This window comes from Ranitomeya imitator, chromosome 2, assembly GCF_032444005.1.
Source record: "Ranitomeya imitator isolate aRanImi1 chromosome 2, aRanImi1.pri, whole genome shotgun sequence".
In the NCBI taxonomy this organism is placed as follows: Eukaryota; Metazoa; Chordata; class Amphibia; order Anura; family Dendrobatidae; genus Ranitomeya; species Ranitomeya imitator.
In genome coordinates, this window is record NC_091283.1 from 278,873,635 (window position 1) to 279,017,813 (window position 144,179).

Below are 144,179 nucleotides of genomic sequence, written 5' to 3' on the forward strand. Positions count from 1 at the left end.
GTACCTAAGTTACACCCAGACACCCCTCGTTGATGACCTCACGTGGGCCGGGTTGTGGGATGTTCTCAGCCCTTCAGGATTTTATAAAATTACCAACATTAATAATATCTTCACTCCTGGAGACCGCAGAAGTTCAAGATCACCGCAATGTTTTTAATCGCGATTTTACCTTTCTATATAGATAGTAAACATGACATGGCTGGAGTCAGCGATCTGATCACTACTGATTTGGGGCTTATAGGCAGGTATTGCTTTATGGATTTTAATGTTTTCTATAACAGTCTTAGGCTATGTGCACACGTTGCGGATTTTGCTGCGGATCCGCAGCGTTTCCGCAGCTGCGGATCAGCAGCAGTTTCCCATGAGTTTACAGTACAATGTAAACCTATGGGAAATGAAATCCACAGTGCACATGCTGCGGAAAAAAACGCACGGAAACGCAGCGGATTATTTTCTGCAGCATGTCAATTGTTTGTGTGGAATCCGCAGCTGTTTTACACCTGCTCCAATAGAAAACTGCAGATGTAAAACTGCAGCGGAATCCGCAGTAAAAACCACAGCGGTTTTCCAATGCGGATTTATCAAATCCGCTGCGGAAAAATCCGCAGAGGATCTTTCTACGTGTGCACATAACCTTACAGTCAAAACTATGGTAAGTTGTAAAGTAATCTCCCATTCTCATTCAATTATAAGTACTCGGCAGTTATAACATGGCAGTTAGACAGTGCAGGAGACAGGTAAGACAAACTAAATCTAATCCATATTCACTTGAAACAGCACAAATACTCACCATATTTATTTGCATAATCTATATCCTGGCTGCTGCATTCACTCACATTCACCGCCCTTGCATTAACTCTTTGCACTCCATCCATATCGGCCCCTCTGTCCTTGCCTCTCCTATGTATAGCACTCATGCTCTGTTCACATTGCTTAACAGCGCAGATCCATTCAGTCCCACCATCCAACACAAGAGACGCTCTCACAAATCACTTAACCATCTGCTCACTCTTTCGATCCTCCTTCTCCTAGTCGCTGGAGACATCTCTCCAAACCCCGGCCCACCATGTTATAGCCAGTCAAACCTCCCAATTGCTACACCCAGAAACCCCTCTAACCTTATTAATATTCCCTGCATGCCTTCTGTCTTTTTGAATTGTGCCCTTTGGAATTCTCGCTCTGTGTGTAATAAACTCTCCTTCATTCATGACTTCTTCCTTTCTAATTCTCTTAATCTCCTGGCTCTTACTGAAACCTGGATCCAGCAGTCAGACACCACCGCTGCTGCTGCTCTTTCATATGGTGGACTACATTTTTCTCATACCCCAAGATCGGACAACAGAGCAGGTGGAGGCGTTGGTCTGCTCCTTTCACCCAAATGTACTTTCCAAGTTATCCCCCAAGTACCCTCACTTGTCTTCCCTTCCTTTGAGGTCCATGTGGTCAGACTCTACGTCCCGTTCTCCATGCGAGTGGCGGTGGTGTATCGTCCTCCCGGTCCCTCTCATCAGTTCCTGGATCACTTTGCCACCTGGCTTCCACACTTTCCCTCCTGTGACACCCCCACCCTTATCATGGGTGATTTCAACATCCCCATTGCCTCTCCCCTCTCCTTCTCACCTTTTATCTCTATCCTCCTCTTTCGGCCTCTCGCAGCATACTAACTCTCCAACGCATGAAGATGGAAACTCCCTCGACTTGGTCTTCTCCCGGCTTTGCTCAGTGGATGATTTCACAAACTCCCCTCTCCCACTCTCTGACCACAACTGTTATGAAAGGTAATTCAGTACCACAATGGACATAGAGGTCAGCGCACATACAGTGACCTAGCAATAACCCAAAAAACAAGAACGAGCTCTGAGACGTGGGAACTCTGTTGACCGCAATCCCTAATCCTCTCCAACCACACTAAAGGCAGCCGTGGATTGCGCCTAACGCTCCCTATGCAACTCGGCACGGCCTGAGAAACTAGCTAGCCTGAAGATAGAAAATAAGCCTACCTTGCCTCAGAGAAATACCCCAACGGAAAAGGCAGCCCCCACATATAATGACTGTGAGTTAAGATGAAAAGACAAACATAGAGATGAAATAGATTTAGCAAAGTGAGGCCCAACTTTCTGAACAGAGCGAGGATAGGAAAGGTAACTTTGCGGTCAACACAAAACCACGCAAAGGGGGCAAAAAGACCCTCCGTACCGAACTAACGGCACGGAGGTACACCCTCTGCGTCCCAGAGCTTCCAGCAAGCAGAAAAAAACAAATAGACAAGCTGGACAGAAAAAAACAGAAAACAAATAGCAAAGAGGAACTTAGCTATGCAGAGCAGCAGGCCACAGGAACGATCCAGGAGGAAACAGGTCCAATACTAGAACATTGACTGGAGGCCAGGATCAAAGCACTAGGTGGAGTTAAATAGAGCAGCACCTAACGACTTCACCACATCGCCTGAGGAAGGAAACTCAGAAGCCGCAGTACCACTTTCATCCACCAACGGAAGCTCACAGAGAGAACCAGCCGAAGTACCACTTGTGACCACAGGAGGGAGCTCTGCCACAGAATTCACAACACACAACCTTGTTTCATTCTCTATCAAGAACTGCCATCCCGCTCAGGTCACCCCCACTTTCCACACTTATAGAAACATACAGGCCATTAACACCCAGAAACTTATGAAGAACTTGCAGTCCTCATTGGCCCCAATCTTCTCCATCTCATGTCCTGATTCTGCTCTGAAGCATTACAATGAAACCCTGCAAAGTGCTCTGGATGAAGCTGCTCCTCCTACACATAAAACAACTCGGCACAGATGGCAACAACCGTGGCACACGCTGCAAACACGTTTCCTGCAGCGGTGCTCCAGGTGCGCAGAACGTCTGTGGAGAAAATCTAATCTACCCAAAGATTTCATCCATTATAAATTCATGCTAAAAACATACAACTCTGCCCTTCACCTCTCCAAACACACCTACTTCAACACCCTCATCACCTCCCTGTCCAATAACCCTAAACGTCTCCTTGACATGTTCCAGTCCCTACTCAACCCAAAAGAGCAGGCCCCAACCACGGATCTCCGTGCTGACGATCTGGCCAATTACGTCAAAGAAAAAATTGACCACATTCGACAGGAAATCATCTCCCAATCTCTTCATACCATGCACTGTCCTCCTTCCCCCACTGCATCTAGTTCACGCTCTGACTTTGAAGCAGTTACAGAAGAAGAAGCAGGCTCCTTGCATCTTCTCGCCCGACCACTTGCACCAGTGACCCCATTCCGTCACATCTCCTCCAGTCCCTTTCCCCGGCTGTCACCTCTCACCTAACAAAAATATTCAACCTTTCCCTCACTTCCGGTATTTTTCCCTCCTCATTTAAGCATGCCATCATACATCCATTACTTAAAAAACCATCCCTCGATAAAAACTGTGCCGCTAATTATAGACCTGTCTCTAATCTTCCCTTCATCTCTAAACTCCTCGAACGCCTGGTCCACTCCCATCTTACCCGCTATCTCTCAGATAACTCTCTTCTCGACCCTCTTCAATCTGGCTTCCGCTCTTTACACTCTACTGAAACTGCCCTCACTAAAGTCTCTAATGACCTACTAACAGCTAAATCTAATGGTCACTACTCCATGCTAATTCTCTTGGATCTCTCTGCAGCATTCGATACTGTGGATCATCAGCTCCTCCTCACTATGCTCCGCTCCATCGGCCTCAAGGACACCGTTCTCTCCTGGTTCTCCTCCTATCTCTCTGACCGATCCTTCACTGTATGTTTTGCTGGTTCCTCCTCCTCTCACCTTCCCCTTACTGTTGGGGTTCCTCAAGGATCAGTCCTAGGCCCCCTCCTCTTCTCGTTGTATACTGCCCCTATTGGACAAACAATCAGTAGATTTGGTTTCCAGTACCATCTCTATGCTGACGACACCCAATTATACACCTCTTCTCCTGTTGTCACGCTGACCTTTTTAGAAAACACCAGGGATTGTCTTACCGCTGTCTCTAACATCATGTCCTCCCTCTATCTGAAACTAAACCTGTCAAAAACTGAACTCCTCGTATTCTCTCGCTCTACTAACCTACCTTTGCCTGACATTGCCATCTCCGTGTGCGGTTCCACCATTACTCCAAAGCAACATGCCCGCTGCCTTGGGGTCATCCTTGATTCTGACCTTTCATTCACCCCCCACATCCGATCACTGGCTCGCTCTTCTTACCTGCATCTCAAAAACATTTCTAGAATTCGCCCTTTTCTTACTTTCGACTCTGCAAAAACTCTTACTGTCTCACTTATTCATTCTCGTCTGGACTATTGTAACTCTCTACTAATCGGCCTCCCTCTTACCAAACTTTCCCCGCTCCAATCTGTCCTGAATGCTGCTGCCAGGATCATATTCCTCACCAACCGTTACACCGATGCCTCTACCTTGTGCCAGTCATTACACTGGCTACCCATCCACTCCAAAATCCAGTACAAGACTACTACCCTCATCCACAAAGCACTCCATGGCTCAGCACCACCCTACATCTCCTCTCTGGTCTCAGTCTACCACCCTACCCGTGCCCTCCGCTCCGCTAATGACCTCAGGTTAGCATCCTCAATAATCAGAACCTCCCACTCCCGTCTCCAAGACTTTACACGTGCTGCGCCGATTCTTTGGAATGCACTACCTAGGTTAATACGATTAATTCCCAATCCCCACAGTTTTAAGCGTACCCTAAAAACTCATTTGTTCAGAGTGGCCTACCGCCTCAATGCATTAACCTAACGATCCCTGTGTGGCCTATTTAAAAAAAAAAAAAAATCAGGTTCTTCGCATTATGTTCTCATTTACTTTATGCAGTTAATAGCCCTCTGTGTCTGTACTGCTACATACTTAGGCAGTTAACTGGTTCATGCAGCTTTACATGAACACCCGAGCCTTACACTATGGCCGGTCCGAATAACTAAAGCAATTGTTACCATCCACCTCTCGTGTCTCCCCTTTTCCTCATAGTTTGTAAGCTTGCGAGCAGGGCCCTCATTCCTTCTGGTATCTGTTTTGAACTGTATTTCTGTTATGCTGTAATGTCTATTGTCTGTACAAGTCCCCTCTATAATTTGTAAAGGGCTGCGGAATATGTTGGTGCTATATAAATAAAATTATTATTATTAATTATACGACTGTCTGTGATATCTTTTTCTACAATTTTTCAATAACATATAATATGATTTTCCATTAATTCATTTTTCACACTCCAGGTATGGTAATGGATTCTCTCTGTGTGGCATTTTCCAGCAGTGTCGGCACTTGCATTCCCGGGGTTCATGTGAGGTTGTTACATTATGTGAAACCTGCCCCCAATCAGCACTGACGTCATCATCCCCACCTTCGGAAAAATCGAAATTCACGAGGAAATCGGAGAGCAGCCGCCGCCCTGGCTGCCAGTTGATATTCAATACATCCAAAGGCGGGGACAGTACAGGCGACACTGATTAAGAGCAGGGCTCGTGTGATGTAGGCACCGGCATGGAAGCTGCGATGAGTGTTTATATTTTACCGAGGCCAAACAGGAATGACAAGGGGTTGTTGACAATTAATTCCAACATTTTGAACATAAGACTGCTGTGATGTTTATTAAAAGCTAATTTTCAAACAAAATAGTTACAACATTAAGAATATAAAAAAGGCTTCTTCCCTATGAGACTTTTCTTGTGACGAAGGCTAGTTTCACATTTGTGTTCGAGAGGGCTGTGGATGGCAGCGTACTTCCTCCCTTCTTCCTCCCTGAAGGCCCGCCTACTTCTGTATACGTCCTGCATTGTCCTGCGTACCGGTCTTTAACATTGGGTATGAGGGACTTACGTTGTATGCGGATGCATCTGCATGCGCCGATTTGAGGTGTGCGGCGACTGCACGAAACCGCAAAATTTACATATCCGCATACAACGCATGTCCCTGCATACCCAATGTTAAAGACAGGTACGCAGTGCAATGCAAGACGCATACAGAAGTCGGGCCTTCAGGGAGGAAGAAGTGAGGAAGTACGCTGTCATTCGCAGCCCTCCCGACCGCAAATGTGAAACCAGCCTAAAAAGAGAGGTTTACTTCACAAAACATTTTCCACATTCTGAACAGAAAATGGCTTCTGCCCTCTGTGGGTTCGCTGATGTTTGATAAGACATGATTTCACTGTAAAATATTTTCCACATTCTGTACATGAAAATGGCTTCTCCCTTGTGTGAGTCCTCTGATGTTTGACAAGACTTAGTTTCTGAGTAAAACATTTCCCACATTCTGAACATGAAAATGGCTTCTCCCCTGTGTGAGTTATCTGATGTGTGATAAGATGTGATCTATATATAAAACTATTCCCACATTCTGAACATGAAAATGGCTTCTCCCCTGTGTGAGCTCTCTGATGTTTGAGAAGACTTGATTTTTGTGTAAACCATTTCCTACATTCTGAACAAGAAAATGGCTTCTCCCCTGTGTGAGTTACCTGATGTTTGAGAAGACTTGATTTTTGTGTAAACCATTTCCCACATTCTGAACAAGAAAATGGCTTCTCCCCTGTGTGAGTTCTTTGGTGCATACCAAGATCTGATTTGTTCTTAAAATATTTCCCACATTCTGAACATGAAAATGGCCTCTCCCCTGTGTGAGTTCTCTGATGTTTGACAAGACTTGATTTCAATGTAAAACATTTCCCACATTCTAAACATGAAAATGGCTTCTCCCCTGTGTGAGTTCTCTGATGTTTGACAAGACTTGATTTATCTTTAAAACATTTTCCACATTCTGAACATGGAAACGGCTTCTCCCCTGTGTGAGTTCTTTGGTGTATACAAAGATCTGATTTCTCATTAAAATGTTTCCCACATTCTGAACATGAAAATGGCATCTTCCCTGTGTGGATTCTCTGATGTCTAACAAGAATTGATTTCTGTGTAAAACATTTCCCACATTCTGAACATAAAAATGGCTTCTCCCCTGTGTGGGTTCTCTGATGTATATCAAGAGCTGATTTAGCTACAAAACATTTCCCACATTCTGAACATACAATTGGCTTCTCCCCTGTGTGAGTTCTCTGGTGAATAACCAGATGTGATTTCTTGTTAAAATATTTCCCACACATGGAACAAGAATAGTTATTCTCTATTGTGTGAATTTTTTGATGTTTAACAAAAGATTTTTCGACAGGAATACTATTTCCATATTCCAAACCTGAAAATGATTTTTTTGCTTTATGAGCAGTTCGTTTTTTAATGCTTATTTTGAGACTTTGATTTTTCTTAGTAGTTGGAAATGAATCATTAGACAGGACCTGTTTGAAAGTATCAGATGCCAGATCATCATTGTGAATTAATGATGGTATATCTGGAGTAATGGCATTCACTTCAATTGTATCCTGTGGAATCTCAAGACCATCTGTTTTAAAAATTGTAGATGCCAGCTGTCCCTCTGATCTCCTGGTACAGTCATCTGCCGAGCATAAAATAAATTATTCATTTTTAATAAAATATCCTTTATTGTTGAACATTTCTACTTAAACTGTAAAAATAGCAAGCTATATAAAAATATTGACATACCAAGAGAATGATAGCTCAGACTAATAGAAACCTCATAAGAAGCACGAGTAGATCGTGGAGCTCAACTGTTTGTTCAATCTGCTTCCCAAATATCTAATAAAATGCCAAACTGTATTGTAGGCAAAAATATTATAAGCATGGAGAGTCTCCCTTAATACTGTCTAAAACATAACCTTTATTGTTTCCATTATAAAATATTGCAACCCCAGACAAACAACCAACAATGTATAAAGTGCTTGTGCTAAACAGTGCTCATTAAAAAAGGTTTGGTCTCACCTCTCCCTTGATGACTCCCCCTTATTGGGGAAGAAATGCATCGGGAAGATAATGAATCTTTGATACATGAGAAGATGAGATAATGAATTTAAAACATACATTTGGTGGGATGTCAGTAGCAGACTATACTTCGGTACTGTCCTTGTAAGGACGGGAGCTATACAGGGGCACGACAGGGAAGGATAGTCATCCTCGATTCTCTTATATACTAGCAAAAGCTTCTGTCATTTTGGACCTGGATACCGACAGATCCTTGGATCTGACTACGGACAGAACACTGTGGATGGGTGAGACCAAACCTTTTTTAATGAGAACGAGCACTTTAGTATTAACCCCTTTTTGATGCAGGCTCCGGCGGCGAGCCCGCATCATAGACGGGGCATGTCAGTTCTTTTGAACAGCTGACATGTGCACGCAATATTTGCGGGCGTTATCGTGATCCCCCCCGCACATATTAACTAGTTAAATGCCACTGTCAAACTGACAGCGTCATTTAACAAGCGCTTCCGGCCATTGTGCCGGAAATGTAAGCACCGCTGACCCCCGTCATGTGATCGGGGGTCAGAGGGTGCGTCGACATGACAACCAGAAGTCTCTTGGAGAACTCTATGGTTGTTGATGCCGAATTGCTATGAGCGCTACCCTGTGGTTGGCGCTCATAGCAATGCTGTAATTCAGCTACATAGAGGTGATCTGAGCATCGCTCCGATGTAGCAGAGCTGATCAGGCTGTGCCAGCTTCTAGCCTCCCATGGAGGCTATTGAAGCATGGCAAAAGTAAAAAAAAAAAAGTTTAAAAATATGAAGAAAAATATAAAAGTTCAATTCACCCCCCTTTCGCCCAATTCAAAATAAAACAATAATAAAAAAAAAAAATCAAACATACACATATTTGGTATCGCCAAGTTCAGAATCGCCCGATCTATCACTTAAAAAAAAGAGGATTAACCTGATCGCTAAACGGTGTAGCGAGAAAAAAATTCAGAACGCCAGAATTATGCTTTTTTGGTCTCCGCAATATTGCATTAAAATGCAATAACGAGCGATCAAAAGAACGTACCTGCACCAAAATGGTATAATTAAAAACGTCGTAATAACCTGGAGAATCAAAATGGCAGGTCAGTTTCAGCATTTAGAGAACCTAGCAAAAAAAAAAAAAAAAACAAGTGTGGGATTGCACTTTTTTTTTGCAATTTCACAGCACTTTTTTTCCCGTTTTCTAGTACACGACATGGTAAAACCAATGGTGTTGTTCAAAAGTGCAACTCATCCTGCAAAAAATAGGCCCTCACTTGGCCATAGTGATAGAAAAATAAAAAAAAAAAAGTTATGGCTCTGGGAAGGAGTGGAGCAAAAAATGAAAACGCAAAACCGAAAAAAGCTCCAGGGGTAAGAGGTTAAAGAAGACTCTCCATGCTTATATTTGATTAGCCCTGTGGGTTCTAATAGTGTTATTCAAATGCTATAGCTGAAAATATAGGCAAAACAAATACCAATAAAAACTAGTCATCTAAAAAAAAGTCCCCACTCAGGTCCATCATCTGTGAGTGGAAAAACAGGTTTCCACATTATTAGCGGCTCAAAGTCTTTTGAAAAGCAACATGGCTTCTGTAAACCAATCCAGCAATATCAGCTCTGCCGGAAGATGCCAGATACAAGCTTGTTCTCCTCTGGTTCAGTCCTCTATGCTCAGCTCCCGGCTTCTGTATTAATCACCTGTTGTGAACCTGGCCCGTTTACTAACTACTCTTGCGTCTTCTAATTTGGTATTTTCTGCCTTCCTCGTTCTGACCCGGCAACCTGAATATTCTTCTTCTTCCCATCTGTATTTCCAAGTTTTTAACACTACGGTTCAGATACGGCTTTAAAGAAGGCTGCTAATTGCGATATAGCGCAATTTTATTTCAAAGTACAAAATTAAAGGAATAGTATGATTGCGTACACTTTTGTATATTTTAGCATACAAAGGTTAAGTAGATATAAAGATTCCATACATATACTCACATCATCACCAAGGAGCTTTTAAACATCATCCGTCTTGAATGTCAGAGAAGCAACACCAAGACAGAGAACCCATGGGAAATTCACAACACTACATGAGCGTCCCCACCTATGCAGGTATCACAACACTGTACACGTGTAAGTACAGGCACACAGCTATCTGCTTCTGTTTTAGTCATGTTTCTCTGGCCTTATATAGTAATTTACACTGTGTAACTCTGGCTTCAGCCTCTGACCTCTAGTGGCCAGCTTTTGGGATAAGATGAAACAGAGATACCAGGCAAACATCAGGCAATGAGCAATAAACCCATAGAATATAAATGTCCACAAGGATTAGATAAGTCCACCACAGTCAGAGGTTAAATAAACCTTCATGTTTTGGAAAAACAAACAGAGAAAAAGAGAACTATTTTAAGGTAAACGCTTTCAGACAACAAGTAATCAGTTCTCGAAATTGTGTCCCCTAGGAGAATTGTTTGTCTGTAAATGTACGACCAGCAATGCTGCTCTGTCATGGTCTGAATGCATTCTGTATATTTCAATATGGACTCAAAAATCCATTTTTATATTCACTCTACACCATCTCACATAACAGAACAGCAGGCAATAAAAGTGGCCCAAGCCTAGGGATCTCCGTGTAAGTCCAAATCTGAGTATATCCTTTAACGGATGATGAGCAAGGGAATCCCTGCGATATAGAAAACGGAGTAAATAGCGCCAAGCCAGTTTGTAGTAGCCATCTTTTGAGCTGCCAGGTGACCATGAACAGTGCCCCCAATATATTTGTGTCTCCAAACTATTCCAGCCAGATTTGTATTCAAATAGCTAAATAGAGCGCCTTCTCGTCTTAACCCCACCATGTGCCCAGACAGTGGAATACAACCATATATAGGGTATTTATGGATTCAAGAGAAGTTGTAAAATAATTGGTAAGGTCCATTTGTTTCCTATTACACTTTTTGATGAATTCCAAAGTTATCACCACATAAAGTGACACATGTCAAATTTGAAATCTGGGACCTGAATAGGAAGATAAAACTGGCTGTGGTTAGTGGTTAAACGAGAGTATTTTGGGAACTAACTACTGTAGTCAAAAATGTGATTATAGACAATAACATCTACTGAAATGATCAAACTCAACAGTCTTCATCAGTAAAACATGAGTAACTAATGGTGGTGAAACTTCTCTGGAGTAACTAGACTATGTGGATTAGTAATCTTCGCATGCTTTGTGGCCGTCTAACAGTCGCAAAACATGCAGCTGTAGGAACTCAAACATGTCATTCGAGAATAGAGACAGAGTTTACATGGGAATAACAATTGTTAAGAAAGAATTAACTTTTATATTGACTTGTCTATAAGGCAACATTTTTAAAGTATTTACTAAAAAACTGATAATTTCGGAGAAAACACTAGCGGCAGGGCAGTACAACACCTCCAAGGCAGAGGGACAGATCATGCCAGGTGTCCAGCTTTGACACCCAATATCTAAAGGTCACAGAGGAATTATGGAGTAAGCTGGTTTTGTCAGCCAGGTATTGCTTGACCATATTTAAAAACTTTTCCATCCTGGTCGAAAACACCCAGTCATCAGGGCATGGAAATTGGGCCAGGTCTCAGAGTGTACCCCTGCATCTGCTGTACCCGGTGTGTGTCTCCTTCCCATTTACACCTTGGTAGGGAAAGCTGACTCCTGCTGCTAACGTTGTCTGATGGGAATTTTGTCAACATCTTTTCCTTCTGGCCTTCTGGTATAGCACCATTTTAGTACAACTCTCCACCTCAGAAGGGAGAGATGTAAAGTTCTCCTTGTAGCGTGGGTCTAGCAGGGTGTACAACCAGTATTCTTTTCTGGCCAAAATGAATATAACAAGGGGGGTTAACATGTTAGGGCATGTTAGGTTAGGCTATGGGTTGAACTAGATGGACTTAAAGTCTTCCTTCAACCATAATAACTGTTACTATGTATGTTACAGGAAGGGCAGCAGTACATGAAGTATGCCATATGTGCCAAGTTCCCTAGAGTAATAGTACTCTAGTAGTATCTCCCTGTCTCATGTCTTCCTCCATCTCCACCTGGTCTGCATGCAAAGCTTCATGTTTGTCAGCAGCGACTGTTTAAATAGACACAGAAGTGGGATCATTGTGTGGATGATGGCGTCCTCAGTGTATGCCATCAGTAAGTGTCAAGTTCAGTTAGAGAAACTGAGGTGAAGTGACTGCAGTGGTGACAGGCAATAGGCTGCTAGGGACAGCGTGAGCATGTTACTCAAGGCAGTGCATTGTCAAAAAACCCTTCCATGCGAATACATCTGTAGGTTTGAGAACCTCGAGATGGACATCAGGGCCTTTAGGAGCTCAAAGCCTACGGAGCTACGAAGAAAGAATGACAAACTCTCAGAGGCATGAGTTGAGTCTGTTTCCACTTTGCTAAGGCAGTGCTACAGAACTTATAGCTACTGGCTGATGTGGACAACGTGCTCTGACACAGCAAATCAAATATGGAAATAAGGTAGATGAGCAGGAGGGGCTGTAGGAAATGGAGTAGGAAGTGGAGGAAACCCTGATAGAAGCAGGGCCAGCAATTCTCAGTGATGGTAGCACATGTGCCATGCCAGGGTAGGACTCGAGCCCAGCCTCCACAATATTCACTCAGTGTGCCGTCAGGGAAACACCAAGGTTGCTTACAGGTAGCCGGTTTTTCCGGAACCCATGACGGCACAACTGAGAGAGGGGATCCACCAAGTCAGTACAGGAAACTGTTGTGAATTCTGTTGTCAAGCTCCCTCCTGTGGTCATGAATGGTACTTCGGCTGGTTCTGTCCATGGGCTTCCTCTGGTGGTTGTGAATGGGGCGGCGGCTTCTGAGTTTCCTTCCACAGGTGACGAGGTTAATTCGTTAGCTGGCTGCTCTATTTAACTCCACTTAGATCATTGCTCCATGCCACCTGTCAATGTTCCAGTATTGGTCTAGTTCACTCCTGGATCGTTCTTGTGACCTGTCTTCCCAGCAGAAGCTAAGTTCCTGCTTGTTTTTCTTTGTTTGCTATTTTTCTGTCCAGCTTGCTATTTTGATTTTTGTCTTGCTTGCTGGAAGCTCTGGGACGCAGAGGGAGCGCCTCCGCACCGTGAGTCGGTGCGGAGGGTCTTTTGCGCCCTCTGCGTGGTCTTTTTGTAGTTTTTTGTGCTGACCGCAAAGTTACCTTTCCTATCCTCAGTCTGTTCAGTAAGTCGGGCCTCACTTTGCTAAATCTATTTCATCTCTGTGTTTGTATTTTCATCTTTACTCACAGTCATTATATGTGGGGGGCTGCCTTTTCCTTTGGGGAATTTCTCTGAGGCAAGGTAGGCTTTAGTTTTCTATCTTTAGGGCTAGCTAGTTCCTCAGGCTGTGTCGAGTTGCATAGGGAGCGTTAGGAGCAATCCACGGCTATTTCTAGTGTGTGTGATAGGATTAGGGATTGCGGTCAGCAGAGTTCCCACGTCTCAGAGCTTGTTCTGTATTATTAGTAACTATCAGGTCATTCCGTGTGTTCTTAACCACCAGGTCCATTATTGTCCTGACCACCAGGTCATAACAGGAAACCCTACTGAAAATAAAAGGGTGGTACCTCTCTGTCGCTTCAGTTGGTTTTCAGAGCATGAGAGGCCCCCCTGGTTAGTATACATGGTAATCCATCACCAAATCATATTAACTAAAAAAGCACCCAAAGCAATAGTGCACACCGAAAAGGTGATAAAGGGGGGGGGGAATATACGGGTGCAGTTATGGGTTCCGGAAAAACCGGCTACCAGTAAGTAACCTTGGTGTTTGCCCTTCCCCCATGACGGCACACCTGAGAGACTTTTGTAGAATGAAGTCTTAGGGAGGGACCACCGCTTGTAGTACCCTTCTACCAAAGGTTAGGTCAGCAGAGGAAGAAAGATCTAGCCGATAGTGCTTGAAAAAAGTTGAGGGTGAGGACCAGGTAGCGACCTTGCAAATTTGATCAATTGATACCTCAGCCTTTTCTGCCCAGGAGGTAGCCACGGCTCTGGTAGAGTGAGCCTTGATGCCTTCAGGAACCGGAGTGCCACCCGCAGAGTAGGATAAACTAATGGCCTCCCTAATCCATCTAGCAATAGTACTTTTTAGCTACACCCTATTTTACTACTCTGAAAGGCTACGAGCTACCACAAGATGAGTTCCAAGTACCCACAGACCACTATATCACAATACTATAAAATCAATAAAGTTTATTGACAACAAATTTAAAAATTATACATAACACCATGTGAGTTTTATCAAAGAGAATTAGTCAAAATTCCATGAGCAGCGGAAAAACCGCATCCAACCATGTCATGTCAAGCATTAAGATACACTGAGATCAATATTACTCTCATTTAAATATAAGATTCCCAGAAACATCCTTTAAGGTAATTTCAACATTTATTGTTCCCGGATGATGAGAATTCAATATATAATATGAGTGGATTCATGCTTACCCATAGTCAGTGCACCGCTGCCCAGGAACGCCCCGACGCGTGTTTCGCCCGTGCTTTTTCAAGGGGAGTGTGTTCCTACCCCCACCTTACCTCATTAAATACCCCTGGAAAAATAAGGCCAGCCAGTAAGATGTTCGCATGCCAAGACGCTGCCGCCAAATAGTTGTGACAAGAAGTTTCTCTCTCGGGGTGCTCTTTGCTCTACAATATGAATGATTGGACATGGCTATTGAAATTTCATTACACGGCCAAAATTAAAAATCCTTTTGGTGCCGGCAAACAGAGATGTGGATGTTTTCCATGCGGAGATTGTTTGGCATGTAAGAGAGGTAATATAGTGAGGGGTATTTCTTTTTCCTCAGTAGATGGGACTCGTTCCTTTGCGGTCACCAGCTATATTTCTTGTAGTACAACGTATGTCATATACCATGCCGTCTGTCCCTGCAATAAAGCTTACGTTGGATTGACGTCACGCGAGTTGCGTATCAGGACCAGAGAACATGTGCGAGACATCATTGCGGCAGCGGAGGTGGATGACCTATCATTGCTGAAAACAATACCGAAACATTTCAAATTACATCATCAGTCTGATCCGAGAGGATTTAGGGTCAAGGGAATTGATAGGGTCCACTGTGGCATCAGGGGAGGAAATATTAAACAGATTTTGGCTCAAACCGAATCCAAGTGGATTGTCGAATTGGGCACCATGTCCCCTGACGGACTGAACGAAAAAATTAGCTTCGTACCATTTTTGTAATCCCTGTTTTTTAACTTTTTCTATGTGTGTTTTTTTAATTCTCTTCTTTGTGTATTCATTTTTAGTAGTAGGATCATCCCTTGCTTGGATGTGAGGTTTTGGTGATTGATCTTATTTAAAGAAGAATTATTCGTGACTTTCCCCCTCCCCCCTCGTTTATTTTCTACACCTTGGAGAGTCTACTAAATATGGGAATGTTTATCTATCAAGTACTTTCTTTCGGACCACCTGATAATTTCTGCACATGAATGATGGGCACAGTCCGGTTGGATATATGAGAAGAAGGATCGTATATAAAGAGCAGAAATATAGAGGAAGAAAAAGTATCTAATAAATGGAATAATGTTTATATGTATAGTGAATATTAATTGTGTTTGTGTATTTACATGTGGGATAATTTAATTGTACATGTTCACTATTGTTTTTGTGTATACTAATATTAACTGTATGTTTCACATGGATGAAATGTGGGATACGTTACATGTGTAGTATTTAATATCGGGTTTAATTATATTAGCAACAACTATATATGTTTTATATGGGCTTTCCCTGTGGATTCTCGGAGGAGGAGGTCCATAGTCATTATGTGGTTCCCTCTCTATGGATCCCCTGGGGATAGGGCCGTTATTCACTTTACCGTTTCAGGTTTTCCTGAAATTTTTAATTATGTTTGTATGTTGTACAATGTGGTATGTTTTTATGCACTATTGTTCATGGCACATATACATTCTTCATGAATGTTCTTTTTGTACTATAGTTCACTTTAGTTCGTCTCTATTGTGCGGATGAAAATATCTAGGGATCCCTTTTAAATCACGTACCATTCCCTTACATAGACTGTGTCCCGGCGTAGAATAGGGGAGGAAAGGGCTTTTCTTTGTGTGCATACTTACAGGGGGCCTTCACATTTTGGGTCGTTCCGCTCGGTGCCGTATAGATAGATGGACAATTTTTTCTTCTTCCGCATTCGAGGGTATTGGGAGATGGCGTTAGGCCATGGACTCCTTAAAAATGGCGCCAGTACGCGCAGGCGCACTCCTTTTGGCATAGGGCACACAAACATGGCATCCTCCTTAAGGGCTTTTTAAATATGGCGCCGGTATACGCATGCGCAGTCGCTCGCCTCTTTCCTCTGTGTCGCCGAAGGTCTCAATTAACTTCCGGTGCGCGTCATATGACGTCAGAGAGGGATTTCCTCTAGCACGCGCCGGAAATGAGTACCGGAGTCGATGCAGCTGGGAATTTGGCATGCGAACATCTTACTGGCTGGCCTTATTTTTCAAGGGGAATTTAATGAGGTAAGGTGGGGGTAGGAACACACTCCCCTTGAAAAAGCACGGGCGAAACGCGCGTCGGGGCGTTCCTGGGCAGCGGTGCACTGACTATGGGTAAGCATGAATCCACTCATATTATATATTGAATTCTCATCATCCGAGAACAATAAATGTTGAAATTACCTTAAAGGATGTTTCTGGGAATCTTATATTTAAACGAGAGTAATATTGATCTCAGTATATCTTAATGCTTGACATGACATAGTTGGATGCGGTATTTCCGCTGCTTATGGAATTTTGACTAATTCTCTTTGATAAAACTCACATGGTGTTATGTATAATTTTTAAATTTGTTGTCAATAAACTTTATTGATTTTATAGTATTGTGATATAGTGGTCTGTGGGTAATTGGTACTCATCTTGTGGTAGCTATATGGACTTGTCCACTAATCTGTATTAGGTTGGTTACTATTGATAGAGAAGCAAGTACAAGAATGCTTCTGGCTAAGATTAGCTATTTCTGCTTTTTGAATCTGTATCTTGAAGGCTACGAATAGGGTTTGGTCTTTCCTCCACTGACTAGTCATAGATATGTATTGTAACATAGATCTTCTCACATCTAGCATGTGGAACTTTTGTTCCCCTGGATTTTAGGATTACTACAGAATGATGGTAAAGTAATCTCTTGACTCCTATGGAACTTTTGAACCACCTTGGGGAGATAAGCCGGGTCCGGTCTTAGAACGATCCTGTCATCAAAAACCTGAGTATAAGAAGGGCATATTGACAGGGCCTGTAAATCACTTACCCTACGTGCCGATGTTAAGGCTACTAGAAGAACTGTTTTAAGGGCAAGTAACTTAGGTGATAACTCTTGCAAGGGCTCAAAAGGGTGTTTAGTTAGTGCTTCTAAGACTAAATTTAGATCCCAAGGAGGGATTTTTGGGATAACAACCGGCCGAGATCTACTACAAGATTTTATGAATCGTGAAACCCATCTATTTGAGGCAAGATTACAGTTATATAGGGCCACCAAGGCTGAAACCTGAACTTTAAAGGTGCTGGTTGCTAACCCAAGATGTAATCCTGCTTGCAGAAAGTCTAGGAGAGGACCCACTGGAGCAACCTCCCCCAATGGTTCACCCAGGAAGTCAAGAAATTTTTTCCATGTCCTACCATAGATCCTAGAGGTTATGGGTTTTCTGCTTTTCAACAGGGTGGAGATTAAACCTGGTGAGAATCCTTGGCGACTTAGTAACGCCCTCTCAAATTCCAGGCTGCCAGATGGAAGCCCTTCACCTGAGAGTGGGTCACTGGGCCCTGGGTTAGCAGGTCCGGAACCTCTGGCAGAATCCATGGGTCTGTTACCGACATCTGCCTTAGAAGGGAGAACCATGGACTTCTTGGCCAAAATGGAGCTATGAAGATAATTTTCGCATAATCCTCTTTGATCTTCCGGATCACAGCTGGAATCATCATTATCGGGGGGAAGGCATAGGCTAGAGAGAACTTCCAGGGTATCAGTAGGGCATCTACTGCGAAGGGATGTTCTCTTGGATTTAAGGAGCAGAACTGTCTGACTTTTTTGTTGTGTGAGTTGGCAAACAAGTCTATTTCTGGTGTGCCCCAGGCTTGGACTATTTGTTGAAATATCTGGGGGTTTAGGGACCATTCCCCCTGTCTTAAGCCTCTGCGACTCAGGAAGTCTGCTTGTGTGTTTTCTATGCCTTTGATGTGTAGTGCCGACAGAGATGACAGGTATTGTTCTGCTAATTGAAAGAGTAGTTTTGATGCTTCCATGAGGCCTTTGGACCTCGTCCCCCCCCCCTGATGATTGACATACGCCACCACTGCTCGATTGTCCGTCAGGATTCGAGTATGGCGACCCCGGAGTAAAGGGAGAAAATGTCTTAGGGCTTTCTCCACTGCCCATAGCTCTTTTTCGTTTGACCCTTAGTTTTTTTCTCGTATGGACCAGGTACCTTGTACAGAGTGAGACCTCAGGTGAGCTCCCCAACCTGTACCGCTTGCGTCGGTCGTGATGATGTCTTTGACCGGATTTTTACACCGGACCCCCATTGTCAGGTGGTCTTCCACCGTCCACCAAACTAGGGAATCCCTTGCGCCCAGGGAGAGACATAGATTTCCTTCTAAATGCCCTCTTAACAGTCTTTGAGCTGAGAGAACTTCCCACTGTAGTTGTCTGAGGTGGAATTGTGCCCATCCTACTGCCGGAATACACAATGTTAACGAGCCTAGTAGGGACATCGTTTTTCTCAGAGTCATTGCTGGTTGACGTATTGCTGTGCTGGCCAGGTTTATTATCTTGCCTACTTTGTTTTCTGGAAGGAGGCAGAGCTGACGCTCGGAGTCCAGTATTAACCCCAGGAAGGACTGAAGTTTTACTGGCAGTAGTCTTGACTTGGGGATGTTTATTATCCAACCCAGCTCCATTAGAGTTGGTGTTACCACTGATACTTGATGAGTGCAGTGGGACTCTGACCTCCCTATTACAAGGAAATCGTCTAGATATGGGACAATTACTACATTCCGGGACCAGAGGTATGACATTACTTCCACCATTACTTTGGTGAAAACCCTGGGGGCTGTAGACAGGCCGAATGGAAGGGCTGTATATTGATAATGCTTTACCTGATTCTAAATATAGAGAGCTACTCAAGTATTTCCGATATTCCTCATGTATTGGTATATGGTAGTATGCATCTTTTAAGTCTATTACTGCCATGAAGCAGTGTTGGAAGAGAAGTTTTATGGTCGTGTTTATAGACTCCATCTTGAAAGAGTAGTTCTCTATAGATTGGTTGAGATTCCTTAGATTTATAATAGTTCTCCAAGAACCATACGGTTTTTGGATTAAGAAGAGGGGGGAGTAAAACCCGTCTCCTTCCTGAATCGGGACTTCCTGAAGAACCTTTTTGTGGATATGTCCCAAGACCTCGGTTTCTAGGGCAGATTGTTCCTGCTGGGACTTTCTTCGGGGAGTTATTATAAAGTTTCGTCTGGGTGGACAGACGAATTTTATTTTTAGGCTGTCTTTGATAATGTTCATGACCCAGGTACTGGGGGAGATATTTACCCAGGCCGGAAAGAAGAGGGAGAGTCTTCCTCCCACTTCTGGCGTAATGTCATTGGGGGGATTTTTTTGCCGATGTAGAGGGCCCTTTAAACATATAGCCCGATCCTCTCTTATCCTTAAAGTCCCAATTTTTCCTCTCCCCTGGGGTGTGACCTGTTATATCTTCTCCTCCGAAAAAAAGTTTTTTTTAGAATCTTTAGGGATATTGGGAAAAACTTTCTTTTTATCTCCTGCATGTTCCAGGATCTCTTCAAGTTTTTTCCCAAAGAGAAGTTGGTCGTCACATGGAATGGAGCACAGCTTGTGTTTAGATGGCAAATCCCCCGGACAACCTTTGAGCCAAAGGGCTCTTCTTGCCGCATTAGACAAGCCCGCTGCTCTGGCCGTTAGTCTTGCGGAATCCGCAGAAGAGTCTGCCAAAAAAGCTGCTGCTCCTTGCACTAAAGATATATTTGCAAGGATGTCAGTTCTGGGTACTCTTAGCTGATCCTCTATCTATTGTAGCCAGACCATTAGAGCACGGGCCGTACATGTTCCAGCAATTGCTGGCTTCAGGCCCCCCGCTGAGGCTTCCCAGATGTGTCTCAGAAAACCATCTGCTTTTTTGTCAAGCGGGTCTTTAAGAACACCAGAGTCTTCTAACGGAAGGGATGATCTTTTTAAACATTTGGCTACTGCCCCGTCAATTTTAGGGATCTTCTCCCAGGATTCAGAGTCTTTATCCTCAAAGGGATATCTCCTTTTGGATGAAGAGGCCAAAGAACCCATTTTTTCAGGTTTTTTCCACTCTTTCTCAATTAATGCTTTTATTTTCGCATTAACCGGAAACGTGCGTTTCCTTTTCTCTTCTAAGCCACCAAACATGACATCTTCTAGTGACCTAGGTGTCTTCTCCTCTTTAAGACCCATTGCAGATCTAACTGCTTTAACTAATTTGTCTACGTCCTCAGTTGGAAAACATGGACGACCTCCTGAATCACTGTCCGAGGAGGAATCTGAAGACAAGACTGGACAGAGGCCGAGGAGGTAGAGGGAGATCGGGATGTCTTATGACTCCCCTGTCTGAGCGGCATCTGACTCTGTAGACGCCTTACGGCTTCTCCTTCTCGGTTCATTAAGGGCCAATTTCAAGGAGTCTTTTATTTCAGCCTGTATTATGGCTTTAAGGCTAGTGGCGAAATTAGGGGTTTCTTCTCGTATAGTTTTACTAATGCAGTTAGCAAAGAGATCCTTCTGCCACTGAACTGCAAGCGGGTCTTTACAAAGGGCACACTCTCGGCTCTTTGTTTTACCGCTAGCTTTCCTGGACCCCTAGTGATCAACAGAAAAAAAATGGACCCTGTTACCATAAAGGTGACATTCACGTAGATCACTCACCACCACCGACAATCAAGGGTACCGATTTTGGAGGCTGGACAGATGCACGTGAAGTGTCCCTCCTGGACGCCGACGAATCTTGCCGGACAGGACGACTGCTGTTCCTACCACTTGAGCGGCTGCTCCTGGTATGCTAGTGGCTCGGCAAGGCATCTGGTGAGAGCTCCTGCTGCTGTGAAGGCGGCTGCTGCTGCTCCTGTTGTCCCACTTCCATGGTGAAGTTTTTGGACATGAGCGCGTCTTCTGTGGTCCAGCACCCTTTTATGGGGGGACCACTGCACTCCCCGCCTCCGGTGCCCAATAGTGGCCCCTCCCCTTCTCTGCCGTGCCGCCGGAGTCCCCTTCCACCGGCCGGCGTTTCTTCATGGGCGCCGCCATCTTGGATCTGGCGCCCGCCCCCGACGTCACCCGGGCACGCCCATTCCCAGCGTGCCTTGCGCGTGACGTCAGACGAGCGACCTGGAAGCGGTCACCGCACCTGGATGCCGGTAGAGAGGGGAGGGAGGCGTGGCAGCCATGGAAGGAACCCGGCCCTCCGACCATGCTGCACAAACGCCCGCTCGGAGGCAGAGACCCGGAGGACCCGCGGACGGCGCATCCAGGACCCGAACTCCGACGCACAGGCGCTGCCTGTTCTTCCACGCCGGGACGGGACCTGGGTAAGTGGATTCACCGCCATGTTCATCACAAGGGTCCCTGTCAGGACAGGAAGCCCAACTGAAGCGACAGAGGTACCGCCCTTTTATTTTCAGTAGGGTTTCCTGTCCTGACTGGGCGGATCCCATCTCTCAGGTGTGCTGTCATGGGGGAAGGGAAAATGTAGCATCCCTGAGCACAAGCGATTGTCCACGTGTTGTTCGTTAAGTGGACAATCACAGTAACCATGTTGGTAAGGGCACGGGTGAGAATAATGGACACGTGCTGATATAATATGGGGACGCCACAGCAGCACAAATAGTGACGGCTGGGGACCAAGAAGCGAAGGACCAAATGTCTACACCTGTAGCAGGCCACTTTTTTTTATTCATTTCTAATTACGGAAATTTCACACAAACCAAATTCTACAGTATATATGACAATAGTCAGTCTTGGAACAACCAAATTTGTAGACCTGTAGCAGGCCAACTTTTCTTTTTATTTCAAATAAACAAAATTTCACTCAAAGCAGGTTATACAGTATGTATGATAAAAAAAAAAGTACATTTTTTAAACAAAACATATTTGGGGAATTGTACCAGTCCAAGTGTTTTTTTTTTTTTTAAATTTTAAAACACCGTAATATTACACAAAGAAGGTTAAACTGTATGGATGACAATTTGAATCCAGAAATTTTTTCAACACTTGTTTGAAGTGTTACATACCAATATAATGTTACAAGAATCGCATTTTACAGTTTATGGATGAAGCATTGAAACCATAAAAAGATTTGGAACTTTTCTTGGAGTCTTATATACCATAGAAATTTAACAGAAAGCACCTAATGCTTTATGGATGACTAGCCGAGATTTTCAGCTCATTATTTTGTGCTGAAAACGCCACCCTCGGCTTATACACAAGTCATTGCCAGAAAGCAGGCGGGGGAAGGGGAGCAGCGGAGCAGCGGCAGGAGCAGACGGCTGTGGCACAGTGACAGCTGCAGCCGCCGGCTAACATAAGACATCATACTCACCCTCCTCGCGCTGTAGCTCATTAAGGTAATGAATATGTACGCATCTCCACTACCATAGGCATGGAGTTCATATTCAATCAATGAAGAGAAAAAAAAGTATTGCTGCACAGCCTGAATGTAACGTACTGGTAAGAACACAGTCACTTGTGGGTGTAGGGCTTCAGTAACTGGAGGTGCTCGCATACGAAAAAACAAACAATCCAGTATAAATATGAAAAAAGAAGAACTGCGGCAGCACTCACCAGATTGCGTAGATCAAACCTTTATTGAAGGTAAAAAATCCATCATGACGTGTTCACGGCTCGGGGGAGTGCGGACATAGTGGAAGTGAGCAGGGGAAGACAACAGCTGTTTCGCGCTCTACCAGGGCTTCTACAGCGGAGCAGCGGCAGGAGCAGACGGCTGTGGCACAGTGACAGCTGCAGCCGCCGGCTAACATAAGACATCATACTCACCCTCCTCGCGCTGTAGCTCATTAAGGTAATGAATATGTACGCATCTCCACTACCATAGGCATGGAGTTCATATTCATTACCTTAATGAGCGGTACCACGTGACAGGTCAGCACAGGAGAGGAGAGCTGCCGGCACCGGGACAACGGAGATGCAGCGAAAGCGCGCGTAGAATGGGGGGGGATGTGAACCATGCGGGACCAGGAGAGCCGAGCCATGCGGGACCGGGGGAGCCGAGCCATGCATTCAACAGGGGACACCACACATACCAGGACTGGACGGGGGAGCCACATGACAGGACAGGGGGAGCCACATACCAGCACAGGACAGGGATGGGAGGGACAATGCATATCCGGCTTATACTTGAGTCAATAAGCGTACTCAGTTTTCTGTGGCAAAAGTGGGTGCGTCTGCTTATACTCGAGTATATACGGTAATTGAATCCAGACAAATTTTTTGAGCATTTTTAGAGTGGTATATATCACCAAAATGTCACAAAAAGCACCAAATACTATATGGATGAGTAATTAAATCCAGAAATAGTTTTCAACACTTTTGGTGGTTTTATATACCACCATAATGTAACAATAACCGAGTTCAACTGTATGGATGACTTATTGAATCCAGAATTTATTTTTAACTAAATATTCTAAAGGTGTAGTTGATGTACATCTACACTTATAAAGGCTTTGCACAAAATTCAAAGCAAGGAAAACATAAGGAAGGTCATCCAAAGACCCATGAAAGGCAACAACTGGCGGGCCTCATTAAAATATTTTTAAAATTGATTTGCTGTACTCCTACACTCAAAGGCTTGGAGAATGTGCAAAGCCGGGACAAAATTCTGAGGATAATGCAGAAACCTTTTTCAGGTGTGCGTTTCTTCTTCTCCTTCCTTGGGAGGCATAAAGGACTACTTACACCAGTTTCCTGGAGCCTGATTCCCAGGTGCCTGGGCTGTAAGTTACCTGGTTACGAGCACTGCTGGAGCTCCCGACATATAGAAATGGGCGACCGAACTTTGTGTCACCTTCACCATCGCCTGCTGGTGCATAGGAGGTGGAGAACCCCAAGGACAGTACTCTCTCTTGGGAGTGGTCTCTAGCAGCATTGAGGAGCTTCTCCCAGGCCCGTTCATTCCTCAAGAAGGGTTAAATTCTGCTGCCTTCCTTCTGGGAAAACACCCACAGCACATCAGTGATGTTGCCCCTCAATTTTGAGGAACGTGACAACTGGTTCCAGCAGTCAGCTGCTGCAGCCTTCAGGGCAAGTGTTCCTCCTCTACTGCCCACTGGTTGAATGAGATGCGATGAAAGGTGCTAAATTCTTCTATGGACTCCCATCTCCGCTGCCAGTTGTACACAGCTGAGATGTGCCAACTGTCGGTACCTTGTGGCTAGTGGGCCCGATAGCATTTCTCCAGCCCTGGTCCTGGCTCACCTTCTTGTCTCTTCTGACCACCCTAGGCCCCCGCAGTCCGCTCACCACCTTTGGGATCCTGACTCTCTCAACCGCAGTCCACAAGAACCCCAGCAGTAAAGGCTGAAGCCTGGGTTAGTCCTTGGTGGTTCCAGGAAAGCTTTCGGCTCCTGCCACCCTTGCTGTTGTGCAAGCTTACTCAGGCCCAGACATCCCTCCGGTCACTCCCTCGGGAGTTTCATGTGATTCCACCATCTTTGTTGCCCAATAAGCACGTTACACTGTATGGATGACAAATTGAATCCGGAAAAAATTTTATGCCACAGAAATGTACCCCAGAGCACGTAATACTGTATGGAGGAGTAAGCAAACACAGTAAAAAAAAGTCAATGCTTTTTCGTAGTGTAATGTATCACAAATGAAACCCAGAGCATGTAACCCATACTTTATGCGTATGTAATTTAATCCAGCAATAAAATGTTAGCCTTTTTTGGAGTGTTATATAACAACAAAATGTACCACAAAACACGTAGTACACTATGGATCACAATGTATTAATTCTTTCTCACACAAAAAAACAACTACCACAGCTATATATTGAGAAATTGACAGCAAGCCCTAATCACTGCCTACAGACTGTATTGAGCCACTCTCACTGCTCCTGCAACTCTCTCTTCCTCCCTAGGCTAAATGCAGATTGTATCTGATACAAACTTTAAAGCACAAGATTAGCCCTACAGGACTCTAACATAGTAACATAGTTAGCAAGGCCTAAAAAAAGACATTTGTCCATCCAGTTCAGCCTATATTCCATCAGAATAAATCCCCCGATCTAAATCCTTCTTCTAAAGCACCTAATAACTGTAAGATACAATATTGTTACGCTCCAGGAAGGCATCCATTCCTCTCTTGAACCTCTCGACTGAGTTCGCCATCACCACCTCCTCAGGCAAGGAATTCCAGATTCTCACTGCTCTAGCAGTATAGAATCCTCTTCTATGTCAGTGGAAAAACCTTTTCTCCTCCAGATGCAGAGAACACCCCCTTGTGACCTTCACCTTCCTTGGTATGCAAGAAGTATCGTTTCTCCTTGCAGAGATTGACATGCTAAGCATGCCGAGATGAGGAGACTTAAAGCCGCAATGCTCCTCTGGGAAATAATCAGAGAGGAAGAGAACTAGAACTCTAGTGCCACCTATTGGAAGTAGTAGTTCTCTTCCTTGGTATAAACAGATCCTTGGAGAGATATTTGTATTGTCCCCTTATATACTTATAAACGGTAATTAGATCGCCCCTCAGTCGTCTTTTTTTCTAGACTAAATAATCCTAATTTTGTTAATCTCTCTGGGTATTGTAGTTCCCCCATCCCCTTTATTAATTTTGTTGCCCTCTTTTGTAAATCGCTCTAGTTCCAATATATCCTTCCTGAGCACTGGTACCCAAAACTGTACACAGTGCTCCATGTGCGGTCTAACCAGGGATTTGTACAGAGGCAGTATAATGCTCTCATCATGTGTATCCAGACCTCTTTTAAATGCACCCCAGGATCCTTTTTGCCTTGGCAGCCGCTGCCTGGTACTAGCTGCTTCAGGCAAGTTTATCATTAACAAGGATCCCCAAGTCCTTCTCCATGTCAGATTTACCCAGTGGTTTCTCGTTCAGTGTGTAATGGTGATATTGATTCCCATGTATATAACATTACATTTATCATTGTTAAACCCCATCTGTCACCTTTCGGCCCAAGTTTCCAACTTATCCAGGTCCATCTGTAGCAGAATATTATCTTCTCTTGTATTGACTGCTTTACATAGTTTTGTATCACCTGCAAATATCAATATTTTACTGTGTAAACCTTCTACCAGATCGTTAATAAATATGTTGAATAGATCCCAACACTGACCCTTCGGCACCCCACTGGTCACAGCAACCCAGTTACATAATATACCATTTATAACCACCCTCTGCTTTCTATCACTAAGCCAGTTACCGTATATACTCGAGTATAAGCCGAGATTTTCAGCCCAAGTTTTTGGGCTGAAAGTGCCCCTCTCGGCTTATACTCGAGTCACGGCCTGTGGCAGGGTCGGCGGGTGAGGGGGGTTTGAAGAGAGGTCTGAGACATACTTACCTAGTCCCGGCGATCCTGACGCTCCCCCTGCCCGTCACACTGTCTTCGGGTGCCGCAGCTCTTCCCCTGTACAGCGGTCACGTGGGACCGCTCATTAAACTTATGAATATGGACTCCACTCCCATAGGGGTGGAGCCGCATATTCATTTCTCTAATCAGCAGTAACAGTGACCGCTGATAGAGGAAGATGCTGCGGCACCCGGAGACCAGCTGTCCAGGAGAAGGAGCCAGGGACCGCGCCGGGAGCAGGTAAGTATGTCATATTTACCTGTCCACGATCCACACGCCGGGCGCTGCTCCATCTTCCCGGCGTCTCTCCGCTCTGACTGTGCAGGTCAGAGGGCGCGATGACGCATATAGTGTGCGCGGCGCCCTCTGCCTGATCGGACGCTGGGGAGCTGCAAGCAAGAGTGGCGAGTATGTGTTTTTTTTTATTGCAGCAGCAGCAGCATTATATATGGCACAGATTTATGTGGAGCATCTATGGGGCCAAACTGAACAGCGCAGAGCATTCTATATGGCACAGATTTATGTGGAGCATCTATGGGGCCAAACTGAACGGTGCAGAGCATTCTATATGGGGAAGCTTTATAAGGAGCATCTATGGGGCCATAATGAACGGTGCAGAGCATATAGGGCACAGCTTTATAATGAGCATCTATGGGGCCAAACTGAACGGTGCAGAGCATATAGGGCACAGCTTTATAATGAGCATCTATGGGGCCAAACTAAATGGTGCAGAGCATATAGGGCACAGATTTATGTGGAGCATCTATGGGGCCATAATGAACGGTGCAGAGCATTATATATGGCACAGCTTTATAAGGAGCATCTATGGGGCCATAATGAACGGTGCAGAGCATTCTATATGGGGCAGCTTTATACGGAGCATCTATGGGGCCATAATGAACGGTGCAGAGCATTCTATATGGGGCAGCTTTATATGGAGCTTCTATGGGGCCATAATGAACGGTGCAGAGCATTCTATATGGGGCAGCTTTATAAGGAGCATCTATGGGGCCATAATGAATTGTGCAGAGCATTCTATATGGGGCAGCTTTATAAGGAGCATCTATGGGGCCATAATGAACGGTGCAGAGCATTATATATAGGGCACAGCTTTATAATGAGCATCTATGGGGCCAAACTGAACAGTGCAGAGCATATAGGGCACAGCTTTATAATGAGCATCTATGGGGCCAAACTGAACAGTGCAGAGCATATAGGGCACAGCTTTATAATGAGCATCTATGGGGCCAAACTGAACAGTGCAGAGCATATAGGGCACAGCTTTATAATGAGCATCTATGGGGCCATAATGAACGGTGCAGAGCATATAGGGCACAGCTTTATAATGAGCATCTATGGGGCCAAACTGAATGGTGCAGAGCATTATATATAGGGCACAGCTTTATAATGAGCATCTATGGGGCCAAACTGAATGGTGCAGAGCATATAGGGCACAGCTTTATAATGAGCATCTATGGGGCCAAACTGAATGGTGCAGAGCATATAGGGCACAGATTTATGTGGAGCATCTATGGGGCCATAATGAACGGTGCAGAGCATTATATATGGCACAGCTTTATAAGGAGCATCTATGGGGCCATAATGAACGGTGCAGAGCATTATATATGGGGCACAGCTTTATAATGAGCTTCTATGGGGCCATAGTGAACGGTGCAGAGCATTATATATGGGGCACAGCTTTATAATGAGCATCTATGGGGCCATAATGAACGGTGCAGAGCATATAGGGCACAGATTTATGTGGAGCATCTATGGGGCCATAATGAACGGTGCAGAGCATTCTATATGGCACAGCTTTATAAGGAGCATCTATGGGGCCATAATGAACGGTGCAGAGCATATATGGCACAGCTTTATAAGGAGCATCTATAGGGCCATAATAAACGGTGCAGAGCATTGTATATGGGGCACAGCTTTATATGGAGCATCTATGGGGCCATAATGAACGGTGCAGAGCATTATATATGGCACAGCTTTATAAGGAGCATCTATGGGGCCATAATGAACGGTGCAGAGCATATATGGCACAGCTTTATAAGGAGCATCTATAGGGCCATAATAAACGGTGCAGAGCATTGTATATGGGGCACAGCTTTATAAGGAGCATCTATGGGGCCATAATGAACGGTGCAGAGCATTATATATGGGGCACAGCTTTATAAGGAGCATCTATAGGGCCATAATGAACGGTGCAGAGCATTATATATGGGGCACAGCTTTATAAGGAGCATCTATGGGGCCATAATGAACGGTGCAGAGCATTCTATATGGCACAGCTACATATGGATAATCTATGGGGCAATAATCAATGGTATGGAGCATTATATATGGCACAGCTTTATATGGAGCATCTATGGGGCAATAATGAATGGTATGGAGCATCTATTTTTATTTTTGAAATTCACCGGTAGCTGCTGCATTTTCCACCTTAGGCTTATACTCGAGTCAATAAGTTTTCCCAGTTTTTTGTGGCAAAATTAGGGGGGGGGTCGGCTTATACTCGAGTATATACGGTTCTCTGATTTGTTGTACTGCGCACACACGCCTGGACAAGCACTCTCTCCCTGTTAAATATTAATTCAATCATTTATATTCTCAATCCTGTACTGAGCACATTGCTTCTTGCTGACATTACAAAAAGCTATTTCTGTGTATGTATGAGTTAACACCATATACAGAGAACACGTGGTCTGTTGGACATATAAATAACGTCTCTTAGGAGGGTGGGATGCTTTTTGTCACGTGGGGGCTGCCACCTCCTGCCTTCACCATCATTCTCCATGAACATGAGACAAGAGACAAGGAAACAGCTGGTAGCCATGCCATGATGACTTCAGCGTTCACACAGACAGACGGTTTTACCATTCAGGACTTTGGGAAAGATGAGTAACAAGACAAGCGCTGATATTTACACATGGACAATCTGTTCGTAACTATTTCATCTACTTTTATGTTTTGCTGCAATGTGGTTTTTCTGTGGACAATTCAATAAACCACTATACTTTTTATGAGAATACCATGACATTTTTCTTTAAGAGTAAGCACCTGGTAAATAGTCCTGATTAAATAAATGTGCGAAATAAGCATTTTTAACACTCCCTCCAATAACAACTGTCACCGAGCTGTGCAATGGTGTCACTGTGCCGAGCCGGACGCCGCCGTCCTTTATAATAACCCCTTGATGAGGTCACACAGCTAGGAATGAGAGTAATGCCACTACTAAGATGGCTACGGCATTACAGTGACCCGCAGGCAATCCCCGCATGTTTTTGGCTGTGTAACAGGTGCCACACACGCGGGGTGGGGATTCGAGTTTGAAATCGATCACTGGCTAATGCTCACCGAGTAACAAGCACATCCGGGAAACCAGATAATCAAGTGATATCTGAATATCACAGCTCACGTTCTCTCACTCCAAATGGGGATTCTAAGTAGCCAACAACATACTTTCTCTCCGCTTTCTCTAAGGCCTCTTTCACACTTCAGTTATTTGGCGTCAGTCACTACCGACATAGTGACGGATCCGTCACAATTGTTGTGAAAACGGTTCTAACGGATCCGTTTTTTTGACGGATCCGTTACTTGGGGGTTGTCTGGGAAAAGTATCTTCTTTTTGGAGCATGCGCAATTGAAAAAACGGATTGGGGCGACGGATCCACCGAAAAAGCGGTTACGGCGGATCCGTCGACCATTCTATGGAATGGCGGACGCGACGGATCCGTCACGATCCGCCATTTCGGCGTTGACAAAAAACGTTTCAACGTCCGTCTATTTTCAGAAAACGTCCGCCAAATTTTGACAGATCCGTCGCATGGCGGATGGAACGGACGACCATCCGTCACAATCCGTCACTAATGCAAGTCTATGGGAAAATAACGGATCCGTCAAAAAAAATTGACGGATCCGTTATTTGAGGAAAATGGCGGTTTTAGACTGACGCCAAATAACTGAAGTGTGAAAGAGGCCTTAGAAGCCCATCATAATTTATTAAAGTGACTTTCTAACTTGTCAGAAAATTCTACGCAAACTGTGTAGTACAGTCGTGTCCACACTGTGCATTGATGAGGTACTGACCCAGGAAAGTTCAAAGTAAAGACTCTTTTAATGAACTGTGTACTCACAAAGTAAATCAGATCCTATGGATCGTAGCAGGGAAAACAAAGACAGTCCGTGACCGCTTGCCATGGGCGACTGCACTGCCGTGTATACTGAAGGCGCCAGGCCTTTTGGCTCCGCTGGGCCCTGTCTTACCTCATACAAGTTGAGCTCTGCAAAGCCTTCTGCACTGCCTGCAAGACCAAAACTGACACACCCAACCCTCTGCTGCAGGGTTTTTTACAAACAAACTTGTTGCCATAGGCCACATGGAAAACCTGGGGCCGGGGAAGGAAATAGACCACCCCAATACCATCTAAAAAATAAAAGACAATGGCGGGTTTTCTTAAATCTGCCTTGGACAAAGAGCTTGCCCAAGACTGACACTTACTTCTATTATGCCTTGCAATCACAGCTATGCCTGTGACTGCAATGCACTCCCCCTGCTTCCAAGTTTCTCTGCACATCCTGGGGGACACATAGCGACCATCACATATAAACACTGGTCACTGTCTCACAACTGTTATTTGGCTTTGTAGTTTACAGATCTGGGCAGGTAATGTCAGAATCTTCTAATCCCTTGAGGTAGGTGGATCCACCAGGTTGTAAGTTATATAGGAAAGGGCTTTCACAAAATCATTTGAATATTTTTGGATGCAGAAGAATGTTCTACTCTAGAGGCAAAATGGTGATCACACGATGTCTTATGGCCAAACTACATGACTGATAAAGCAGTCAGAGCCGCTGACTGAGAAGAATCTGTGACTCCTCTACATTTAGTGGTCACTACTCACCTGGGTAGTCATATCTTGGAATCTCTTTACACCGCTCATCACCCCTCACATATGTCTCTGTAGTATTAATACGGGTCAGATCTTCACTCTGAAACAAATATTGTAAAACTCACAGACAGATGGAGAAGTCACATCTATGATCAGCTCTAATCCTGCCATCTCCACCGTTCTCATTACGCAAGTATAAAACATAGAATACTGGTGGATAAAACAAGACTGAGCACAAGACCTTCACAGCCGTCTACACATCATAGGGGAGATCTCATGACTCCTTCTGTCCATCTACCTGATGATCGTGAGGAACATTGGGATCTTCTTGTTTACAGTCCTGTGGAAGAAGAGGACGGGGACATCTCTCTGGTGTTGTCCTGTTACTGGGTAGATCTGCAGGAAAGACATACAGGCACTGAATTCCCTCTTTACATACAGATAATTATAGGCCAAATACATTTAGTCCTGTCTATTACCTGGTGATATGAGGGGCTGGGGAACCTCCATCATGACATCTTTGTACAGATCTTTGTGTCCTTCTAAATACTCCCACTCCTCCATGGAGAAATAGATAGCAACATCCTGACATCTTATAGGAACCTGACACATACAATGATACCGTCATCCCCTGGTCCCTTCATAGCGTTACTGTATAATGTCCCAGCATTCCCAGCAGTGTCACCTCTCCAGTCAGCAGCTCAATCATCTTGTAGGTGAGTTCTAGGATCTTCTTATCATTGCTGTCCTCATGTATCAGGGGGTGAGGAGGAGGCATCTTGAATGGGCTCAGGGGTCTTCCCCATCCCTCAGATACAGGGTCCTGACAGCACTCACTAGAGGTCTTCTTCACTACTGTGTAATCCTAGTTATGGAAAGACATTAATAAATGTCACTACAGACATTTCCAGATTCCTCACCTCTCCAGTTCTGTCCATCTGTTATTCCCATAGATAAGAGTGATGTAATGTGACATCATCAGAATCTCTCACCTCTCCAGTAAGCCGGAAGAGGATCTCTAGGGTGAGGTGTAATATTCTCTCCGCCATCTGGTCCCTGTCCATATCCATCCTTGATGATTTATTCACATAATTTCTCTTAACATAAAAGATGTCCACTGAGAGGATCTGATATTGTATGGAAATGAATAAGAAGAAAATGAGCAAATGTAAGATCATAAAGAATGACAACAAGGGAAAGCATACCAGGAGATACAACATCTACACGTTCTATTCTCTAGTCCTGTATCCGCTATCTCCCTGGTATTTTGACTCCTGGACCATGAACTGACGATTTTTTTGTATTACCCCTGTGTCTAGGACGTACCCTCCTGACTTCGGATCATTTGATTACCCAGCCTCGCTTCTTGTCCATGAGTAGTGACTAGTGTCACAAATATACAAAATATACAGTGTATGGGGGGGATGGCGGTACTGTGGGAACATTATACTGTGTGTGGGGGGGAACGGCAGTACTGTGAGAACCATAGTGACTTATAATGCTTCGATCTCAGAACAAGGCTCCATAGGTTGTACTATGATGGTGAATAAAGGACTGTCTCATGTCTATATTCATTTAATTCCCTCTTTTTATTTTAGGTTTTTCAGGTTGCCAATTGTGGACTATGTTGGAATCTGTGGACTCCTTTGAATCAGCATGGCTTTTTAATTTTTTTCATAAATTGGTGAACTATGGGGTAGGGGAGTTTTTTTTTTTTTTTTTACAAATAAAATACTTTTCTGAGTGTTTTTATTTCTTTCAGCTTATTGGGTTAGTAATGTGTGTGTCTGACAGATGTTTCTCCAACACTAACCCCTAGGACTGATGCCAGCAAAAATAAATCCCCCAAAATATTACTTCGATTGCCAATGCACCAATACAATAGGGAAGAGCTAGGCAAAGTGGCAGCTGTTATGTTACTGTTCACACCACACAGAGACCCCAAGAGTCTCAGTGCTGAAGGGGTTAAAGTCCTCCACACCCAGTGTGGCGACATTGCATTTAATCTGAATTGCGAGGAGTGATCCAAAAGTAATGATAATCGGTTATTTCTATTGCACACAGAAATTAAAATAAAATGTTTTCTTCTCTCTTAGGTACCCACTAGTCCAGGAAAAAAAATCACTTAAATAGGCCACGATTCCCGGGAGCTACATTCATTTGAATATGAACTGCCAAGGAGTGAACATCAAAATGGAAAAAAACGAGCTCAGAGCTGTCAAATACCTCTGCTTGAAAAAACTGTCTACCAAAGACATACACAGCGACATGGTGGAGATATTGGGGGACTCTTCTCCTCCATATTCCACAGTTGCACGCTGGGCCAAGGAATTTAAGCTGGGAAGAACATCGACGGAAGATGAACATCGCGAAGGACGCCCATCCACGTCCCTCAATGAAGAAAATGTGAAAAAAGTTGAAGAAGTTGTATTGGCAGATCGAAAAGTGACTATCAGGCATGTAGCTGAGGTCACAGGGATCTCATATGGCAGTATTCAAGGAATCCTTGCAAAAGAATTGCATATGAGAAAGGTCTCCGCGCGTTGGGTGCCAAAAATGTTAACCGACGAGCAAAAGAAGAAACGAGTTGACATTTCAATAGCAAATCTCGAAAAGTTCCAAGCAGACAAGGAGATTTTTTTTGTCACGTTTTTTGACCATGGACGAGACCTGAATCCACCACTTTGATCCCGAAACTAAACAACAATCGATGACATGGAAACGAGCCGACGAACTGATGCCGAAGAAATTCAAAGTGTCAAGCTCAGCAGGGAAGGTTATGGCGTCCGTTTTTTGGGACGCTGAAGGAATTATTATGGTGGACTATTTGGAGAAGGGAGCCACTATTACGGGCTCCTACTACGCAGAACAAATAAGAAGATTGCGGGAGGCCATCAAGGAGAAAAGGCGCGGCAAACTGCGGGCTGGAGTGCTGTTTCACCAAGATAACGCGCCGGCTCACAAATCTGCAGTTGCCATGGCTACCATTCAAGAAGCGGGCTTTGAACTGGTGGAACACCCCCCCTATTCGCCAGATCTAGCCCCCAGTGACTTCTTTCTCTTTCCTCGGCTCAAGGAACACCTCCAGGGCAAGAAATTTGACGACAATAGCGACGTGATAACCGCTGTTGGGGAGTTTTTTGAGGGTCAAGATCAAGACTTTTTTTTCCCAAGGGAATTCTAAGTTTAGAAAAGAGATGGACTAAATGTATAGACTTGTTAGGAGACTATGTAGAAAAATCAAAACATTTTTTGACTATATTCATTGTGTTTAGTATTATCATTACTTTTGGATCTCCCATCGTATCCAGATGTATTATTTCAGTAGGCCCAGGGACATGAGTTAAGGTACCTTCACACTCAGCAACTTTACAACGAGAACGACAACGATCCGTGACGTTGCAGCGTCCTGGATAGCGATCTCGTTGTGTTTGACACACAGCAGCGATCTGGATCCTGCTGTGATATCGCTGGTCGGAGCTAGAAGTCCAGAACTTTATTTGGTCGTCAGGTCGGCGTGTATCGTCATGTTTGACAGCAAAAGCAACGATGCCAGCAATGTTTTTACATGGAGCGTGACCGATAAGTGAGTCGCCGTTAAGTCACTGGATCGCTCCTGCATCGTTCTGGAGCTGCAGTGTTTGACGTCTCTACAGCGACGCTGCAGCGATCGGCTCGTTGTCTATATCACTGCAGCGTCGCAGAATGTGACGGTACCTTTACAGTTCATGTGAGAATGAATGTTGGCCCTTATTTTCAATAAATTATTGTTCAATGGCTGCCATTTGTTACCTGGCTGTTGATTAGCTATTGTCTGTGTCCTTGTGTTAAGGTACCGTCACATTAAGCGACGCTGCAGCGATATAGACAACGATGCTGATCGCTGCAGCGTCGCTGTGTGGTCGCTGGAGAGCTGTCACACAGACAGATCTCCAGCGACCAACGATGCCGAAGTCCCCGGGTAACCAGGGTAAATATCGGGTTACTAAGCGCAGGGCCACGCTTAGTAACCCGATGTTTACCCTGGTTACCATTGTAAATGTAAAAAAAAAAAAACACATACTCACATTCAGGTGCCTGTTACGTCCTCGGGGTCCGCTTCCCTGCACTCCTCCTGCATCCTGTGTAAGCGCCGACCGTAAAGCAGAGCCGTGACGTCACCGCTGTGCTCTGCTTTACGGCCGGTCGGCGCTGACACAGGATGCAGGAGTGCAGGGAAGCGGACACTGGGGGACGTGACAGACACCGGAATGTGAGTATGTGTTTTTTTTTTACATTTACAATGGTAACCAGGGTAAACATCGGGTTACTAAGCGCGGCCCTGTGCTTAGTAACCCGATATTTAACCTGGTTACCAGTGAACACATCGCTGGATCGGCGTCACACGCCGATTCAGCGATGTCAGCGGGTGATCCAGCGACGAAATAAAGTTCTGGCCTTCTAGTTCCGACCAGCGATGTCACAGCAGGATCCAGATCGCTGCTGCGTGTCAAACACAACGATATCGCTGTCCAGGACGCTGCAACGTCACGGATCGCTATCGTTGTAATGTTGTTCAGTGTGAAGGTACCTTTAATGAGTTTTGACCTATAAAAGGGAAAATCTGCCAGTGTTCAGGAAGTCTACATTACAGAAGTCATGGCATCATCATTCCAACTGAAGAAATATAGAGCTGCCACATTTGACCATCACTGAACCATGGATAAGTTTGGAGAAAGCCATGATTGGGACCTGCCGGTCTTCTGGTTTCATGGAGATGTTTGGAGAAGCCAGGTCATTTCTAGTGATGAGTGAATTTGATCGGAAAACGATCGCCAAACATAAATTTGGCACATTCGAATTCGTGATCGGAAACATAAGCAAAATTTTATAAAATAGGTAAAATTCGGTCAAAGTGCAGAAAAATATTTGGGTTGCCACAAAAGTATTTTCAGAACTTTAGCATCCATAATGGTGGTGTATCATGAGTGTTTGGCATGTATTTGATGAGGGGAGGGGTTTGCAGAGCTCAGAGGTGCAACGTTCTTGTAAACAGTCATTTTTTCCCCCTAACTTTATGTGTGCACATTGCAGCTAGCCAGTCAGGGCATAGGAAACACCCACAATGTCCTGACACATTGCTTGTGTCATTGGCTGCTGAAATCACGTCCCTCTCCAAATAAATAGTGGACATCTTGTTTTAGCACTATTTTGACACCAACAGTGTAGAGAGACTGCTCCTGATTCTGCCACTGTTAACAGCAAGAATTTAGCTAGTTAGGCTGTTGTATATCAGTCAGATAGCGAAGCTAGCTAGTGTCCAGTGTGGCTGTTAAATTTACCTTCCAGCATTTTCTTTTGGCCGCAGATAAAGCTAGCAGGGCACATGTCCTACAAATGCACTGCTTCTACTGTGCTCCATGCATGAGTATAGCAGTCTAATAGTTTTTCACTAGCTCAATGTGAAACAGCCTGCTATATCCCACATTACCATTCAGTGGCAGTGATATGAACCTGTCTGCAGCCCTAAGTCACATTATAATTTTTTAGTTGCAAAAAGTTAGACAACACACCGTATCACACTTTGTCATTCGGTTGGGTTGAAAATAAGCCTGATTCAGAGGCCACAAAAAAATCTTCTGTTCCTAGTGTTACAGTAGGGGACCTGACTTTAAAATAGTTTGTAGCTTCTAGTGTGTAATAGGGGCCTGTTCCAGAGGCCACAAAAAAATTCTTCTGTTCTTAACGTCATACAGTAAGAGACCTGACTTTAAAATTGTTTGTAGCATAACTTGTCATACAGGTCTCATCCACACTCAATACCTTTTTCTGTGACTAACACGATACAGCACGCCATATTTTAACTTGGAATTTATGGTCAACGAAATTCAGCTGTTTGCAGAGGTGGTGAAGAGCTTAAAATCTAATTTTTTGGTGCTTATACTGTGCTCCTTCCACAGTATCTGAGCAACATGACTGGGAAAAAGTGAGGCTGTGGTGGAAGGGAAATTAGGCTTGGCGTTCAAGGTGTACATGGGGTAGGTGGTAATGTTTGTGAAAGCACTAGTGATGCAATGTCATGTCCTATGCAAAGACAACTGACAACTTATGTTAAAGGATAGGCTACACCACTACTTTTCTTTGGCACATGCACAGCGGTACACCTTGTCAATGATGCCTAGAATCTGCATGTACTTGAGTGGATGGCAAGCGTAGCTTCAAGTGGCCTCTCCTCCTCTTCCTGCACCTCAACATCACACCCAGCACAGTCCACATAGATGGCACCCAAATTCCCCTGGCTTTCCCTCCGCATCCCAACTATCCAACCGTTCAACTAACTTAATGGAACCACAGACGTGTGAGTCTGAAGAGCTGTTCACACATTCTATGCCATGTTCATCAGTAGTGTACTCAAAAGCTTTGCAGTCAAGAGGAGGAAATCTGTACCGATGCCCAACAATTTTTTAGCTTGAATCCAGCTGATCCGTCAGATGTTAATGCCTGGGGGGGTTGATCCTGATAAGACTCATATCTGAGGCTCACACGGACTGTACTGTGCTGTCAGGGCAATAAGAGTGACTCCAAGGGCGAGGAATGTGATAACACAGAGGATGATGATGTGTTATGATCCCAGTCGGCGTGAACACAGACACAGCTGAGTAGGTCATCTGAGGAGGAAGACAAGGAGGTTACGCTGCGCCATATGTCGCAGACACATAGTGATGCAGCCACTATCCTGGCAAGAGTGAGCTGTTCCAGAAAGCACACAAGCTGTGTGCTCATTTCCAATGTTCATACCCCTTTGGCCATCGACTTGCATCGATACAGAGGTCTTTGTCCATGCCAGTTAACAGGTTGATATGCGATGTGCCAACATGGTGGAATTCCACTCTGCACATGTTGCAGCAACTGTGGCAGCAGCAACTAGCCCTGATGCAGTATGTCATGTCCTATATCCTGGGTCAACGCAGTACGGACGTGTCGCAAATCACGTTTGCAGAAAGGGCACAGATTAAGGACCTGTGCATCCTTCTGCACAGTTTGGAAATGGCTATTAAGATGGTCAGCACCGACAATGGCATCATCAGCATCACTATTCTGGTCATCTACAGCTCTGGCAAAAATTTAAGAGACCACTGCAAAATTTTCAGTTTGCCTGATTTTTCTCTTTTTTGGTATATTTTTGAGTAAAATGTAAATTGTTCTTTTATTCTATAAACTACTGACAACACGTCTCCGAAGATCCAAGCAATACATTTTATATTTTCTGAAAAATGAGAAATGGTCGAAATAACTGAACTGCATTGCTTGCAGACCTCCAATAATGCAAGAAAAAACAAGTTCATAATCATTTAGAAACAATACTAATGTTTTAACTCCGGAAGAGTTGAGAAATCAATATTTTGTGGACTAACCATGATGTTTAATCACAACTTTCATGTGTTTTGGCATGCTTTCCACCAGTCTTTCACACTGCTTTTGGGTGACTTTATGCCACTCCTGGTACAAAAATTTAAGCAGTTATTCTTTGTATGATGGCTTGTGACTATCCATCTTCCTCTTGATTACATTCCAGAGGTTTGCAATGGGGGTCAGGTCGGGAGACTGGGCTGGCCATGACAGGGATTTGATGTGGTGGTCCTTCATCCACACCTTGACTGACTGAGCTGTGTGGCATGGTGCATTGTCCTACTGAAAAAAACACAGTCCTCAGAGTTGGGGAACATTACCTGAGCAGAAAGAATCAACTGTTATTCCAGGATAACCTTGTATGCGGCTTGATTCTTACGTCCTTCGCAAAGATTAACCTGCCCAATTCCAGGCTTGCTGAAGCATCCCCAGATCATCACCGATCCTCCACTAAATTCCACAGTGGGTGCAAGACACTGTGGCTTGTATGCCTCTCCAGGTCTCCGTCTAACCATTAGACGACCAGTTGTTGGGTCTAATTTTCAGCTTTGCCATCAGAGAAGATTACCTTACTCCAGTCCTCTATGGTCCAATCTGTTATGGCTGGCAATCAGGCAACACAGCGTGCAGTAATCAGCGCACATACAGAGATCTGGCAATAACCAAAAACAATAGGACGAGCTCTGAGACGTGGAATCTCTGTAGACTGCAGTACCTGATCTATCCTCACACAACTATAAGCAGCAGTGGATTGCGCCTATCACTACCTATGCAACTCGGCACTGCCTGAGGAGCTGACTAGCCTGAAGATAGAAATACAAGCCTGACTTACCTCAGAGAAATACCCCAAAGGAATAGGCAGCCCCCCACATATAATGACTGTTAGCAAGATGAAAAGACAAACGTAGGAATTAAATAGATTCAGCAAAGTGAGGCCCGATATTCTAGACAGAGCGAGGATAGCAAAGAGAACTATGCAGTCTACAAAAAACCCTAAAACGAAAACCACGCAAAGGGGCAAAAAGACCCACCGTGCCGAACTAACAGCACGGCGGTGCACCCCTTTGCTTCTCAGAGCTTCCAGCAAAAGTTAATAGCAAGCTGGACAGAAAAAACAGAAAACAAACTAGAAGCACTTATCTAGCAGAGCAGCAGGCCCAAGGAAAGATGCAGTAGCTCAGATCCAACACTGGAACATTGACAAGGAGCAAGGAAGACAGACTCAGGTGGAGCTAAATAGCAAGGCAGCCAACGAGCTCACCAAAACACCTGAGGGAGGAAGCCCAGAGACTGCAATACCACTTGTGACCACAGAAGTGAACTCAGCCACAGAATTCACAACAGTACCCCCCCTTGAGGAGGGGTCACCGAACCCTCACCAGAACCCCCAGGCCGACCAGGATGAGCCACATGAAAGGCACGAACAAGATCTGGGGCATGGACATCAGAGGCAAAAACCCAAGAATTATCTTCCTGAGCATAACCCTTCCATTTGACCAGATACTGGAGTTTCCGTCTAGAGACACGAGAATCCAAAATCTTCTCCACAATATACTCCAATTCCCCCTCCACCAAAACAGGGGCAGGAGGCTCCACAGATGGAACCATAGGTGCCACGTATCTCCTCAACAACGACCTATGGAATACATTATGTATGGAAAAGGAGTCTGGGAGGGTCAGACGAAAAGACACCGGATTGAGAATCTCAGAAATCCTATACGGACCAATAAAACGAGGTTTAAATTTAGGAGAGGAAACCTTCATAGGAATATGACGAGAAGATAACCAAACCAGATCCCCAACACGAAGTCGGGGTCCCACACGGCGTCTGCGATTAGCGAAAAGCTGAGCCTTCTCCTGGGACAAGGTCAAATTGTCCACTACCTGAGTCCAGATCTGCTGCAACCTGTCCACCACAGAATCCACACCAGGACAGTCCGAAGACTCAACCTGTCCTGAAGAGAAACGAGGATGGAACCCAGAATTGCAGAAAAATGGAGAGACCAAGGTAGCCGAGCTGGCCCGATTATTAAGGGCGAACTCAGCCAACGGCAAAAATGACACCCAATCATCCTGGTCAGCGGAAACAAAACATCTCAGATATGTTTCCAAGGTCTGATTGGTTCGTTCGGTCTGGCCATTAGTCTGAGGATGGAAGGCCGAGGAGAAAGATAGGTCAATGCCCATCCTACCACAAAAGGCTCGCCAGAACCTCGAGACAAACTGGGAACCTCTGTCAGAAACAATATTCTCAGGAATGCCATGTAAACGAACCACATGCTGGAAGAACAAAGGCACCAAATCAGAGGAGGAAGGCAATTTAACCAAGGGCACCAGATGGACCATTTTAGAAAAGCGATCACAGACCACCCAAATGACCGACATTTTTTGAGAAACGGGAAGGTCAGAAATGAAATCCATCGAAATATGTGTCCAAGGCCTCTTCGGGACCGGCAAGGGCAAAAGCAACCCACTGGCACGTGAACAGCAGGGCTTAGCCCTAGCACAAATTCCACAGGACTGCACAAAAGAACGTACATCCCGCGACAGAGATGGCCACCAGAAGGATCTAGCAACCAACTCCCTGGTACTTCACATAGAGAATAATGGAGCCTCCAGCACCGACCTCCACCCGCAGAGCCGTACTCCACATAGAGAATAATGGAGCCTCCAGCACCGACCTTCACCCGCAGAGCCGCACTCCACATAGAGAATAATGGAGCCTCCAGCACTGACCTCCACCCGCAGAGCCGCACTCCACATAGAGAATAATGGAGCCTCCAGCACCGACCTCCACCCGCAGAGCCACACTCCACATACAGAATAATGGAGCCTCCAGCACCGACCTCCACCCGCAGAGCCGCACTCCACATAGAGAATAATGGAGCCTCCAGCACCGACCTCCACCCGCAGAGCTGCACTCCACATAGAGAATAATGGAGCCTCCAGCACCGACCTCCACCCGCAGAGCCGCACTCTACATAGAGAATAATGGGGCCTCCAGCACCGACCTCCACCTGCAGAGCCGCACTCCACATAGAGAATAATGGAGCCTCCAGCACCGACCTCCACCCGCACTCCACATAGAGAATAATGGAGCCTCCAGCACCGACCTCCACCCACAGAGCCGCACTCCACAGAGAGAATAATGGAGCCTCCAGCACCGACCTCCACCCACAGAGCCGCACTCCACAGAGAGAATAATGGAGCCTCCAGCACCGACCTCCACCCGCAGAGCCGCACTCCACATAGAGAATAATTGAGCCTCCAACACCGACCTCCACCCGCAGAGCCGCACTCCACATAGAGAATAATGGGGCCTCCAGCACTGACCTCCACCCGCAGAGCCGCACTCCACATAGAGAATAATTGAGCCTCCAGCACCGACCTCCACCCGCAGAGCAGCACTCCACATAGAGAATAATGGAGCCTCCAGCACCGACCTCCACCGCAGAGCCGCACTCCACATAGAGAATAATGGAGCCTCCAGCACCGACCTCCACCGCAGAGCCGCACTCCACATAGAGAATAATGGAGCCTCCAGCACCGACCTCCACCCGCAGAGCCACACTCCACATAGAGAATAATGGGGCCTCCAGCACCGACCTCCACCCACAGAGCAGCACTCCACATAGAGAATAATGGAGCCTCAAGCACCGACCTCCACCCGCAGAGCCACACTCCACATAGAGAATAATGGGGCCTCCAGCACCGACCTCCACCCGCAGAGCCACACTCCACATAGAGAATAATGGGGCCTCCAGCACCGACCTCCACCCACAGAGCCGCACTCCACATAGAGAATAATGGAGCCTCCAGCACTGACCTCCACCCGCAGAGCCGCACTCCACATAGAGAATAATTGAGCCTCCAACACCGACCTCCACCCGCACTCCACATAGAGAATAATGGGGCCTCCAGCACTGACCTCCACCCGCAGAGCCGCACTCCACATAAAGAATAATTGAGCCTCCAGCACCGACCTCCACCCGCAGAGCCGCACTCCACATAGAGAATGGAGCCTCCAGCACCGACCTCCACCCGCAGAGCCACACTCCACATAGAGAATAATGGAGCCTCCAGCACCGACCTCCACCCGCAGAGCCGCACTCCACATAAAGAATAATTGAGCCTCCAGCACCTACCTCCACCCGCAGAGCCGCACTCCACATAGAGAATAATGGAGCCTCCAGCACCGACCTCCACCCGCAGAGCCGCACTCCACATAGAGAATGGAGCCTCCAGCACCGACCTCCACCCGCAGAGCCGCACTCCACATAGAGAATAATGGAGCCTCCAGCATCTACCTCCACCCGCAGAGCCGCACTCCACATAGAGAATAATGGAGCCTCCAGCACCGACCTCCACCCGCAGAGCCACACTCCACATAGAGAATAATGGAGCCTCCAGCACCGACCTCCACCCGCAGAGCCGCACTCCACATAGAGAATGGAGCCTCCAGCACCGACCTCCACCCGCAGAGCCACACTCCACATAGAGAATAATGGAGCCTCCAGCACCGACCTCCACCCGCAGAGCCGCACTCCACATAGAGAATAATGGAGCCTCCAGCACCGACCTCCACCCGCAGAGCCGCACTCCACATAGAGAATAATGGGGCCTCCAGCACCGACCTCCACTCGCAGAGCCGCACTCCACATAGAGAATAATGGGGCCTGCAGCACCTACCTCCACCCGCAGAGCCGCACTCCACATAGAGAATAATGGGGCCTCCAGCACCGACCTCCACTCGCAGAGCCGCACTCCACATAGAGAATAATGGGGCCTCCAGCACCGACCTCCACCCGCAGAGCCGCACTCCACATAGAGAATAATGGAGCCTCCAGCACCGACATCCACCCGCAGAGCCGCACTCCACATAGAGAATAATGGAGCCTCCAGCACCGACCTCCACCCGCAGAGCCGCACTCCACATAGAGAATAATGGAGCCTCCAGCACCGACCTCCACCCGCAGAGCCGCACTCCACATAGAGAATAATGGAGCCTCCAGCACCGACATCCACCCGCAGAGCCGCACTCCACATAGAGAATAATGGAGCCTCCAGCACCTACCTCCACCCGCAGAGCCGCACTCCACATAGAGAATAATGGAGCCTCCAGCACCGACCTCCACCCGCAGAGCCGCACTCCACATAGAGAATAATGGAGCCTCCAGCACCGACATCCACCCGCAGAGCCGCACTCCACATAGAGAATAATGGAGCCTCCAGCACCGACCTCCACCCGCAGAGCCGCACTCCACATAGAGAATAATGGAGCCTCCAGCACCTACCTCCACCCGCAGAGCCGCACTCCACATAGAGAATAATGGAGCCTCCAGCACCGACCTCCACCCGCAGAGCCGCACTCCACATAGAGAATAATGGAGCCTCCAGCACCGACATCCACCCGCAGAGCCGCACTCCACATAGAGAATAATGGAGCCTCCAACACTCACCTCTATGGTAGGGACTAGAACAGTGTTGATTTCTTGAGGTAATGATGTCACCGGAAGGGGCGGGGCCTCCTTCAGTCACTGTGGATCTGATAGCAGGAAGTTGTGTGTTGCACTGTTGATGCTGAGGCTGCTGGAGGGTAATGAGGGGCTGCACCATGGACCCTTGTACAAAGGAATGAGGACACAGGACTCGGTTTCGGGCTCTGAAAATGTAATTTGGAAAGGGGTTGATGTTTCTTGAGTGGGGCTGTGAAGAGAGGATGAGGGGCTGTGTGGACAAGAGGGCACAATTAGGGGCTTTGTGGAGAAAGGTGGCACTATGAGGGGCTGTGAGAGAAGAGGGGATGATGAATGCCTGTATATGGAATGGGGAGGATCAAGAGGGGCTGTGTGGGGAATGGGGGGACGATCAGGAGATGTGTGATGAATGGGGAATAATGGGGGGCTGTGGAGATAAGGGGGGATGATGGGCTGTGTAAGGAATGTGTGGTTGATGAGGGGCTGTGTAAGGAATGTGTGGTTGATGAGGGGCTGTGTAAGGAATGTGTGGTTGATGAGGGGCTGTGTAAGGAATGTGTGGTTGATGAGGGGCTGTGATGAGTGAGGGGCTATGCAGGGAAGGGGGTCATGAGGAGGAGGGTCTGTGTGGGGACCAGGGAGATCATATATACTGGTTTTCTGCAAGGTGAATAGGGTGATGTAACTCCCTTGTACATAAAATAGAAACAAACACTTACCGGAGCACAGAAGCCCCAAATCCCTGGGACCAAATGTAAATAAAACCTGAAGAAAATCCATCCAGTTTATACGAAATGGGGACGGACTAAACTGCATATTGGGATTATGGGATGATGGGCTGCAATACTAGACTCCACCACTAGATGGCAGAACATTTTACAAATGCAGCCCAGGAAATGACTTCTTGTAATATAGCAAGAAGGGAATTCAATGGAAATACTTAAATGAATAAGAACATCCACAGGGCTGGATTAAAGTTTAATAATAGAACCAGGGAAAAAGATTGTAACTATATGGGATTATGTGTAGAATATCGGGTTACACACGCCTGGTGATATATCTCATCAACATCTCATAAGAATATGGGTATAACTATTGTTCTGTATGGGGATTATGGGTGAAATATCACAAATACACATGCCCAGGAACATATTTCATCTACTTCTGATAGGAATATGGGTATAACTATTGTTCTGTATGGGGATTATGGGTGAAATATCACAAATACACATGCCCAGGAACATACTTCATCTACTTCTGATAGGAATATGGGTATAATTATTGTTCTGTATGAGGATTATGGGTGAAATATCACAAATACACATGCCCAGGAACATATTTCATCTACTTCTGATAGGAATATGGGTATATCTATTGTTCTGTATGGGGATTATGGGTGAAATATCACAAATACACATGCCCAGGAACATATTTCATCTACTTCTGATAGGAATATGGGTATATCTATTGTTCTGTATGGGGATTATGGGTGAAATATCACAAATACACATGCCCAGGAACATACTTCATCTACTTCTGATAGGAATATGGGTATATCTATTGATCTGTATGGGGATTATGGGTGAAATATCACAAATACACATGCTCAGGAACATACTTCATCTACTTCTGATAGGAATATGGGTATATCTATTGATCTGTATGGGGATTATGGGTGAAATATCACAAATACACATGCCCAGGAACATACTTCATCTACTTCTGATAGGAATATGGTTATAATTATTGATCTGTATGGGGATTATGGGTGAAATATCACAAATACACATGTCCAGGAACATACTTCATGTACTTCTGATAGGAATATGGGTATAATTATTGATCTGTATGGGGATTATGGGTGAAATATCACAAATACACATGCCCAGGAACATACTTCATCTACTTCTGATAGGAATATGGGTATAATTATTGATCTGTATGGGGATTATGGGTGAAATATCACAAATACACATGCCCAGGAACATACTTCATCTACTTCTGATAGGAATATGGGTATAACTATTGTTCTGTATGGGGATTATGGGTGAAATATCACAAATACACATGCCCAGGAACATACTTCATCTACTTCTGATAGGAATATGGGTATATCTATTGTTCTGTATGGGGATTATGGGTGAAATATCACAAATACACATGCCCAGGAACATATTTCATCTACTTCTGATAGGAATATGGGTATAATTATTGTTCTGTATGGGAATTGTGGGTGAAATATCACAAATACACATGCCCAGGAACATACTTCATCTACTTCTGATAGGAATATGGGTATATCTATTGATCTGTATGGGGATTATGGGTGAAATATCACAAATACACATGCCCAGGAACATACTTCATCTACTTCTGATAGGAATATGGGTATAATTATTGTTCTGTATGGGAATTATGGGTGAAATATCACAAATACACATGCCCAGGAACATACTTCATCTACTTCTGCTAGGAATATGGGTATAATTATTGTTCTGTATGGGGATTATGGGTGAAATATCACAAATACACATGCTCAGGAACATACTTCATCTACTTCTGATAGGAATATGGGTATATCTATTGATCTGTATGGGGATTATGGGTGAAATATCACAAATACACATGCCCAGGAACATACTTCATCTACTTCTGATAGGAATATGGGTATATCTATTGATCTGTATGGGGATTATGGGTGAAATATCACAAATACACATGCCCAGGAACATACTTCATCTACTTCTGATAGGAATATGGGTATAATTATTGTTCTGTATGGGGATTATGGGTGAAATATCACAAATACACATGCCCAGGAACATACCTCATCTACTTCTGATAGGAATATGGTTATATCTATTGATCTGTATGGGGATTATGGGTGAAATATCACAAATACACATGCCCAGGAACATACTTCATCTACTTCTGATAGGAATATGGGTATATCTATTGATCTGTATGGGGATTATGGGTGAAATATCACAAATACACATGCCCAGGAACATACTTCATCTACTTCTGATAGGAATATGGGTATAATTATTGATCTGTGTGGGGATTATGGGTGAAATATCACAAATACACATGCCCAGGAACATACTTCATCTACTTCTGATAGGAATATGAGTATAATTATTGTTCTGTATGGGGATTATGGGTGAAATATCACAAATACACATGCCCAGGAACATACTTCATCTACTTCTGATAGGAATATGGGTATATCTATTGTTCTGTATGGGGATTATGGGTGAAATATCACAAATACACATGTCCAGGAACATACTTCATCTACTTCTGATTGGAATATGGGTATAATTATTGTTCTGTATGGGGATTATGGGTGAAATATCACAAATACACATGCCCAGGAACATACTTCATCTACTTCTGATAGGAATATGGGTATATCTATTGATCTGTATGGGGATTATGGGTGAAATATCACAAATACACATGCCCAGGAACATATTTCATCTACTTCTGATAGGAATATGGGTATATCTATTGTTCTGTATGGGGATTATGGGTGAAATATCACAAATACACATGCTCAGGAACATACTTCATCTACTTCTGATAGGAATATGGGTATATCTATTGATCTGTATGGGGATTATGGGTGAAATATCACAAATACACATGCCCAGGAACATACTTCATCTACTTCTGATAGGAATATGGTTATAATTATTGATCTGTATGGGGATTATGGGTGAAATATCACAAATACACATGTCCAGGAACATATTTTATCATTATTTTAAGAACATATATATTTATCCCAAATAGTCATGCCCAGTACCACATTTGATGAATTTCCCATAATAATATGAATAGAATTATTCACCTCCATGGTAATTCAATGTGAAATATTATATTTACAGAGGCCAAATAATTTTGCAGCTTTGTTTGAAAAAATATCTTTAAAAACTTGTGGGCACCTAAGCTCCATAATAAATGAATACCTATATGTACATTTATATTACAGCGTCAAATAGGCTAAGTAATTTCCTTTTACAGCTTGGTAATTCTGCATTCAATAGCGCTGTAATAAGTCAGTATAGGCTGTTTATTGTCTCTATATGACAGCTTTTCATTAATATAGTGATAACAGTTTGAACTATTAATTTGAAAATATCTGCATTGATTTCCTGGACATATGCAGTGTTTATACGCTCAAAGATGCTGAAACAGGCCTGGAAAGACGGGTTTAACAAAGTTTTTGCTTTTTTTTTTTTTTTCTTCAAGATTGTGAAAACTGTCTGAAGCATTGACTTGAAAATAGCTTTTGTGACTTTATTGATATATTTTGTGGTTGGACGTCAAGGTTGCTGAAATAAGTAAAGGCTGATTTAACCCCTTAGCGACCGCCGATACGCCTTTTAACGGCGGCCGCTAAGGGTACTTAAACCACAGCGCCGTTAATTAACGGCGCTGTGGAAAAAGTGAATAGCGCCCCCCAGAGTCGGATTTTCTCCGGGGTCTCGGCTGCCGAGGGTAGCCGAGACCCCAGAGAACATGATTCGGGGGGTTTTTAACCCACCCCGCATTTGCGATCGCCGGTAATTAACCGTTTACCGGCGATCGCAAAAAAAAACAAAAAACGCGATCTCTTTAATTTCTCTGTCCTCCGATGTGATCGCACATCGGAGAACAGAGAAAAGGGGTCCCAGGTGGCCCCCCAATACTTGCCTATCTCCCCCGATGCTCCTCGTGTCTCCCGGTGGGCGCCGCCATCTTCAAAATGTCGGGCGCATGCGCAGTGCGCCCGCCGGCCGGCCCCGCGACAATCTTTGGGGTCTCGGCTGCCGGGGGTAGCCGAGACCCCAAAGAGCATGATCGGGGTCGGTTTTACCGACCCCTGTTTTGCGATCGCCGGTAATTAACTGTTTACCGGCGACCGCAAAAAAAAAAAAAAAGTAAAGTGTAATTCTCTGTCCTCTGATGTGATCGCACATCAGAGGACAGAGAAATAGGGGGATTCGGGGACCCTAGCATACTCACCTGTGTCCCTGGATCCTCTTGCTGCTCCTCCTGGCCGCCGGCAGAAGAGAATGGCGGGCGCATGCGCAGTGCGCCCACCATCTGTCTCCATCTGCCGGCCGGCAGGAGAACAGCAGTTGGGGCTAAAATTAGGGGTAGGGTTAGGGGTAGGGTTAGGGCTAGGGTTAGGGCTAGGGGTAGGGTTAGGGGTAGGGGTAGGGTTAGGGCTAGGGTTGGGGCTAAATTTAGGGTTAGGGTTGGGGCTAAATTTAGGGTTAGGGTTGGGGCTAAATTTAGGGTTAGGCTTTTTTCACACTTACATCGGTACGGGGCCGTCGCAATGCGTCGACCCGACATACCGACGCACGTTGTCAAAATTGTGCACAACGTGGGCAGCAGCTGTAGTTTTTCAACGCATCCGCTGCCCAATCTATGTCCTGGGGAGGAGGGGGCGGAGTTACTGCCACGCATGCGCGGTCAGAAATGGCGGATGCGACGTACAAAAAAACATTTCATTGAACTTTTTTTGTGCCGACGGTCCGCCAAAACACAACTGATCCAGTGCACGACGGACGCGACGTGTGGCCATCCGTCACGATCCGTCGGCAATGCAAGTCTATGGGCAAAAAACGCATCCTGCGGGCACATTTGCAGGATCCGTTTCTTGTCCAAAACGACGGATTGCGACGGAATGCCAAACGACGCAAGTGTGAAAGTAGCCTTAGGGCTAGGGTTAGGGTTGTGGCTAAAGTTAGGGCTAGGGTTGGGGCTAAAGTTAGGGTTAGAGTTGGGATTAGGTTAGGGTTTGGATTAGGGTTGGTATTAGGGTTAGGGTTGGCATTAGGGTTATGCTTGGGATTAGGGTTAGGTTTGGGATTAGGGTTAAGGTTAGGGTTGTGATTAGGGGTGTATTGGAATTAGGGTTAGGTTTGAGGTTAGGGTTGAGATTAGGATTAGGGGTGTGTTGGATTTAGGGTTTTGATTAGGGTTATGGTTAGGGTTGACATTAGGGTTGTTTTGGGGTAAGGTGTTATGTTTGCTAATGACAGGTGTTATGAAGGCAATCCAGAAACACAGTGTGCTTAGCGATCAGAGCGCACACAGTGATCTGACAAATACCCAAAAATACAAGAACGAGCTCTGAGACGTGGAAACTCTGTAGACTGCACACCTGATCCTATCCTAAACACAACTAAAAGCGGCTGTGGATTGCGCCTAACAACTACCTAGGCAACTCGGCACAGCCTAAGAAACTAGCTAGCCTGAAGATAGAAAAATAGGCCTGACTTGCCCCAGAGAAATTCCCCAAAGGAAAAGGCAGCCCCCCACATATAATGACTGTGAGTGAGTAAGATGAAAAGACAAAACGTAGGGATGAAATAGATTCAGCAAAGTGGGGCCCGATATTCTAGGACAGAGCGAGGACAGTAAAGCGAACTTTGCAGTCTACAAAAAACCCTAAAGCAAAACCACGCAAAGGGGGCAAAAAAAACCCACCGTGCCGAACTAACGGCACGGCGGTACACCCTTTGCGTCTCAGAGCTTCCAGCAAAACAAAAGACAAGCTGGACAGAAAAAAAGCAACAAAAAAAAACAAAAAGCACTTAGCTATACAGAGCAGCAGGTCACAGGAACAATCAGGAGAAGCTCAGATCCAACACTGAAACATTGACAAGGAGCAAGGATAGCAGCATCAGGCGGAGTTAAGTAATGAAGCAGTTAACGAGCTCACCAGAACACCTGAGGGAGGAAGCTCAGAAGCTGCAGTACCACTTGTGACCACAGGAGTGAATTCAGCCACAGAATTCACAACAGTACCCCCCCCCCCCCCCTTGAGGAGGGGTCACCGAACCCTCACCAGAGCCCCCAGGCCGACCAGGATGAGCCGCATGAAAGGCACGAACAAGATCGGAAGCATGAACATCAGAGGCAAAAACCCAGGAATTATCTTCCTGAGCATAACCCTTCCATTTAACCAGATACTGGAGTTTCCGTCTAGAAACACGAGAATCCAAAATCTTCTCCACAATATACTCCAATTCCCCCTCCACCAAAACCGGGGCAGGAGGCTCAACAGATGGAACCATAGGTGCCACGTATCTCCGCAACAACGACCTTTGGAATACATTATGTATGGAAAAGGAGTCTGGGAGGGTCAAACGAAAAGACACAGGATTGAGAACCTCAGAAATCCTATACGGACCAATAAAACGAGGTTTAAATTTAGGAGAGGAAACCTTCATAGGAATATGACGAGAAGATAACCAAACCAGATCCCCAACACGAAGTCGGGGACCCACACGGCGTCTGCGATTAGCGAAAAGTTGAGCTTTCTCCTGGGACAAGATCAAATTGTCCACTACCTGAGTCCAGATCTGCTGCAACCTATCCACCACAGAATCCACACCAGGACAGTCTGAAGACTCAACCTGTCCTGAAGAGAAACGAGGATGGAACCCAGAATTGCAAAAAAATGGAGAAACCAAGGTAGCCGAGCTGGCCCGATTATTAAGGGCGAACTCAGCCAACGGCAAAAAGGACACCCAATCATCCTGGTCTGCAGAAACAAAACATCTCAGATATGTTTCCAAGGTCTGATTGGTTCGTTCGGTCTGGCCATTAGTCTGAGGATGGAAAGCCGAGGAAAAAGATAGGTCAATGCCCATCCTACCACAAAAGGCTCGCCAAAACCTTGAAACAAACTGGGAACCTCTGTCAGAAACAATATTCTCAGGAATGCCATGCAACCGAACCACATGCTGAAAGAACAAAGGTACCAAATCAGAGGAGGAAGGCAATTTAGCCAAGGGCACCAGATGGACCATTTTAGAAAAGCGATCACAGACCACCCAAATGACTGACATCTTTTGAGAAACGGGAAGGTCAGAAATGAAATCCATCGAAATATGTGTCCAAGGCCTCTTTGGGACCGGCAAGGGCAAAAGCAACCCACTGGCACGAGAACAGCAGGGCTTAGCCCTAGCACAAATCCCACAGGACTGCACAAAAGTACGTACATCCCGTGACAGAGATGGCCACCAGAAGGATCTAGCCACTAACTCTCTGGTACCAAAGATTCCAGGATGACCAGCCAACACCGAACAATGAAGTTCAGAGATAAGTTTATTAGTCCACCTATCAGGGACGAACAGTTTCTCTGCTGGACAACGATCAGGTTTATTCGCCTGAAATTTTTGCAGCACCCGCCGCAAATCAGGGGAGATGGCAGACACAATGACTCCTTCCTTGAGGATACCCGCTGGCTCAGATAAACCCGGAGAGTCGGGCACAAAACTCCTAGACAGAGCATCCGCCTTCACATTTTTAGAGCCCGGAAGGTACGAAATCACAAAGTCGAAGCGGGCAAAAAATAACGACCAACGGGCCTGTCTAGGATTCAAGCGCTTGGCAGACTCGAGATAAGTCAAGTTCTTATGATCAGTCAATACCACCACACGATGCTTAGCTCCTTCAAGCCAATGACGCCACTCCTCGAATGCCCACTTCATGGCCAGCAACTCTCGATTGCCCACATCATAATTACGCTCAGCGGGCGAAAACTTCCTGGAAAAGAAAGCACATGGTTTCATCACTGAGCAATCAGAACCTCTCTGTGACAAAACCGCCCCTGCTCCAATCTCAGAAGCATCAACCTCGACCTGGAACGGAAGAGAAACATCTGGCTGACACAACACAGGGGCAGAACAAAAACGACGCTTCAACTCCTGAAAAGCTTCCACAGCAGCAGAAGACCAATTAACCAAATCAGCACCCTTCTTGGTCAAATCGGTCAATGGTTTGGCAATGCTAGAAAAATTACAGATGAAGCGACGATAAAAATTAGCAAAGCCCAGGAACTTTTGCAGACTTTTCAGAGATGTCGGCTGAATCCAATCCTGGATGGCTTGGACCTTAACAGGGTCCATCTCGATAGTAGAAGGGGAAAAGATGAACCCTAAAAATGAAACCTTCTGCACACCGAAGAGACACTTTGATCCCTTCACAAACAAAGAGTTAGCACGCAGGACCTGAAAAACCATTCTGACCTGCTTCACATGAGACTCCCAATCATCTGAGAAGATCAAAATGTCATCCAAGTAAACAATCAGGAATTTATCCAGATACTCACGGAAGATGTCATGCATAAAAGACTGAAACACAGATGGAGCATTGGCAAGTCTGAACGGCATCACTAGATACTCAAAATGACCCTCGGGCGTATTGAATGCAGTTTTCCATTCATCTCCTTGCCTGATTCTCACCAGATTATACGCACCACGAAGATCTATCTTAGTGAACCAACTAGCCCCCTTAATCCGAGCAAACAAGTCAGATAACAATGGCAAGGGATACTGAAATTTAACAGTGATCTTATTAAGAAGGCGGTAATCAATACACGGTCTCAGCGAACCATCCTTCTTGGCTACAAAGAAGAACCCTGCTCCCAGTGGTGATGACGATGGGCGAATATGTCCCTTCTCCAGGGATTCCTTCACATAACTGCGCATAGCGGCGTGTTCGGGCACGGATAAATTAAATAATCGACCTTTAGGGAATTTACTACCAGGAATCAAATTGATAGCACAATCACAATCCCTATGCGGAGGTAGAGCATCGGACTTGGGCTCTTCAAATACATCCTGATAATCAGACAAGAACTCTGGGACCTCAGAAGGGGTGGATGACGAAATCGACAAAAATGGAACATCACCATGTACCCCCTGACAACCCCAGCTGGATACCGACATGGAATTCCAATCCAATACTGGATTATGGGTTTGTAGCCATGGCAACCCCAACACGACCACATCATGCAGATTATGCAACACCAGAAAGCGAATAACTTCCTGATGTGCAGGAGCCATGCACATGGTCAGCTGGGCACAGTATTGAGGTTTATTCTTGGCCAAAGGTGTAGCATCAATTCCTCTCAATGGAATAGGACACCGCAAAGGCTCCAAGAAAAACCCACAACGTTTAGCATAATCCAAATCCATCAGATTCAGGGCAGCGCCCGAATCCACAAACGCCATGACAGAAAACGACGACAAAGAGCATATCAAGGTAATGGACAGAAGGAATTTGGACTGTACAGTACCAATGACGGCAAACCTAGCGGACCGCTTAGTGCGCTTAGGACAATCAGAAATAGCATGAGTGGAATCACCACAGTAGAAACACAGACCATTCAGACGTCTGTATTCCTGCCGTTCAACTCTAGTCATAGTCCTATCACACTGCATATGCTCAGGTTTAACCTCAGGCAGTACCGCCAAATGGTGCACAGATTTACGCTCGCGCAAGCGTCGACCGATCTGAATGGCCAAAGACAAAGACTCATTCAAACCAGCAGGCATAGGAAATCCCACCATGACATCCTTAAGAGCCTCAGAGAGACCCTTTCTGAACAAAGCTGCCAGCGCAGATTCATTCCACTGAGTGAGTACTGACCATTTCCTAAATTTCTGACAATATACTTCTATATCATCCTGACCCTGGCACAAAGCCAGCAAATTTTTCTCAGCCTGATCCACTGAATTAGGCTCATCGTACAGCAATCCGAGCGCCAGGAAAAACGCATCGACACTACTCAATGCAGGGTCTCCTGGCGCGAGAGAAAATGCCCAGTCTTGAGGGTCGCCGCGCAAAAAAGAAATAATAATCAAAACCTGTTGAATAGGATTACCAGAAGAATGAGGTTTCAAGGCCAGAAATAGCTTACAATTATTTTTGAAACTTAGAAACTTAGTTCTATCTCCAAAAAACAAATCAGGAATAGGAATTCTTGGTTCTAACATAGATTTCTGATCAATAGTATCTTGAATTTTTTGTACATTTATAACGAGATTATCCATTGAAGAGCACAGACCCTGAATATCCATGTCCACACCTGTGTCCAGAATCACCCAAATGTCTAGGGGAAAAAAAAAAGTGAACACAGAGCAGAAAAAAAAAAAAAATGATGTCAGAACTTTTTCTTTCCCTCTATTGAGAATCATTAGTTTGGCTCCTTGTACTGTTATGTTTGCTAATGACAGGTGTTATGAAGGCAATCCAGAAACACAGTGTGCTTAGCGATCAGAGCGCACACAGTGATCTGACAAATACCCAAAAATACAAGAACGAGCTCTGAGACGTGGAAACTCTGTAGACTGCACACCTGATCCTATCCTAAACACAACTAAAAGCGGCTGTGGATTGCGCCTAACAACTACCTAGGCAACTCGGCACAGCCTAAGAAACTAGCTAGCCTGAAGATAGAAAAATAGGCCTGACTTGCCCCAGAGAAATTCCCCAAAGGAAAAGGCAGCCCCCCACATATAATGACTGTGAGTGAGTAAGATGAAAAGACAAAACGTAGGGATGAAATAGATTCAGCAAAGTGGGGCCCGATATTCTAGGACAGAGCGAGGACAGTAAAGCGAACTTTGCAGTCTACAAAAAACCCTAAAGCAAAACCACGCAAAGGGGGCAAAAAAAACCCACCGTGCCGAACTAACGGCACGGCGGTACACCCTTTGCGTCTCAGAGCTTCCAGCAAAACAAAAGACAAGCTGGACAGAAAAAAAGCAACAAAAAAAACAAAAAGCACTTAGCTATACAGAGCAGCAGGTCACAGGAACAATCAGGAGAAGCTCAGATCCAACACTGAAACATTGACAAGGAGCAAGGATAGCAGCATCAGGCGGAGTTAAGTAATGAAGCAGTTAACGAGCTCACCAGAACACCTGAGGGAGGAAGCTCAGAAGCTGCAGTACCACTTGTGACCACAGGAGTGAATTCAGCCACAGAATTCACAACAGTACCCCCCCCCCCTTGAGGAGGGGTCACCGAACCCTCACCAGAGCCCCCAGGCCGACCAGGATGAGCCGCATGAAAGGCACGAACAAGATCGGAAGCATGAACATCAGAGGCAAAAACCCAGGAATTATCTTCCTGAGCATAACCCTTCCATTTAACCAGATACTGGAGTTTCCGTCTAGAAACACGAGAATCCAAAATCTTCTCCACAATATACTCCAATTCCCCCTCCACCAAAACCGGGGCAGGAGGCTCAACAGATGGAACCATAGGTGCCACGTATCTCCGCAACAACGACCTATGGAATACATTATGTATGGAAAAGGAGTCTGGGAGGGTCAAACGAAAAGACACAGGATTGAGAACCTCAGAAATCCTATACGGACCAATAAAACGAGGTTTAAATTTAGGAGAGGAAACCTTCATAGGAATATGACGAGAAGATAACCAAACCAGATCCCCAACACGAAGTCGGGGACCCACACGGCGTCTGCGATTAGCGAAAAGTTGAGCTTTCTCCTGGGACAAGATCAAATTGTCCACTACCTGAGTCCAGATCTGCTGCAACCTATCCACCACAGAATCCACACCAGGACAGTCTGAAGACTCAACCTGTCCTGAAGAGAAACGAGGATGGAACCCAGAATTGCAAAAAAATGGAGAAACCAAGGTAGCCGAGCTGGCCCGATTATTAAGGGCGAACTCAGCCAACGGCAAAAAGGACACCCAATCATCCTGGTCTGCAGAAACAAAACATCTCAGATATGTTTCCAAGGTCTGATTGGTTCGTTCGGTCTGGCCATTAGTCTGAGGATGGAAAGCCGAGGAAAAAGATAGGTCAATGCCCATCCTACCACAAAAGGCTCGCCAAAACCTTGAAACAAACTGGGAACCTCTGTCAGAAACAATATTCTCAGGAATGCCATGCAACCGAACCACATGCTGAAAGAACAAAGGTACCAAATCAGAGGAGGAAGGCAATTTAGCCAAGGGCACCAGATGGACCATTTTAGAAAAGCGATCACAGACCACCCAAATGACTGACATCTTTTGAGAAACGGGAAGGTCAGAAATGAAATCCATCGAAATATGTGTCCAAGGCCTCTTTGGGACCGGCAAGGGCAAAAGCAACCCACTGGCACGAGAACAGCAGGGCTTAGCCCTAGCACAAATCCCACAGGACTGCACAAAAGTACGTACATCCCGTGACAGAGATGGCCACCAGAAGGATCTAGCCACTAACTCTCTGGTACCAAAGATTCCAGGATGACCAGCCAACACCGAACAATGAAGTTCAGAGATAAGTTTATTAGTCCACCTATCAGGGACGAACAGTTTCTCTGCTGGACAACGATCAGGTTTATTCGCCTGAAATTTTTGCAGCACCCGCCGCAAATCAGGGGAGATGGCAGACACAATGACTCCTTCCTTGAGGATACCCGCTGGCTCAGATAAACCCGGAGAGTCGGGCACAAAACTCCTAGACAGAGCATCCGCCTTCACATTTTTAGAGCCCGGAAGGTACGAAATCACAAAGTCGAAGCGGGCAAAAAATAACGACCAACGGGCCTGTCTAGGATTCAAGCGCTTGGCAGACTCGAGATAAGTCAAGTTCTTATGATCAGTCAATACCACCACACGATGCTTAGCTCCTTCAAGCCAATGACGCCACTCCTCGAATGCCCACTTCATGGCCAGCAACTCTCGATTGCCCACATCATAATTACGCTCAGCGGGCGAAAACTTCCTGGAAAAGAAAGCACATGGTTTCATCACTGAGCAATCAGAACCTCTCTGTGACAAAACCGCCCCTGCTCCAATCTCAGAAGCATCAACCTCGACCTGGAACGGAAGAGAAACATCTGGCTGACACAACACAGGGGCAGAACAAAAACGACGCTTCAACTCCTGAAAAGCTTCCACAGCAGCAGAAGACCAATTAACCAAATCAGCACCCTTCTTGGTCAAATCGGTCAATGGTTTGGCAATGCTAGAAAAATTACAGATGAAGCGACGATAAAAATTAGCACAGCCCAGGAACTTTTGCAGACTTTTCAGAGATGTCGGCTGAATCCAATCCTGGATGGCTTGGACCTTAACAGGGTCCATCTCGATAGTAGAAGGGGAAAAGATGAACCCTAAAAATGAAACCTTCTGCACACCGAAGAGACACTTTGATCCCTTCACAAACAAAGAGTTAGCACGCAGGACCTGAAAAACCATTCTGACCTGCTTCACATGAGACTCCCAATCATCTGAGAAGATCAAAATGTCATCCAAGTAAACAATCAGGAATTTATCCAGATACTCACGGAAGATGTCATGCATAAAAGACTGAAACACAGATGGAGCATTGGCAAGTCCGAACGGCATCACTAGATACTCAAAATGACCCTCGGGCGTATTGAATGCAGTTTTCCATTCATCTCCTTGCCTGATTCTCACCAGATTATACGCACCACGAAGATCTATCTTAGTGAACCAACTAGCCCCCTTAATCCGAGCAAACAAGTCAGATAACAATGGCAAGGGATACTGAAATTTAACAGTGATCTTATTATGAAGGCGGTAATCAATACACGGTCTCAGCGAACCATCCTTCTTGGCTACAAAGAAGAACCCTGCTCCCAGTGGTGATGACGATGGGCGAATATGTCCCTTCTCCAGGGATTCCTTCACATAACTGCGCATAGCGGCGTGTTCGGGCACGGATAAATTAAATAATCGACCTTTAGGGAATTTACTACCAGGAATCAAATTGATAGCACAATCACAATCCCTATGCGGAGGTAGAGCATCGGACTTGGGCTCTTCAAATACATCCTGATAATCAGACAAGAACTCTGGGACCTCAGAAGGGGTGGATGACGAAATCGACAAAAATGGAACATCACCATGTACCCCCTGACAACCCCAGCTGGATACCGACATGGAATTCCAATCCAATACTGGATTATGGGTTTGTAGCCATGGCAACCCCAACACGACCACATCATGCAGATTATGCAACACCAGAAAGCGAATAACTTCCTGATGTGCAGGAGCCATGCACATGGTCAGCTGGGCCCAGTATTGAGGTTTATTCTTGGCCAAAGGTGTAGCATCAATTCCTCTCAATGGAATAGGACACCGCAAAGGCTCCAAGAAAAACCCACAACGTTTAGCATAATCCAAATCCATCAGATTCAGGGCAGCGCCCGAATCCACAAACGCCATGACAGAAAACGACGACAAAGAGCATATCAAGGTAATGGACAGAAGGAATTTGGACTGTACAGTACCAATGACGGCAGACCTAGCGGACCGCTTAGTGCGCTTAGGACAATCAGAAATAGCATGAGTGGAATCACCACAGTAGAAACACAGACCATTCAGACGTCTGTATTCCTGCCGTTCAACTCTAGTCATAGTCCTATCACACTGCATAGGCTCAGGTTTAACCTCAGGCAGTACCGCCAAATGGTGCACAGATTTACGCTCGCGCAAGCGTCGACCGATCTGAATGGCCAAAGACAAAGACTCATTCAAACCAGCAGGCATAGGAAATCCCACCATGACATCCTTAAGAGCCTCAGAGAGACCCTTTCTGAACAAAGCTGCCAGCGCAGATTCATTCCACTGAGTGAGTACTGACCATTTCCTAAATTTCTGACAATATACTTCTATATCATCCTGACCCTGGCACAAAGCCAGCAAATTTTTCTCAGCCTGATCCACTGAATTAGGCTCATCGTACAGCAATCCGAGCGCCAGGAAAAACGCATCGACACTACTCAATGCAGGGTCTCCTGGCGCGAGAGAAAATGCCCAGTCTTGAGGGTCGCCGCGCAAAAAAGAAATAATAATCAAAACCTGTTGAATAGGATTACCAGAAGAATGAGGTTTCAAGGCCAGAAATAGCTTACAATTATTTTTGAAACTTAGAAACTTAGTTCTATCTCCAAAAAACAAATCAGGAATAGGAATTCTTGGTTCTAACATAGATTTCTGATCAATAGTATCTTGAATTTTTTGTACATTTATAACGAGATTATCCATTGAAGAGCACAGACCCTGAATATCCATGTCCACACCTGTGTCCAGAATCACCCAAATGTCTAGGGGAAAAAAAAAAAGTGAACACAGAGCAGAAAAAAAAAAAAAAATGATGTCAGAACTTTTTCTTTCCCTCTATTGAGAATCATTAGTTTGGCTCCTTGTACTGTTATGTTTGCTAATGACAGGTGTTATGAAGGCAATCCAGAAACACAGTGTGCTTAGCGATCAGAGCGCACACAGTGATCTGACAAATACCCAAAAATACAAGAACGAGCTCTGAGACGTGGAAACTCTGTAGACTGCACACCTGATCCTATCCTAAACACAACTAAAAGCGGCTGTGGATTGCGCCTAACAACTACCTAGGCAACTCGGCACAGCCTAAGAAACTAGCTAGCCTGAAGATAGAAAAATAGGCCTGACTTGCCCCAGAGAAATTCCCCAAAGGAAAAGGCAGCCCCCCACATATAATGACTGTGAGTAAGATGAAAAGACAAAACGTAGGGATGAAATAGATTCAGCAAAGTGGGGCCCGATATTGTAGGACAGAGCGAGGACAGTAAAGCGAACTTTGCAGTCTACAAAAAACCCTAAAGCAAAACCACGCAAAGGGGGCAAAAAAAACCCACCGTGCCGAACTAACGGCACGGCGGTACACCCTTTGCGTCTCAGAGCTTCCAGCAAAACAAAAGACAAGCTGGACAGAAAAAAAGCAACAAAAAAAAACAAAAAGCACTTAGCTATACAGAGCAGCAGGTCACAGGAACAATCAGGAGAAGCTCAGATCCAACACTGAAACATTGACAAGGAGCAAGGATAGCAGCATCAGGCGGAGTTAAGTAATGAAGCAGTTAACGAGCTCACCAGAACACCTGAGGGAGGAAGCTCAGAAGCTGCAGTACCACTTGTGACCACAGGAGTGAATTCAGCCACAGAATTCACAACAGTAAGGGTTGTGATTATGGTTAGGGTTAGTGATTAGGATTATGGATCAGGTTGGGATTAGGGTTAGTGGTGTGTTGGGGTTAGGGTTGGAGCTAGAATTGGGGGGTTTCCACTGTTTAGGTACATCAGGGGGTCTCCAAACACGACAGCCAATTTTGCGCTCAAAAAGTCAAATGGTGCTCCCTCCCTTCTGAGCTCTGCCGTGCGCCCAAACAGTGGTTTACCCCCACATATGGGGCATCAGCGTACTCGGTATAAATTGGACAACTTCTGGGGTCCAATTTCTCTTGTTATACTTGTGAAAATAAAAACTTGGGGGCTACAAAATCTTTTTTGTGGAAATATATATATATATATATATATATATATATATATATATATATATATATTTTATGACTCTGCATTATAAACTTCTGTGAAGCACTTGGGCATTCAAAGTTCTCACCACACATCTATATAAGTTCCTTGGGGGGGTCTAGTTTCCAAAACGGGGTCACTTGTGGGGGGTTACTACTGTTTAGGTACATCAGGGGCTCTGCAAATGCAACATAACGCCCACAGACCATTCTATCTAAGTCTGCATTCCAAAATGGCGCTCCTTCCCTTCCGAGCTCTGCCGTGCGCCCAAACAGTGGGTTACCCCCACATATGGGGCATCAGCATACTCAGGATAAATTGGACAACAACTTTAGTGGTCCAATTTCTCCTGTTACCCTTGTGAAAATAAAAACTTGGGGGCTACAATATCTTTTTTGTGAAAAAAAAAAAAAATTTTATTTTCACGACTCTGCATTCTAAACTTCTGTGAAGCACTTGGGCATTCAAAGTTCTCACCACACATCTACATAAGTTCCTTGGGGGCTCTAGTTTCCAAAATGGGGTCACTTGTGGAGGGTTTCTACTGGTTAGGTACATCAGGGGCTCTGCAAACGCAACATAATACCCGCAGACCATTCTATCAAAGTCTGCATTCCAAAACGGCGCTCCTTCCTTCCGAGCTCTGCCGTGCGCCCAAACAGTGGTTTGCCCCCACATATGGGGTACCAGCATACTCAGGACAAATTGGACAACAACTTTTGGGGTCCAATTTCTCTTGTTACTCTTGTGAAAATAAAAACTTGGGGGCTAAAAAATCTTTTTTGTGGAAAAAAAAATATTTTTTATTTTCACGACTCTGCATTATAAACTTCTGTGAAGCACTTGGGCATTCAAGGTTCTCACCACACATCTAGATAAGTTCCATGGGGGGTCTAGTTTCCAAAATGGGGTCACTTGTGGGGGATTTCTACTGTTTAGGCACATCAGGGGCTCTCCAAACGCGACATGGCGTCCGATCTCAATTCCAGCCAATTCTACATTGAAAAAGTAAAACAGCACTCTTTCTCTTCCAAGCTCTGCGGTGCGCCCAAACAGTGGTTTACCCCCACATATTGGGTATCGACGTACTCAGGAGAAATTGCACAACAACTTTAGTGGTCTAATTTCTCCTGTTACCCTTGTGAAAATAAAAATTTGTGGGCAAAAAGATCATTTTTGTAGAAAAAATGCGATTTTTTTTTTTTTTTTACGGCTCTACGTTATAAACTTCTGTGAAGCACATGGGGGTTCAAAGTGCTCACCACACATCTAGATAAGTTCCTTAAGGGGTCTAGTTTCCAAAATGGTGTCACTTGTGGGGGGTTTCCACTGTTAAGGCACATCAGGGGCTCTCCAAACACGACATGGCGTCCAATCTCAATTCCAGCCAATTCTACATTGAAAAAGTAAAACGGCGCTCCTTCACTTCCAAGCTCTGCGGTGCGCCCAAACAGTGGTTTACCCTCACATATGGGGTATTGACGTATTCAGGAGAAATCGCACAACAACTTTTGTGGTCTAATTTCTCCTGTTACCCTTGTGAAAATAAGAATTTGTGGGCGAAAAGATCATTTTTGTGTAAACAAAAGCGATTTTTTATTTTCACGGCTCTACGTTATAAACTTCTGTGAAGCACTTGGGGGTTCAAAGTGCTCACCACACATCTAGATAAGTTCCTTAAGGGGTCTAGTTTCCAAAATGGTGTCACTTGAGGCTTTCCACTGTTTAGGCACATCAGGGGCTCTCTAAACGTGACATGGCGTCCGATCTCAATTCCAGCCAATTCTGCATTGAAAAAGTCAAACGGCGCTCCTTCACTTCTAAGTTCTGCGGTGCGCCCAAAAAGTGGTTTACCCCCACATATGGGGTATTGGCGTATTCAGGAGAAATTGCATAACAAAATTTATGTTTACATTTCTGTTTTTACACTTGTGAAAATAAAAAAAATGGTTCTGAATTAAGATGTTTGCAAAAAAAAGTTAAATGTTCATTTTTTCCTTCCACATTGTTTCAGTTCCTGTGAAGCACGTAAAGGGTTAATAAACTTCTTGAATGTGGTTTTGAGAACCTTGAGGGGTGTAGTTTTTAGAATGGTGTCACACTTCATTATTTTCTATCATATAGACCCCTCAAAATGACTTCAAATGTGATGTGGTCCCTAAAAAAAAAATGGTGTTGTAAAAATGAGAACTTGCTGGTCAACTTTTAACCCTTACAACTCCCTAACAAAAAAAAAAATTTGTTTCCAAAATTGTGCTGATGTAAAGTAGACATGTGGGAAATGTTATTTATTAACTATTTTTCGCGACATATCTCTCTGATTTAAGGGCATAAAAATACAAAGTTTGAAAATTGCAAAATTTTAAAAATTTTCGCCATATTTCCGTTTTTTCCATAAATAATCGCAAGTAATATCGAAGAAACGTTACCACTAACATGAAGTACAATATGTCACGAAAAAACAATCTCAGAATCAGCGGGATCCGTTGAAGCGTTCCAGAGTTATAACCTCATAAAGTGACAGTGGTCAGAATTGCAAAAATTGGCCTGGTCATTAAGTACCAAATTGGCTCTGTCACTAAGGGGTTAAGAGACTTAACTGCTTATCTTCAGTACTGAAAAAAAGGCTTAAAGCTGACCTGTCATCACATTCAACGCCACCAAGCCGCAGCTATGGTGGCATAGCTGACAGGTCCAGCAGTGTGGACAGCCCTCTATCCGCCTCCCTGGTGCCTCCGCACTAAAATATTACACTTTATTCCTCTCGACGGGCACCACTGGAAGCATGAAGTATCTGTATCGGTCCGATGGAGTGTGAACAAATCTGCGCTATCTACAATGCACTGCGTCATCAGTTGCTGGGCAGGAATTTTTTTACTGCCCAGCGACTGATGACGCGGCACAGCGCAGGGCTCAAGCACTGATTGGTTCACACTCCAAAACACCAACAGGACCACTTCTTGATTCCCGTTACGCGCGCCAAGGGGGCAATAAAGTTTAGTATTTCAATGAGGAGGCACCCAGGGAGGTGGACAAAGGTCTCTCCACACAGCTGGACCTGTCAACTATGCCACCATAGCTGCGGCTTGGTGGCATTGAATGTGATGACAGGTCCTCTTTAAAGCGTCGAGTTGAAAATAGCCTGTGTTTTCCTTGTGAAATTTAATACTTAGCTGCTCAATCGTGCATAGCGTGTGCTGTCAACCAACAAACACCTTACCCCACTAATTTCACATAAAATGTAATGTGATATGATCATCAGATGTGGATGATTATATTATTGATTATTATCAATATTCATTTATATGGGGATTATGATTTGGATAACATGGCTACAAATCCCAACTCCCATATTTATCCTTTACCTGATAAAAATATCCAGTAGAGTCTCTTTTATCCAAGCTAAACGGGAGCAGAGGGTGCTTGGATTTGTGAAAAACTGGGATAACTCAAACAACTGATTAAAATGCCCCCCTTTGTATCCTGCTGTCCCGCTTTGGGTCTTCCTGTCCCTCTTGTATCCTTCTGTCCCTCTGAGTATCCTCCTTTTGTGTCATCCTACCTCTCTTTTATGTTCTACTGTCCGCTTTTGTCCATTTTTTGTGTCTAAAAGGGGAGCCCTGGGCAGCCGCCTGGATGCTTGGATAAAGCAGTAAATTGGCTGGCAAAGTGCTGTACAGTCATGGCCAAAAGTATTGAGAATGAGACAAATAGTAATTTTTCCAAAGTTTACTGCTTCATTTTTGTAATGGCAATTTGCATATACTCCTGAATGTCAAAGAGTGATCAGCTTAACAGCAATTACTGTACTTGCAAAGTCAATATTTGCCCAGAAAATGAACTTTAACCCCCAAAACACATTTCAACATCATTGCAGTCCTGCCTTAAAAGGAGCAGCTAACATCGTTTTAGTGCTTGATCCATTAACACAGGTGTGGGTGTTGATGAGGACTGGGCTGGCGATCAATCAGTCATGATTAAGTAAGAATGACATCACTGGACACTGTAAAAGGAGCTGGTGCTTGGTATGATTGTTTCTCTTCAGTTAACCATGGTTATCTCTAAAGAAACACGTGCAGCCATCATTGCACTGCACAAAAATGGCCTAACAGGGAAGAGTATCGCAGCTACAAAGATTGCACCTCAGTCAACAATCTATCGCATCATCAAGAACTTCAAGGAGAGAGCTTCCATTGTTGTCAAAAAGGCTCCAGGGCGCCCAACAAAGACCAGCAAGCGCCAGAACCGTATCTTAAAACTGTTTCAGCTGCGGGATCGGACTACCAGCAGTGCCGAGCTTGCTCAGCAATGGCAGCAGGCTGGTGTGAGGGCTTCTGCACGCACTGTGAGGCCGAGACTCTTTGAGTAAGGCCTGGTTTCAAGGAGGGCAGCAAAGAAGCCATTTCTCTCCAGAAAAAACATCAGGGACCGACTGATATTCTGCAAAAGGTACAGGGAGTGGACTGCTGAGGACTGGGGCAAAGTCATTTTCTCTGATGAATCCCCTTTTCGATTGTTTGGGACATCTGGAAAACCGCTTATTCGGAGAAGAAGAGGTGAGCGCTCCCACCAGTCTTGTCTCATGCCAACTGTAAAGCATCCTGAAACCATTCATGTGTGGGGTTGCTTCTCAGCCAAAGGAATCGGCTCACTCACAGTCTTGCCTAAAAACACAGCCATGAATAAAGAATGGTACCAGAATATCCTCCAAGAGCAACTTCTCCCAACTGTCCAAGAGCAGTTTGGCGCCCAACAATGCCTTTTCCAGCATGATGGAGCACCTTGCCATAAAGCAAAGGTGATAACTAAATGGCTAATGGAACAAAACAGAGATTTTGGGTCCATGGCCTGGAAACTCCCCAGATGTTAATCCCATTGAGAACTTGTGGTCAATCATCAAGAGACGGGTGGACAAACAAAAACCAACAAATTCTGGCAAAATGCAAGCATTGATTATGCAAGAATGGACTGCTATCAGTCAGGATTTGGTCCAGAAGTTGATTGAGAGCATGCCAGGGAGAATTGCAGAGGTCTTGAAGAAGAAGGGTCAACACTGCAAATATTGACTTGCTGCATTAACTCATTCTAACTGTCAATATAACCTATTGGTACTCATAATACGATTGCAATTATATTTCTGTATGTGATATAAACATCAGACAAACACTAATAAAAACCAGAGGCCAGCAGATAATGTGAAAATATCATTTTGGTGTCATTCTCATCTTTTTCCCACAGCCACACAAAAAAAAACAAAAAACTGCCCTGTATAGCGGGGAACAATATGAAAGTTTCCATTCCCATTCAAGTGAACCTGGATGGAAAACAGGCACATAAGATTCAATTATGCCTTGCCTACTGACGAAGAAGCAATACCGAGTCCTATATCAGACATGTGAACGTAAGCAGGATCATTTATTGTTCCATGAAAGCTATTTTTTTGGATTTGTTATGATGGCCTTCGTATTAACCTACAGACCAGTATACACTAAAATACATGTTCCATTTCCAAATATTTTTGTTAAGATAAAACCTATTATTTTATTAAAAGTTATTTTAAAAAAATTCTATATATCTCCATTAAAAGTTATTGATGTCAACAAACCTAAGTAACCAATAAAATCCTGCAAAAGATCCAACATCCTATAAAGAACAATGTATTGAGAATAATATAGGTATATAAGCAAGAAGTATGGTGCAAGACTGCTCATCTCCAGGGTCGGACTGGGGCACCGGGACACCGGAGAATCCTCCGGTGGGCCCCGCCCCCCCATCTCCTGCCTCCTTCATTTGTGCCTGCCCTGCATGCTCATAGCTTGCGCACAGCAGTGCGCACTTTATTGTATAGACGGCACAGCTGGCAGACTGCACAGGTGATGGGAAGTGCAGGAGCAGCTCCTTCACATCACCTGCTGCCGCTGCCGTTACTCTGCCAGGAGAGCTGTGTGTGCAGAGTGCCGACCCTCTCTTCAGCCAGCACAGTCAAAGGAACAGCTGACTGTGAGGCTGAGAGGAGACCCGCACACAGCAGCTGACCTGCCGCAGTCACCTGTCTCCTGTGCTGGGTATGATCTCTGCTCCTCTTCCACAATCCACAAAGCCCTGGGCAGCAGTGTAAAAGCTGATTGGCTGCAATTCAGCCAATCAGCGTTAGTTTTCTTTGTGTGAGCTCACAGCACAGCTCAGGCAAGGAGCTGTGCTGTGATTGGTCAGCAGTCCTACCCAAGCAGCAGTGGAGCAGGAGTCTGATGGCTGCAGTCAGTGTGACTGTAAGTAAATAACTCTATGATGCCTGCACAGAGGCAGTTAGGGGAGGGGGCCCACAATGATATTCTAATTTTCTTGTGGACCCCCTCCCCTATTGTGTCATCCACCTCTATTTTACTGTGGCTCCCCTTTCCCTCTCTGACTAGGCCCATAGGAAATCAGAGGTGACACAGTGGGGTAGGGGGCCCACAGGAAAATAGAGGTGACACAGTGGGGGAGGGGGCCCACAGGAAAATAGAGGTAGCATAGTGGGGGAGGGGGCCCACGGGAAAATAGAGGTAGCACAGTGGGGGAGGGGGCCCACAAGATATTGGGTGACACAGTGGGGGAGGGGGCCCACAGGAAAATAGAGGTGACACAGTGGTGACGGGGGTCCTCAGGTAACACCTTTACGACATCAGCTTTACATGAAGACACAAAAGAGAATAGTAAAACCAAAAACACTCAGTTTGAAAAAATGTTGCAGTAATCCGCAAGTGCTAGTAAAAGATGTAAAAAACAGGGTATTTGGTTGATACGTTTTTTGCAAAAAATGTATACTAAGCTGCTCTACCAATCTTCACAGTATACCCTTATCAGAGCAGTCCTAACTAATGTATGCAATCCCTATCTGATGTATTTAAAAACCTGATCATCTGTATATAACCTGTGTGAACAGGGTTCAGAGAGGAAAAATCCATGTGTGCATACAGGGTAGAACAGCTTTTGTGCAGATAGCCCAAGAGGAGTGGTGGAACTCCCCAGTCTTGTAGACACAAGAGAACAATTATGGAAACAGGAACACATGGGCTACTTGCACAGTGAACAAGTCTGTATGATCATGTTCACACACCACCAAGAAACCTGAAGACACAAAAGAGAATAGTAAAACCAAAAACACTCAGTTTGAAAAAATGTTGCAGTAATCCGCAAGTGCTAGTAAAAGATGTAAAAAACAGGGTATTTGGTTGATACGTTTTTTGCAAAAAATGTATACTAAGCTGCTCTACCAATCTTCACGGTATACCCTTATCAGAGCAGTCCTAACTAATGTATGCAATCCCTATCTGATGTATTTAAAAACCTGATCATCTGTATATTACCTGTGTGAACAGGGTTCAGAGAGGAAAAATCCATGTGTGCATACAGGGTAGAACAGCTTTTGTGCAGATAGCCCAAGAGGAGTGGTGGAACTCCCCAGTCTTGTAGACACAAGAGAACAATTATGGAAACAGGAACACATGGGCTACTTGCACAGTGAACAAGTCTGTATGATCATGTTCACACACCACCAAGAAACCTGAAGACACAAAAGAGAATAGTAAAACCAAAAACACTCAGTTTGAAAAAATGTTGCATTTGTAAAATGTGCTGCCATCTAGAGATTTTTCCTCTCTGAACCCTGTTCACACAGGTTATATACAGATGATCAGGTTTTTAAATACATCAGATAGGGATTGCATACATTAGTTAGGACTGCTCTGATAAGGGTATACCGTGAAGATTGGTAGAGCAGCTTAGTATACATTTTTTGCAAAAAACGTATCAACCAAATACCCCGTTTTTTACATCTTTTACTAGCACTTGCGGATTACTGCAACATTTTTTCAAACTGAGTGTTCTTGGTTTTACTATTCTCTTTTGTGTCTTCAGGTTTCTTGGTGGTGTGTGAACATGATCATACAGACTTGTTCACTGTGCAAGTAGCCCATGTGTTCCTGTTTCCATCAGCTTTACATGTATGGCGCGTGTTAAATGCCAGTGTCAATCTCTGACAGCAGCATATAACACATGCCAACATGCGTGCGCATCATTCTCTCACCCATTGGCGCCCATGATGTGATCGTGGGTCACCGATGGGTTGTAATGACAGCCAGGGGTCTTCTTCCGGTGGCCAGGCTTTAGAGGAGACTGTGATTTCTGCTATCTGCAGTGATGCTGTGGCATCACTGTATTTAATGGCACATGCGATCGGATGATCGCATCCTCATGTCCTCTAAGGGGGCTATCTGTACCAGTGAAAGGTAAAAACAAAATTTAAAAAATTCCTAAAAGTTCAAATCACCCCTTTTTAGTCAATTGAAAATAAATATATTTAAAAAATAAAAAAACAACACATATTTGGCATTGCTGGGTTCAGAAACGTCCGATCTATCAAAATATAAAAACAATTAACTCGATCAGTAAACACCGTAAACAGAAACAACTCAAGAATTCCAAATGTCCTTTTTTCGGGTCGCCACAATTCCACAAAAAAAGCTATAACAAGTGATGAAAAAAATCACATCTATACCAAAATCATACTAATAAAAACAATGTCTCGCCCCCAACAGAGAGCTTCCCTGTGCGTAATAAAATACGCAGCAGTCGCCGTCTTCTGCCGCTGTGTCGTTGCTTCTGTCTTCTTCATTGCAGTGGAATATGGACACCGGTAAGTATTTTACTACACACACTGGACTTGCATTACTGTTCTCCCGTGTGGTGTAGTATATAGAGGATCTGTCAGCTCTCCTGTGTGGTGTAGTATATAGAGGATCTGTCAGCTCTCCTGTGTGGTGTAGTATATAGAGGATCTGTCAGCTCTCCTGTGTGGTGTAGTATATAGAGGATCTGTCAGCTCTCCCGTGTGGTGTAGTATATAGAGGATCTGTCAGCTCTCCCGTGTGGTGTAGTATATAGAGGATCTGTCAGCTCTCCTGTGTGTTGTAGTATATAGAGGATCTGTCAGCTCTCCTGTGTGGTGTAGTATATAGAGGATCTGTCAGCTCTCCTGTGTCGTGTGGTATATAGAGGATCTGTCAGTTCTCCTGTGTGGTGTAGTATATGGAGGATCTGTCAGCTCTCCCGTGTGGTGTAGTATATAGAGGATCTGTCAGCTCTCCCGTGTGGTGTAGTATATAGAGGATCTGTCAGCTCTCCCGTGTGGTGTAGTATATAGAGGATCTGTCAGCTCTCCCGTGTGGTGTAGTATATAGAGGATCTGTCAGCTCTCCTGTGTGGTGTAGTATACAGAGGATCTGTCAGCTCTCCTGTGTGTAGATGAAGTATGTTCCTGGGCATGTGTATTTGTGATATTTCACCCATAATCCCCATACAGAACAATAGATATACCCATATTCCTATCAGAAGTAGATGAAGTATGTTCCTGGGCATGTGTATTTGTGATATTTCACCCATAATCCCCATACAGAACAATAGTTATACCCATATTCCTATCAGAAGTAGATGAAGTATGTTCCTGGGCATGTGTATTTGTGATATTTCACCCATAATCCCCATACAGAACAATAGATATACCCATATTCCTATCAGAAGTAGATGAAGTATGTTCCTGGGCATGTGTATTTGTGATATTTCACCCATAATCCCCATACAGAACAATAATTATACCCATATTCCTATCAGAAGTAGATGAAATATGTTCCTGGGCATGTGTATTTGTGATATTTCACCCATAATCCCCATACAGAACAATAATTATACCCATATTCCTATCAGAAGTAGATGAAGTATATTCCTGGACATGTGTATTTGTGATATTTCACCCATAATCCCCATACAGAACAATAGATATACCCATATTCCTATCAGAAGTAGATGAAGTATGTTCCTGGGTATGTGTATTTGTGATATTTCACCCATAATCCCAATACAGAACAATAGATATACCCATATTCCTATCAGAAGTAGATGAAATATGTTCCTGAGCATGTGTATTTGTGATATTTCACCCATAATCCCCATACAGATCAATAGATATACCCATATTCCTATCAGAAGTAGATGAAGTATGTTCCTGAGCATGTGTATTTGTGATATTTCACCCATAATCCCCATACAGATCAATAGATATACCCATATTCCTATCAGAAGTAGATGAAGTATGTTCCTGAGCATGTGTATTTGTGATATTTCACCCATAATCCCCATACAGATCAATAGATATACCCATATTCCTATCAGAAGTAGATGAAGTATGTTCCTGGACATGTGTATTTGTGATATTTCACCCATAATCCCCATACAGATCAAAAGATATACCCATATTCCTATCAGAAGTAGATGAAGTATGTTCCTGGACATGTGTATTTGTAATATTTCACCCATAATCCCCATACAGATCAATAGATATACCCATATTCCTATCAGAAGTAGATGAAGTATGTTCCTGGGCATGTGGATTTGTGATATTTCACCCATAATCTCCATACAGAACAATAGATATACCCATATTCCTATCAGAAGTAGATGAAGTATGTTCCTGGGCATGTGTATTTGTGATATTTCACCCATAATCCCCATACAGAACAATAGTTATACCCATATTCCTATCAGAAGTAGATGAAATATGTTCCTGGGCATGTGTATTTGTGATATTTCACCCATAATCCCCATACAGATCAATAGATATACCCATATTCCTATCAGAAGTAGATGAAGTATGTTCCTGGGCATGTGTATTTGTGATATTTCACCCATAATCCCCATACAGATCAATAATTATACTCATATTCCTATCAGAAGTAGATGAAGTATGTTCCTGGGCATGTGTATTTGTGATATTTCACCCATAATCCCCATACAGATCAATAATTATACCCATATTCCTATCAGAAGTAGATGAAGTATGTTCCTGGGCATGTGTATTTGTGATATTTCACCCATAATCCCCATACAGATCAATAATTATACTCATATTCCTATCAGAAGTAGATGAAGTATGTTCCTGGGCATATGTATTTGTGATATTTCACCCATAATCCCCATACAGAACAATAGATATACCCATATTCCTATCAGAAGTAGATGAAATATGTTCCTGAGCATGTGTATTTGTGATATTTCACCCATAATCCCCATACAGATCAATAGATATACCCATATTCCTATCAGAAGTAGATGAAGTATGTTCCTGAGCATGTGTATTTGTGATATTTCACCCATAATCCCCATACAGATCAATAGATATACCCATATTCCTATCAGAAGTAGATGAAGTATGTTCCTGGACATGTGTATTTGTGATATTTCACCCATAATCCCCATACAGATCAAAAGATATACCCATATTCCTATCAGAAGTAGATGAAGTATGTTCCTGGACATGTGTATTTGTGATATTTCACCCATAATCCCCATACAGATCAATAGATATACCCATATTCCTATCAGAAGTAGATGAAGTATGTTCCTGGGCATGTGGATTTGTGATATTTCACCCATAATCTCCATACAGAACAATAGATATACCCATATTCCTATCAGAAGTAGATGAAGTATGTTCCTGGGCATGTGTATTTGTGATATTTCACCCATAATCCCCATACAGATCAATAATTATACTCATATTCCTATCAGAAGTAGATGAAGTATGTTCCTGGGCATGTGTATTTGTGATATTTCACCCATAATCCCCATACAGATCAATAATTATACCCATATTCCTATCAGAAGTAGATGAAGTATGTTCCTGGGCATGTGTATTTGTGATATTTCACCCATAATCCCCATACAGATCAATAATTATACTCATATTCCTATCAGAAGTAGATGAAGTATGTTCCTGGGCATATGTATTTGTGATATTTCACCCATAATCCCCATACAGAACAATAGATATACCCATATTCCTATCAGAAGTAGATGAAATATGTTCCTGAGCATGTGTATTTGTGATATTTCACCCATAATCCCCATACAGATCAATAGATATACCCATATTCCTATCAGAAGTAGATGAAGTATGTTCCTGAGCATGTGTATTTGTGATATTTCACCCATAATCCCCATACAGATCAATAGATATACCCATATTCCTATCAGAAGTAGATGAAGTATGTTCCTGGACATGTGTATTTGTGATATTTCACCCATAATCCCCATACAGATCAAAAGATATACCCATATTCCTATCAGAAGTAGATGAAGTATGTTCCTGGACATGTGTATTTGTGATATTTCACCCATAATCCCCATACAGATCAATAGATATACCTATATTCCTATCAGAAGTAGATGAAGTATGTTCCTGGGCATGTGGATTTGTGATATTTCACCCATAATCTCCATACAGAACAATAGATATACCCATATTCCTATCAGAAGTAGATGAAGTATGTTCCTGGGCATGTGTATTTGTGATATTTCACCCATAATCCCCATACAGAACAATAGTTATACCCATATTCCTATCAGAAGTAGATGAAATATGTTCCTGGGCATGTGTATTTGTGATATTTCACCCATAATCCCCATACAGATCAATAGATATACCCATATTCCTATCAGAAGTAGATGAAGTATGTTCCTGGGCATGTGTATTTGTGATATTTCACCCATAATCCCCATACAGATCAATAATTATACTCATATTCCTATCAGAAGTAGATGAAGTATGTTCCTGGGCATGTGTATTTGTGATATTTCACCCATAATCCCCATACAGAACAATAGATATACCCATATTCCTATCAGAAGTAGATGAAGTATGTTCCTGGGCATGTGTATTTGTGATATTTCACCCATAATCCCCATACAGAACAATAGATATACCCATATTCCTATCAGAAGTAGATGAAGTATGTTCCTGGGCATGTGTATTTGTGATATTTCACCCATAATCCCCATACAGAACAATAGATATACCCATATTCCTATCAGAAGTAGATGAAGTATGTTCCTGGGCATGTGTATTTGTGATATTTCACCCATAATCCCCATACAGAACAATAGATATACCCATATTCCTATCAGAAGTAGATGAAGTATGTTCCTGGGCATGTGTATTTGTGATATTTCACCCATAATCCCCATACAGATCAATAATTATACCCATATTCCTATCAGAAGTAGATGAAGTATGTTCCTGGGCATGTGTATTTGTGATATTTCACCCATAATCCCCATACAGAACAATAGATATACCCATATTCCTATCAGAAGTAGATGAAATATGTTCCTGGGCATGTGTATTTGTGATATTTCACCCATAATCCCCATACAGAACAATAGATATACCCATATTCCTATCAGAAGTAGATGAAATATGTTCCTGGGCATGTGTATTTGTGATATTTCACCCATAATCCCCATACAGAACAATAGATATACCCATATTCCTATCAGAAGTAGATGAAGTATGTTCCTGGGCATGTGTATTTGTGATATTTCACCCATAATCCCCATACAGATCAATAGATATACCCATATTCCTATCAGAAGTAGATGAAGTATGTTCCTGGGCATGTGTATTTGTGATATTTCACCCATAATCCCCATACAGAACAATAATTATACCCATATTCCTATCAGAAGTAGATGAAATATGTTCCTGGGCATGTGTATTTGTGATATTTCACCCATAATCCCCATACAGAACAATAGATATACCCATATTCCTATCAGAAGTAGATAAAATATGTTCCTGGGCATGTGTATTTGTGATATTTCACCCATAATCCCCATACAGAACAATAGATATACCCATATTCCTATCAGAAGTAGATGAAATATGTTCCTGGGCATGTGTATTTGTGATATTTCACCCATAATCCCCATACAGAACAATAGATATACCCATATTCCTATCAGAAGTAGATGAAGTATGTTCCTGGGCATGTGTATTTGTGATATTTCACCCATAATCCCCATACAGATCAATAGATATACCCATATTCCTATCAGAAGTAGATGAAGTATGTTCCTGGGCATGTGTATTTGTGATATTTCACCCATAATCCCCATACAGAACAATAATTATACCCATATTCCTATCAGAAGTAGATGAAGTATGTTCCTGGGCATGTGTATTTGTGATATTTCACCCATAATCCCCATACAGATCAATAGATATACCCATATTCCTATCAGAAGTAGATGAAGTATGTTCCTCGGCATGTGTATTTGTGATATTTCACCCATAATCCCCATACAGAACAATAGTTATACCCATATTCCCTTCTTGCTATATTACAAGAAGTCATTTCCTGGGCTGCATTTGTAAAATGTGCTGCCATCTAGAGATTTTTCCTCTCTGAACCCTGTTCACACAGGTTATATACAGATGATCAGGTTTTTAAATACATCAGATAGGGATTGCATACATTAGTTAGGACTGCTCTGATAAGGGTATACCGTGAAGATTGGTAGAGCAGCTTAGTATACATTTTTTGCAAAAAAACGTATCGACCAAATACCCTGTTTTTTACATCTTTTACTAGCACTTGCGGATTACTGCAACATTTTTTCAAACTGAGTGTTTTTGGTTTTACTATTCTCTTTTGTGTCTTCAGGTTTCTTGGTGGTGTGTGAACATGATCATACAGACTTGTTCACTGTGCAAGTAGCCCATGTGTTCCTGTTTCCATAATTGTTCTCTTGTGTCTACAAGACTGGGGAGTTCCACCACTCCTCTTGGGCTATCTGCACAAAAGCTGTTCTACCCTGTATGCACACATGGATTTTTCCTCTCTGAACCCTGTTCACACAGGTTATATACAGATGATCAGGTTTTTAAATACATCAGATAGGGATTGCATACATTAGTTAGGACTGCTCTGATAAGGGTATACCGTGAAGATTGGTAGAGCAGCTTAGTATACATTTTTTGCAAAAAACGTATCAACCAAATACCCTGTTTTTTACATCTTTTACTAGCACTTGCGGATTACTGCAACATTTTTTCAAACTGAGTGTTTTTGGTTTTACTATTCTCTTTTGTGTCTTCAGGTTTCTTGGTGGTGTGTGAACATGATCATACAGACTTGTTCACTGTGCAAGTAGCCCATGTGTTCCTGTTTCCATCTAGTGGTGGAGTCTAGTATTGCAGCCCATCATCCCAATATGCAGTTTAGTCCGTCCCCCCTTGCTAGATCACTCTCGGAAGGAAATTACTGCTCCACTCACCCTCTCCAAGATGGCGTCGGGAGGAAGTCCACCACATGGGGCAGCCGACCAGCACTTCCACTCCGCAGCACCACTGCTACCACCGGGAGAAGCAGCCAAGACCAGAGGGTTCCCCGTGGCCGGCACAGAGGACCTGAAAAATCAGCTCCAAGGGAGCAAAAGATATGTGGCTGGGGAGGAGTGAGCGGTATACTTGTAGGCAGCGCCGCACGCACAGGGCCGGGGCAGAGAACAGACTGCCACTTCGATGCTGCAGACAGCGGGCCCGTTGCAATATAAGAGAGTCCAGGGGCCACGAGAGACAGCCGCAACAACCAGCGCACGTATCGGTAACCCGCTGGGGATCTCCCTGTGCGTGCTCTGCAGATCAGGGCTGAGGGGGAAGATGGCACACAGCTCTGATTGTGCTCTCCGAGGTCTGCGTTCCCAGCACCAAGGAGACCGGGTGGAACCGAGCAGTTAAAGCCAAATACTTGCGGGATTGGCCAGGAGTTTATAGTCTAAAGTCTGGTGGGGGGGTATTTGAGCAGAAAATGGTCCAGAAACGGAAAAAAAGTGGCAATACAGACGGAGCTCTGTTGTCTTGTGTCTTCTCTCTCAGGCTGCCAGGCCACGCCCCCCCTGCCACCTGTTATTCAACTGGGTGTTATAGATGTATCAGGCCTAGATTCAGTTGCTGCATAGGCGGCCTGGGTGATATATCAAATATACCCTTTTATCCCTTCATCGGTTTTTTTCTTCCCCGAGTCTTAGGAAAGTCATCTAGGGCAGTAGGGAGAGCTGAGAAACGGGGGCGCCATTATTGTCGTGTCCCCTAGGGTGCCAACCTCCACTGATAGGTAAGTGGTAATATAGTGCATAGTGTAGGGCAATGGTAGTAACATCCCATTTTTAATCACTTTGTCTATGTGTATGTTGTCTGTTCTCTCGGATGATTATGTCCTTTTAATATATATTCAATAAAGATTATTTTAGGTTTTTTTTAATGATAAAACACTATATGAGGGACAGCATTGATTTTTTCTGGTTAGATTCTTTCCATATAGATAGTAAACATGACATGGCTGGAGACAGCGATCTGACCACTACTGATTTGGTGCTTATAGGTAGCTATTGCTTTATGGATTTTATGTTTTCTATAACAGTGTTTTATAGTCAAAAATCTATGGTTAGTTCTAAGTTCCCTTTCTTATATAATTATACGACTGTCTGTTATATCTTTTTGTACAATTTGTCAATAACATATATTGTTTCTTCCCGTCTGAATTATTTTTGATGGTCAATAAATTAATTTTCCAGTAATTCATTTTCCACACTATAAGTATGAGGCCGGGATCACACATGCGAGAAACACGTCCGTGTCTCGCATGTGAAATCCCTCCTCTGGTGCCGGCACTCCAGAGCGGAGCATGCGGCCGCATAGCAACATATGGAGCCGCACGCTCCGCTCTGGAGTGCTGGCACCAGAGCTTGGATTTCACATGCGAGACACGGACATGTTTCTCGCCTGTGTGATCCCGGCCTGATAATGGATTTTCTCTGTGTGGCATTTTCCAGCAGTGTCGGCACTTACTTTCCTGGCGTTCATGTGAGGTTGTTACATCATGTGAAACCTGCCCCCAATCAGCACTGGTGTCACCATCCCCCACCTTCAGACAAATCAATCATCACAAAGTCGGAGAACAGCTGACCAACCTGGCTTCAAGTTGATATTCAATACGTCCAAAGGGGAAGGACAGTAAAGCTGGCACTTATTGGGAGCAGGGCTTGTGTGATTTAACAACCTCAAGTGAGCCTCGGGAATGTGACTCCCGACACCACTGGATCTGCCCTGGCGGAGAGGAGTGTTTTATTTTATAAACATGAGGAATGACAAGGGGTTTGTTGTTGGGTAAATCATTTCCAACTTAATTAACATGAAAAAAAGCTTCTCCCCTGTGTGACTCCTGTGATGTTTATTAACCCCTTAAGCCCGGAGGGTGGTTTGCACGTTAATGACCGACCAATTTTTACAATTCTGACCACTGTCCCTTTATGAGGTTATAACTCTGGAACGCTTTAACGGATCCAGGTGATTCTGACATATTGTACTTCATGGTAGTGGTAAAATTTATTCGATATAACTTGCGTTTATTTGTGAAAAAAACGGAAATTTGGCGAAAATTTAGAAAATTTCGCAATTTTCCAACTTTAAATTTTTATGCCCTTAAATCACAGAGATATGTCACGCAAAATACTTAATAAGTAACATTTCCCACATGTCTACTTTACATCAGCACAATTTTGGAACCAAAATTTTTTTTTGTTAGGGAGTTATAAGGGTTAAAAGTTGACCAGCAATTTCCCATTTTTACAACACCGTTTTTTTTTAGAGACCACGTCTCATTTGAAGTCATTTTGAGGGGTCTATATGATAGAAAATACCCAAGTGTGACACCATTCTAAAAACTGCACCCCTCAAGGTGCTCAAAACCACATTCAAGAAGTTTATTAACCCTTCAGGGGTTTCACAGGAATTTTTGGAATGTTTAAATAAAAATGAATATTTAACTTTTTTTCACACAAAATTTATTTCAGCTCCAATTTGTTTTATTTTACCAAGGGTAACAGGATAAAATGGATGCCAAACGTTGTTGTACAATCTGTCCTGAGTACGCTGATACCCCATATGTGGGGGGAAACCATTGTTTGGGCGCATGGCAGAGCTCGGAAGGAAAGGAGCGCCATTTGACTTTTCAATGCAAAATTGACAGGAATTGAGATGGGACGCCATGTTGCGTTTGGAAAGCCCCTCATGTGCCTAAACATTGAAACCCCCCCACAAGTGACACCATTTTGGAAAGTAGACACCCTAAGGAACTTATCTAGATGTGTGGTGACCACTTTGACCCACCAATTGCTTCACAGAAGTTTATAATGCAGAGCCGTAAAAATAAAAAATCATATTTTTCACAAAAATGATCTTTTCGCCCCCAATTTTTTATTTTCCCAAGAGTAAGAGAAGAAATTGGACCGCAAAAATTGTTGTCCAATTTGTCCTGAGTACGCTGATACCCCATATATGGGTGTAAACCATTGTTTGGGCGTATGGCAGAGCTCGGAAGGAAAAGAGCGCCATTTGACTTTTCAATGCAAAATTGACTGGAATTGAGATGGGACGCCATGTTGCGTTTGGAGAGCCCCTGATGTGCCTAAACGTTGGAACCCCTCACAAGTGACACCATTTTGGAAAGTAGACCCCTTAAGGAACTTATCTAGATGTGTGGTGAGCACTTTGACCCAACAAGTGCTTCACAGAAGTTTATAATGCAGAGTCGTAAAAATAAAAAATCTTATTTTTTCACAAAAATGATCTTTTCGCCCCCAATTTTTTATTTTCCGAAGGGTAAGAGAAGAAATTAGACCACAAAAGTTGTTGTGCAATTTGTCCTGAGTGCGATGATACCCCATATGTGGGGGTAAACCACTTTTTGGGCGCATAGCAGAGCTCGGAAGGGAAGGAGCGCCATTTGACTTTTCAATGCAAAATTGACTGGAATTAAGATGGGACGCCATGTTGGTTTGGAGAGCCCCTGATGTGCCTAAACATTAAAACCCCCCACAAGTGACACCATTTTGGAAACTAGACCCCCTAAGGAACTTATCTAGATGTGTTTTGAGAGCTTTGAACCCCCAAGTGTTTCACTACAGTTTATAACGCAGAGCCGTGAAAATAATTTTTTTTTTTTCACAAAAATGATTTTTTAGCCCCCAGTTTTGTATTTTTACAAGGGTAACATAATAAATTGGACCCCACAAGTTGTTGTCCAATTTGTCCTGAGTACGCTGATACCCCATATGTGGGGGGGGGAACCACTGTTTGGGCGCATAGCAGAGCTCGGAAGGGAAGGAGCGCCATTTGGAATGCAGACTTAGATGGATTGGTCTGCAGGCGTCACGTTGCATTTGCAGGGCCCCTGATGTACCCAAACAGTACAAACCCCCCACAAGTGACCTCATATTGGAAACTAGACCTCCCAAGGAACTTATCTAGATGTGTTGTGAAAACTTTGAACCCCCAAGTGTTTCACTACAGTTTACAACGCAGAGCCGTGAAAATAAAAAATCCTTTTTTTTTCCCACAAAATGATTTTTAGCCCCCCAAATTTTTATTTTCCCAAGGATAATAAGAGAACTTGGACCCAAAAAGTTGTTGTCCAATTTGTCTCGAGTACGCTGATACCCCATATGTTGGGGTAAACCCCTGTTTGGGCGCACGGGAGAGCTCGGAAGTGAAGGAGCACTGTTTTACTTTTTCAATGCAGAATTGGCTGGAATTGAGATCGGACGCCATGTCGCGTTTGGAGAGTCCCTGATGTGCCTGAACAGTGGAAACCCCCCAATTATAACTGAAACCCTAATCCAAATGCACCCCTAACCCTAATCCCAACTGTAACCCTAACCACACACCTAACCCTGACACCCCTAATTCTAATCACAACTCTAATCCCAACCGTAAATGTAATCCAAACCCTAACCCTAGCCCTAACCCTAATGGGAAAATGGAAATAAATACATTTTTTTAAATTTTATTATTTTTTCCTAAGGTTTGGTTCACATTGCGTTAGGGAAATCCGTTTAGCGCTAGCGGATTGCGCTAACGCGATGTCTTTTTAGGTGTCGCGTTTAGTGGTCACGTTAACGTCCCCGCTCTGGAAGATCGGGGATCGGACCTCGGGCGCGCCGCGGACGCTGCAAGCAGCGTCCGAGGCGCGCCACAAAAGAACGGCACCTTGCTAGCGCGAGCCGAAAAGGGCACGCTCTAGCGATGCGCTACACCCGAAAATCACATTGCTGTCAATGGGTGTGCTAACTGACCCGTTGCACGGCGTTAATTGTGACATTTTCGCCGTACAACGCTGTCCGTTAGCGTTAAAGGGAACCTGTCACCCCGTTTTTTGAGATTGAGCTATAAATACTGTTAAATAGGGCCTGCGCTGTGTGTTCCTATAGTGTATGTAGTGTACCCCGATTCCCCACCTATGCTGAGATATAACTTACCAAAGTCGCCGTTTTCGCCTGTCAATCAGGCTGGTCAGGTCGGGAGGGCGTGGTGACATCGCTGGTTCTTCCTCAGCTTTACGTTGGTGGCGTAGTGGCGTAGTGGAGAACAAGCAGCGCGCGATCTGCGCTGTAATCCCTTGCATCGGTGGGGGCGGCCATCTTCCTGGGGCCGCGCGTGCGCAGATCGAGTGCTCTGCTGCACGGGGCTTCAGGAAAATGGCCGCGGGATGCCGCGCGTGCGCATTAGAGATCGCGGCAGCCATTTTCCCAAAGCCGAGTTTGCATCTCGGCTTTGGGAAAATGGCCGCCGCGATCTCTAATGCGCACGCGCGGCATCCCGCGGCCATTTTCCTGAAGCCCCGTGCAGCAGAGCACTCGATCTGCGCACGCGCGGCCCCAGGAAGATGGCCGCCCCCACCGATGCAAGGGATTACAGCGCAGATCGCGCGCTGCTTGTTCTCCACTACGCCACTACGCCACCAACGTAAAGCTGAGGAAGAACCAGCGATGTCACCACGCCCTCCCGACCTGACCAGCCTGATTGACAGGCGAAAACGGCGACTTTGGTAAGTTATATCTCAGCATAGGTGGGGAATCGGGGTACACTACATACACTATAGGAACACACAGCGCAGGCCCTATTTAACAGTATTTATAGCTCAATCTCAAAAAACGGGGTGACAGGTTCCCTTTAACCCATTAACGCAATGTGAACCTAGCCTAACTAAGGAGGTGATGAAGGGGGGTTTGATTTACTTTTATAGCGTTTTTTATATCGGATTTTTATGATTGGCAGCCGTCACACACTAAAAGACGCTTTTTATAGCAAAAAAGTTTTTGCGTCTCCACATTTTGAGACCTATAATTTTTCCATATTTTGGTCCACAGAGTCATGTGAGGTCTTGTTTTTTGCGGGACGAGTTGACGTTTTTATTGGTAACATTTTCGGACACTTGACAGTTTTTGATCGCTTTTTATTCCAATTTTTTGTGAGGCAGAATGACCAAAAACCAGCTATTCATGAATTTCTTTTGGGGGAGGCGTTTATACCGTTCCGCGTTTGGTAAAATGGATAAAGCAGTTTTATTCTTCGGGTCAGTACGATTACATCGACACCTCATTTATATCATTTTTTTTATGTTTTGGCGCTTTTATACGATAAAAGCTATTTTATAGAAAAAATAATTATTTTGGCATCGCTTTATTCTGAGGACTATAACTTTTTGATTTTTTTGGTTATGATGCTATATGGCGGCTCGTTTTTTGCGGCACAAGATGACGTTTTCAGAGGTACCATGGTTATTTATATCCGTCTTTTTGATCGCGTGTTATTCCACTTTTTGTTCAGCGTTATGATAATAAAGCGTTGTTTTTTGGCTCGTTTTTTTTTTTTTTTCTTACGGTGTTCACTGAAGGGGTTAACTAGCGGGCCAGTTTTATAGGTTGGGTCGTTACGGATGCAGCGATACTAAATATGTGTACTTTTATTGTTTTTTTTGTTTTTAGATAAAGAAATGTATTTATGGGAATAATATTTTTTTTTTCTTCTTTATTCAGGAATTTTTTTTATTTTTATTTTTTTTTTACACGTGAGGAAATTTTTTTTTTTACTTTTTCACTTTGTCCCGGGGGGGACATCACAGATCACCGATCTGACAGTGTGCACAGCACTCTGTTAGATCGGTGATCTGACATACAGCCGGGCAGGATTAGAGCTGCAGCCTGATCCTGACCCGGAAGTGCTCCCTGCAGGACCCGGATGCAGCTCCGCGGCCATTTTGGATCCGGGGACTGCAGGGAGAAGACGCTCGGTACACGGTGAGTACATCACCGTGTACCGATCGTCTCAGGGAGCCCCCTCCCTGCGCGATGCTTCCCTGCACCGCCGGCACATCGCGATCATCTTTGATCGCGGTGTGCCGGGGGTTAATGTGCCGGGAGTGGTCCGTGACCACTCCTGGCACATAGTGCCGGATGTCAGCTGCGATAGGCAGCTGACACCCGGCCGTGAGCGCGGCCGATCGCATATGACGTACTATCCCGTCACTGGGAATTAAGTCCCAGGTCACCTTGACGGGATAGTACGTCATATGGGATTAAGGGGTTAAGAGTTGATTTTCAAGCAAAATAGTTACCACATTAAGATTATAAAAAAGGCTTCTCCCCTATGACACTTTTCAGGTGACTAAGAAAAGATGATTTCTTCACAAAACATTTTCCACATTCTGAACAGAAAATGGTTTCTCCCCTGTGTGGGTTCGCTGATGTTTGTAAAGACTTGATTTCTCTGAAAAACATTTCCCACATTCTGAACATGAAAATGGCTTCACCCCTGTGTGAGTTCTTTGGTGTCTATGAAGCTGCGATTTCACGTTAAAATATTTCCCACATTCTGAACATGAAAAAGGCTTCTCTCCTGTGTGGGTTCGCTGATGTTTGATAAGACATGATTTCACGTTAAAACATTTCCCACATTCTGAACATGAAAAAGGCTTCTCTCCTGTGTGGGTTCGCTGATGTTTGATAAAACTTGATTTCACTGTAAAATATTTTCCACATTCTGAACATGAAAAAAGCTTCTCCCCTGTGTGAATTCTCTGATGTTTGAGAAAACTTGATTTCTCTGAAAAACATGTCCCACATTCTGAACATGAAAATGGCTTCACCCCTGTATGAGTGCTCTGGTGACCAAGAAGAGATGATTTCTTCACAAAACATTTCCCACATTCTGAACATGAAAATGGCTTCACCCCTGTGTGAGTTCTCTGATGTGAATCAAGATTTGATTTAGCTACAAAAGATTTCCCACATTCTGAACATACAAATGGCTTAAACCCTGTATGAGTGCTTCGGTGTCTGTCAAGATGCGCTTTCCGGGTAAAACATTTCCCACATTCTGAACATGAAAAAGGTTTCTCCCCAGTGTGGGTTCCCTGATGTTTGATAAGATTTGATTTCCATGTAAAATATTTCCCACATTCTGAACATGAAAAAGGTCTCTCGCCTGTGTGGGTTCGCTGATGTTTGATAAGACATGATTTCACTGTAAAACATTTTCCACATTCTGAACATGAAAATGGCTTCTCCCCTGTGTGAGTTCTCTGATGTGCGAGAAGGTGTGATGTATTTGTAAAACATTTCCCACATTCTGAACATGAAAATGGCTTCACCCCCGTGTGAGTTCTCTGGTGACTAACCAGATGCAATTTCTTGTTAAAACATTTCCCACACTTGGAACAAGAATAGTTATTCTCTTCTGTGTGGATTTTTTGATGTTTAAAAAAATATTTTTCAAAAGGAAAACTATTTCCATATTCTAAACCTGAAAATGATATTTCTGCTTTATGAGCAGTTAGTTTTTTAATGCTTATTTTGGGACTTTGATTTTCCTTAGTGGTCGGTAATGAATCAGAAGACACGACCTGTTTGCTAGAATCAGATGAGAGATCATCGCTGTGAAGGGATGATGGTGTATTTGGAGTAATGGCATTCACTTCAATTGTATCCTGTGGAATCTCAAGATCATCTAATTTAAAAACTGAAGATGTCATCTGTCCCTCTGTTCTCCTGGTACAGTCATCTGCCAAGAATAAAATCAATTATTAATTTTAATTAAAATATCCTTGACTTATACTTTTGAACATTTCTACTTAAACTGTCTGTTTAAATATCAAGTTATGTAAAAATATTGATTTACCAAGACAATGACAGTTCATAGGCTAATTGAAAACCTCATAAGATGCACGAGTAGATCATGGTGCTCAACTGTTTGTTCACTCTGCTTCCCAAATATCAAATATAAGCCACCAATCTGTGTTATAGGCAAAAATACCACCAATAAAATCTCTAGTCATCTGAAAAAGTCCCCACTCTGGTCCATCATCTGTGAGTGGAAAAACACATTTCCTCATTATTAGTGGCTCAAAGTCTTTTGAAACGCAACATGGCTTCTATAAACCAATCCAGCAATATCGGCTCTGCCAGAAGGTGCCAGATACAAGCATGTTCTCCTCTGGTTCAGTCCTCTGTGCTCAGCTCCCGTCTTCTGTAGTGACCGTGGCCCATTTACTGACTACTCTTGCGTCTTCTGATTTGGCATTTTCTTTGCCTTCCAGGTTCTGACCTGGCAGCCTATTCTTCCCATCTCACACAACAGAAGATCAGTTAACAATGTAGCTCAAGCCTAGGGGTCTCTGTGTAAGTCCAAATCCATGTATATAATTTAAAGGATGATGAGCAAGGCAATCCCTGGGATATGGAAAATGGAGTGGATAGCGCCAAGGCTGTTCGTACTAGACATCTTTTGGAGCTGCCAGGTGATCATGAACAATGCCCCCAATACATTGTGTCTAAAAAACAATTCCAGCAAGATTTATACTCAAATAGCGCTCCTTCTCTTCTTAACCTCGCTATGTGCCCAGACAGTTGATTACAGCCGTATATAGGTATTGTTGGATTCAAGAGAAGTTGAAAAATAATTTGTAAGGTCCATTTGTTTCCGGTTTTTGATAAATTCCAAAGTTATCACCACATAAAGTGACCCATGTCAAATTTCAAATATAGAACCTGATTAGGAGGATAAACTGGCTGCAGGAAAATATCAAAATATTTTGGGAACTAACTACAGTAGTCAAAAACTGAGTATAGACATTAATATCTACTGAAATGATCAAACTCAACAGTCTTCATCAGTAAAACATGAGTAACTAATGATGAAACTTCTCTGGAGTAATTACAGTATGTGGCTTGGTAATCCTTGCATTTTTTTTTTGGCTAAGGCTATATGCACACGTTGCAGATTTAGATGCGGATCCGCAGCATTTTTGGCACATCGATTCACATCAAATCCACAGTGTAGTGCACAGCCAATGTTAATCTATGGAAAATGGAGATTTGTTGTGCACATGCATTTTTTTTCCGCAGCATGTCTATTCTTTTTGCGGATCTGCAGCGTTTCTGACTTCCAGGGAGTCAGGCACATCCACAGCAAGGAAGCACCTGACCCTGAGTGGAGATTATGGGTAAGAATTTTGAACTGTAGTGTTGTGGCAGCATACCATTCTTTGATGAATACTCTGCAGTGATAATACTATGCAGTGATATACTGGCTTTCTAGCATAGATGCCACCAATTGTCAGATTGCAATTTGAGTAGCTAATATATATCTATATACGTAGTGATTATTAAACACTGCATAGGGACATTGAATGAATGATTAGGTTAGGTTAGGCACTAGCACTTTACTTCTCTTGCTGCTAACCCTATGGTTCTACCCATCCACCGTATTGACATCTGTAATGTGTAAAAAAAAAAAAAAGGGGACAGGTGCCTCAGTGTTCCACATTATCCAGCTTTTGTCATTTACTATGTTTTGTAGGTATATATTGGTAGTTTTAAAGATGTGATACAAAGAATTTGTTACTATTTTTGGACAAATAGTCTCTCCTTTTTCCTTTTGTTTGTCATCCATACACTATTTGTGGCATCAACTGTAGTGCCCCATAAAAAAATGAAGAAAGTGTACTTGTGGCACTTCTACACTCATAAAAGGCTTTCCACACAGAAAAATGTGATAAGGAGGGTAATAAAGTCATTGACAGACCCTTGAAGACAACAACTGTCGGGCATCATTCAAATATTGAAGATTAAAAACACTATGTGCTGCTGTCATTTCTTGGTGTGGAACAGCCAGGTCTAATCCCAGCTTTGTTCATTTCTATCAGAGTGAGCCTGTCAGCAGTTTCTGTTGACAGGCGAAAGCATCTGTCTGTTATGGGCAGCACAACACCTCCAAGGCATAGAGGGACAGATCATGTGAGGTGTCCAGCTTTGAGATCCAATATCTGAAAGTCACAGAGGAATTATGGAGTATGCTGGTTTTGTGAGCCAGGTATTGTTTGACCATATTTAAAAACTTTTCCATCCTTGTCAAAAATACCCAGTCATCAGGGTCTAGACGCTGGGAGGATGTCATCAAATAAGGCCAGGCCTTTGACAGTGTACCCCTGCTCCTGCTTTACATGGTGTGTCTCCCTTGCCTTTCCTCTTTGGTTGGGCAAACTGCCCCATCCTTCTAGCGCTGTCTGATGGAAATTTTGTCAACATCTTTTCCTTCTGGCATAGCATCATTTTAGTAGACCTCTCCACCTCAGGAGGGAGAGATGCAAAGTTCTCCTTGTAGAGTGGGTCTAGCAGGGTGTACAACCAGTACTCTTTTCTGGCAAAAATGAATATAACACGAGGATCACGGTAAAGGCAGCTGAACATAAAATGTGCCAAGTTCCCTATAGCCAACACTTCCCTGTCTCCACCATGATGACTACTCCCCATCTACTCCAATCTCTTCCTACTCATTCCCCTTAGTCCATTCATGTAGGAAACTTGTGTGTGTACTAGCCTCTGTTGTGCTCCTGTTCCTCCTCCATCTTTTCACTGTTAGTCAATTGGCACTGAGAACATTAAAAGAGGCTGGGTAGTATCTCCATGTTTCATGTCTTCCTCCATCTCCACTTGGTCTGCTTTGTCAGCAGCGACTGTTTAAGTACGCACAGAAGCGGGATTGTTATGCTGATGATGGTGTCATCACTGCTCACCATCTTTGGGAAGTTCTCAAAGTCTTGGAGAACCGCTAACATATCAGACATCCCTGCCCACTCTTCAGTGGTTATGTGTGGAGTCTGACCATAATACCGACAAGTATGTTGAAGTTGGTATTTTACAATTGGTCTCTGCCGCTCACAAAGCCGTGCCAGCATGTGGAGTGTGGCACTCCATTGTATGGTCAGGTCGCGCACCAGTCTGGTGAGCTGGCACTTGCATGTGCTGCTGCAACACTGCAAAAACGGCGGTAGCTGTAGCTGACTTGTGTAAATGGGTGCCCATGAGGCGTACCTTGACCAGAAGCTCTGCAACTCTGTGTAAGTTTTCAGTAACTGAGAGTTAGTGCCAATTTCATGAAGTGTCAAGTTCAGTTAGAGAAAGTGTGGTGAAGTGACTGCAGTGGTCACAGGCAATAGGCTGCTACGGTCAGCATGAGTATGTTACTCAAGGCAGTGCATTGTCAAAAAACCCTTCCATGCAAATCGATCTGTAGGCTTGGGAACCTCGAGATGGACATCGGGGCCTTTAGGCACTCTAAGCCTACAGAGCTATAGGGAAAAATGGACTTAAACTCTCAGAGGCGGGAGGTGATGGAATTCAGGTGCATTGCTTGTGATGTAGAAGAATTCCTAGTGCTAGCGGAGTTAGCAAGAGAAATGCTCTGCCCATACCGAGAACTAGGGCTAAAGTTAAGTCCGGCACCTGTGGGAAAGACCTTAACCCGTAGGGCCCTATCCTATATGCCTGATTGTAATGGCCAAAAGCTGCCAAGCTGCCAAGTTTGACTGTTTTAACAAGTTCAACTATGTTTTACTTTTTCCCCCATGACAGCACCACAGAGAGAATTGAAGAGATTGTACATTGGGGGGGAACCGCAGCTTCCAGAACCCTTCTCCCAAAGGTAAGGTCTGAAGAAGAGGCTAGGTCCAGCCAATAGTGGTTAAAGAACGTAAAGGGGAAGACCAAGTAGCAGCGCTACATACTGTATCTGCTCTATTGAGGCGCTGGCTCTTTCTGCCCAGAATGTCGCAACTGCTCTCATTGAATGGGTTTTTATTTTCTCCGGAATGGCTTCCCCATGTGAGGAGTACGATAGGGTGATAGTGTCTCTTCTTCCATCTTGCAGGCGTGGCTTTAGATGCTTTCTGCCGTTTACGTGGACACTGGAAGCATACAAAGAGAGACCTATTCATCCTACACTCCCGTCTTACTGCTAGATACTGGATTAGGCATCTCCTGACATCTAGAGTATGTAAGGCTTCCTCGCCCTTATTTTTGAGATTGGGGCAAAGGGAAAGGAGGGATATCTCCTGAGACCTGTGAAACTGTGACACCACCTTTGGAAGGTAGGCCGGGTCAGTCTCAAGAACGACTATCATTTAAAATCTGAGTGAAAGGCGGGTAAGCTCACTAGCCTGGATATCGCTAACTCTACACGCTGATGTTAAAGCTACAAGAAGAGAGGTCTTAAGTGACACAATTTTCAACGAGGCTTCTGATGGGTTCTTAGAGCGGTATGAACCAAATTCAGGTCCCGGGGTGGGGGGGGGTCGTACCATGATGAGAGAAGGGCCTAGATCTGATTGAAGTCTTGATAAACTTGGACACCAAGCGGTTCCCCAGCCAGGTCGTAATTGTACAGGGCCTCTAGCGCTACAACCTGAACCTTCAAAGTGCTTGTGACCAGCCCCTGCTCCAAAAACCATCAACGGAACCTCCCCACCTAATTTGGTGCCTGAAACTGAAATCAATTTTTTCAAGGTCCTCCCATATAGTTTGGTAGTTACAGGATTTCTACTCTGTAATAAGGTGGCAACTAAATTTGGAGAGAACCCCCTACTGCTCAGAAGCGACCTTTCAAGTTCCAGGATGTCATGTGCAAATTCTTTACCTGCGGATGAACCACTGGCCCTTGGGAAAGCAGATCTGGGATACCTGGAAGAACACAAGGGTCGGAGATGGACATCATCCTCACCCAAGAAAACCATTTTCTCCTCAGCCGGAAGGGGGCTATTAAGATCACACTCGCCTTGTCCTCCAGAATTTTCCTCAGAACTGCCGGAATCAGGACAATTGGCGGAAAGGCATAAGCTCGATGGAAATTCAAAGGGATCATAAAAGTGTCTAGAGCAACTGGGTTCCCCTGGGATCTATCTTTCCAGTTCCGACTGTTGGCGAACTGGTCTATTATTGGCCATCCTCACTGATCCGCGATCTGAACAAACACTGCCTGATTCTGTTCCCACTCGCCCTGTCTCAGCTGGGTTCGATTTAGAAAATCTGGCGTCTAATTCTCTGCCCCCTTTGTGTGAAGTACTGACAAAGAGCCCAAGTTCTCCTTGGCAGTTAAAAAATGGACCTTGTCTCGTCCATTAGAGGGCGAGATCTGGTGCCCCCTGGTGGTTTAGATATGCTACTACCACTCGGTTGTCCGAGAACACCCTTACGTGGTGGGATCGGAGGGAACTTAAGAACTGTAAGAAGGCGAGCTTCACAGCCAACCATTCTTTCATATTTAAGGATGCCGATCTCTGTTTCCCTATCCAGGCCCCCTGGGTTATCTGATCATTAAGGCGAGCCCCCCACCCCCTGTGGCTTGCGTCCGTGGTCTGGATTTAAGAGATTGGTAATACCCAGTGAACGCCTCGGGTTAAATTGTCTATGTTCGTCCACTATTCTAGGGAACGAATTGTTCTCGACAAGATGTTCAATCACCCTTCTAAATTTCCGCCTAGAGAAATTTCTGCTGATAAGATTTCCCCCTGTAATTCTCTGGTATGGGCCTGGGCCCACTGGACGGAGGGACTACAAGATATCATTGACCACAGAAGTGACATTGCCTTCCGCAAGGTTGTAGAAGGAAGATCCTTTGCTCGAGATACCAGCTCTATCATGTTTTGAACTTTTCCCTCTGGGAGACAACATTCCTGTATGTTTGAGTCTAGTATAATACCTAGGTACTCCTGAACTTGACTTGGCATGATTCGGGACTTTGGTAAGTTTAGCAGCCAGCCTAGGTTGGTAAATGATTCCATAACATTGTTTAATCTTCGTCCGGCTGAGTAGGTACAATTGTAACTACTCCGTTTTAAAATTGCAATAACTTTTTTTTTTTTTGAAAAGCCGTAGAGGGCTGAAATTTCGTGACATCTCTGCAGTTTTCAGAATATATTGGCCAAATTTCAATAAAATATATATAAAGGTACAACTCTGCAGCCTGCTAACGTTGTAAAATTATGCAGCCTGATGAAGGTTAACTGGTCTTTGCAGTGACGAGGGGAATTGCCTATTTCTAGGAAGTCATCTAGGTACGGAACTATCAGAATATCTTGTGTTGTGAATTCCGCTCTTGGGCTCCCTCCGGTGGTTGTAAGTGGCACTATTGTGAGTTCTGCTCTTGGGCTCCCTCTTGTGGTTTCAAGTGGTATGGCTGCTCCTTGGATTTAGCTGTCAGCAGCTGCTTCAACTGATTGTCTTTTCTGCTCTGCTATTTATGTCTGGCTCTTTCCTTCAGCCAGTGCCACTTGTAAATGGTTTCTGGTTGGATTCACATCTCTTTGGATTTCCCTGTTATCCTGACCAGCTCAGCAAAGCTAAGTTCTTGCTTGCTCTTTTCTGTCCACAGATTGTGGACTTATCCGTTCTGTGCTTTCTATGTTTGTCCAGCTTATCAGTATGAATTAATTCCGTCTTGCTGGAAGCTCTGGGAAGCAGAGTTACCCTCCACACCTTTAGTCAGGTGTGGAGATTTTTTGTAAACTCTGCGTGGATTTTTGTAGTGTTTTATACTGACCGCACAGTATTCCATCCTGTCCTATCTATTTAGCTAGACTGGCCTCCTGTGCTCATCCTGGTTTCATTCTGTGTATGTCTTTTCCCTCTCCACTCACAGTCATTATTTGTGGGGGGCTAATCTATCCTTTAGGGATTTTCTCTGAGGCAAGATAGTTTTCCTGCTTCTATCTTTAGGGGTAGTTAGCTCTTAGGCTGTGTCGAGGTGCATAGGGAGAGTTAGGAGCATCCCATGGCTACTTCTAGTGTTGTGTTGAGCTTAGGGACTGCGGTCAGTACAGATACCACTTCCTTCAGAGCTCGTTCCATGTTGCTCCTAAACCACCGCATCATAACAATCTTGCTCCCTTAAGTACGTCACTACCTTGGTAAACACTCTTGGGGCGATAGCCAGACCGAATGGAAGAGCTCTAAACTGGTAATGTTTTATTCCCCCCATTGCCATTGTAACTGCTACCCTAAGGAATCTGCAATAGTCGTTGTGGATGGGGACATGATAGTATGAGTCCTTTAAGTCTAACACAGTCATGAAATAGGATGGAAATAGCATTTTTACTGATGACTTTATTGTTTCCATCTTGAAGGACTGTACTTCCAGACATTTGTTCAAGTTTCTCAAATTTACAATTGTCCTAAATGTCCCATCTGGTTTTCTCCTTAAAGGGAACCTGTCACCCCGAAAATCGCGGGTGAGGTAAGCCCACCGGCATCAGGGGCTTATCTACAGCATTCTGTAATGCTGTAGATAAGCCCCCGATGTTACCTGAAAAAGGAGAAAAAGACGTTATATTATACTCACCCAGGGGCGGTCCCGCTGCTGGTCAGGTCGGATGGGCGACTCCGGTCCACTGCGGCGCCTCCCATCTTCATTACAAGACGTCCTCTTCTGATCTTCAGCCACGGCTCCGGCGCAGGCGTACTTTGCTCTGCCCTGTTGAGGGCATAGCAGGTGTACAAACCAAAGGACAGTACGTTCTCTCGGGAATGGTCTCGAGTCGCATCGAGGAGCTTCTCCCAGGCCCATTCATTCCTAAAGAAGGGTTGATCCTACTCCCTTCCTTCTGGGATCACACCCACCGTTTACCAGCGATGTTGCCCCTCCATTTTGAGGAACGTGACAACTGATTCCAGCAGTTAGCTATTACAGCTTTCAAGGCAAATGTTCCACCTCTACAGCCCACTGGTTGAATGAGATGTGATGAAAGGTCCTAAAGTCTTCTATGAACTCCCATCTCCGCTGCCAGTTGTACGCAGTGACCTCACCCGAGATGCCAACTGTCAGTACTTTGTGGAGTTTCACATGGTTCCATCATCTTTGTTGTCCACTAAAAGTTACACTGTATGGATGACTAATTGAATCCAGAAAAAGTTTTGCACACTTTTTTGGAGGGTTATATAACAACAATATGTACCACAAAGCACGTAATACACTATGAATCACAATATATATATATAAAACATTTTCTCACAAAAGAAAAAAATCAACTACCACAGATATATACTGAGCTACTCACTGCTTACAGACTGTATTCAGCCACGCCCCCTTCTCCTGCAACTCTCTCTTCCTCCCTAGACTAAATGCAGATTGTATCTGATACATACTGCAAGGCACAAGATTAGAATGGCTGTTAAGGTACCGTCACATTAAGCGACGCTGCAGCGATATAGACAACGATGCCGATCGCTGCAGCGTCGCTGTTTAGTCGTTGTGTGGTCGCTGGAGAGCTGTCACACAGACAACTCTCCAGTGACCAACGATGCCGAAGTCCCCAGGTAACCAGGGTAAACATCGGGTTACTAAGCGCAGGGCCGCGCTTAGTAACCCGATATTTACCCTGGTTACAAGTGAACACATCGCATCACATAAAGTTCTGGCCTTCTAGCTCCGACCAGCGATGTCACAGCAGGATCCTGATCGCTGCTGCGTGTCAAACACAACGATATCGCTATCCAGGACGCTGCAACGTTACGGATCGCTATCGTTCTAAAGTTGCTCAGTGTGGAGGTACCTTTAGTATGATGGTTCAGCTTCAGCACGAGTATCTACACTACAGGACTGATTTGTTGTACTATGCACAAACGTGTGGCCAAGCACTCTCTCACTCCAATAACAACTGTCACAGAGCTGTGCAATGGCGTCAGTGTGCCGAGCCTGACGCTGCCTACCTTTTATAATAACCCCTGATGATGTCATACAGTCAGGAATGAGGGTAATGCCACTCCCAAGATGGCTACAACATTACAGTGACCCGCAGGCAATCCCCGCATGCTTTTTGGCTGTGTAACAGGCACTATACATGCGGGGTGGGGATTAGAGGGTGAAATCGAGCAACGGCTAATGCTCACCGAGTAATGAGCACATCCGGGCACCCAGATAATCAAGTGATATCCGAGTATGACAGAGCACATTCGCTCATACCTAATCGGGATTCTAGGAAGCCAACAGCATCATTACCCTCCGCTTTCTATTAGAGGACCATAATATTTTTCTTCAACTGATTTCCTAACTGTCAGCACGTTCTATGCACATTGTTATTTGGCTTTGTAGTTTACAGATTTGGGCAGGTAACGGTCAGAATCTTCTAATCCCAGGGGGGAGGGGTAACCTCTAGGTTGCAAGTTCAAAAGAAAAGGGTTTTCACAAAATCATTTGAACATTTTCGGATGGAGAAGAATGTTCTATTCTAGAGGCAAAATGGTGATCACACAATCGTGATACGGCCGAACTACACGACTGATAAAGTAGCCACAGCCGGTGACTGAGAATAATCTGTGACTTCTCTGCATTTAGTGGTCACTACTCACCTGGGTAGTCATATGTAGGAATCTCCTCTTTACACCACTCATCACCCCTCATATATGTCTCTGTAGTATTAATATGGGTCAGATCTTCACCCTGAAACAAATATTGTAAACGTCACAGACAGATGGAGAAGTCACTAGTGATGAGCAAGTAGGCTAGTTTCTCAAGTTATCTGAGTATGCTCGAGTCTCAACCAAGCATTGCCGGTGCACGGATGCGATGCTAGGAACCCTGCCCCGCATGTTGCGTGAAAGAAAGATGCAGGGATTACCTGCCATACACTGTTAAACTGTAGCCATGTTTATTGGCTGTATTACAGCCATGAAACCTGCGGGGCAGGGATCCGAGCTTCGCATTCAAGCACCTACAATATTTGGTTGAGACTCGAGCATGCTCGGATAACTCAAGTAACGAGCACACTCGCTCATCACTAGAAGTCACATCTATGATCAGCTCTAATCCTGCCATCTCCACCGTTCTCATTACACAAGTATAAAACATATAATACTGGAGGATAAAACAACACTGAGCACAAGACCTTCACAGCCGTCTACACATAATAGGGGAGATCTCATGACACCTTCTCTCCATCTACCTGATGATCCTGAGGAACAATGAGATCTTCTTGTTTACAGTCCTGTGGAAGAAGAGGACGGGGACATCTCTCTGGTGTTGTCCTCTTACTGGATAGATCTGGAGGAAACACAAACAGGGACTGAGTTCATTCTTTACATACAGATAATTATAGGCCGTGTGTATTTAGTCCTGTCTATTACCTGGTAATGTGAGGGGCTGGGGAACCTCCATCATGACATCCTTGTACAGATCTTTATGTCCTTCTAAATACTCCCACTCCTCCATGGATAAATAGACGGAGACATCCTGACACCTTATAGGAACCTGACACATACAATGATACCATCATCCCCCCGATTCCTTCATAGCGTTACTGTATAATGTCCCAGCATTCCCAGCAGTGTCACCTCTCCAGTCAGCAGCTCAATCATCTTGTAGGTGAGTTCTAGAATCTTCTGGTCATTGATGTCCTCATGTATCAGGTGAGGTGGAGGCCCCGTGATTGGGCTCAGGGGTCTTCCCCATCCCTCATACACAGGGTCCTGACAGTGCTCACTAGAGGTCTTCTTCACTACAGTGTAATCCTGGTTATAGAGAGACACATGAATAAATCTCACTACAGACATTTCCAGAGTCCTCACCTCTCCAGTTCTGTCCATCTGTTATTCCCATAGATAAGAATGATATAATGTGACGTCATCACAATCTCTCACCTCTCCAGTAAGACGGAAGAGGATCTCTAGGGTGAGGTGTAATATCCTCTCCGCCATATTGTCTCTGTCGATATCCATCCTTGATGATTAATTCAGAAAAAACTATCTTAATATACAAGATGTCCACTGAGAGGATCTGATATTATAGGGAAATGAATAGGAAGAAAATGAGCCAAAGTCACATCATAAAGAAAGACATCAGGGGCAAGCATACCAGGAGATAGAACGTGTAGAAGTTGTATTCTCTAGTCTTGTATGGACGGGAACACAAGTTGAATTGCTGACTAAGACATGTCCTCCATGCTCCCAATCATTGGGTAAGTTGGCCATTGCATCAGCAACTTACTATTGGCTGTAAGAATCATAAGTTTGTTGGGACTGACCAGGATGTGCTGCAAAAGACTGGAGAAGATGGAGGTCTGCAGTATATAACATAACCCATGCAGTATATAGCACAGTGGGCACCATATTCCTGTTAAAACAACAATTAAAATAAAAAAATATTTATATACTCACCTTCCGTCGGCACACGGATTCAGCCAAGGCCTTTACGGATGCTCCTCGCGACACTCCGTTCCCATTAATGCCTAGTGGCAATAACCCGTGATCATGTAGCGGTCTCGCGAGACCGTCACGTGATCTCGGGGCATTGACGCAATGCATTCTTGGGACCGGAGCGCGAGGAGCGGGAAAGGCTTCAGCAGACTTCGGAAGGTGAGAATATAATTTTTTTTTTAATTATTTTTAACATATCTTTTTACTATTGATGCTGCATATTATAGAGAATGGAGCCTCCAGCACCGACCTCCACCAGCAGAACCCTCCACATAGAGAATAATGGAGCCTCCAGCACCGACCTCCACCCGCAGAGCCGCACTCCACATAGAGAATAATGGAGCCTCCAGCACCGACCTCCACCCGCAGAGCCGCACTCCACATAGAGAATAATGGAGCCTCCAGCACCGACCTCCACCTGCAGAGCCGCACTCCACATAGAGGATAATGGAGCCTCCAGCACCGTCCTACACCCGCAGAGCCGCACTCCACATAGAGAATAATGGAGCCTCCAGCACCGACCTCCACCCGCACTCCACATAGAGAATAATGGAGCCTCCAGCACCGACCTCCACCCGCACTCCACATAGAGAATAATGGAGCCTCCAGCACCGACCTCCACCCGCACTCCACATAGAGAATAATGGGGCCTCCAGCACCGACCTCCACCCGCAGAGCCGCACTCCACATAAAGAATAATGGAGCCTCCAGCACCGACCTCCACCCGCAGAGACACACTCCACATAGAGAATAATGGAGCCTCCAGCACCGACCTCCACCAGCAAAGCCGCACTCCACATAGAGAATAATGGAGCCTCCAGCACTGACCTCCACCCGCAGAGCCGCATTCCACATAGAGAATGGGGCCTCCAGCACCGACCTCCACCCGCAGAGCCGCACTCCACATAAAGAATAATGGAGCCTCCAGCACCGACCTCCACCCGCAGAGCCGCACTCGACATAGAGAATAATGGGGCCACCAGCACCGACCTCCACCCGCAGAGCCGCACTCCACATAGAGAATAATGGAGCCTCCACCACCGACCTCCACCCGCAGAGCCGAACTCCACAAAGAGAATAATGGGGCCACCAGCACCGACCTCCACCCGCAGAGCCGCACTCCACATTGAGAATAATGGGGCCACCAGCACCGACCTCCACCCGCAGAGCCGCACTCCACATAGAGAATAATGGAGCCTCCAGCACCGACCTCCACCAGCAAAGCCGCACTCCACATAGAGAATAATGGAGCCTCCAGCACCGACCTCCACCAGCAAAGCCGCACTCCACATAGAGAATAATGGAGCCTCCAGCACCGACCTCCACCCGCACTCCACATAGAGAATAATGGGGCCTCCAGCAAATACCTCCACCCGCAGAGCCGCACTCCACATTGAGAATAATGGGGCCACCAGCACCGACCTCCACCCGCAGAGCCGCACTCCACATAGAGAATAATGGAGCCTCCAGCACCGACCTCCACCAGCAAAGCCGCACTCCACATAGAGAATAATGGAGCCTCCAGCACCGACCTCCACCAGCAAAGCCGCACTCCACATAGAGAATAATGGAGCCTCCAGCACCGACCTCCACCCGCACTCCACATAGAGAATAATGGGGCCTCCAGCACCGACCTCCACCCGCAGAGCCACACTCCACATAGAGAATAATGGAGCCTCCAGCACTTACCTCCACCCGCAGAGCCGCACTCCACATAGAGAATAATGGAGCCACCAGCACCGACCCTCACCTGCAGAGCCGCACTCCACATAGAGAATAATGGAGCCTCCAGCACCGACCTCCACCTGCAGAGCCGCACTCCACATAGAGAATAATGGAGCCTCCAGCACCGACCTCCACCCGCAGAGCCGCACTCCACAAAGAGAATAATGGAGCCTCCAGCACCGACCTCCACCAGCAAATCCGCACTCCACATAGAGAATAATGGAGCCTCCAGCACCGACCTCCACCCGCACTCCACATAGAGAATAATGGAGCCTCCAGCACCGACCTCCACCCGCACTCAACATAGAGAATAATGGGGCCTCCAGCACCGACCTCCACCCGCAGAGCCGCACTCCACATAGAGAATAATGGGGCCTCCAGCACCGACCTCCACCCGCAGAGCCGCACTCCACATAGAGAATAATGGAGCTTCCAGCACTTACCTCCACCCGCAGAGCCGCACTCCACATAGAGAATAATGGAGCCTCCAGCACCGACCTCCACCCGCAGAGCCGCACTCCACATAGAGAATAATGGAGCCTCCAGCACTTACCTCCACCCGCAGAGCCGCACTCCACATAGAGAATAATGGAGCCTCCAGCACTTACCTCCATCCGCAGAGCCGCACTCCACATAGAGAATAATGGAGCCTCCAGCACCGACCTCCACCCGCAGAGCCGCACTCCACATAGAGAATAATGGAGCCTCCAGCACCGACCTCCACCCGCAGAGTCGCACTCTACATAGAGAATAATGGAGCCTCCAGCACCAACCTCCACCCGCAGAGCCGCACTCCTCATAGAGAATAATGGAGCCTCCAGCACCGACCTCCACCCGCAGAGCTGCACTCCTCATAGAGAATAATGGAGCCTCCAGCACCGACCTCCACCCGCAGAGCCGCACTCCTCATAGAGAATAATGGAGCCTCCAGCACCGACCTCCACCCACAGAGCCGCACTCCACATAGAGAATAATGGAGCCTCCAGCACCAACCTCCACCCGCAGAGCCGCACTCCACATAGAGAATAATGGAGCCTCCAGCACCAACCTCCACCCGCAGAGCAGCACTCCACATAGAGAATAATGGAGCCTCCAGCACCGACCTCCACCCGCAGAGCCGCACTCCTCATAGAGAATAATGGAGCCTCCAGCACCGACCTCCACCCGCAGAGCCACACTCCACATAGAGAATAATGGAGCCTCCAGCACCGACCTCCACCCGCAGAGCCACACTCCACATAGAGAATAATGGGGCCTCCAGCACCGACCTCCACCCGCAGAGCCACACTCCACATAGAGAATGGGGCCTCCAGCACCGACCTCCACCCGCAGAGCCACACTCCACATAGAGAATAATGGAGCCTCCAGCACCGACCTCCACCCGCAGAGCCGCACTCCACATAGAGAATAATGGAGCCTCCAGCACCGACCTCCACCAGCAAATCCGCACTCCACATAGAGAATAATGGAGCCTCCAGCACCGACCTCCACCCGCAGAGCCGCATTCCACATTGAGAATAATGGAGCCTCCAGTACCGACCTCCACCCGCAGAGCCGCACTCCTCATAGAGAATAATGGAGCCTCCAGCACCGACCTCCACCCGCAGAGCTGCACTCCTCATAGAGAATAATGGAGCCTTCAGCACCGACCTCCACCCGCAGAGCCACACTCCACATAGAGAATAATGGGGCCTCCAGCACCGACCTCCACCCGGAGAGCCACACTCCACATAGAGAATAATGGGGCCTCCAGCACCGACCTCCACCCGCAGAGCCACACTCCACATAGAGAATAATGGAGCCTCCAGCACCGACCTCCACCCGCAGAGCCGCACTCCACATAGAGAATAATGGAGCCTCCAGCACCGACCTCCACCAGCAAATCCGCACTCCACATAGAGAATAATGGAGCCTCCAGCACCGACCTCCACCCGCAGAGCCGCATTCCACATAGAGAATAATGGAGCCTCCAGCACCGACCTCCACCCGCAGAGCCGCACTCCACATAGAGAATAATGGAGCCTCCAGCACCTACCTCCACCCGCAGAGCCGAACTCTACATAGAGAATAATGGAGCCTCCAGCACCGACCTCCACCCGCAGAGCCGCACTCCACATAGAGAATAATGGAGCCTCCAGCACTGACCTCCACCGGCAGAGCCGCACTCCACATAGAGAATAATGGGGCCTCCAGCACCGACCTCCACCCGCAGAGCCACAGTCCATATAGAGAATAATGGAGCCTCCAGCACCGACCTCCACCCGCAGAGCCGCACTCCACATAGAGAATAATGGAGCCTCCAGCACCTACCTCCACCCGCAGAGCCACACTCCACATAGATAATAATGGAGCCTCCAGCACCTACCTCCACCTGCAGAGCCACACTACACATAGAGAATAATGGAGACTCCAGCAACGACCTCCACCCGCAGAGCCACACTACACATAGAGAATAATGGAGCCTCAAGCACCGACCTCCACCTGCAGAGCCACAGTCCCATAGAATGTAAGTCCGCAAGGACAGGGTCTTCTCCCCTCTGTAGCAGTCTGTCACTGTAAATTTGTTTACTGTAAACGATATCTATAACTCTGTAGGTAACCCCCTTTCTCATGTCCAGCACCATGGAATTAATGGTGCTATATAAATGAATAATAATAATAATAATAATAATCTAATATATAATTGCCTAGAATACTACTTCCTGCAATTTGTGCCAACTTCCTGTCCGGAGCTAATGTCCGGAGATAAGTGACGTCAACAGTGTCCAGTGTCTGATTGGTTGCCGCCTGCTGCGAGCGACCAATCAGAAACGTGCCGTACTGTGACACACTCCGCCCGCCATTTTGGTGTGATTTTTGAATTTTTACCTCACAGCAAGTTTCTACTGCGTGGAGGCGGGCCCAGTGACGTTGCTCTTCAAGCTCCTGCCGAATTTCGTCAAAAAAATGATAATACCATTTACCAAAACTATATATATTTAGTTGTGAAGTGGTTCAGTGACATTTTCACACCAATTTTGAACTTTTGTTTGGTGTTTTCTCCATATACTGCCTATTATTCACTGACTGTTATACTGAGAGACTGCCGTTTATTAACCTCTTCTTTGCCACATTGGGTATATTGCTCTATTATTTGCCACATAAGGACATTGTCCATTATTGCCCAGCAATTTCTCTGCAATATAAACTGCCTATTTATTAATATCTGCATTCCTGCAAAGAACTATTGCCTATTATTAACTGGCTATTTTCCTACTACCTGACACTGCCCACAACACGCAAAGTTGTCGTCTGATGTCTTTCATCCCTCCCCTCATAAGCATGTTCATGGATCCTGTGTAACTGTACCTTAAATAACAAGAATTGTCAAGAGCTGGTGAGTGCAGCCATTTTTTGTTCTTTCTTACTATTATTTATTAATTGTATTATTCCTACATTTGAATAAATAAAGTATATATGGATTCTAGACTCCCGATTCTTTAGAATCGGGCTGCCATCTAGTAATAATAATAATATTAGAGAATAATTGAGCCTCCAGCACTCACCTCTATGGTAGTGACTAGAACGCAGTTGATTTCTTGAAATAATGATGTCACCGGAAGGGGCGGGGCCTCCTTCAGTTTATTCCTGCGGAAGTTCGGCTAGCAGGAAGCTGTGGTTAATGTTGAGGCTGCTGGAGAAGGGAAGGTGGTAATGAGGGGCTGCACAACGGACCCTTGTATAAGGGAATGAGGACAGAGGACTCGGTGTGAGGCTCTGAGGATGTCATTTGGAAAAGGGCTCCTGTTACTTTAGTGGGGCTGCAAAGGAAAGATGATGAGGGGCTGTGGGTGGATGAGGGGTTTTGAGGAGAAGGAGGGGCTGTTGGAAGAAGGAGGATGATGTGGGGTGTTGTAAACAAGAGGGGGCACAATGAGGGGCTTAGTGATGGGCAGTCCGGCTCTTCTTGTACATTGTTCTACTTTTCCCACATTGTTCTACTTTTCCCACTTTGCTCGCTCCAGTCCCTTCACTATAAAGCCTGGGCCTCATTATACAGCTGTACAGGCATCTAGTGGAGGCTTTTTAGCCATTTCTCAGACTGTAGCTCCTGGGAACAGGCCCCCGCTTCAGTCCCTTCACTATAAAGCCTGGGCCTCATTATACAGCTGTACAGGGGTCTAGTGGAGGCTTTTTAGCCATTTCTCAGACTGTAGTTCCCGGGAACAGGCCCCTGCTTCAGTCCCTTCACTATAAAGCCTGGGCCTCATCATACAGCTGTACAGGAGCCTTGTGGAGGCTTTTTAGCCATTTCTCAGACTGTAGCTCCTGGGAACAGGCCCCCGCATCAGTCCCTTCACTATAAAGCCTGGGCCTCATTATACAGCTGTACAGGAGCCTAGTGGAGGCTTTTTAGCCATTTCTCAGACTGTAGCTCCTGGGAACAGGCCCCCGCATCAGTCCCTTCACTATAAAGCCAGGGCCTCATTATACAGCTGTACAGGCGTCTAGTGGAGGCTTTTTAGCCATTTCTCAGACTGTAGCTCCTGGGAACAGGCCCCCGCTTCAGTCCCTTCACTATAAAGCCTGGGCCTCATTATACAGCTGTACAGGCATCTAGTGGAGGCTTTTTAGCCATTTCTCAGACTGTAGCTCCTGGGAACAGGCCCTCGCTCCAGTCCCTTCACTGTAAAGCCTGGGCCTCATTATACAGCTGTACAGGCGTCTAGTGGAGGCTTTTTAGCCATTTCTCAGACTGTAGTTCCCGGGAACAGGCCCCCGCTTCAGTCCCTTCACTATAAAGCCTGGGCCTCATCATACAGCTGTACAGGAGCCTTGTGGAGGCTTTTTAGCCATTTCTCAGACTGTAGCTCCTGGGAACAGGCCCCCGCATCAGTCCCTTCACTATAAAGCCTGGGCCTCATTATACAGCTGTACAGGGGCCTAGTGGAGGCTTTTTAGCCACTTCTCAGACTGTAGCTCCTGGGAACAGGCCCTCGCTCCAGTCCCTTCACTATAAAGCCAGGGCCTCATTATACAGCTGTACAGGCGTCTAGTGGAGGCTTTTTAGCCATTTCTCAGACTGTAGCTCCTGGGAACAGGCCCCCGCTTCAGTCCCTTCACTATAAAGCCTGGGCCTCATTATACAGCTGTACAGGCATCTAGTGGAGGCTTTTTAGCCATTTCTCAGACTGTAGCTCCTGGGAACAGCCCCCGCTTCAGTCCCTTCACTATAAAGCCTGGGCCTCATTATACAGCTGTACAGGCGTCTAGTGGAGGCTTTTCAGCCATTTCTCAGACTGTAGTTCCCGGGAACAGGCCCCCGCTTCAGTCCCTTCACTATAAAGCCTGGGCCTCATCATACAGCTGTACAGGAGCCTTGTGGAGGCTTTTTAGCCATTTCTCAGACTGTAGCTCCTGGGAACAGGCTCCCGCATCAGTCCCTTCACTATAAAGCCAGGGCCTCATTATACAGCTGTACAGGGGCCTAGTGGAGGCTTTTTAGCCACTTCTCAGACTGTAGCTCCTGGGAACAGGCCCTCGCTCCAGTCCCTTCACTATAAAGCCAGGGCCTCATTATACAGCTGTACAGGCGTCTAGTGGAGGCTTTTTAGCCATTTTTCAGACTGTAGCTCCTGGGAACAGGCCCCCGCTGCAGTCCCTTCACTATAAAGCCAGGGCCTCATTATACAGCTGTACAGGAGCCTAGTGGAGGCTTTTTAGCCATTTTTCAGACTGTAGCTCCTGGGAACAGGCCCCCGCATCAGTCCCTTCACTATAAAGCCTGGGCCTCATTATACAGCTGTACAGGAGCCTAGTGGAGGCTTTTTAGCCATTTCTCAGACTGTAGCTCCTGGGAACAGGCCCCCGCTTCAGTCCCTTCACTATAAAGCCTGGGCCTCATTATACAGCTGTACAGGCGTCTAGTGGAGGCTTTTTAGCCATTTCTCAGACTGTAGTTCCCGGGAACAGGCCCCCGCTTCAGTCCCTTCACTATAAAGCCTGGGCCTCATCATACAGCTGTACAGGAGCCTTGTGGAGGCTTTTTAGCCATTTCTCAGACTGTAGCTCCTGGGAACAGGCCCCCGCATCAGTCCCTTCACTATAAAGCCTGGGCCTCATTATACAGCTGTACAGGGGCCTAGTGGAGGCTTTTTAGCCACTTCTCAGACTGTAGCTCCTGGGAACAGGCCCTCGCTCCAGTCCCTTCACTATAAAGCCAGGGCCTCATTATACAGCTGTACAGGCGTCTAGTGGAGGCTTTTTAGCCATTTTTCAGACTGTAGCTCCTGGGAACAGGCCCCCGCTTCAGTCCCTTCACTATAAAGCCAGGGCCTCATTATACAGCTGTACAGGAGCCTAGTGGAGGCTTTTTAGCCATTTTTCAGACTGTAGCTCCTGGGAACAGGCCCCCGCATCAGTCCCTTCACTATAAAGCCTGGGCCTCATTATACAGCTGTACAGGAGACTAGTGGAGGCTTTTTAGCCATTTCTCAGACTGTAGCTCCTGGGAACAGGCCCTCGCTCCAGTCCCTTCACTATAAAGCCTGGGCCTCATTATACAGCTGTACAGGAGCCTAGTGGAGGCTTTTTAGCCATTTCTCAGACTGTAGTTCCCGGGAACAGGCCCCCGCTTCAGTCCCTTCACTATAAAGCCTGGGCCTCATCATACAGCTGTACAGGAGCCTTGTGGAGGCTTTTTAGCCATTTCTCAGACTGTAGCTCCTGGGAACAGGCCCCCGCATCAGTCCCTTCACTATAAAGCCTGGGCCTCATTATACAGCTGTACAGGGGCCTAGTGGAGGCTTTTTAGCCATTTCTCAGACTGTAGCTCCTGGGAACAGGCCCCCGCTTCAGTCCCTTCACTATAAAGCCAGGGCCTCATTATACAGCTGCACAGGAGCCTAGTGGAGGCTTTTTAGCCATTTTTCAGACTGTAGCTCCTGGGAACAGGCCCCCGCATCAGTCACTTCACTATAAAACCTGGGCCTCATTATACAGCTGTACAGGAGCCTAGTGGAGGCTTTTTAGCCATTTCTCAGACTGTAGTTCCTGGGAACAGGCCCCCGCTTAAGTCCCTTCACTATAAAGCCAGGGCCTCATTATACAGCTGTACAGGCGTCTAGTGGAGGCTTTTTAGCCATTTCTCAGACTGTAGCTCCTGGGAACAGGCCCCCGCTTAAGTCCCTTCACTATAAAGCCAGGGCCTCATTATACAGCTGTACAGGAGCCTAGTGGAGGCTTTTTAGCCATTTTTCAGACTGTAGCTCCTGGGAACAGGCCCCCGCATCAGTCACTTCACTATAAAGCCTGGGCCTCATTATACAGCTGTACAGGAGCCTAGTGGAGGCTTTTTAGCCATTTTTCAGACTGTAGCTCCTGGGAACAGGCCCCCGCTTAAGTCCCTTCACTATAAAGCCAGGGCCTCATTATACAGCTGTACAGGAGCCTAGTGGAGGCTTTTTAGCCATTTCTCAGACTGTAGTTCCCGGGAACAGGCCCCCGCTTCAGTCCCTTCACTATAAAGCCTGGGCCTCATCATACAGCTGTACAGGAGCCTAGTGGAGGCTTTTTAGCCATTTCTCAGACTGTAGCTCCTGGGAACAGGCCCCCGCTTCAGTCCCTTCACTATAAAGCCAGGGCCTCATTATACAGCTGTACAGGAGCCTAGTGGAGGCTTTTTAGCCATTTTTCAGACTGTAGCTCCTGGGAACAGGCCCCCGCATCAGTCCCTTCACTATAAAGCCTGGGCCTCATTATACAGCTGTACAGGAGCCTAGTGGAGGCTTTTTAGCCATTTTTCAGACTGTAGCTCCTAGGAACAGGCCCCCGCTTCAGTCCCTTCACTATAAAGCCAGGGCCTCATTATACAGCTGTACAGGAGCCTAGTGGAGGCTTTTTAGCCATTTCTCAGACTGTAGCTCCTGGGAACAGGCCCTCGCTCCAGTCCCTTCACTATAAAGCCTGGGCCTCATTATACAGCTGTACAGGCGTCTAGTGGAGGCTTTTTAGCCATTTCTCAGACTGTAGTTCCCGGGAACAGGCCCCCGCTTCAGTCCCTTCACTATAAAGCCTGGGCCTCATCATACAGCTGTACAGGAGCCTTGTGGAGGCTTTTTAGCCATTTCTCAGACTGTAGCTCCTGGGAACAGGCCCCCGCATCAGTCCCTTCACTATAAAGCCTGGGCCTCATTATACAGCTGTACAGGGGCCTAGTGGAGGCTTTTTAGCCACTTCTCAGACTGTAGCTCCTGGGAACAGGCCCTCGCTCCAGTCCCTTCACTATAAAGCCAGGGCCTCATTATACAGCTGTACAGGCGTCTAGTGGAGGCTTTTTAGCCATTTTTCAGACTGTAGCTCCTGGGAACAGGCCCCCGCTTCAGTCCCTTCACTATAAAGCCAGGGCCTCATTATACAGCTGTACAGGAGCCTAGTGGAGGCTTTTTAGCCATTTTTCAGACTGTAGCTCCTGGGAACAGGCCCCCGCATCAGTCCCTTCACTATAAAGCCTGGGCCTCATTATACAGCTGTACAGGAGACTGATGGAGGCTTTTTAGCCATTTCTCAGACTGTAGCTCCTGGGAACAGGCCCTCGCTCCAGTCCCTTCACTATAAAGCCTGGGCCTCATTATACAGCTGTACAGGAGCCTAGTGGACGCTTTTTAGCCATTTCTCAGACTGTAGTTCCCGGGAACAGGCCCCCGCTTCAGTCCCTTCACTATAAAGCCTGGGCCTCATCATACAGCTGTACAGGCGTCTAGTGGAGGCTTTTTAGCCATTTCTCAGACTGTAGCTCCTGGGAACAGACCCCCGCATCAGTCCCTTCACTATAAAGCCTGGGCCTCATTATACAGCTGTACAGGGGCCTAGTGGAGGCTTTTTAGCCATTTCTCAGACTGTAGCTCCTGGGAACAGGCCCCCGCTTCAGTCCCTTCACTATAAAGCCAGGGCCTCATTATACAGCTGTACAGGAGCCTAGTGGAGGCTTTTTAGCCATTTTTCAGACTGTAGCTCCTGGGAACAGGCCCCCGCATCAGTCACTTCACTATAAAGCCTGGGCCTCATTATACAGCTGTACAGGAGCCTAGTGGAGGCTTTTTAGCCATTTCTCAGACTGTAGTTCCTGGGAACAGGCCCCCGCTTAAGTCCCTTCACTATAAAGCCAGGGCCTCATTATACAGCTGTACAGGCGTCTAGTGGAGGCTTTTTAGCCATTTCTCAGACTGTAGCTCCTGGGAACAGGCCCCCGCTTAAGTCCCTTCACTATAAAGCCTGGGCCTCATTATACAGCTGTATAGGAGCCTAGTGGAGGCTTTTTAGCCATTTTTCAGACTGTAGCTCCTGGGAACAGGCCCCCGCTTAAGTCCCTTCACTATAAAGCCAGGGCCTCATTATACAGCTGTACAGGAGCCTAGTGGAGGCTTTTTAGCCATTTCTCAGACTGTAGTTCCCGGGAACAGGCCCCCGCTTCAGTCCCTTCACTATAAAGCCTGGGCCTCATCATACAGCTGTACAGGAGCCTAGTGGAGGCTTTTTAGCCATTTCTCAGACTGTAGCTCCTGGGAACAGGCCCCCGCTTCAGTCCCTTCACTATAAAGCCAGGGCCTCATTATACAGCTGTACAGGAGCCTAGTGGAGGCTTTTTAGCCATTTTTCAGACTGTAGCTCCTGGGAACAGGCCCCCGCATCAGTCCCTTCACTATAAAGCCTGGGCCTCATTATACAGCTGTACAGGAGCCTAGTGGAGGCTTTTTAGCCATTTTTCAGACTGTAGCTCCTGGGAACAGGCCCCCGCTTCAGTCCCTTCACTATAAAGCCAGGGCCTCATTATACAGCTGTACAGGAGCCTAGTGGAGGCTTTTTAGCCATTTCTCAGACTGTAGTTCCCGGGAACAGGCCCCCGCTTCAGTCCCTTCACTATAAAGCCTGGGCCTCATTATACAGCTGTACAGGCATCTAGTGGAGGCTTTTTAGCCATTTCTCAGACTGTAGCTCCTGGGAACAGGCCCCCGCTTCAGTCCCTTCACTATAAAGCCAGGGCCTCATTATACAGCTGTACAGGAGCCTAGTGGAGGCTTTTTAGCCATTTTTCAGACTGTAGCTCCTGGGAACAGGCCCCCGCTTCAGTCCCTTCACTATGAAGCCAGGGCCTCATTATACAGCTGTACAGCAGCCTAGTGGAGGCTTTTTAGCCATTTCTCAGACTGTAGTTCCCGGGAACAGGCCCCCGCTTCAGTCCCTTCACTATAAAGCCAGGGCCTCATTATACAGCTGTACAGGCATCTAGTGGAGGCTTTTTAGCCATTTCTCAGACTGTAGCTCCTGGGAACAGGCCCCGCTTCAGTCCCTTCACTATAAAGCCAGGGCCTCATTATACAGCTGTACAGGCATCTAGTGAAGGCTTTTTAGCCATTTCTCAGACTGTAGCTCCTGGGAACAGGCCCCGCTTCAGTCCCTTCACTATAAAGCCAGGGCCTCATTATACAGCTGTACAGGAGCCTAGTGGAGGCTTTTTAGCCATTTCTCAGACTGTAGCTCCTGGGAACAGGCCCCGCTTCAGTCCCTTCACTATAAAGCCAGGGCCTCATTATACAGCTGTACAGGAGCCTAGTGGAGGCTTTTTAGCCATTTTTCAGACTGTAGCTCCTGGGAACAGGCCCCCGCTTCAGTCCCTTCACTATGAAGCCAGGGCCTCTGTCACGATTCCCCTGACCGCTGTCACCACTGGGTCAGGATTCACACCGTGACCGTCACCCCTACGTCACGGATCAGGGTGACTTTAGGCCAACAGACGGCTATCACATGTGCAGGGGGGCTTATCTTAGTTATCCCTCCACTGCTAACAATGTGATGAAAAACCACACACAAGGCTATTGACCTCTTAGTTTACAGCAGGGGCTTATTCTAGGTATCCCACTGCTTTTCTATATACCACGAACTGCAGGGATTTATGTATATCCCGCTTACAGTTCCACTTAACACTTGCAGCTCTCTGGCGCCCCCTTAGTCTCAGGTCAGATTAGGTACTGCACCCTGGGTAATTAGTCGCCAGAAAGGCTGCCTGCTATGTACTGGCTATTGGGCACGCTGCAGCGACGCGATAACTACTCCCACACAGGCAGGAACAATAATTATCAAACCCGCAGTTGCTTCAGCATAATCCAACCGTCAGCACACTTTCGCTGCCACCAGCTTCGATTAAACGGGTCCGAAGCTAACCCAACACAACAGTAACAGTAGCGTATTTTCCCTTCAAGAGACTTAGGGTACGGTTTAGAGCAGGAGAACGAACTAATATATAATAGTATATCCCATTCAAAATAACTAGGCAGTGCGTTATTAAAAATAGTTTATAAAGATGTTATACATGAGACAATTGCAAATATGTACAAGGGTAATTATAACATAAAGGGAATAAATGAGAAAAGATAACACTCACATATTAAAAGCATTGCAGGCATCCAGGCTAGTGCAGTTTCCATACATCCCAGTCCATGGGATGTACCAGCTCTTCCAGGACAATAGGACAAAGCAGTCCAGAAGGAGAAATCAGCAAAAAGTGACTCCTCAGAGCCTGCCAGACACTTAAAACATTAAGGCTGTGACATCACAGAAAGGCTGGCTTATCCAGACCCTCCTCTCTCTACATTCTGCCTAAACTTTAAACTATTCTCTCTAATTTCTATAACTTCACTACAAAACATGTCAGCGTCCTAAAAAGCTCATCATTCATCTCAGATTAACGTGAGCATTCTAATGAGATCAAATATGTCCTATCTGGGATACATATTTACAGAGAAAACCCTACTTCTTTACCAGATGGAGTTAGAAACCCGAGTGTCATGAGATGTGTAGCTACACCGAGTGGGACTACGAATATATATTTTCGTATTTCTAGCTTAAATCGTTTGCCTAAAATCTAACAAAAACTAAACAAAGAATCTTTCGTGAATTTTTGGAGCCATTTTTCCTGTTCTAGCTGGACAAGAGCTTACACAGGAAATGCTAGTCGTAAATTCCGTTCGGCAATAAAACCTCTCTTCCCCCATACTCTCAGAGAAGGAAAGCCAGGAATTTGCAGCTACAAACTGTTCTCCAAGAAGGGGGCTTAGCCCACTCAGGCTAGCAAGAGACCTACTTATGATATTTCATACCATATCGTGACACCTCCCCCTTTTGGTGTGCGCTAGGGAGGCAGGACCTGATGGTTCTCCTCCATGCGCACCTCAGCAGGTTCACCCTGGTGGGCCAACCCATCACCATTGCCATGATCTGGTTCCATGGTGCCTTCGCCTACCCGGTTTCCCAGGTAGTGAACCTCCCTCATGCCCATCTGACACTTTCCCGGCTTGATAGTCAGTCCTGCTTGGTGAATTCGCCTGAGCACCTCCTCGAGATGCTGCAGGTGTTCCTCCCAGGAGGAACTGAAGATGGCAATGTCATCCAAGTACGCCACGGCGTACGTCTCCAGTCCCTGAAGCAGGCGGTTGACCATCCGCTGGAAAGTGGCAGGGGCATTCTTCATGCCGAAGGGCATGACCGTGGACTCGTACAGTCCAAAGGGTGTGATAAAGGCGGACTTCTCCTGCGCCTCGGGGCTCAGGGGAATCTGCCAGTATCCTCTACTCAAATCCATTATTGTCAGGTATTTTGCGCCAGCTAACTTCTCAAGCAGCTCCTCGATGCGCGGCATTGGGTGCGCATCCGAGGCTGTGATGGCGTTGAGCCCCCTGTAGTCCACGCAGAACCGTGTGGTCCGGTCCTTCTTTGGCACGAGAACTACAGGCGATGCCCACGCGCTCTTTGACCGTCGAATCACCCCCAGCTGTAACATCTCATCGATCTCTTGGCGCATAGTCTGCTGCACCTGGTCAGAGATTCAATAGGGTGTTCGCCGTAGTGGGGCGTGATTCCCGGTGTCCACCTCGTGGACGGCTAACTCAGTCCTCCCAGGTCGGTTGGAGAATACGACCCGGAAGGGTTCCAGTGTGGTTTGCAACTGCACCCGCTGGGGTTCAGTTAACGAGGCGCTTACCTCCACATCCTCGATGGACCCATTGGCCTTGGCTTGGGCCAGCAAGTCCAGGAGGGTGTCTTCCTCACCGTCTTCGGGCAAGCTGCAGACCGGTAGGACGAAAGGTTCACGTTCGTGATGAGCCTTCATCATGTTGACGTGAAAGGCCTTTCGCCTACCCCGAGCGTGGTCAAGCGTGACCACGTAAGTGACCGGGTTGAGCTGTTGGTGGACGACGTACGGGCCCTCCCAGGCTGCCTGAAGCTTATCCGTTGGTACGGGGACCAGCACCCACACCTTTTGACCCACGTGGTAGGTCCGCTCCCGGGCGTTCTGGTCGTACCAGTGCTTCTGATCAGCCTGAGCCTGCGTCATGTTGTCATGCACCAACTGCGTCAAGGTCTGCATCTTGTCACGGAAGCGCATGACATACTCCACTATGGACACTTCAGAAGGGTTCGGCTCCTCTTCCCAGGATTCTCTTACCAACCCAAGGGGTCCCCGGACTCGCCTGCCGTACAGGAGCTCGAAGGGGGAGAACCCCGTCGAGGCCTGTGGAACCTCTCGGTAAGCGAACAGCAGGTGTGGGAGGTACCGCTCCCAGTCGCGCCCTTGAGTCTCAACCAGCATGCGTAGCATCTGTTTGAGGGTACCATTGAAGCGTTCACACAAGCCATTGGTCTGTGGGTGATACGCACTCGATACCAGGTGCTTCACCTGCATTTTCTTACAGAGAGCCTCCATTAGGCGAGACATAAATTGGGTCCCTTGATCAGTAAGCATTTCCCTGGGAAATCCTACACGTGAAAAGATGGCCAACAGGGCATCTGCCACCTTATCTGCCCTAGTTGAGGACAGAGCTACTGCCTCTGGGTACCGGGTAGCGTAGTCTACCACAGTAAGGATGTACTGCTTTCCAGAGCTGCTGGGGACGGCCAGCGGACCCACAATGTCCACCGCGATCCTCTGGAAAGGCTCTTCTATCACTGGCAAAGGGATCAGGGGAGCCTTAAGAGCAGGCCCTGCCTTCCCCACTCTTTGACAGGTGACACAGGAGCGGCAGTAGTTTGACACATCTGTCCCCATCTTAGGCCAATAGAAGTGTTGAGACAGCCGGGCCTTAGTTTTGCTGATCCCCAAGTGTCCAGCTAGCGGGATCTCATGGGCAATCCGCAACAACTCACCCCGGAATTGCTGCAGGACGACCAGCTGTCTTTCCCTCAACCACTCCTTTTGTGATTCTCCGGGTACTGTCTCCCGGTATAACCTTCCTTGTTCCCAGAACACCCTCTCCTTATCAGTCACGGAGGTGGGCGTCTCGGCGAGTTGTCTCAAACTCTCTAGGCTCGCATCTGTGTGCAGAGCGGCCTGAAACTCCTGGCTAGGGGAAGCCAAAAGCGACGTCAGGGTCCCTTCCCCACGGGAACCCTCTTGGACCTGCTCTGGGTCCACCTCTGGTTCAGTCACAGTGGGGACTGAGGAGGGTCCGGAAGGCAGACAGTTATCTGCGTTCCGGGCACTCTGACTGCGGGTGACAGCAGCTACGTAGGCTGTCTCCCCGGGGATTTCTACAGGCCCATCAGCCGGCGCTGCTATGGGCTCTACCTCCCCATCCACCCCCAACACTCCAGGGGCTGGGCTACTTATGGGCCAGTTACCTTCCTCGGTGGCACTGGTCACTTTCATGGCGTCACCTTCCTCACGGTTCCCATGCATCTCCCCATTTCCTGTAGCACCGACACTTGCCCCTGTTAGGGGTTCCTCAGCCGTCTCACTCCGCAGAGCGACGTGGCTGGGCACACCTGTACCTATGGACACATTAACCTTCACAGAAAAATCATTATCAGGTTCAGCTGGCACAGGTACAACATTTTCACCATCAATCCTAGGGAAAAAATCATTAGTAGATGCATCAACACAAGATAAAGCATGGTCAGGTAACACATGCGATTTCCCATCATCATCATCATCAGGGTTAACTTTACCCTCATTAGTAGATTGGGGAGGGGTGTCAGGAACGTAGTATGCATACATCCTCCCCAAATCAGTCCCCAACAAAACATCAGTGGGCAAATTATCAGACAGCCCCACTTCCTTCACCCCGCTCCCAGCACCCCAATCAATAAAAACCCGGGCCATTGGTAAGGGACAGCTGATGCCCCCAATCCCAGTGACAGTTAGGGTTTTCCCCGGAATGATTTCTTCAGGGGCCGCCAGTTCGGGTCGGATGAGGGTTCGTTCAGCCCCGGTGTCCTTGAGGCCTGTAGCAACATGGCCTCCCACAGTGACGGGCTGTACGTTGTCACACACCCTCCCAACCACACCACCCACCAAAAGAACTGCTGCATTAGGCCCTGGGGCCTTGGCTGGGGGGTTCTTCGGCCTGTCTGGACAGAAGGTACTGATATGCCCAGGCCGCTTGCAGGTGTAACACGCGCGAGGTTCGGTGGTAGGTCTGGTGCTGTTGGCCACAGGGACAGGACCTCTGGTGTGTTGGCTGGCAGGGGTACTGGCGTTGGTTGCAGGCTTACCCCCTCTCCAGCTGGTGGTGACTGGCTTCCGCGCTTCCGATCTACGGTTGGCCTCATAGGCATCGGCAATCTGCGCTGCTTTCGTCACGTCTTTGGGTTCTCTGTCCATCACGAACTGTCGCACCTCAGCTGGGCAAAGATGAAAAAACTGGTCTTTGATCATCAGGTCTCGCAGCTGTGCAAAGGTGGTCACTGACAGTCCTTGGGTCCACTGGTCAAAGTGGGTCCCCAGTCCATGCACCACATCACTGTAACTGTCGTGTGGGCCACGTTGGAGGGTCCGGAACTTTCTACGGTACACCTCGGGTGTAAGCTGGTACTTGGCTATCAGAGCCTGCTTGATGGCCTCATAGTCTCCATCTTGTTCTTGAGGGAGGGCAGCAAACGCCTCCAGAGCTTTACCTTTCAGCCCTGGTGTCAGGTATCGGGCCCATTCATCTGTAGGCAGCCGGTACTGTCTGCAGGCTTTCTCAAAGGCCCGCAGAAAAGTGTCCAAGTCTCCGTCCTTCTCCATAACAGGGAAGTGATCGGGCCGGGGCTTAGGTATCTGAGCGCTGCTGGGCTCACGGTTGGTCTGAGACAACCCCTGCATTTGCAGTCGGGCTAACTGCAGCTGGTACTCCCGCTCAGCTTGCCGCTCGGCTCGCTGGGCCTGTGCCTCTCTCTCAGCTCGGGCCTCTCTCTCAGCTCGGGCCTCTCTCTCAGCTCGCTGGGCCTCCTGCCGGTATTGCTGAATCAGCTGCCGACGTCCCTCATGGTCGTCAATGGGGAATTCTTTCAAGGCCGCCTGCAGGTGGGGGTCCAATTCGCCCGGATTACTAACAGGGCCAGCATTCAGTGGTTGGACCTCTGCTGCAGCACCATGTTCGCTGGTGCTGGCTTCTGCGGCCTCTGAGCTCTGAGATTGGTCTCGAGCGGCTTCCCATTGCACCAGATCTGCGACCAGTTGGGCTTTGTTTTTGCTTGCAAAGTCAATGTGCTGTGTCTTGCATAAGGCAACAAGGGTGTCTCTGGTCTGCTGCTCATAAAAGGTTTCTCCCAGCCCAACCATGGTTGCCAAATAAAAGATAGGATAGAAAAACGAAGAGAAAGGGAGGGGATAATTACCAGTACGCAATTGTCTCACAACTAAAAAGCACTGAGTTCGTTCTCCAAACTTATTTGCGCATAGTCCTCGCAAGAACTTTCTGCAAGTTTTTAGTGAGAGGAATGATTACTCAAACCAAATCACTAATGCTCTAAGATATCCCACCGCCTTGCCACCAATTGTCACGATTCCCCTGACCGCTGTCACCACTGGGTCAGGATTCACACCGTGACCGTCACCCCTACGTCACGGATCAGGGTGACTTTAGGCCAACAGACGGCTATCACATGTGCAGGGGGGCTTATCTTAGTTATCCCTCCACTGCTAACAATGTGATGAAAAACCACACACAAGGCTATTGACCTCTTAGTTTACAGCAGGGGCTTATTCTAGGTATCCCACTGCTTTTCTATATACCACGAACTGCAGGGATTTATGTATATCCCGCTTACAGTTCCACTTAACACTTGCAGCTCTCTGGCGCCCCCTTAGTCTCAGGTCAGATTAGGTACTGCACCCTGGGTAATTAGTCGCCAGAAAGGCTGCCTGCTATGTACTGGCTATTGGGCACGCTGCAGCGACGCGATAACTACTCCCACACAGGCAGGAACAATAATTATCAAACCCGCAGTTGCTTCAGCATAATCCAACCGTCAGCACACTTTCGCTGCCACCAGCTTCAATTAAACGGGTCCGAAGCTAACCCAACACAACAGTAACAGTAGCGTATTTTCCCTTCAAGAGACTTAGGGTACGGTTTAGAGCAGGAGAACGAACTAATATATAATAGTATATCCCATTCAAAATAACTAGGCAGTGCGTTATTAAAAATAGTTTATAAAGATGTTATACATGAGACAATTGCAAATATGTACAAGGGTAATTATAACATAAAGGGAATAAATGAGAAAAGATAACACTCACATATTAAAAGCATTGCAGGCATCCAGGCTAGTGCAGTTTCCATACATCCCAGTCCATGGGATGTACCAGCTCTTCCAGGACAATAGGACAAAGCAGTCCAGAAGGAGAAATCAGCAAAAAGTGACTCCTCAGAGCCTGCCAGACACTTAAAACATTAAGGCTGTGACATCACAGAAAGGCTGGCTTATCCAGACCCTCCTCTCTCTACATTCTGCCTAAACTTTAAACTATTCTCTCTAATTTCTATAACTTCACTACAAAACATGTCAGCGTCCTAAAAAGCTCATCATTCATCTCAGATTAACGTGAGCATTCTAATGAGATCAAATATGTCCTATCTGGGTGTCACGATATGGTATGAAATATCATAAGTAGTTCTCTAGCCTGTGTGGGCTAAGCCCCCCTTCTTGGAGTAACAGTTGTAGCTGCAAATTCCTGGCTTTCCTTCTCAGAGAGTGTGGGGGTTAGAAGTTTTATGGCCGAACGGAATTTACGACTGGCATTTCCTGTGTAAGCTCTTGTCCAGCTAGAACAGGAAAAATGGCTCCAAAAATCCATGAAAGATTCTTTGTTTAGTTTTTGTTAGATATTAGGCAAACGATTTAAGCTAGAAATACGAAAATATATATTTGTAGTCCCACTCGGTGTAGCTACACATCTCATGACACTCGGGTTTCTAACTCCATCTGGTAAAGAAGTAGGGTTTTCTCTGTAAATATGTATCCCAGATAGGACATATTTGATCTCATTAGAATGCTCACGTTAATCCGAGATGAATTATGGGTTTGGTATGACTCTGTCCTGTTTTGTAGTGAAGTTATAGAAATTAGAGAGAATATTTTATAGTTTAGGCAGAATGTAGAGAGAGGAGCGTCTGGATAAGCCAGCCTTTCTGTGATGTCACAGCCTTAATGTTTTAAGTGTCTGGCAGGCTCTGAGGAGTCACTTTTTGCTGATTTCTCCCTCTGGACTGCTTTGTCCTATTGTCCTGGAAGAGCTGGTACATCCCATGGACTGGGATGTGTGGAAACTGCACTAGCCTGGATGCCTGCAATGCTTTTAATATGTGAGTGTTATCTTTTCTCATTTATTCCCTTTATGTTATAATTACCCTTGTACATATTTGCAATTGTCTCATGTATAACATCTTTATAAACTATTTTTAATAACGCACTGCCTAGTTATTTTGAATGGGATATACTATTATATATTAGTTCGTTCTCCTGTTCTAAACCGTACCCTAAGTCTCTGAAGGGAAATACGCTACTGTTACTGTTGTGTTGGGTTAGCTTTGGACCCGTTTAATCGAAGCTGGTGGCAGCGAAAGTGTGCTGACGGTTGGATTATGCTGAAGCAACTGCGGGTTTGATAATTATTGTTCCTGCCTGTGTGGGAGTAGTTATCGCGTCGCTGCAGCGTGCCCAATAGCCAGTACATAGCAGGCAGCCTTTCTGGCGACTAATTACCCAGGGTGCAGTACCTAATCTGACCTGAGAGTAAGGGGGCGCCAGAGAGCTGCAAGTGTTAAGTGGAACTGTAAGCGGGATATACATAAATCCCTGCAGTTCGTGGTATATAGAAAAGCAGTGGGATACCTAGAATAAGCCCCTGCTGTAAACTAAGAGGTCAATAGCCTTGTGTGTGGTTTTTCATCACATTGTTAGCAGTGGAGGGATAACTAAGATAAGCCCCCCTGCACATGTGATAGCCGTCTGTTGGCCTAAAGTCACCCTGATCCGTGACGTAGGGGTGACGGTCACGGTGTGAATCCTGACCCAGTGGTGACAGCGGTCAGGGGAATCGTGACAATTGGTGGCAAGGCGGTGGGATATCTTAGAGCATTAGTGATTTGGTTTGAGTAATCAGTCCTCTCACTAAAAACTTGCAGAAAGTTCTTGCGAGGACTCTGCGCAAATAAGTTTGGAGAACGAACTCAGTGCTTTTTAGTTGTGAGACAATTGCGTACTGGTAATTATCCCCTCCCTTTCTCTTCGTTTTTCTATCCTATCTTTTATTTGGCAACCATGGTTGTGCTGGGAGAAACCTTCTATGAGCAGCAGACCAGAGACACCCTTGTCGCCTTATGCAAGTCACAGCACATTGACTCTGCAAGCAAAAACAAAGCCCAACTGGTCGCAGATCTGGTGCAATGGGAAGCCGCTCGAGACCAATCTCAGAGCTCAGAGGCCGCAGAAGCCAGCACAAGCGAACATGGTGCTGCAGCAGAGGTCCAACCACTGAATGCTGGCCCTGTTAGCAATCCGGGCGAATTGGACCCCCACCTGCAGGCGGCCTTGAAAGAATTCCCCATTGACGACCATGAGGGACGTCGGCAGCTGATTCAGCAATACCGGCAGGAGGCCCAGCGAGCTGAGAGAGAGGCCCGAGCTGAGAGAGAGGCCCGAGCTGAGAGAGAGGCACAGGCCCAGCGAGCCGAGCGGCAAGCTGAGCGGGAGTACCAGCTGCAGTTAGCCCGACTGCAAATGCAGGGGTTGTCTCAGACCAACCGTGAGCCCAGCAGCGCTCAGATACCTAAGCCCCGGCCCGATCACTTCCCTGTTATGGAGAAGGACGGAGACTTGGACACTTTTCTGCGGGCCTTTGAGAAAGCCTGCAGACAGTACCGGCTGCCTACAGATGAATGGGCCCGATACCTGACACCAGGGCTGAAAGGTAAAGCTCTGGAGGCGTTTGCTGCCCTCCCTCAAGAACAAGATGGAGACTATGAGGCCATCAAGCAGGCTCTGATAGCCAAGTACCAGCTTACACCCGAGGTGTACCGTAGAAAGTTCCGGACCCTCCAACGTGGCCCACACGACAGTTACAGTGATGTGGTGCATGGACTGGGGACCCACTTTGACCAGTGGACCCAAGGACTGTCAGTGACCACCTTTGCACAGCTGCGAGACCTGATGATCAAAGACCAGTTTTTTCATCTTTGCCCAGCTGAGGTGCGACAGTTCGTGATGGACAGAGAACCCAAAGACGTGACGAAAGCAGCGCAGATTGCCGATGCCTATGAGGCCAACCGTAGATCGGAAGCGCGGAAGCCAGTCACCACCAGCTGGAGAGGGGGTAAGCCTGCAACCAACGCCAGTACCCCTGCCAGCCAACACACCAGAGGTCCTGTCCCTGTGGCCAACAGCACCAGACCTACCACCGAACCTCGCGCGTGTTACACCTGCAAGCGGCCTGGGCATATCAGTACCTTCTGTCCAGACAGGCCGAAGAACCCCCCAGCCAAGGCCCCAGGGCCTAATGCAGCAGTTCTTTTGGTGGGTGGTGTGGTTGGGAGGGTGTGTGACAACGTACAGCCCGTCACTGTGGGAGGCCATGTTGCTACAGGCCTCAAGGACACCGGGGCTGAACGAACCCTCATCCGACCCGAACTGGCGGCCCCTGAAGAAATCATTCCGGGGAAAACCCTAACTGTCACTGGGATTGGGGGCATCAGCTGTCCCTTACCAATGGCCCGGGTTTTTATTGATTGGGGTGCTGGGAGCGGGGTGAAGGAAGTGGGGCTGTCTGATAATTTGCCCACTGATGTTTTGTTGGGGACTGATTTGGGGAGGATGTATGCATACTACGTTCCTGACACCCCTCCCCAATCTACTAATGAGGGTAAAGTTAACCCTGATGATGATGATGATGATGGGAAATCGCATGTGTTACCTGACCATGCTTTATCTTGTGTTGATGCATCTACTAATGATTTTTTCCCTAGGATTGATGGTGAAAATGTTGTACCTGTGCCAGCTGAACCTGATAATGATTTTTCTGTGAAGGTTAATGTGTCCATAGGTACAGGCGTGCCCAGCAACGTCGCTCTGCGGAGTGAGACGGCTGAGGAACCCCTAACAGGGGCAAGTGTCGGTGCTACAGGAAATGGGGAGATGCATGGGAACCGTGAGGAAGGTGACGCCATGAAAGTGACCAGTGCCACCGAGGAAGGTAACTGGCCCATAAGTAGCCCAGCCCCTGGAGTGTTGGGGGTGGATGGGGAGGTAGAGCCCATAGCAGCGCCGGCTGATGGGCCTGTAGAAACCCCCGGGGAGACAGCCTACGTAGCTGCTGTCACCCGCAGTCAGAGTGCCCGGAACGCAGATAACTGTCAGCCTTCCGGACCCTCCTCAGTCATCACGGTGACTGAACCAGAGGTGGACCCAGAGCAGGTCCAAGAGGGTTCCCGTGGGGAAGGGACCCTGACGTCGCTTTTGGCTTCCCCTAGCCAGGAGTTTCAGGCCGCTCTGCACACAGATGCGAGCCTAGAGCGTTTGAGACAACTTGCCGGGACGCCCTTCTCCGAGACTGATAAGGAGAAGGTGTTCTGGGAACAAGGAAGGTTGTACCGGGAGACAGTACCCGGAGAATCACAAAAGGAGTGGTTGAGGGAAAGACAGCTGGTCGTCCCGCAGCAATTCCGGGGTGAGTTGTTGCGGATTGCCCATGAGATCCCGCTAGCTGGACACTTGGGGATCAGCAAAACTAAGGCCCGGCTGTCTCAACACTTCTATTGGCCTAAGATGGGGACAGATGTGTCAAACTACTGCCGCTCCTGTATCACTTGTCAAAGAGTGGGGAAGGCGGGGCCTGCTCTTAAGGCTCCCCTGATCCCTTTGCCAGTGATAGAAGAGCCTTTCCAGAGGATCGCGGTGGACATTGTGGGCCCGCTGGCCGTCCCCAGCAGCTCTGGAAAGCAATACATCCTTACTGTGGTAGACTACGCTACCCGGTACCCAGAGGCAGTAGCTCTGTCCTCAACTAGGGCAGATAAGGTGGCGGATGCCCTGTTGGCCATCTTTTCACGTGTAGGATTTCCCAGGGAAATGCTTACTGATCAAGGGACCCAATTTATGTCTCGCCTAATGGAGGCTCTCTGTAAGAAAATGCAGGTGAAGCACCTGGTATCGAGTGCGTATCACCCACAGACCAATGGCTTGTGTGAACGCTTCAATGGTACCCTCAAACAGATGCTACGCATGCTGGTTGAGACTCAAGGGCGCGACTGGGAGCGGTACCTCCCACACCTGCTGTTCGCTTACCGAGAGGTTCCACAGGCCTCGACGGGGTTCTCCCCCTTCGAGCTCCTGTACGGCAGGCGAGTCCGGGGACCCCTTGGGTTGGTAAGAGAATCCTGGGAAGAGGAGCCGAACCCTTCTGAAGTGTCCATAGTGGAGTATGTCATGCGCTTCCGTGACAAGATGCAGACCTTGACGCAGTTGGTGCATGATAACATGACGCAGGCTCAGGCTGACCAGAAGCACTGGTACGACCAGAACGCCCGGGAGCGGACCTACCACGTGGGTCAAAAGGTGTGGGTGCTGGTCCCCGTACCAACGGATAAGCTTCAGGCAGCCTGCGAGGGCCCGTACGTCGTCCACCAACAGCTCAACCCGGTCACTTACGTGGTCACGCTTGACCACGCTCGGGGTAGGCGAAAGGCCTTTCACGTCAACATGATGAAGGCTCATCACGAACGTGAACCTTTCGTCCTACCGGTCTGCAGCTTGCCCGAAGACGGTGAGGAAGACACCCTCCTGGACTTGCTGGCCCAAGCCAAGGCCAATGGGTCCATCGAGGATGTGGAGGTAAGCGCCTCGTTAACTGAACCCCAGCGGGTGCAGTTGCAAACCACACTGGAACCCTTCCGGGTCGTATTCTCCAACCGACCTGGGAGGACTGAGTTAGCCGTCCACGAGGTGGACACCGGGAATCACGCCCCACTACGGCGAACACCCTATCGAATCTCTGACCAGGTGCAGCAGACTATGCGCCAAGAGATCGATGAGATGTTACAGCTGGGGGTGATTCGGCGGTCAAAGAGCGCGTGGGCATCACCTGTAGTTCTCGTGCCAAAGAAGGACCGGACCACCCGGTTCTGCGTGGACTACAGGGGGCTCAACGCCATCACAGCCTCGGAGGCGCACCCAATGCCGCGCATGGAGGAGCTGCTTGAGAAGTTAGCTGGCGCCGATTACCTAACAATAATGGATCTGAGTCGAGGATACTGGCAGATTCCCCTGAGCCCCGAGGCGCAGGAAAAGTCCGCCTTTATCACACCCTTTGGACTGTACGAGTCCACGGTCATGCCCTTCGGCATGAAGAATGCCCCTGCCACTTTCCAGCGGATGGTCAACCTCCTGCTTCAGGGACTGGAGACGTACGCCGTGGCGTACTTGGATGACATTGCCATCTTCAGTCCCTCCTGGAAGGAACACCTGCAGCATCTCGAGGAGGTGCTCAGGCGAATTCACCAAGCAGGACTGACTATCAAGCCGGGAAAGTGTCAGATGGGCATGAGGGAGGTTCACTACCTGGGAAACCGGGTAGGCGAAGGCACCATGGAGCCAGATCATGGCAATGGTGATGGGTTGGCCCACCAGGGTGAACCTGCTGAGGTGCGCATGGAGGAGAACCATCAGGTCCTGCCTCCCTAGCGCACACCAAAAGGGGGAGGTGTCACGATATGGTATGAAATATCATAAGTAGTTCTCTAGCCTGTGTGGGCTAAGCCCCCCTTCTTGGAGTAACAGTTGTAGCTGCAAATTCCTGGCTTTCCTTCTCAGAGAGTGTGGGGGTTAGAAGTTTTATGGCCGAACGGAATTTACGACTGGCATTTCCTGTGTAAGCTCTTGTCCAGCTAGAACAGGAAAAATGGCTCCAAAAATCCATGAAAGATTCTTTGTTTAGTTTTTGTTAGATATTAGGCAAACGATTTAAGCTAGAAATACGAAAATATATATTCGTAGTCCCACTCGGTGTAGCTACACATCTCATGACACTCGGGTTTCTAACTCCATCTGGTAAAGAAGTAGGGTTTTCTCTGTAAATATGTATCCCAGATAGGACATATTTGATCTCATTAGAATGCTCACGTTAATCCGAGATGAATTATGGGTTTGGTATGACTCTGTCATGTTTTGTAGTGAAGTTATAGAAATTAGAGAGAATAGTTTAAAGTTTAGGCAGAATGTAGAGAGAGGAGGGTCTGGATAAGCCAGCCTTTCTGTGATGTCACAGCCTTAATGTTTTAAGTGTCTGGCAGGCTCTGAGGAGTCACTTTTTGCTGATTTCTCCCTCTGGACTGCTTTGTCCTATTGTCCTGGAAGAGCTGGTACATCCCATGGACTGGGATGTGTGGAAACTGCACTAGCCTGGATGCCTGCAATGCTTTTAATATGTGAGTGTTATCTTTTCTCATTTATTCCCTTTATGTTATAATTACCCTTGTACATATTTGCAATTGTCTCATGTATAACATCTTTATAAACTATTTTTAATAACGCACTGCCTAGTTATTTTGAATGGGATATACTATTATATATTAGTTCGTTCTCCTGTTCTAAACCGTACCCTAAGTCTCTGAAGGGAAATACGCTACTGTTACTGTTGTGTTGGGTTAGCTTCGGACCCGTTTAATCGAAGCTGGTGGCAGCGAAAGTGTGCTGACGGTTGGATTATGCTGAAGCAACTGCGGGTTTGATAATTATTGTTCCTGCCTGTGTGGGAGTAGTTATCGCGTCGCTGCAGCGTGCCCAATAGCCAGTACATAGCAGGCAGCCTTTCTGGCGACTAATTACCCAGGGTGCAGTACCTAATCTGACCTGAGAGTAAGGGGGCGCCAGAGAGCTGCAAGTGTTAAGTGGAACTGTAAGCGGGATATACATAAATCCCTGCAGTTCGTGGTATATAGAAAAGCAGTGGGATACCTAGAATAAGCCCCTGCTGTAAACTAAGAGGTCAATAGCCTTGTGTGTGGTTTTTCATCACATTGTTAGCAGTGGAGGGATAACTAAGATAAGCCCCCCTGCACATGTGATAGCCGTCTGTTGGCCTAAAGTCACCCTGATCCGTGACGTAGGGGTGACGGTCACGGTGTGAATCCTGACCCAGTGGTGACAGCGGTCAGGGGAATCGTGACACTGGGATACATATTTACAGAGAAAACCCTACTTCTTTACCAGATGGAGTTAGAAACCCGAGTGTCATGAGATGTGTAGCTACACCGAGTGGGACTACGAATATATATTTTCGTATTTCTAGCTTAAATCGTTTGCCTAATATCTAACAAAAACTAAACAAAGAATCTTTCGTGAATTTTTGGAGCCATTTTTCCTGTTCTAGCTGGACAAGAGCTTACACAGGAAATGCTAGTCGTAAATTCCGTTCGGCAATAAAACCTCTCTTCCCCCATACTCTCAGAGAAGGAAAGCCAGGAATTTGCAGCTACAAACTGTTCTCCAAGAAGGGGGCTTAGCCCACTCAGGCTAGCAAGAGACCTACTTATGATATTTCATACCATATCGTGACAGCCTCATTATACAGCTGTACAGGAGCCTAGTGGAGGCTTTTTAGCCATTTTTCAGACTGTAGCTCCTGGGAACAGGCCCCCGCATCAGTCCCTTCACTATAAAGCCTGGGCCTCATTATACAGCTGTACAGGAGACTAGTGGAGGCTTTTTAGCCATTTCTCAGACTGTAGCTCCTGGGAACAGGCCCTCGCTCCAGTCCCTTCACTATAAAGCCTGGGCCTCATTATACAGCTGTACAGGAGCCTAGTGGAGGCTTTTTAGCCATTTCTCAGACTGTAGCTCCTGGGAACAGGCCCTCGCTCCAGTTCCTTCACTATAAAGCCTGGGCCTCATTATACAGCTGTACAGGAGCCTAGTGGAGGCTTTTTAGCCATTTCTCAGACTGTAGTTCCCGGGAACAGGCCCCCGCTTCAGTCCCTTCACTATAAAGCCTGGGCCTCATCATACAGCTGTACAGGAGCCTTGTGGAGGCTTTTTAGCCATTTCTCAGACTGTAGCTCCTGGGAACAGGCCCCCGCATCAGTCCCTTCACTATAAAGCCTGGGCCTCATTATACAGCTGTACAGGGGCCTAGTGGAGGCTTTTTAGCCATTTCTCAGACTGTAGCTCCTGGGAACAGGCCCCCGCTTCAGTCCCTTCACTATAAAGCTAGGGCCTCATTATACAGCTGTACAGGAGCCTAGTGGAGGCTTTTTAGCCATTTTTCAGACTGTAGCTCCTGGGAACAGGCCCCCGCATCAGTCACTTCACTATAAAGCCTGGGCCTCATTATACAGCTGTACAGCAGCCTAGTGGAGGCTTTTTAGCCATTTCTCAGACTGTAGTTCCTGGGAACAGGCCCCCGCTTAAGTCCCTTCACTATAAAGCCAGGGCCTCATTATACAGCTGTACAGGCGTCTAGTGGAGGCTTTTTAGCCATTTCTCAGACTGTAGCTCCTGGGAACAGGCCCCCGCTTAAGTCCCTTCACTATAAAGCCAGGGCCTCATTATACAGCTGTACAGGAGCCTAGTGGAGGCTTTTTAGCCATTTTTCAGACTGTAGCTCCTGGGAACAGGCCCCCGCATCAGTCACTTCACTATAAAGCCTGGGCCTCATTATACAGCTGTACAGGAGCCTAGTGGAGGCTTTTTAGCCATTTTTCAGACTGTAGCTCCTGGGAACAGGCCCCCGCTTAAGTCCCTTCACTATAAAGCCAGGGCCTCATTATACAGCTGTACAGGAGCCTAGTGGAGGCTTTTTAGCCATTTCTCAGACTGTAGTTCCCGGGAACAGGCCCCCGCTTCAGTCCCTTCACTATAAAGCCTGGGCCTCATTATACAGCTGTACAGGGGCCTAGTGGAGGCTTTTTAGCCACTTCTTAGACTGTAGCTCCTGGGAACAGGCCCTCGCTCCAGTCCCTTCACTATAAAGCCAGGGCCTCATTATACAGCTGTACAGGCGTCTAGTGGAGGCTTTTTAGCCATTTTTCAGACTGTAGCTCCTGGGAACAGGCCCCCGCTTCAGTCCCTTCACTATAAAGCCAGGGCCTCATTATACAGCTGTACAGGAGCCTAGTGGAGGCTTTTTAGCCATTTTTCAGACTGTAGCTCCTGGGAACAGGCCCCCGCATCAGTCCCTTCACTATAAAGCCTGGGCCTCATTATACAGCTGTACAGGAGACTAGTGGAGGCTTTTTAGCCATTTCTCAGACTGTAGCTCCTGGGAACAGGCCCTCGCTCCAGTCCCTTCACTATAAAGCCTGGGCCTCATTATACAGCTGTACAGGAGCCTAGTGGAGGCTTTTTAGCCATTTCTCAGACTGTAGCTCCTGGGAACAGGCCCTCGCTCCAGTCCCTTCACTATAAAGCCTGGGCCTCATTATACAGCTGTACAGGAGCCTAGTGGAGGCTTTTTAGCCATTTCTCAGACTGTAGTTCCCGGGAACAGGCCCCCGCTTCAGTCCCTTCACTATAAAGCCTGGGCCTCATCATACAGCTGTACAGGAGCCTTGTGGAGGCTTTTTAGCCATTTCTCAGACTGTAGCTCCTGGGAACAGGCCCCCGCATCAGTCCCTTCACTATAAAGCCTGGGCCTCATTATATTGCTGTACAGGGGCCTAGTGGAGGCTTTTTAGCCATTTCTCAGACTGTAGCTCCTGGGAACAGGCCCCCGCTTCAGTCCCTTCACTATAAAGCCAGGGCCTCATTATACAGCTGTACAGGAGCCTAGTGGAGGCTTTTTAGCCATTTTTCAGACTGTAGCTCCTGGGAACAGGCCCCCGCATCAGTCACTTCACTATAAAGCCTGGGCCTCATTATACAGCTGTACAGGAGCCTAGTGGAGGCTTTTTAGCCATTTCTCAGACTGTAGTTCCTGGGAACAGGCCCCCGCTTAAGTCCCTTCACTATAAAGCCAGGGCCTCATTATACAGCTGTACAGGCGTCTAGTGGAGGCTTTTTAGCCATTTCTCAGACTGTAGCTCCTGGGAACAGGCCCCCGCTTAAGTCCCTTCACTATAAAGCCAGGGCCTCATTATACAGCTGTACAGGAGCCTAGTGGAGGCTTTTTAGCCATTTTTCAGACTGTAGCTCCTGGGAACAGGCCCCCGCATCAGTCACTTCACTATAAAGCCTGGGCCTCATTATACAGCTGTATAGGAGCCTAGTGGAGGCTTTTTAGCCATTTTTCAGACTGTAGCTCCTGGGAACAGGCCCCCGCTTAAGTCCCTTCACTATAAAGCCAGGGCCTCATTATACAGCTGTACAGGAGCCTAGTGGAGGCTTTTTAGCCATTTCTCAGACTGTAGTTCCCGGGAACAGGCCCCCGCTTCAGTCCCTTCACTATAAAGCCTGGGCCTCATCATACAGCTGTACAGGAGCCTAGTGGAGGCTTTTTAGCCATTTCTCAGACTGTAGCTCCTGGGAACAGGCCCCCGCTTCAGTCCCTTCACTATAAAGCCAGGGCCTCATTATACAGCTGTACAGGAGCCTAGTGGAGGCTTTTTAGCCATTTTTCAGACTGTAGCTCCTGGGAACAGGCCCCCGCATCAGTCCCTTCACTATAAAGCCTGGGCCTCATTATACAGCTGTACAGGAGCCTAGTGGAGGCTTTTTAGCCATTTTTCAGACTGTAGCTCCTGGGAACAGGCCCCCGCTTCAGTCCCTTCACTATAAAGCCAGGGCCTCATTATACAGCTGTACAGGAGCCTAGTGGAGGCTTTTTAGCCATTTCTCAGACTGTAGTTCCCGGGAACAGGCCCCCGCTTCAGTCCCTTCACTATAAAGCCAGGGCCTCATTATACAGCTGTACAGGCATCTAGTGGAGGCTTTTTAGCCATTTCTCAGACTGTAGCTCCTGGGAACAGGCCCCGCTTCAGTCCCTTCACTATAAAGCCAGGGCCTCATTATACAGCTGTACAGGAGCCTAGTGGAGGCTTTTTAGCCATTTTTCAGACTGTAGCTCCTGGGAACAGGCCCCCGCTTCAGTCCCTTCACTATAAAGCCAGGGCCTCATTATACAGCTGTACAGGAGCCTAGTGGAGGCTTTTTAGCCATTTTTCATACTGTAGCTCCTGGGAACAGGCCCCCGCTTCAGTCCCTTCACTATAAAGCCTGGGCCTCATTATACAGCTGTACAGGAGCCTAGTGGAGGCTTTTTAGCCATTTTTCAGACTGTAGCTCCTGGGAACAGGCCCCCGCTTCAGTCCCTTCACTATAAAGCCAGGGCCTCATTATACAGCTGTACAGGAGCCTAGTGGAGGCTTTTTAGCCATTTTTCAGACTGTAGCTCCTGGGAACAGGCCCCCGCATCAGTCCCTTCACTATAAACCCTGGGCCTCATTATACAGCTGTACAGGAGCCTAGTGGAGGCTTTTTAGCCATTTTTCAGACTGTAGCTCCTGGGAACAGGCCCCCGCTTCAGTCCCTTCACTATAAAGCCAGGGCCTCATTATACAGCTGTACAGGAGCCTAGTGGAGGCTTTTTAGCCATTTCTCAGACTGTAGTTCCCGGGAACAGGCCCCCGCTTCAGTCCCTTCACTATAAAGCCAGGGCCTCATTATACAGCTGTACAGGCATCTAGTGGAGGCTTTTTAGCCATTTCTCAGACTGTAGCTCCTGGGAACAGGCCCCGCTTCAGTCCCTTCACTATAAAGCCAGGGCCTCATTATACAGCTGTACAGGAGCCTAGTGGAGGCTTTTTAGCCATTTTTCAGACTGTAGCTCCTGGGAACAGGCCCCCGCTTCAGTCCCTTCACTATAAAGCCAGGGCCTCATTATACAGCTGTACAGGAGCCTAGTGGAGGCTTTTTAGCCATTTTTCAGACTGTAGCTCCTGGGAACAGGCCCCCGCTTCAGTCCCTTCACTATAAAGCCTGGGCCTCATTATACAGCTGTACAGGAGCCTAGTGGAGGCTTTTTAGCCATTTCTCAGACTGTAGTTTCCGGGAACAGGCCCCCGCTTCAGTCCCTTCACTATAAAGCCTGGGCCTTATTATACAGCTGTACAGGCATCTAGTGGAGGCTTTTTAGCCATTTCTCAGACTGTAGCTCCTGGGAACAGGCCCCCGCTTCAGTCCCTTCACTATAAAGCCAGGGCCTCATTATACAGCTGTACAGGAGCCTAGTGGAGGCTTTTTAGCCATTTTTCAGACTGTAGCTCCTGGGAACAGGCCCCCGCTTCAGTCCCTTCACTATGAAGCCAGGGCCTCATTATACAGCTGTACAGGAGCCTAGTGGAGGCTTTTTAGCCATTTCTCAGACTGTAGTTCCCGGGAACAGGCCCCCGCTTCAGTCCCTTCACTACAAAGCCAGGGCCTCATTATACAGCTGTACAGGCATCTAGTGGAGGCTTTTTAGCCATTTCTCAGACTGTAGCTCCTGGGAACAGGCCCCCGCTTCAGTATACAGCTGTACAGGAGCCTAGTGGAGGCTTTTTAGCCATTTCTCAGACTGTAGTTACCGGGAACAGGCCCCCGCTTCAGTCCCTTCACTATAAAGCCAGGGCCTCATTATACAGCTGTACAGGCATCTAGTGGAGGCTTTTTAGCCATTTCTCAGACTGTAGCTCCTGGGAACAGGCCCCGCTTCAGTCCCTTCACTATAAAGCCAGGGCCTCATTATACAGCTGTACAGGAGCCTAGTGGAGGCTTTTTAGCCATTTCTCAGACTGTAGTTCCCGGGAACAGGCCCCCGCTTCAGTCCCTTCACTATAAAGCCAGTGCCTCATTATACAGCTGTACAGGAGCCTAGTGGAGGCTTTTTAGCCATTTCTCAGACTGTAGCTCCTGGGAACAGGCCCCCGCTTCAGTCCCTTCACTATAAAGCCAGGGCCTCATTATACAGCTGTACAGGAGCCTAGTGGAGGCTTTTTAGCCATTTTTCAGACTGTAGCTCCTGGGAACAGGCCCCCGCTTCAGTCCCTTCACTATGAAGCCAGGGCCTCATTATACAGCTGTACAGGAGCCTAGTGGAGGCTTTTTAGCCATTTCTCAGACTGTAGTTCCCGGGAACAGGCCCCCGCTTCAGTCCCTTCACTATAAAGCCAGGGCCTCATTATACAGCTGTACAGGCATCTAGTGGAGGCTTTTTAGCCATTTCTCAGACTGTAGCTCCTGGGAACAGGCCCCGCTTCAGTCCCTTCACTATAAAGCCAGGGCCTCATTATACAGCTGTACAGGAGCCTAGTGGAGGCTTTTTAGCCATTTCTCAGACTGTAGTTCCCGGGAACAGGCCCCCGCTTCAGTCCCTTCACTATAAAGCCAGGGCCTCATTATACAGCTGTACAGGCATCTAGTGGAGGCTTTTTAGCCATTTCTCAGACTGTAGCTCCTGGGAACAGGCCCCGCTTCAGTCCCTTCACTATAAAGCCAGGGCCTCATTATACAGCTGTACAGGAGCCTAGTGGAGGCTTTTTAGCCATTTTTCAGACTGTAGCTCCTGGGAACAGGCCCCCGCTTCAGTCCCTTCACTATAAAGCCAGGGCCTCATTATACAGCTGTACAGGAGCCTAGTGGAGGCTTTTTAGCCATTTTTCAGACTGTAGCTCCTGGGAACAGGCCCCCGCTTCAGTCCCTTCACTATAAAGCCTGGGCCTCATTATACAGCTGTACAGGAGCCTAGTGGAGGCTTTTTAGCCATTTCTCAGACTGTAGTTCCCGGGAACAGGCCCCCGCTTCAGTCCCTTCACTATAAAGCCTGGGCCTCATCATACAGCTGTACAGGAGCCTTGTGGAGGCTTTTTAGCCATTTCTCAGACTGTAGCTCCTGGGAACAGGCCCCCGCATCAGTCCCTTCACTATAAAGCCTGGGCCTCATTATACAGCTGTACAGGGGCCTAGTGGAGGCTTTTTAGCCATTTCTCAGACTGTAGCTCCTGGGAACAGGCCCCCGCTTCAGTCCCTTCACTATAAAGCCAGGGCCTCATTATACAGCTGCACAGGAGCCTAGTGGAGGCTTTTTAGCCATTTTTCAGACTGTAGCTCCTGGGAACAGGCCCCCGCATCAGTCACTTCACTATAAAACCTGGGCCTCATTATACAGCTGTACAGGAGCCTAGTGGAGGCTTTTTAGCCATTTCTCAGACTGTAGTTCCTGGGAACAGGCCCCCGCTTAAGTCCCTTCACTATAAAGCCAGGGCCTCATTATACAGCTGTACAGGCGTCTAGTGGAGGCTTTTTAGCCATTTCTCAGACTGTAGCTCCTGGGAACAGGCCCCCGCTTAAGTCCCTTCACTATAAAGCCAGGGCCTCATTATACAGCTGTACAGGAGCCTAGTGGAGGCTTTTTAGCCATTTTTCAGACTGTAGCTCCTGGGAACAGGCCCCCGCATCAGTCACTTCACTATAAAGCCTGGGCCTCATTATACAGCTGTACAGGAGCCTAGTGGAGGCTTTTTAGCCATTTTTCAGACTGTAGCTCCTGGGAACAGGCCCCCGCTTAAGTCCCTTCACTATAAAGCCAGGGCCTCATTATACAGCTGTACAGGAGCCTAGTGGAGGCTTTTTAGCCATTTCTCAGACTGTAGTTCCCGGGAACAGGCCCCCGCTTCAGTCCCTTCACTATAAAGCCTGGGCCTCATTATACAGCTGTACAGGCGTCTAGTGGAGGCTTTTTAGCCATTTCTCAGACTGTAGTTCCCGGGAACAGGCCCCCGCTTCAGTCCCTTCACTATAAAGCCTGGGCCTCATCATACAGCTGTACAGGAGCCTTGTGGAGGCTTTTTAGCCATTTCTCAGACTGTAGCTCCTGGGAACAGGCCCCCGCATCAGTCCCTTCACTATAAAGCCTGGGCCTCATTATACAGCTGTACAGGGGCCTAGTGGAGGCTTTTTAGCCACTTCTCAGACTGTAGCTCCTGGGAACAGGCCCTCGCTCCAGTCCCTTCACTATAAAGCCAGGGCCTCATTATACAGCTGTACAGGCGTCTAGTGGAGGCTTTTTAGCCATTTTTCAGACTGTGGCTCCTGGGAACAGGCCCCCGCTTCAGTCCCTTCACTATAAAGCCAGGGCCTCATTATACAGCTGTACAGGAGCCTAGTGGAGGCTTTTTAGCCATTTTTCAGACTGTAGCTCCTGGGAACAGGCCCCCGCATCAGTCCCTTCACTATAAAGCCTGGGCCTCATTATACAGCTGTACAGGAGACTAGTGGAGGCTTTTTAGCCATTTCTCAGACTGTAGCTCCTGGGAACAGGCCCTCGCTCCAGTCCCTTCACTATAAAGCCTGGGCCTCATTATACAGCTGTACAGGAGCCTAGTGGAGGCTTTTTAGCCATTTCTCAGACTGTAGTTCCCGGGAACAGGCCCCCGCTTCAGTCCCTTCACTATAAAGCCTGGGCCTCATCATACAGCTGTACAGGCGTCTAGTGGAGGCTTTTTAGCCATTTCTCAGACTGTAGCTCCTGGGAACAGACCCCCGCATCAGTCCCTTCACTATAAAGCCTGGGCCTCATTATACAGCTGTACAGGGGCCTAGTGGAGGCTTTTTAGCCATTTTTCAGACTGTAGCTCCTGGGAACAGGCCCCCGCTTCAGTCCCTTCACTATAAAGCCAGGGCCTCATTATACAGCTGTACAGGAGCCTAGTGGAGGCTTTTTAGCCATTTTTCAGACTGTAGCTCCTGGGAACAGGCCCCCGCATCAGTCACTTCACTATAAAGCCTGGGCCTCATTATACAGCTGTACAGGAGCCTAGTGGAGGCTTTTTAGCCATTTCTCAGACTGTAGTTCCTGGGAACAGGCCCCCGCTTAAGTCCCTTCACTATAAAGCCAGGGCCTCATTATACAGCTGTACAGGCGTCTAGTGGAGGCTTTTTAGCCATTTCTCAGACTGTAGCTCCTGGGAACAGGCCCCCGCTTAAGTCCCTTCACTATAAAGCCTGGGCCTCATTATACAGCTGTATAGGAGCCTAGTGGAGGCTTTTTAGCCATTTTTCAGACTGTAGCTCCTGGGAACAGGCCCCCGCTTAAGTCCCTTCACTATAAAGCCAGGGCCTCATTATACAGCTGTACAGGAGCCTAGTGGAGGCTTTTTAGCCATTTCTCAGACTGTAGTTCCCGGGAACAGGCCCCCGCTTCAGTCCCTTCACTATAAAGCCTGGGCCTCATCATACAGCTGTACAGGAGCCTAGTGGAGGCTTTTTAGCCATTTCTCAGACTGTAGCTCCTGGGAACAGGCCCCCGCTTCAGTCCCTTCACTATAAAGCCAGGGCCTCATTATACAGCTGTACAGGAGCCTAGTGGAGGCTTTTTAGCCATTTTTCAGACTGTAGCTCCTGGGAACAGGCCCCCGCATCAGTCCCTTCACTATAAAGCCTGGGCCTCATTATACAGCTGTACAGGAGCCTAGTGGAGGCTTTTTAGCCATTTTTCAGACTGTAGCTCCTGGGAACAGGCCCCCGCTTCAGTCCCTTCACTATAAAGCCAGGGCCTCATTATACAGCTGTACAGGAGCCTAGTGGAGGCTTTTTAGCCATTTCTCAGACTGTAGTTCCCGGGAACAGGCCCCCGCTTCAGTCCCTTCACTATAAAGCCTGGGCCTCATTATACAGCTGTACAGGCATCTAGTGGAGGCTTTTTAGCCATTTCTCAGACTGTAGCTCCTGGGAACAGGCCCCCGCTTCAGTCCCTTCACTATAAAGCCAGGGCCTCATTATACAGCTGTACAGGAGCCTAGTGGAGGCTTTTTAGCCATTTTTCAGACTGTAGCTCCTGGGAACAGGCCCCCGCTTCAGTCCCTTCACTATGAAGCCAGGGCCTCATTATACAGCTGTACAGCAGCCTAGTGGAGGCTTTTTAGCCATTTCTCAGACTGTAGTTCCCGGGAACAGGCCCCCGCTTCAGTCCCTTCACTATAAAGCCAGGGCCTCATTATACAGCTGTACAGGCATCTAGTGGAGGCTTTTTAGCCATTTCTCAGACTGTAGCTCCTGGGAACAGGCCCCGCTTCAGTCCCTTCACTATAAAGCCAGGGCCTCATTATACAGCTGTACAGGCATCTAGTGGAGGCTTTTTAGCCATTTCTCAGACTGTAGCTCCTGGGAACAGGCCCCGCTTCAGTCCCTTCACTATAAAGCCAGGGCCTCATTATACAGCTGTACAGGAGCCTAGTGGAGGCTTTTTAGCCATTTCTCAGACTGTAGCTCCTGGGAACAGGCCCCGCTTCAGTCCCTTCACTATAAAGCCAGGGCCTCATTATACAGCTGTACAGGAGCCTAGTGGAGGCTTTTTAGCCATTTTTCAGACTGTAGCTCCTGGGAACAGGCCCCCGCTTCAGTCCCTTCACTATGAAGCCAGGGCCTCATTATACAGCTGTACAGGAGCCTAGTGGAGGCTTTTTAGCCATTTTTCAGACTGTAGCTCCTGGGAACAGGCCCCCGCATCAGTCCCTTCACTATAAAGCCTGGGCCTCATTATACAGCTGTACAGGAGACTAGTGGAGGCTTTTTAGCCATTTCTCAGACTGTAGCTCCTGGGAACAGGCCCTCGCTCCAGTCCCTTCACTATAAAGCCTGGGCCTCATTATACAGCTGTACAGGAGCCTAGTGGAGGCTTTTTAGCCATTTCTCAGACTGTAGCTCCTGGGAACAGGCCCTCGCTCCAGTTCCTTCACTATAAAGCCTGGGCCTCATTATACAGCTGTACAGGAGCCTAGTGGAGACTTTTTAGCCATTTCTCAGACTGTAGTTCCCGGGAACAGGCCCCCGCTTCAGTCCCTTCACTATAAAGCCTGGGCCTCATCATACAGCTGTACAGGAGCCTTGTGGAGGCTTTTTAGCCATTTCTCAGACTGTAGCTCCTGGGAACAGGCCCCCGCATCAGTCCCTTCACTATAAAGCCTGGGCCTCATTATACAGCTGTACAGGGGCCTAGTGGAGGCTTTTTAGCCATTTCTCAGACTGTAGCTCCTGGGAACAGGCCCCCGCTTCAGTCCCTTCACTATAAAGCCAGGGCCTCATTATACAGCTGTACAGGAGCCTAGTGGAGGCTTTTTAGCCATTTTTCAGACTGTAGCTCCTGGGAACAGGCCCCCGCATCAGTCACTTCACTATAAAGCCTGGGCCTCATTATACAGCTGTACAGCAGCCTAGTGGAGGCTTTTTAGCCATTTCTCAGACTGTAGTTCCTGGGAACAGGCCCCCGCTTAAGTCCCTTCACTATAAAGCCAGGGCCTCATTATACAGCTGTACAGGCGTCTAGTGGAGGCTTTTTAGCCATTTCTCAGACTGTAGCTCCTGGGAACAGGCCCCCGCTTCAGTCCCTTCACTATAAAGCCAGGGCCTCATTATACAGCTGTACAGGAGCCTAGTGGAGGCTTTTTAGCCATTTTTCAGACTGTAGCTCCTGGGAACAGGCCCCCGCATCAGTCACTTCACTATAAAGCCTGGGCCTCATTATACAGCTGTACAGGAGCCTAGTGGAGGCTTTTTAGCCATTTTTCAGACTGTAGCTCCTGGGAACAGGCCCCCGCTTAAGTCCCTTCACTATAAAGCCAGGGCCTCATTATACAGCTGTACAGGAGCCTAGTGGAGGCTTTTTAGCCATTTCTCAGACTGTAGTTCCCGGGAACAGGCCCCCGCTTCAGTCCCTTCACTATAAAGCCTGGGCCTCATCATACAGCTGTACAGGAGCCTAGTGGAGGCTTTTTAGCCATTTCTCAGACTGTAGCTCCTGGGAACAGGCCCCCGCTTCAGTCCCTTCACTATAAAGCCAGGGCCTCATTATACAGCTGTACAGGAGCCTAGTGGAGGCTTTTTAGCCATTTTTCAGACTGTAGCTCCTGGGAACAGGCCCCCGCATCAGTCCCTTCACTATAAAGCCTGGGCCTCATTATACAGCTGTACAGGAGCCTAGTGGAGGCTTTTTAGCCATTTTTCAGACTGTAGCTCATGGGAACAGGCGCTCGCTCCAGTCCCTTCACTATAAAGCCTGGGCCTCATTATACAGCTGTACAGGCGTCTAGTGGAGGCTTTTTAGCCATTTCTCAGACTGTAGTTCCCGGGAACAGGCCCCCGCTTCAGTCCCTTCACTATAAAGCCTGGGCCTCATCATACAGCTGTACAGGAGCCTTGTGGAGGCTTTTTAGCCATTTCTCAGACTGTAGCTCCTGGGAACAGGCCCCCGCATCAGTCCCTTCACTATAAAGCCTGGGCCTCATTATACAGCTGTACAGGGGCCTAGTGGAGGCTTTTTAGCCACTTCTTAGACTGTAGCTCCTGGGAACAGGCCCTCGCTCCAGTCCCTTCACTATAAAGCCAGGGCCTCATTATACAGCTGTACAGGCGTCTAGTGGAGGCTTTTTAGCCATTTTTCAGACTGTAGCTCCTGGGAACAGGCCCCCGCTTCAGTCCCTTCACTATAAAGCCAGGGCCTCATTATACAGCTGTACAGGAGCCTAGTGGAGGCTTTTTAGCCATTTTTCAGACTGTAGCTCCTGGGAACAGGCCCCCGCATCAGTCCCTTCACTATAAAGCCTGGGCCTCATTATACAGCTGTACAGGAGACTAGTGGAGGCTTTTTAGCCATTTCTCAGACTGTAGCTCCTGGGAACAGGCCCTCGCTCCAGTCCCTTCACTATAAAGCCTGGGCCTCATTATACAGCTGTACAGGAGCCTAGTGGAGGCTTTTTAGCCATTTCTCAGACTGTAGCTCCTGGGAACAGGCCCTCGCTCCAGTCCCTTCACTATAAAGCCTGGGCCTCATTATACAGCTGTACAGGAGCCTAGTGGAGGCTTTTTAGCCATTTCTCAGACTGTAGTTCCCGGGAACAGGCCCCCGCTTCAGTCCCTTCACTATAAAGCCTGGGCCTCATCATACAGCTGTACAGGAGCCTTGTGGAGGCTTTTTAGCCATTTCTCAGACTGTAGCTCCTGGGAACAGGCCCCCGCATCAGTCCCTTCACTATAAAGCCTGGGCCTCATTATACAGCTGTACAGGGGCCTAGTGGAGGCTTTTTAGCCATTTCTCAGACTGTAGCTCCTGGGAACAGGCCCCCGCTTCAGTCCCTTCACTATAAAGCCAGGGCCTCATTATACAGCTGTACAGGAGCCTAGTGGAGGCTTTTTAGCCATTTTTCAGACTGTAGCTCCTGGGAACAGGCCCCCGCATCAGTCACTTCACTATAAAGCCTGGGCCTCATTATACAGCTGTACAGGAGCCTAGTGGAGGCTTTTTAGCCATTTCTCAGACTGTAGTTCCTGGGAACAGGCCCCCGCTTAAGTCCCTTCACTATAAAGCCAGGGCCTCATTATACAGCTGTATAGGAGCCTAGTGGAGGCTTTTTAGCCATTTTTCAGACTGTAGCTCCTGGGAACAGGCCCCCGCTTAAGTCCCTTCACTATAAAGCCAGGGCCTCATTATACAGCTGTACAGGAGCCTAGTGGAGGCTTTTTAGCCATTTCTCAGACTGTAGTTCCCGGGAACAGGCCCCCGCTTCAGTCCCTTCACTATAAAGCCTGGGCCTCATCATACAGCTGTACAGGAGCCTAGTGGAGGCTTTTTAGCCATTTCTCAGACTGTAGCTCCTGGGAAAAGGCCCCCGCTTCAGTCCCTTCACTATAAAGCCAGGGCCTCATTATACAGCTGTACAGGAGCCTAGTGGAGGCTTTTTAGCCATTTTTCAGACTGTAGCTCCTGGGAACAGGCCCCCGCATCAGTCCCTTCACTATAAAGCCTGGGCCTCATTATACAGCTGTACAGGAGCCTAGTGGAGGCTTTTTAGCCATTTTTCAGACTGTAGCTCCTGGGAACAGGCCCCCGCTTCAGTCCCTTCACTATAAAGCCAGGGCCTCATTATACAGCTGTACAGGAGCCTAGTGGAGGCTTTTTAGCCATTTCTCAGACTGTAGTTCCCGGGAACAGGCCCCCGCTTCAGTCCCTTCACTATAAAGCCAGGGCCTCATTATACAGCTGTACAGGCATCTAGTGGAGGCTTTTTAGCCATTTCTCAGACTGTAGCTCCTGGGAACAGGCCCCGCTTCAGTCCCTTCACTATAAAGCCAGGGCCTCATTATACAGCTGTACAGGAGCCTAGTGGAGGCTTTTTAGCCATTTTTCAGACTGTAGCTCCTGGGAACAGGCCCCCGCTTCAGTCCCTTCACTATAAAGCCAGGGCCTCATTATACAGCTGTACAGGAGCCTAGTGGAGGCTTTTTAGCCATTTTTCATACTGTAGCTCCTGGGAACAGGCCCCCGCTTCAGTCCCTTCACTATAAAGCCTGGGCCTCATTATACAGCTGTACAGGAGCCTAGTGGAGGCTTTTTAGCCATTTTTCAGACTGTAGCTCCTGGGAACAGGCCCCCGCTTCAGTCCCTTCACTATAAAGCCAGGGCCTCATTATACAGCTGTACAGGAGCCTAGTGGAGGCTTTTTAGCCATTTTTCAGACTGTAGCTCCTGGGATCAGGCCCCCGCATCAGTCCCTTCACTATAAACCCTGGGCCTCATTATACAGCTGTACAGGAGCCTAGTGGAGGCTTTTTAGCCATTTTTCAGACTGTAGCTCCTGGGAACAGGCCCCCGCTTCAGTCCCTTCACTATAAAGCCAGGGCCTCATTATACAGCTGTACAGGAGCCTAGTGGAGGCTTTTTAGCCATTTCTCAGACTGTAGTTCCCGGGAACAGGCCCCCGCTTCAGTCCCTTCACTATAAAGCCAGGGCCTCATTATACAGCTGTACAGGCATCTAGTGGAGGCTTTTTAGCCATTTCTCAGACTGTAGCTCCTGGGAACAGGCCCCGCTTCAGTCCCTTCACTATAAAGCCAGGGCCTCATTATACAGCTGTACAGGAGCCTAGTGGAGGCTTTTTAGCCATTTTTCAGACTGTAGCTCCTGGGAACAGGCCCCCGCTTCAGTCCCTTCACTATAAAGCCAGGGCCTCATTATACAGCTGTACAGGAGCCTAGTGGAGGCTTTTTAGCCATTTTTCAGACTGTAGCTCCTGGGAACAGGCCCCCGCTTCAGTCCCTTCACTATAAAGCCTGGGCCTCATTATACAGCTGTACAGGAGCCTAGTGGAGGCTTTTTAGCCATTTCTCAGACTGTAGTTTCCGGGAACAGGCCCCCGCTTCAGTCCCTTCACTATAAAGCCTGGGCCTTATTATACAGCTGTACAGGCATCTAGTGGAGGCTTTTTAGCCATTTCTCAGACTGTAGCTCCTGGGAACAGGCCCCCGCTTCAGTCCCTTCACTATAAAGCCAGGGCCTCATTATACAGCTGTACAGGAGCCTAGTGGAGGCTTTTTAGCCATTTTTCAGACCGTAGCTCCTGGGAACAGGCCCCGCTTCAGTCCCTTCACTATGAAGCCAGGGCCTCATTATACAGCTGTACAGGAGCCTAATGGAGGCTTTTTAGCCATTTCTCAGACTGTAGTTCCCGGGAACAGGCCCCCGCTTCAGTCCCTTCACTACAAAGCCAGGGCCTCATTATACAGCTGTACAGGAGCCTAGTGGAGGCTTTTTAGCCATTTCTCAGACTGTAGTTCCCGGGAACAGGCCCCCGCTTCAGTCCCTTCACTATAAAGCCTGGGCCTCATTATACAGCTGTACAGGCATCTAGTGGAGGCTTTTTAGCCATTTCTCAGACTGTAGCTCCTGGGAACAGGCCCCCGCTTCAGTATACAGCTGTACAGGAGCCTAGTGGAGGCTTTTTAGCCATTTCTCAGACTGTAGTTCCCGGGAACAGGCCCCCGCTTCAGTCCCTTCACTATAAAGCCAGGGCCTCATTATACAGCTGTACAGGCATCTAGTGGAGGCTTTTTAGCCATTTCTCAGACTGTAGCTCCTGGGAACAGGCCCCGCTTCAGTCCCTTCACTATAAAGCCAGGGCCTCATTATACAGCTGTACAGGAGCCTAGTGGAGGCTTTTTAGCCATTTTTCAGACTGTAGCTCCTGGGAACAGGCCCCCGCTTCAGTCCCTTCACTATGAAGCCAGGGCCTCATTATACAGCTGTACAGGCATCTAGTGGAGGCTTTTTAGCCATTTCTCAGACTGTAGTTCCCGGGAACAGGCCCCCGCTTCAGTCCCTTCACTATAAAGCCAGTGCCTCATTATACAGCTGTACAGGAGCCTAGTGGAGGCTTTTTAGCCATTTCTCAGACTGTAGTTCCCGGGAACAGGCCCCCGCTTCAGTCCCTTCACTATAAAGCCTGGGCCTCATTATACAGCTGTACAGGCATCTAGTGGAGGCTTTTTAGCCATTTCTCAGACTGTAGCTCCTGGGAACAGGCCCCCGCTTCAGTCCCTTCACTATAAAGCCAGGGCCTCTGTCACGATTCCCCTGACCGCTGTCACCACTGGGTCAGGATTCACACCGTGACCGTCACCCCTACGTCACGGATCAGAGTGACTTTAGGCCAACAGACGGCTATCACATGTGCAGGGGGGCTTATCTTAGTTATCCCTCCACTGCTACAATGTGATGAAAAACCACACACAAGGCTATTGACCTCTTAGTTTACAGCAGGGGCTTATTCTAGGTATCCCACTGCTTTTCTATATACCACGAACTGCAGGGATTTATGTATATCCCGCTTACAGTTCCACTTAACACTTGCAGCTCTCTGGCGCCCCCTTAGTCTCAGGTCAGATTAGGTACTGCACCCTGGGTAATTAGTCGCCAGAAAGGCTGCCTGCTATGTACTGGCTATTGGGCACGCTGCAGCGACGCGATAACTACTCCCACTCAGGCAGGAACAATAATTATTAAAGCCGCAGCCGCTACCACATAACCCAAAAGTCTGCACACTATCGGTATCACTGCCACCAGCTTCGATTAAACGGGTCCGAAGCTAACCCAACACAACAGTAACAGTAGCGTATTTCCCTTCAGAAGACAGGGTAAGTGTAGAGCATGGAGAACTGAACTAACATATAATAGTATGTCCCCTTAAAAATAATTAGGCCGTGCTTTATCAAAAATAGTTTATAAAGATGTTACAAATGAGACAATTGCAAATATGTACATGGGTAATTATAACATAAAGGGAATAAATGAGAAAAGATAACACTCACATATTAAAAGCATTGCAGGCATCCAGGCTAGTGCAGTTTCCATACATCCCAGTCCATGGGATGTACCAGCTCTTCCAGGACAATAGGACAAAGCAGTCCAGAAGGAGAAATCAGCAAAAAGTGACTCCTCAGAGCCTGCCAGACACTTAAAACATTAAGGCTGTGACATCACAGAAAGGCTGGCTTATCCAGACCCTCCTCTCTCTACATTCTGCCTAAACTTTAAACTATTCTCTCTAATTTCTATAACTTCACTACAAAACATGACAGAGTCATACCAAACCCATAATTCATCTCGGATTAACGTGAGCATTCTAATGAGATCAAATATGTCCTATCTGGGATACATATTTACAGAGAAAACCCTACTTCTTTACCAGATGGAGTTAGAAACCCGAGTGTCATGAGATGTGTAGCTACACCGAGTGGGACTACGAATATATATTTTCGTATTTCTAGCTTAAATCGTTTGCCTAATATCTAACAAAAACTAAACAAAGAATCTTTCATGGATTTTTGGAGCCATTTTTCCTGTTCTAGCTGGACAAGAGCTTACACAGGAAATGCCAGTCGTAAATTCCGTTCGGCCATAAAACTTCTAACCCCCACACTCTCTGAGAAGGAAAGCCAGGAATTTGCAGCTACAACTGTTACTCCAAGAAGGGGGGCTTAGCCCACTCAGGCTAGCAAAAGAACTACTTATGATATTTCATACCATATCGTGACAGCCTCATTATACAGCTGTACAGGAGCCTAGTGGAGGCTTTTTAGCCATTTTTCAGACTGTAGCTCCTGGGAACAGGCCCCCGCTTCAGTCCCTTCACTATGAAGCCAGGGCCTCATTATACAGCTGTACAGGAGCCTAGTGGAGGCTTTTTAGCCATTTCTCAGACTGTAGTTCCCGGGAACAGGCCCCCGCTTCAGTCCCTTCACTATAAAGCCAGGGCCTCATTATACAGCTGTACAGGCATCTAGTGGAGGCTTTTTAGCCATTTCTCAGACTGTAGCTCCTGGGAACAGGCCCCGCTTCAGTCCCTTCACTATAAAGCCAGGGCCTCATTATACAGCTGTACAGGAGCCTAGTGGAGGCTTTTTAGCCATTTCTCAGACTGTAGTTCCCGGGAACAGGCCCCCGCTTCAGTCCCTTCACTATAAAGCCAGGGCCTCATTATACAGCTGTACAGGCATCTAGTGGAGGCTTTTTAGCCATTTCTCAGACTGTAGCTCCTGGGAACAGGCCCCGCTTCAGTCCCTTCACTATAAAGCCAGGGCCTCATTATACAGCTGTACAGGAGCCTAGTGGAGGCTTTTTAGCCATTTTTCAGACTGTAGCTCCTGGGAACAGGCCCCCGCTTCAGTCCCTTCACTATAAAGCCAGGGCCTCATTATACAGCTGTACAGGAGCCTAGTGGAGGCTTTTTAGCCATTTTTCAGACTGTAGCTCCTGGGAACAGGCCCCCGCTTCAGTCCCTTCACTATAAAGCCTGGGCCTCATTATACAGCTGTACAGGAGCCTAGTGGAGGCTTTTTAGCCATTTCTCAGACTGTAGTTCCCTGGAACAGGCCCCCGCTTCAGTCCCTTCACTATAAAGCCTGGGCCTCATCATACAGCTGTACAGGAGCCTAGTGGAGGCTTTTTAGCCATTTCTCAGACTGTAGCTCCTGGGAACAGGCCCCCGCTTCAGTCCCTTCACTATAAATCCAGGGCCTCATTATACAGCTGTACAGGAGCCTAGTGGAGGCTTTTTAGCCATTTTTCAGACTGTAGCTCCTGGGAACAGGCCCCCGCATCAGTCCCTTCACTATAAAGCCTGGGCCTCATTATACAGCTGTACAGGAGCCTTGTGGAGGCTATTTAGCCATTTTTCAGACTGTACCTACTGGGAACAGGCCCCCGCTTCAGTCCCTTCACTATAAAGCCAGGGCCTCATTATACAGCTGTACAGGAGCCTAGTGGAGGCTTTTTAGCCATTTCTCAGACTGTAGTTCCCGGGAACAGGCCCCCGCTTCAGTCCCTTCACTATAAAGCCAGGGCCTCATTATACAGCTGTACAGGCATCTAGTGGAGGCTTTTTAGCCATTTCTCAGACTGTAGCTCCTGGGAACAGGCCCCGCTTCAGTCCCTTCACTATAAAGCCAGGGCCTCATTATACAGCTGTACAGGAGCCTAGTGGAGGCTTTTTAGCCATTTTTCAGACTGTAGCTCCTGGGAACAGGCCCCCGCTTCAGTCCCTTCATTATAAAGCCAGGGCCTCATTATACAGCTGTACAGGCATCTAGTGGAGGCTTTTTAGCCATTTCTCAGACTGTAGCTCCTGGGAACAGGCCCTTGCTCCAGTCCCTTCACTATAAAGCCTGGGCCTCATTATACAGCTGTACAGGAGCCTAGTGGAGGCTTTTTAGCCATTTCTCAGACTGTAGCTCCTGGGAACAGGCCCTCACTCCAGTCCCTTCACTATAAAGCCTGGGCCTCATTATACAGCTGTACAGGACCCTAGTGAAGGCTTTTTAGCAATTTCTCATACTGGTTCCTGTGAGCAGACCCTCACTCCAGTCCCTTCTCTATAAATTGCCAGCAGCCGCGGTAATTCCAGCTCCAGTAGCGTACACTAAAGCTGCTGCAGTTAAAAAGCTCGTAGTTGGATCTTGGGATCGAGCTGGCGGTCCGCCGCAAGGCGTGCTACCGCCAGTCCCAGCCCCTTTGCCTTGGGGCGCCTCCCCGATGCTCTTGACTGAGTGTCCCGGGGGCCCGAAGCGTTTACTTTGAAAAAATTAGAGTGTTCAAAGCAGGCAGCCACGCCTGAATACTCCAGCTAGGAATAATGGAATAGGACTCCGGTTCTATTTTGTTGGTTGTCGGAACTGGGGCCATGATTAAGAGGGACGGCCGGGGGCATCCGTATTGCGCCGCTAGAGGTGAAATTCTTAGACCGGCGCAAGACGAATCAAAGTGAAAGCATTTGCCAAGAATGATTTCATTAATCAAGAACGAAAGTCGGAGGTTCGAAGACGATCAGATACCGTCGTAGTTCCGACCATAAATGATGCCAACTGGCGATCCGGCGGCGTTATTCCCATGACCCGCCGAGCAGCGTCCGGGAAACCAAAGTCTTTGGGTTCTGGGGGGAGTATGGTTGCAAAGCTGAAACTTAAAGGAATTGACGGAAGGGCACCACCAGGAGTGGAGCCTGCGGCTTAATTTGACTCAACACGGGAAACCTCACCCGGCCCGGACACGGAAAGGATTGACAGATTGAAAGCTCTCTCTCGATTCTGTGGGTGGTGGTGCATGGCCGTTCTTAGTTGGTGGAGCGATTTGTCTGGTTAATTCCGATAACGAACGAGACTCCGGCATGCTAACTAGCTACGCGACCCCCCGCGGTCCGCGTCCAGCTTCTTAGAGGGACAAGTGGCGCTCAGCCACGCGAGATCGAGCAATAACAGGTCTGTGATGCCCTTAGATGTCCGGGGCTG

General features: G+C 46.7%; 1 pseudogene; it reads right to left on the reverse strand.

The window, feature by feature from the left end:
• Positions 1 to 5,828: 5,828 nt before the first annotated feature.
• LOC138667862 (zinc finger protein 84-like) lies at positions 5,829 to 97,109 on the reverse strand (annotated as a pseudogene).
• Positions 97,110 to 144,179: the final 47,070 nt, after the last annotated feature.